Source organism: Micromys minutus (genome assembly GCF_963924665.1).
Source record: "Micromys minutus genome assembly, chromosome: 32".
Classification (NCBI taxonomy): domain Eukaryota; kingdom Metazoa; phylum Chordata; class Mammalia; order Rodentia; family Muridae; genus Micromys; species Micromys minutus.
Genome location: NC_137967.1, coordinates 21,632,013 through 21,756,775, shown reverse-complemented (window position 1 = coordinate 21,756,775; position 124,763 = coordinate 21,632,013). Strand labels below are relative to the sequence as shown.

Genomic DNA, 124,763 nt, shown 5'->3' with positions numbered 1-124,763 from the left:
ACACACATTCCACATGCAAGCACAACACTCATACATGTGAAATAAGCAGATAAATCTTAAAAAGTTTAAAGACACACAAGCCAAAGAGATAACCAGGAAAAGCTCAGAGTGCCACTCAACTAGTAAAGTGGTTGCCTAACATGATGTCCCAAGTTCCATTCCGCGTAAACTTCCTAGCACTGGGAGGTGGAGGAGGATCAAAAGATCAAAGCCAGCCTCCTACTTAGTGAGTTTGAAACCAGACACAAGACTGTGTCTCAAGAAAAAAAAAAAGAGAGAGAGAAGGCCAGGGTGAGATGGGCACTGTGACAAGGTCTGTCGTTACCACACTCAGGAAGGCTGAGGCATGGGGATTGTAAATCTGAGGCTAGCCTGAGCTACATAGGGAGAAAGTGGGGCAATCTGGACATGGCATTGGTCACCTTTGTATCACATGAAAAAAATATGTAACAGAAACCATATATGGGAGGAGGGTTGATTTTGGGTCACAGTTTTGGAGGGATTTCTTCCAGCCGTGGTGGAAAAGCTGGGTACATGTTCTGTCTACCCTTCAGAACATGTGGGTGCAGACAGTTTACAACATGGTGGACAAGTAGAGGAGGAATGGAACTAGGGGTCTGTCTGCCAGTGACCTACTTCTGTGTCATCACCGTCCCCAAACAGTACCATCTGCTGAGAAACAAGCACACACTGCATGCATGTGCAGGGGACCATTTTTATTCAAATGCTAATGGCTGTATATGTTAAATAAAACCACAGATGGGGTTGGCAAGATGGCTCAGTGGGTAAAGGTGCTTGTTTGCCAAGCCCAAGGACCAGAGCTCAACCCATGGGACACACTTGGTAAAGGGAGAGACCTGACAGAAGTTGTCCTTTACAATATGCTGTGTATGTGGGGCCTTCCAAAATAAATAAATGTGACTTTAAATATACAGAGCAAACCCTTCACTGTCCTCTGTCTCTCTGTCTCTCTCTGTGTGTGTTAGAAGCCAGAGATAAGTGCCTCTGGTCTTCCTCAAACATGTTCCACCTTATTATTTTTTGGTATTGCTGAACATTGCACTCAGTATCTCTGAGAGAGAGATGTGCACTTTAATACTGAGCTCCATCTTAGCCCTCCACATTATGTTTTGAGACAAAGTCTCTCTCTGAACTTAAAGATCACTTAGTGGCCAAAGAGCTTCGGGGACCCAGCCGTATCTGCCTTCCCAGAGCTGGGATTTCAGGCACCAGAATCCGTGCCTGGCTTGTTACATGGCTCCTGGGAAATCTTAACACAGGGCCTCATGCTTGACCAGCAGGTACTTTATCCACTGAGGCATCTCCCGGATCCCTCCACAGAATGAATTTTAAAGGTTTTGCTTTTATAGATTTTTAGGTTTATTTATTTTATGAGTCAGTTTGTACTCCGTTATGTATGTGCATCTTATGTATTGTGCCTTGTGCTTGGGAAGTCGGAAGAGGATATTAAATCCCCAGAACTGAAGTTACAGATGGTTGTGAACCATATGGGGACTGGAGACTGAATTTGGTTCCCCCAGACTTATGTTTTTTAACGAAAGTGTTTTGTTTTGTTTTGTTTTGGAGACATTTTTTTTTAATTGGGGCCAGAGAGTTGTCTCCGAGTTCAAGAGCTCTTGCTGCTCTTGCAGAGGATTAGAAAACCTAAAGAGATGGCATAGTGGTTAAAAAGAGTTTATTGCTCTTGCAGAAGACACAGGCCATTGTAAGCTGCCTGAAATGGGAGCTATGAACCAAACCCGGGCTTTCGCAATGGTAACAAACTCTTCTAGACACTAAGCCATCTCTCCAGCACCAAATCTGGAGGGGTTGCTCAGTGGTTAGAGCATTGGCTGCTCTTCCAGAGGTCCTGAGATCAAATCCCAGCAACCACATGGTGGCTCACAACCATCTGTAATGGAATCTGATGCTCTCTCTGGCGTGTCTGAAGACAGCTACAGTGTACTCATATACATTAAGTAAACAAATTAATCTAAAAAATCTTTTTAATATGCATGTGTCTGTGTGATTATTCATGTGTGCCACGGTGTGTATGTAGAAGTTAGAGGATAACTTCGGGAGTTGGTTCTCTCCTTCCACCATGTAATTCAGAGATGGAACTCGAATTACTAGGTTGATAGCTGGTGCTTTTGGTGAATAAGCAATCAAAACGATGCTTTTTAAAATTTTTACAGGTCTCACACTGTAGCCCAGGCTGTACTCAAAACACGTGATCCTTGTGCCACAGAATCTCCAAGGTCTGAGTGGCACAGTACTTTCATACCGCCATTGGTATTAAGTCTAATTATTTGTTTCCATATCTGCAACAAGCTGTCAACAATGGAAAAAAGCTGAATTTAATAATATGTGGCTTCTTGAATCTTCTGTGAACAGGAAAAGAAATAGATCAAGTTGAAAAAATTAATCAAGTACAGAGAAGAACTGTAATCAAAGGCACTTCAGGGGCTGGAGCATCAACCGAGGCCTGCCTGGGCTACAGAATAGGACCATGCCTTAAAAACGTATTAAAGGGAGCTGAGGATGTAAGTAGTGGTAGAGCACCAGGGCAGAATTTACCACTAAGGACCTGAAGCAGCAGCAAAGAACTTCCCTAGAATCTCCCCCAGTGGTAGTGACCCTGCCTAGAATTTCTGAAGGCTGGGGATGTGGTTCACTGCAAAAGCCCTTGTCCTACAATGAATGAGGCTCTGGATTCAATCCATGATATTGTTTAAAATAAACATAAACAGGCCAGTCCTGCAACTCCTGCAGCGGGACCCAACAGAGTCTCCTCGGCTCCCGGGGATCAGCCTGCCCATGAGCATGTGCAGAATGGCTTTGGTAGTCTCCGTCATTCGGGGAACACTGCTGTCACCAGGGATCTACACTGGAGGGTGTCCAGTGCACACAGGCATTGTTTTAGTGAGGACTCAGTTCCGCCACGCCCCTCCCCCCTGCTGCCCTTCCCTTTCGCCCCTTTCCCATCTTCCAACCGCCCGCCTCCCAAAATGGCGACCAACCGCCTCCTCTCCCGCCCCGTGGCGGGTCACATGACCTCTACGGGTCCTGGCCCGCAGAAACCACGCCCCTTCGCCCTAAGCCTCGGGGAGTCTGGCCCAGAGGCACGCGCCACGAGCCCGGGCCGCGCGTGCCTCGCTCGCGACGACGCCGGGCCATGCTTCCGCGCACTCGCCGTGGCAGGCGCACGCGCCGGGAGCCGGGACCGGGCTGCGCGTGCGCGCCGGGCGTCGTCCGGGCGCCTCGCGGCTGACGGGCGGCCGCTGGGAAGGCCCCGCGAGGCGCGAGGCGCGAGGCCCGGCGCGCGAGCCCCCGGGGGCGGGTAAAACCCGGTTGCTGCTGCCCTTGCCCCTTTCCCCCGTCTCCCTAGCCTTGTCTGCCCGCCCTTTCCTCTCACCTCAGCCCCTCTTCACCCTCTCCCTGGCTTTATCTTCCTCCCCGAGCGCGGGCCTGTGTGGCTCCTGTCCAAGGACGCCGCTCAGCTCCGCGACGCGCACGCTCCTTCTGCACCCCCGCAGCCCCCTTCCTCCTTGGAGAAGACCCTTGGGGTGCCCCCAGCCCGCTGCACCCACCTTTATTTTCTACCCGGTCCCTGCCCGGTCCCCCAACTGCCCCCTCGCAGCGTCCCAGCTCGCGCCGCGGGCCCTACCCGACCTCTGCGCCTTCTGCACCGCGGCCTTGCATTCGCAGGCCCCTCTGCTGACCGCCCCCTTCCTCCTCAGGTGTCCCGCTTTGGGGGACCTGGATGTATCTCTTTTCGAGGATCTTCTAGCACGAACAACAAACTCTCCTTTCTTCCTTGATCATGCCTCTCCCTATGCTTTTTCTAGCAAAAATACTATGTTTTTTTTTTCCAGCCAAGCTCTCCCTAGTTTCCAGCAAAAAAAGTAGAATACTAATATTATTATCTAGGCTACGATCTCCCGTTTTGGAATACTTACCCAATTTTAAGAGACCAACTCATGTTTTTTCCTGTTTTTCTTCTAATGTGTTTGCCTCTCTAACCTTCCCTTCTCACTTTTCCAACAAAAATTCCTTTTCATCAGTTCTGCCCCAATGAGATTTGTCCCACAAGACCCTCTAGGTTCCTCTTACCTGGCTGGGGTGGTGGGGAAGAAATAGGTTTTTTTTTTTGAAAAAGAGAGAGACATAGTAATTTCCTCCACATTTCTCTCTCCAGCTTAGTATAAGCTTTACTTCCTCCCCAAATTGTCTTTCTCCCCAATTTCATACTCGTGTTCCTTTGCTTGATTTGAGATCCACGTTCTGACTCCCCCCTGCTTTTTACTACCTGTTTTTAGGGCAAAAGATATTGGATGAGTTTTCAAAAATGACCACCTCACCCTTCCAGGAGGAGATAGTGAAGGCCTGATTACCATCTGAAACCCCTTCCTGGTGGGGCCTAAGCCAGGTCCTCCTGTTTTCTGGAGAGTCACTCACTTGCTTTTCTGGTGAGTTTTCTTATTCTGTGCCTGTTTAGACACCTGCTGTACTGTGTGGCTCACCTCCCAGCATCCCCTCCTGAGCATCCCTGCGCTAGTGTGAAGACCACACATGTTGCTAGCAACATGAGCAGAAGGATAAGTATAAGAAAGTCATTGAAAGAGAACATGGGGCATATGATACCTGACCTCTTCTGAGGAAGGCAGACTTTTATTAGATTGAAGTATGCTTTTGTTGATGTTGTTCATTGCAAAACAAAACCCCTTTACCTTTTCTGCCGAATCAGGGTAACAACTCATCCCTTCTGGGACAAGCAAGTGAGGGATCATTCTAATAGGGATATGGATGGCAATTCAGATTGTGTTCTCTTCATTGAGTGATGGTAGCTAATGCAGGTAGCCAAGTGGAAATACCAGTTCAAGTTTGCAAGAACGTTTTTTTTTAAGACTGGTTTATTAACTGTGAATTTAATAGTTTAAAAATTGTAGGAGCTGGAAAGATAACTTATTGGCTAAGAATACTGGCTACTTTTCCAGACAATCTAGGGTCAATTCCTAGCACTCAACAAGGTCAGCAACTATCCATTAGCCAAATCCCAGGGGTCTAGTGCCCCCTTCTGGCTTCCTTGGACACTGCATACATATGGTACAAAGACATACATTCCTGCAAAACACCCACACTGAAAAATTTAAATGGCAGGGCAGGAGATGTAGCTCAATTGTGAAAGTAGTTGCCTAGCATGCATGAAGCCCTGATGTGATCTCCGGCGCTACAGAAAACCTGGCATGGTAGTGCACTGTCCTCCCAATACTTGATGAGTTCAAGGCTAGCCTAGCCTACATACACAGTGAGTTCCAGAACAGCCAGGGCCATATAGAATAACTTTGTCTTGAAAAACCAAAGATATTTATTTGAAGTTTTAGGTCTAGGAAGTTTGTTAATTTTGCAATGCTGGGAATCCAAACCAAGACCTTGAACATGCTAAGCAAGCATTGTCACTGAGCTACACTACCAGATGGAGAGATTTTTTTTTTTCCTATTGGAAACACACTTACCAGGATAAACACCTTACAGGACTTTTTCTCTTTAGAATACCAGGTGTTAAACCTCTGATCCGCAGTAACCTGCTAGTTGGGTAAGGTAATGCATACCAGTAATCCCCAACTAAAGAGGCTAAGGAAAAGGTTACACAATGGGACACTGTTTTAAGGAAAAACAAAACTTTTCATACTTGAGGATCCCAGATAGTTTTGATGTAAAATATATAGACCAGTATTTTCTTTTAGAATTTCAATTAGGTTATTGGGTATCTCCATTCAGCCTTCAGAAATATTAAATGTATTAAAGGTATTGTCTCAAGTATTTCTGGGTTTTCAAATTTGCAAATGGTATACCATGCACAAAGCACTAAGTTTGATCCTTAGCACTGCAAAATTAAGATAGTAACTAGACCTTAAGGAACAGCCCAGACACTCAGGAGATTAGTAGTTAAACACAGTCAAACGTGGCTTGTTGAGAGCTTTACTGTTTGTATGAGGTATACATGAGAACAAGTAGATCAGGGCCCAGAAATTCAGGTGGGCACAGTGGGCCAGGCCTGTAGTCCCTCTGCCACTGGAGGCTAGAGATTGCTTGACTCTGAAATCAGTTTGGGAAACATAGTAAGACCCTGTCTCAGAAAAACAAAAATAGGCTAGGCATAGAGGTGCTTGCCTGCCTTTAATCTCAGCAATTGGGAGGCAGAGGCAGACAGATCTCTGTGAGTGAAAGACCAGCCTGGTCTATGTAGTAAGTTCCAGGCCAGCCAGAGCTACACAGTGGGACCCTGTCTCAAAACAAGTAAATAATACCTTCTATTTTTCATGGCAAAATACAATAACAAATGAACAATTACTTATTAATATAAATGAGATCTTAATTTAAAACTATATAATAGAAATTTAGTGCAAAGAATAGTGTTGACTTATATTTCTATAGTTATGTGGAGTCTCATATCTGTCTCAGCACTCAGCTGAGATACCATGACATGTATCTTCACCCTAGGGGTCTTCTGTTAAAAAGGAGACCCTATTAAAAAAAATTCACACCTTTAATCCTATGAGTTTGAGGCCCATCTGGTTTACAAATGGAATTCTAGGACGTCAGTGGCTACACAGAGAAAGTGCATCTCAAAAGATAAACAAATAAATAAATAAAAACACTGGCTGCTCTTCCAGAGGACTGGAATTCAATTCTCAACATCCACAGGCAGCTCACACTTATCTATAACTCCAGTTCCAGGAGATCTGACACCCTTACACAAACATACATGCAAACAAAACACCAATGCACATAAAATATAAATAAATTGTATTTTTTTAAAAGAAAGAAAAACTGTTGTTCTAGGTTCTGTATATCCCATTTTTGAAACAGGATCCCGGGCCAAAACTCATTGTGCACTCATGAGAATGACCTTGAACCCCTGATGGTCCTGCTTCTACCCCACCCCACCCCAGTGGCTGGGAGTGAGGTGTGTGCCACCATAACCTGATTGCTCTTCTAGATCTCAGTGCTTCTTCGCATTCTCTGCTAGGACCAGCTCCTGGGAAGGAAGGAACTTTGATGTCCCCTTTTCTCTCTAGTTGACTCGATGCCAGGGTTTTCCTTTGTGCATGTCCTTCAGATTCTTGTGTGAAATATTTAAACTCATTCTCTGTATCTCATTTCTTATGGCAGAACTTTGCTCTGCAGTCCATACTGGGCTTAAACTTTCGATTCTGTGCCTCTGTTTTCCATGTGCTAGACATACAGTCATCAGACAAAATCCAGTCTTTAAATAAGTGATCAGAGGAAATGAGTCAACCCTCTGATTAAAACTGAATGACTAGAGGAGGAGGTCTTCCTTGATTGTTCAACTTGAGATGCCTGGCAGAACCCAGTGTCAGGTGTGGGGTAGCAGCACAGTAGAGTGCTGGAGTGTGAAGGCTTCAGGAGACTGCTCAGGGCAGGGCTCCTCTTTATGTCACCCATGACAAGGTTAATAATGAGGCACATGCCTCAGAGAGGAGTTGAGGGAACTGAAAATGGCATGTGAGTAATCTCAGCAGTACTTGCATATAATAAAACCTCAAGAATGTTCATGCTGTTATCATAAGAATGATTATTACAAGGGCCTGCCAGGGAGACAACTTGGGACTATGGGCGGAGGAGGCTATGAGCCCTGGCTAGAGGGGACAGTTGTGTCTGGCTCTGTCCTGTTGTTCACTGTCGGGGAATAGTAAGGCTAATAGTTTTCAAGAGATGATAGAAATCTATATATGTAGGGGAAATTCTAATTATGCTGGGCATAGAATAAGGACTGCATTTATACAAGTGGTTTACTACTGAGCCTTGTCTCCAGCCCTTGGTTTTTAAAGACAGTCTCACTATGTAGCTCAGGCTAGCCTTGATCTTAAAAGCCTGGTGCCCAAGTACTGGGATTACAAGCAAATGCCACTGTGCCTGGGAAAAATATCAATTCATTTTTAAAAAGTATAGGCCGAAGAAAATCGGTCTGTAGTTTATAATAGGCACTATTCATTCACTTACTAATATATGGTTTGACACAAGGTTTCATGTCGACTGCTATATAACTGAGTCTGGCCTTGAACTCTAGATCCTTCTACTTATGCCTCCTGAGTTCTGGGAGAGCAAAGATTTGCTCCTATGCACAGCTTTATTTTATCATAATTATTGTTTATTTATTTTAAGATAGGTTCTTACTGCATTACTTTGGCAGGACTTAAGTTAATAGTAATCTTTTATATCTCTTGAGATCACAACTATGATATCATTTAACCTGATTGGCATTTATTTTGGTGTGTGATTATTTTTTTTTAGTGTGTGTGCACAAGTGTGTGTTATGTCGTATGACATGACAAGATGAATCTTTTTAAATTGTTCTCTACGTTTATTTTTTGAGATAGGACCTCTCATGAATCTGACCTCATCTATTCCGTTAGGCTGGTTGGCTAATGAGATTTAGGGACCTTGTCTCTACCCTGTCCCCAACCCCTCCACTCATAGGGTTTGCCAGTGTGCCCATCACTTTATATTCATTTCAGGCACCCACACTCAGGCTGTCCTGCATGCATAAGAAACACTTTACCAACTCAGCACTCTCCCCAGCTTGTGGTAGGCCTCTTTAAAGAAAGGAAGGAAGGAAGGAAGGAAGGAAGGAAGGAAGGAAGGAAGGAAAAACAAGCATTACTTTGGATTTCTAAACCATTCAACAAGGCATTTATGGTGCTAAAACAAGGTGTATAGTTTTAAAGCTCACAGCCTTCATGCATCTATAAGCCAAAATTAATTTGCAAATGAAATGCAAAGAAGCCCAGCCAGTTTAATCAGATTTCATACACTAATTTAATGAGGGGGATGAGTATCTTGATGCATCTTTAGTGTTCCTGAAAAGAGCTCCCTTGCTGATTGCCTTGCTGGTCCTTTTTGGCTTTAGCTAAGACTCTACAGTGTCTCAATTCTCCAACACCCTTTCTCATTTTTAAAAAGATTAACTTTTGTGTATATGAATATATGTGCACATGTGTATACATGGCCTATGGAGGTCAGCAGAGGCAGCTGGATCACTTGGACTTAAAACTGAATTTGCCTGTACCCTCTTTTCTTCAGTCTGCAACAGTCAAAGCAGTGCTGCTTTCTGGATAGAGAAAAAAGTCAGATTGCATATTAGAAAATAGTGCTTCCTTCTAAGGCAATCGTGGATATTGAGCCCTTTAATTGGGGGCTGAACAACCCTTTCACAGAAGTAACCTAAGACCAACAGCAAATACAGATATTTAAATTATAATTCATAATAGCAGCAAAATTACAGTTAGAAAGTTGCAATGAAAATAGTTTTTTTTTCAAAATAGGGTTTCTCTGCTCTCAAAATTAACTCTGTAGTCCAGGCTGACTTCAAACTCTAAGATCTGCCTGCCTCTGCCTCACCCCCAACCTCCCCACGACAAAAATATTAAAAGGTTGCAGCATTAGAAGGGCTGAGAACTACTGTTCTAAGAGGTCATTCAGTGATCCACATATTACTAGACCTTTTTTTCTTTTAGATTATCTTCCGAGTGAAAACAGAAAATTACAAGATTCTTATTTAGAAGTAACATGGGCAGTCTCATTCCTAGCACTTGGGATGTATAGGCAGGAGGATCACGAGTTCCAGGCCAGCTTCCACTACATGGCAAGTTAAAAGTCTCGAATTTTTTGTAAAGCAGACCTGTAGCTAGTGTGAACCTACACTAGCCCATCTTTTTATATGGGTGATGAGGATTTAAACTCTGGTTCTTAGCCTTGTACAGTAAACAGTTTATACTAAACCATATCCCTACTCTTCTTCACATTAGTTTTTTTTTTAAACAAAGTCTTCGTGAACTTGAAGCTTATCAATTTGGTTAGACTGGCAAAGCAGCAAGCCGCGGATTCTCCCGCTTCACCTCCCAGCGTTGTGACCTCAGGTGTGTACTTCCACACGTGGCTTTCTACGTGAGTGCTAGGAGTTAAAGTCAGGTCCTCATGCTTGCTCAGTTCTGTTTTGTCAGTTTAGTAGTAAGGTAGTGACAAAGATTCTGTTGGCCTTAGGTTACTCCTGTGAAAGAGTTGTTCAATACCTTATAAAAAGTTTCAGAATCCACAGTAAATAACCCCACAACCACCAAACCAAAATAACCAGTGTTTGCAGCTGACCCCTGTCCAAGTATGGAGTACCCTTTAGTACTGCTCGGCAGGAGCTCTGCCTTAGCCTTCACTCCCTGCTGAAGCAAGACAGGCTAGAGGGGACATCCGAGACCTTTGCAGGTCTTTTCTGAGCACGTACTCCTTGCCTTCTAAATTTCCAGAACTATGTAGAGCTGCCTCAAAGAGAAGGTAACTAAGTCCATGTTTACACTAGTGCCTATGCTTGGTACAGTGTGGCTCTGTGGATCCTGACTAGTGTGTGATGTTTCTACCATTGTCACTACAGCTCCCTACACAAACTAGTACTGCCCCCACCCTAATGCCTTCTGTGTGTCTCCTGTTAATTCTTCCCATTGTCTTCCAGAATGCCACATAGGTGGAGTCATACAATATTTGCCCGTTTTATTCTGACTGTTACAATACCTGCATTTCTGGTCCTTCCCTTCCTTTGTGGCTTGATAGCTTATTGCTCCCATCCCCTTAGATTTGTTTTATTTTGTGTGTATGGGTATTTTGCCTGCATATATGTCTAGACATGACTGATGCCTATGGAGGTCAGTGGAAGGCATCAGATCCCTCAGAATTAGAGTTGCAGGTGGTTGTAAGCTGTTATGTGGATACTGAGAATAGAGCCCGGTTCCTCTATAAGAAAAGTCAGTGCTCTAAACTGCTGAGCCATCTCCAATTCTGGTTTTTGAGACAAGGTCTCATAATATGACCCTGGCTGGCTAGGAACTTGCCAGGTAGACCAGACTTCGAATTTATAGAGATCTGCCTCCTTCTGCCTCCTGAGTGCTGAAATTAAAGGCATGCACCACCACACACAATATTCTACTTACTGCCTTTTTACTACTAAATAATACTCCATTCACCTGTGAGAGATTCTTGGTAACTTCCAGGTTTGACATTTATGACTAGAACTGTTATGAGCACGTGTGTTCAGGTTTATTGTATGGTCATGTATTTTGAGTTACACAGACTAGCTCCCGGGAGAGCTGTTGCTGGTGGTGTGACATGATTGTGTCTAGTGCTGTGAGAGACCTAAGGTGAAGACTTTTCAGAGTTCTTACCCTGTGGTGCACCATCACCCCAGCTGTCTCTTTGCCTTTAGCAATGCCCTCTTGCAGCTCATCTCCGCCATAAGGAGTTCCTGATGAGGTAAAAATAAGATCAAGACCTTCACCATGGGCTTTCAGGGAACCAGAACAGGTCAGATGGGAGGCTCTGGTTCTTTAAGAGCAAATTCTAGCATCAGGAGCCATTACCAGATGCATAGCTAACTCTTCAAGACCACTGCTGAGCCAGGGAGTGGGATAGGCTAGAGTAAGTTAGAGTTCTGCTCCGTCCAGTGGGTCATTTGTTCCCTGGAAAGTCCTGCTGGGGCTGTCAGCGTTTCACCATTACTAAGAGCTTTTGATAAAGATTTTTGGTTTGTTTTGTTGGTTTCTGAAGACATATTTCACTGTAGTCCTGGTTGTCCTGGAACTCACTTTTTAGACCAGCTGACCTCAACTCAAATAGATCCATCTGCTTCTGCCTTCCAAGTGCTGAAGTTAAAGGCGTGTTCTATCACCACATGATAAAGTTTTTTTGTTTTGTGTTTGTGTTTCTGTGGTAAGATAGGTGGGAACCATTTGAATTTAGTATTTTTCTTTTCCTTTCTTCCCCTTTCACTTCTCTAATTCTCTTCTTACCTTTCCTACCCCTTCCCATCTTTCTCCTCTCTACATTCCTATCTTCCTTCCTCCTATTCTCTTTTCTTCTCCTACTTGCTTTTCCTAGGCCAGTTTTGAACTCCTGGATTCAAGGGCATTTCTCACTCAGCTTCTGGCATACTAGGTTATAGGTGGACACCACTGCAAATTCCCTAATCTTTTTATTATAAGATTATTCACATATTCTTTTGAGTGAGTTTTGATAATTTATTTCTAGAAATTTGCTTATTGATATTTTTGTATGTGAGTTCAATAACGAACATAATTGGGTGTGTATTGTAGCTTATCTACTGTGCGAGTGTACTTTCTAAACACAGTTCTTCATAGTACTTCCTTGTAATTTATTTTTAGAAGGTGGTTACTAATACTTCCTCTTTTATTCCTTTTTGGGGGGAAGGAGGGGGAGGATTATTGAGACAGCATCTCATGAAACACAGGCTGGCCTCAAACTATCTATTTAGCTAAGAATATCTTGCCTCTATATCCCAAGTGCTGGGACTACAGGTACACCTGGTTTATGTGATGCTGGGTGGAGCCTAAAACACTGTGTGTGCTAGGTAAGCATTCTAACTGAGCTACACCCCCAACTGGACTTCAGCATTTACTCTATATTAAAACTTATTGTACTTACATTTTTTTTGCGGGGGGAGGGGGTATGAGACTTTGCCAGTCCAGGCCATTTTACACACACAGTGAACCTCCATTTGGGCAGTGGTACCTCGTGTGTCTCCTTGCAGTCCACCATTCCTGTCTCGTTGACAGATGAGGACATGGGGCTCATGGAACTTGCCCAAGGTCGTGTGGCAAGGTTAAATGGCCAAAAACAGGCCCATTTAGGTAGCTGCATTTTCAAGTCCACATTCTGCCTATTACACCTACCACCTCTCAATTCTAATACCTCCTTGTTCATTCTCAGGGCTCTCCCCTTCCTGACTCTGGACACGGGCTCTGGCCAGGATTTGGCAGTGGAAAGCCATGGAGCCATACAGTCTTGGGGAAGAGGGAGCACTTCCGTCGGAAGGGCACCTCCCATCCTTCTCTGAGAGTCAAGGGCTCAACTGCAGTGACACACTCAATCGGGACCTGGGCCCCAGCACACGGGACCTGCTCTATGCTGGCTTAAGCGGTTTGGATTTTGAGCCCAGTCTCTCCACATCAGATATGCCCAGTGAAGTGCTGGAGGACAATCTGGACGCCCTGTCCCTATACTCGGGGAAGGACAGTGACTCTGTGAAGCTGCTGGAAGAGTATGCAGACTCTGAATCACAGACTGCCTTACAAGGTGAGGCTGCTCATGGACTGAGCACCTACAGGTCCTACAGGTAGCCAGGGACTGAATCTGCTGGCATTGGCTAGGAAAGGTCTCCTTAGCTGGGCATGGTGATGCCTACTCATAATCTCAGCGTGTAGAAGACAAACGGGGAACACTAAAAATTGAGGCTAGCCAGAGCTATATAGTAAGAAGACCCTGTCTCCAAAAACAAACATGCTAAACTAAAGGGAAGAAAGGAAAAGAAAAACACAAAACAAAAATCTCTTTTACAGGAGACTTTTGGCCTACTTGGAATTGTTCCCAGCTTGTGGGTTCTGGGGGTTAAATACAGGTCCTCAGGCTTCCATGGCATGTGCTTTTACCACTGAGCCATCTCACAGACTGAGATCTGATCTTTTATCTGTGTGTGGGCCGACCATCAGGCTTGTAGGGGACTATCCTATCCCTGCCATACCTTAAGAGCATCCTTCCAGAATAAGTGAGGATCCTGTCCATTCCGATCTGTACTTGTCTAGCTTTTGCAGGCCTCATGTCCTCAGCTGTAAAATAAGGGGACTCCAGTCCTCTCATGCCCCCGCTCCAGAACAACAGCGGTGGGAAGTGACAAAGGAGAAGACTGCAGAAGCCTCCCATATACCATAATGTACCAGGCAGGTATTAGGCACTTGATTAGTTCCTGCTTTGTCTTTTTCAAAGACATCTTTCTAGAACACGGAGGCTCCAGGACTGTAGACAGCATGGCGCCCGGCTGCTTGTTTCACAGCCAGTACTGTCAGCAGTGCTTCTTCTTAGACAGCCTCTCCAACATGGAAGAACAAGATGGAGTTACTGAAATAATTGAGCAGCTTGAGAAATTAAGTCTCATTTTAGTTTACTGTTGGCCTGTGGATAGAGTTCATTTGGTTTTGGTTTGGTTTGGTTCTGACCCTCTTTATTGTCTCCTGGCAAGTTGCTTCAATGGGTTGATTGGGGTAGAGCTCCTAGGAGTTTATAATCCCACTGTTTGCAGGGAAGTCCACGTCTAAATGCCCTGAAACTCAGATAATAATCTGTTGGGATTGTGTCTCAGGAAGTGCTCCAAGAACTTGCTACCATGAAAGATTTCTGCAGGCCCCATTCCAAAGATTACCAAGCAATGATAGGCCTGCCTGTGTTGGAAAGCAAGAAGTCTTAGGAACTTAGAGGAGAGTTCACTTGGGAAGACAGACTATGGTACTAGCCAGGCCCATGGCTGTGGTATGGCACTCACCGTGGGCCATGGTGATTCTGAAAAATGCTTGTGGTGGAGATGTGTGCATCTTCCTGGACACAGGAACCCTAACTGTCATGTTATTCTTAGGGTTCTGCTTAGTTTAGCCTTTCTTTATGTTCAACTGTTACAATAACCCCAACCCAAGCATTAAATTTCAACTCTATGCTTTTAAAACTTAAATTAAGGCCCATATAAGTAAATATGCATATGTCAATTTTTTCTTTTTTTGTTTTGAGAAGATGTTTTTACTATGCTAGTGATCAAGTTAAGCTTGCCCTGAATGCCTGGGCTCAAGTGATTTTCCTGCCTCAGCCTCCCAAATACTTAGGACTAAGGTATTCATTTACATTTATTTATTTGAGACAGGGCCTCACTGTGTTGTCCAGGCTGTCAGACTCTGAGTAATTCTCTTCTCTGTTTCCCAACTGCTGATGACCACTGGCATGAGCTACCACTCCTGACTATATGTTTTTGTTAGAAAAGTAAAATGTCCCTGGGGGACATTGGTGCACACACCTTTGGTCCCAGCACTCTGAAGGCAGAGGCAGGTGGATCTATGAATTCGAACTCAGCCTAGTATATAGAGTGAGTCCCAGGACAACCAGGGCTACACAGAGAAACCCTGTCTCTGTGGAAAAAAAGAAAAATGTATTTATTATAAAAAATATAGAACAAAGCAAAAAAAACCACCTCTAAGCTATGTACTACACACATAAATACTTTTTTGTTTTGTGGGGACTGTCCACTGTGTGTCCCAGACTGGCTTGAACTCAGCATTTCTCCTACCTTGGCTGGGACTACAAGTGTGAACCAATAGGTCTACCTCATAAATCTTCAAATTCATGGGTAAAATTGCTCAGATATATACTGTTTATGTTTTACAGTTAGTGCACATTAAAGGCTCTGAGTTCCAATCTTCAACAGTACACTCACACACATAACTGATATGACTGTGTTTGCTGCTTTAAGTACTTGGTGTATGTGTGTTCTGAGACAGCAGACCGACCGCTATTACCACAGGTGTTCTGTGTTGTTGGATTGTTAAAGGGTTTCCATGAACAGCTTTAAAAATATTTTGCTTATGCATATGTGGGAATGTCTGTGGGTGTGTATTCTACATGTATGTAAGTGTCTGGTGGGGGGGGGGGGACAGAGCAGACACTGGATCCCCTGAAGCTGGAGTTATGGGCAATTGTGAGCTGCCTAACATGGGAGCTGGGAACTGGACTCTGGTTCTTCTGTCTCTCCAGCTGCAGTGAACAGCTTTTTACATACTGAATTTCCTTTTGGATTGGTTCACTGAACATTCTGCTTGCAGTTTTTCAGCTTCATGACACTGTTTTCTAGAAAACTCAGGTGACTGTCTAGGCCAATAGCTTTGCTTATTCCTATGTCCTTGTCACTTTTGTTTTGATGTGGTCTGTTTTCTAGGTTTGCCATTGCTTTAAGGTAGACTTAATGTACCCCAGCAAGGCTGACGACTATATCCAAGGGAGCCTGGTTTTATCTTTTTATATTTTACAGTTTTTGTTTAGTTACTTGCCAAGGTGATTTTTCTCCCTTCAGTCTTCTTGTCCCAAGCCTCTCTCTGTCCCCTTGAAACAAGACACAACCTATCTGTTCTCTCTCCACACACTGGCCTTTCTAGTACTGGACACTTCACCTCCCCCACCTAAATGTCTCCAATCCTTCCACTGCCCTTCAGGAGACATAATTCATATGGTAACAAGGGATACAGAAAACGTGGTAATTTCAGATACACACAGGGGTAAGAGAAATAAAATCTGCCCATCTCTCTGTAATTGAACCCCGATCTTCCTGTTTCTTTCTTTCTTTCTTTCTTTTTTTTTTTTTTTTTAAATTTATTTATTAAGATAAGTACACTGTATCTATCTTCAGACACCAGAAGAGGGCATCAGATCTCATTACAGATGGCTGTGAGCCACCATGTGGTTTCTGGGAATTGAACTCAGGACCTCTGGAAGAGCAGTCAGTGCTTTTAACCACTGAGCCATCTCTCCAGCTTCCCTGTTTCTTTTAAATGTACTTTTTTTTTTTCTCATCTGGGGTAATTCTGTTTTTAAATAGACTGCTTTCTCTTTTCTTCTTTTCTTTCTATTTTAGTAGTAAGTATTATAGTATGAATATTCTTCCATGTTTTTAGATATTTTTCCATTTTTTGTTTGGAAAGTTGTTTAATAGGTCATAATACAAGTTAATGTGTAGCTCATTTATGGAGTACGTATTAAGCACTAGCACATGTTAGACCCTGGGTTCAATCCCCAGTGTCTGTCTGTCTGTCTGTCTGTCTCTGTCTCTCTCTGTCTCTGTCTCTCTCTCTCTCACACACACACACACAAACAGAACGAGAGCAAGAGAGGGAGAGAGAGCAAATAAAGCAATAAAGCACTCACATCTACCTACTCCAAGTTCTCTAGTCAGATATAAGGTTGTTTTTAACATTTTCCTAGAAAAAGCAGGTCAGTTTTTCTTTTTGGTAAAAAGGTGATAATCCAAGAGCAGAGCAAGATGGCGAGTGCTTTTGGTTTGGACAATGCATCTCCAGGTAGACATTGTGTGGGTAGGCTGGCTTCCACCCCTGCTTGTCCTATATATACTGTTGTCCTAGAAGCTCATGCTGATGTCATTGATATACCTCCACATCTTGTACCAAGACCCGGTGCAGTCCTATAGACAGGGCCTGCTCTAGACCTCAGTTTCCTTCCAGCTAAGCCTTGTCTTCTAGCTGTGTGGAGCCTCTGAGGTGGAGGAGTCCTCAGGTGCACAGGGTCCTATGCTGAGGGTCTGTATTGCTTTAGCACTCCCTATCCTATCTCTACATAACCTGTGCTTTCTCCCTTTGTTTAGACCTGGGGCTGGGCGCACTCAAAGTGCCTAAAGAGGCTGATGAAGGAGGCAGGGCCACTGGGAGTACAAGGAAAGGCAAGCGGCAGCACAGTTCCCCTCAAAATCCACTCCTGGACTGCAGCCTGTGTGGGAAAGTGTTCAGCAGTGCCAGTTCCCTGAGCAAGCATTACCTGACGCACAGCCAGGAGAGGAAACACGTGTGCAAAGTCTGCAGCAAGGCCTTCAAGCGGCAGGACCACCTGTATGTCAAGAGTCTGGCCAGGAGGCGGGCAGAGGGCATGCACCTGTCCTCCCCACCCTGTCACCCGCCCATCCAGTCCTCTGTTCCCACTTCTGTGCTCCTCGGATATGTGTCCCCTGTTCCCTTCACACTGCTATTGTCTGGGGCAGTCTCTTTACTGAGCCTCCAAATTTACACCAATGAGGAGATCCCTGCCTCTATTTGCAGTTTATAAATATGATGAGTCACCAGGCATGATAGTACACTGGGGAGGTGGAGGCAGGAGTAGCAAGAGTCTAAGGCCAACCTCAACTACATACATTACAGATTTGAGGCCCACCCTGACTACATGAGAAAACAGTACAAATGAGGTTGGCTAACTTGGTAAAGAGATGCCTAAGTCCCTCGCAGGTGTCTAAGGACAACAGGTCTGCAACCCCTAAAAAAAAAAAAAAAAAAAAAGCTTAGAGCAAAATTCCCTTGTTATGAATGTCTCTGTTGCTGTGTGGCTCGAGAGTGGGAGAGGACAATGCCTAAGGTAGAAGGAGAGACTTCGATAAGTCTACCTCTAGCCCAGCCTCACCTTAGGCAGAGGTCATTTTCTCCTAGGACTGGTACTTAGGTCTTTTTGAGTCTTTCCCTCACAAGATCATGGACATCCTCTATAGAAAGACAGTAGTCATTAAAACATCCCAGCCACATGCACTGGGATTGTCCAAAGCTAGACTGTTAGAACCCCAGAAATAAGGGCTTACTGTTCACTCCATTACTGTATACATAAGCAGGAGTAGGCACAACATATATTTACATGCATTTACAGTTCCACAGATGATTGACATATTTATTGCCTTTTGGCTCTAGGAAGTTTTTATTAACTCTCGGTAAGTTAGTTTCTTGGCTGAAGGGGGGGGGTCTGTTCGAGGAAGCTGTCACCACAGACAGCACTGTGGTGGTCCCAGATTGGCATTTCCTCAGATGTGTTCTATAGAGCTCTGCTTATCAAGAAGGCTGATGGAGCCATATGAAAGCAAAGTTAGAGACCCCTCCACACACACCCAGGGCTTTGTGAGCCCAAAGTAAAGTGGTGTGTGAGCATGTGCGTGCGTGCGTGCCCTAACACATCCCTGTTGTCTCTTGTGAACTCACTTTGGGGGAAAGCTGATCTGGCTTCCATGGGATTTCAGTGTTTGTTAGTGATGAGCGCAGAGAAGTGAGTCCCTCCCAGTTGGTTAGACAAAGTAGGGGTTTCAAGCAGTTCCTATATTGAGGTGTGGTGACTTCCTGGTGACCTTCGTTCCGTGTCTCACTACAGGACTGGGCATATGCTCACCCACCAGAAGACCAAGCCCTTCGTGTGCATCGAGCAGGGTTGCAGCAAGAGTTACTGTGACTACCGCTCGCTGCGCCGCCACTACGAAGTCCAGCATGGAGTATGCATCCTGAAGGAGGCTCCACCAGAAGAGGAGGCCTATGGGGACCCAGCCCACAGCCATGATGTGGCCAACCAGCCTCCACCCAGTGGCCTGAGGTCCCTGGGGCCCCCAGAAGCTAGGTCCCCTGGCTCTGTCTTGCCCAACCGAGACCTCCTTCGCTGTATTGTGAGCAGCATCGTCCACCAGAAGATTCCTTCTCCTGGCCCAGCAGTGGGGCCTTCTGATACTGAAGCAAGGAGCTCAGCCTGCGCCTGCCCCACCTCACTGGGGCCATGTACACTGGCCAGCGCCCCGGGGGCCCCAGGAACCCTGGGCTCTGAGATTCCCGAGGAAACGCATCCCCCACGGAAGGACGCTGCCACTGAAGTGCTCACGGCTGTCCAGTCAAGGGCAGCTGAGAGCAGTGCCCCCGATCTACCAGAGTCAGAGCTGGAGCCAGAGTCTCCACGGCTTCAACGCCCATCCTCCCTGGAGGGCTGGCCAGAGGGCAGCTCCCTGCCGGCCTGCCTGCCTCTCTTCAGGGGTCACTCTGTCCCCTCAGGATCCCAGCCTTCCAGCCACAACTTTCAGTGGCTCCGGAACTTGCCTGGCTGTCCCAAGAACAAAGGCAGCAATGTGTTTATGGTCCACAAGCCCCCTGCCGTGGCCTCCCGGGAGGGCTCTGAGGGGAGCTCTGGGCCCAGCAGCACCCCTACCTCAGTGGAACCTTCACCCAGCCTGGGCACCAGCCAGGAGGACCTGTTGCCATTTCCTCCTGCACTCCTAAAGGCCCCTGGTGAGGCCTCCAGTGAAGTCCGGCAGGCAACTGGGGAAGATGAAACCTGGGCTCCCAAAAAGTGCAAACCTGACTGTGAGTCATTCCAGTGGCAGAGCCCCACCGAGCTTGGGCTCCAAGATGCACAGAACACAGGTGGGCTCCCCTCAGATGCCACGCCCCTCTTCCGGCAGCTGTTCATGAAGTCACAGGAGTCTCTGGTAAGCCATGAGCAGATGCAGGTGCTCCAGATGATTGCCAAGTCACAGCGGATCTTCTCTCATACCCAGGTGGCTACAGCCTCAGCCCAGAGACCAGGGCCTGAGGGCAAGCAGTCTACTCTGAAGCCATTGCAGGGGCCATGGCCACCAGTATCCACTGTAGATTCTTTCCAGATAGGCCCTGGACACTCAGAGCCAGAGGGATCTCCAGTCCGCAGGAGGAAAACCATGTCTGCAGTGTCCAGAGAAACGTCTCCTGGTGGCCCTAGGCGAGACACAAAAGGAGGCCCCAAAGTGGCCTCTGCACCACCATCCCTCACGGGGCCAGCTCTGCACCCCTCCCGGAATCCAGACAGCTCTTCATTGGCCAAAGGGACCTTGGACCTGGGGGACATTATCCCCAGTGCAGGCTCCAGGCAGTCCCAGTTAGGTGGAGATGAGTCAGCTGGAATCCAGCTGGTTGGGAAACAGGGGCAAGGAGAGAATGGCCTGGCTTCAGGGGCCATGAGAGGTGAGAAGGGCCCAGCCTGCCCCCGAGGTGGAGGCTACAGGCTCTTCTCAGGGCACCCCAGAGCCCAGAGATTTTCAGGTTTCCGGAAGGAGAAAGTGAAGATGGATGTGTGCTGTGCAGCTTCTCCCAGCCAGGTGGCCATGGCCTCCTTCTCATCAGCTGGGCCTCCAGCAGATCCACCCAGAGACATGAAGTCCAAGCTGACAATCTTCAACAGAATCCAGGTATTTGTAGCCCTCTATTATGTTCTGGGCTGTGGCAGGGCTGTGTGTATGTCCTTGGATGTCTAGCATTGGTGAACTGTCCAGGTACTTGCCCACTGCAGTAGGTCTTCAGATGTGACTTTAAGAGGCACTGATTGCCGTTGTTCACTAAGCTACCTTCTCCGCTTTCCTTTGCCTCCTACTTCCACCTAGATTTCCCTCCTTCAACTCTTGAGGGAGATAAATGCCTCCTCTATTAACTGTTAACTGTGTGATGGCTGTGTATCCCCCACACATACTCAGAACCCAGGTCCTTTGTGCATCATGCAGTGACCATCTGCTCTGGGCAGTTAGCCACTCCTCTTAGTGAGACCAGCATCATTCCTCCATCTCACAGCTACTACTTTATAAACATTTACATCTTTGTTAGCCAAATAATGCATAATGAACCCTTACAAAGTTGGTTATTTCTCAGACATTGGTGTAGTCACAAGTTTACACGACTATTATTGTTGGCCAGAACACTTTACTACTCCCAGAAGATACACTGCAACCCTTAGTAATCACGCTAGTCTTTTGGTGTCTCTACCATTATCCTTCCAGCCCTGGGTACCCACAAATTCTCTGTCTCCATGGTTCAGCTACTCTGGACATTTCATGTCAGTAGAGTCAGATGTTCTGTGGTTTATGTCTGGTGTTGCCTGTTTGTATCCCGTGATTAAGGTCCATTAATATGGCAGCATCTGTCAGTGCTTCATATTTTTTTAGAAATTAAAAACAATATTTACATTTATTTATAGTCAGGTATGTAAATTTAACTGGCCTGGGACTTGCTATGTAGTCCAGGTTGGCCTTCAACTCACAGAGATCAGTTGAGATCAGCCTGCCTCTGCCTCCCCTGAGCGCTGGGATTAAAGACCTGTGCCACTTGGCACACTTTTTGTTGGGGTGGGTATTAATATGGTCATGAGCATGTCACAGGTCATGTGGGACTCAGAGGACAGCTTGTGGGAGCACGAGCTCCTTCCACCAGATAATCAGACTTGGCAGCAAGTGCCTCTCCTCCCCTCTACCCCCCCCCCCCCCCCGCCATCTTGCTACATACCTATTCCGTTCCTTTTTCTGACTGAGAAATATCCAGTGGATAGACAGGCCAGTTTTTGGCCATTTACTAGTGGACTATTTCCACTCTGGCTCATGTGAGTGAGCTACTGGGAAGGCTATGTATAGCTTTGTGGGGGGTGCATGTTCTTGTTTCTTTTGACTAGACCCAAGGACTGGAATCGCCAGATCCTGCAGAGTCACTTGCTCAATGTTCAAGGAGTGACCAGACTACTTTTTAGAGAACAGCAGTCTTCTAGTGCCTTGGCCATGCACATGTGCCCTGGTTTCTCCGTGCTCTGTGCTGTCACAGTCACACTAGGCTATGAAGTGGTGTCTTCTGTGCTACTGCTGACATATATATGACATATCACACACACACACACACACACACACACACACACACACACACACACACACATTCTGTATCTACATCGGGCATGTGACTTTCTCTTTCCTTGTGTGAGCTGCTTTTTCATCTTCTATGTGAATATTTGTGGAGTTGAAGCTTCCAGTTTTAATGGGTCCAGTGGGTCTGTTGGATTTTCTGCTTTGCTTTGGTGTCAGATCTGAGACACCATTGCCCAGAGCACCATCAAGCCAACTTCCCCAATGCTGTCTTCCTTGTTCCCTTGTCTGGGCTCTGCTGGCTCAGATATCTTCTCGTCTGCAGGGTGGAAACATTTACAGACTCCCCCACCCAGTGAAGGAAGAGAGCCTGGCAGGAGGATGGTGAGTTCAGTCCTCTAGCTTCCCAGTACTGCCTTGAGTGAGCGAGCCAGATGCCTCCATCCCTACAGAGGATATATCAGCCCTTGGAAAGTTGAATATGGTCTTCCATTTTCATTGTTTAGTACAAGTTTTCAGTGAATTGAGGTTACATGCAAAAAACAAACAAAACAACAACACCCAAACCAAAAGCAAAGACAGCAACAACAAAGCAGCAGTCAGGGCTACAGCTTCATTCTCCATCCTCCCTCTGCCTTCTCTATCCACAGCCATCAACCAAATGGGGGTCCCACAGACTGGATGGAGTCAAAGAGCACGTTTGTGTGCAAGAATTGCAGCCAGATGTTTTACACCGAGAAAGGGCTGAGCAGCCACATGTGTTTCCATAGTGACCAGTGGCCATCACCTCGAGGGAAGCAGGAGCAACAGGTGAATGGGCAAACGGTGGCTTCTGTAGTCTGGGGTTAGACAGGCTTGGGGATGGATGAAGAGACAGTGCATCCATCTCAGGTTAAAGGTAGCATCCTGGTAAGGATGATGGGATGACATGAGGGCCAGGGCCATCTGTGCAGGCCTGGAGGAACCCCACCAGCCCTTGAACCAGCTTTGTGGACTTCTCTGTGTCATCAGGAGCCACTTCTTCTCCCTGGCTGCTCCTTACCGTAGAGCTACTAACTCTATGCTCAGGTATTTAGCACAATTTTTTACTGAGGCCTGCTGGGGACAAGGGTCCCCCAAGGCTAAAACGCCCTTGGAGAACATAACCATAGCTGGGGAACTCAGCCAAGATGGGTGCTTCTCCAGCTGCTGTTTCCCACTTGCTGTGGAAATCCTAGGAAAACTCCAAACCAGAAACACCCAGAAGTCCTCACTCTAGAAACCTTGGTTTGAACCCAGAGTCAGCACTGCCTGAGCCCATGTCCAGCCTAATGATGTGAGTGCTGATGACAGAATGATATTGACAGCCCAAGTCTTGACCCTAGTCAACAGTGACCCAAAAATTGCAGGGCTGGGATACAGGAGAAGAAGGAACTGAGGAAGGCTGAGGGGCTAGGCAGGAAGGTATGTCAGAGCTAAGACCTGGAAGAATAGGAAGGCTGGCGGGGGGAAGGAATAGTAGAAGATATGAAAGGTCGTTATGACTGCAGTGATGGATCTCCCTTAGTCTTATCATTACTACTGGACCCTTGCCCGAAGTGCCCGGGTTGGTGCTAGGCCAGTGTTGTCTCATGAAAGACTCAGGCATCTGGGAGAGCACATTTTTGTTGCCATAATACTCTTGTCTCTGGCTTCCTCCCCTTTTTTAATACATATTTTTGTTTTCTGAGTTTTTTGTTTGCTTATTTATTTTGTGAGACAGGGTCTCTATTATAGCCTTGCCTTACCAGGAACTGGCTATGTAAATCAGGCTAGCCTTTTGCTTCACTTGCTATGTAAATCAGGCTAGGCTTTTGCTCCACTTTGCTTCTGCCTCCTGTGTGCTGGGATCAAAGCCACACACCCTGTATCTGACCCTCACTCTTGGAATACTTGTCGCTTGATCCACTGAACTGCCCTGTTTATCCCTATATGACTGGAGGAGGAGGCTCTGCCTCAGGATATCACTACACTGACTGTGCTAGTCAGCTCTGGCTTATGTGGGGCTGGGTATAGACATGGCAGACATACATATCCTCCTTCCTTCTGTCCCCATGACAAGCCTCATTTTCCCATCCCTGGACAAGCTGAAGATGGAGTTGGTACAACAGATGGTTTCAGGTGGCACCTGTGGTTCTATCCTCTTTTCTTTAGGGACAAGAAAAAGATGGAGAAGAGAGAGACATTAAGGAGAGCAGCCAGTACAGAAAGCGGAAGAAGCGGCCCCAGCCCAAGGCCCTGTTTGCCCCTCCTACACCCTCTGTCCTGGGGGAGCCAGGCCCAGGAGGGTGCCACCAGAGCTGCCTGCGCTCTCCTGTGTTCCTGGTGGACCACCTCCTGAAGGGCTTGTTTCAGTGCTCTCCCTACACACCACCGCCTATGCTTAGCCCAATTCGTGAGGGCTCTGGGCTGTACTTCAATACACTCTGCTCCACATCCAGGGCTGGGCCCCACCTCATCAGCCCTGTACTTGGTGAGTGAGGCTAGAAGGCTACTTTGCTCCAGTCTAAGGTGCTTCTGGCCCACAATCTCTCTGCCTTGTGGTACATGAGCCAGCCATTCTTTCCAGCCTTGTATGTGCCTGTTCTGGGGGACTCGGTGCTACTCAAAAACATACCAAGATGATTCTTCTAAAGGTTTGGTTGGTTGTTTTGGTTTTCTTTTTCTTTCTTTTTAACATCCAGAAAGAACACATAGAGGCCACTCAGGTCAGTCCCTCTTCTGTTCATTTTTATAACCACTATGGAGGCAGAGACACACACCATGCCTGCCTGCCATGCAGATCAGCCATTTCAAGCTTGTGCTTTGAGACTGCTCTCTGGCCTCTGAGCTTCCCTGCACACTATCTTTAGAGGGTTTTTGCCATCCCAGAAGCCTGTACTCCAGGTAGCTACACCACCCTTCTGGCTTTCATTCTCACAGTCCTGGGTATTTCATATCAGTGATAACATACAATGTGTGGCTTTTTGTGTACCCTCCATTTTACTTAGTTTGATGTATTCAGGGTTCACCGGTGGTAGTGTGTTAGAACGTCTTTTTTATTGGTGAATAATAGTCAATGGCCAGACCACTCTTTTTAATCATCAGTTGATAGGAATGGGTATTGTTTTCCTTTTGGCTATTGTAAATAATACTGTAACTTTAAACTGCATAGTGGTTTAGTGGTTCTCAGTAATGATACAGGACTATCTATCATCGTCCCATAATTGCTTTTCAGATATTTTTTTTTTCACACAAGAAAAAAAAACTGCCACCATTCCTTTCTCATTCTCTTGTCCAGGTTCTGGCTGAGCTCATCCAATTTTTGTCTCTATAGGCTTGGCTGCTTGAAAGGTTTCAAACACATGGAATCACAGTATGTGGTTCCTTATGCTTGGCTTCTTTTACTCCCAGCCATGTTCAGATTCCATCTGTGCTGTGGGATGTCTTGGTAATTTTCTCCCAAGGGTGAAGATTATCACCCTGTAATATTTCTCATAAGCCAAGATTGGTAGCAACAGATTTTCCTTTATCTTCTTTAAATCTGGGGGTCTTTTTCACTTTGCTTTTTAAGGTTAGCTTTCTGGTATAAGACGACATTTTACTTTCAGCACAGTCCTGTGCCCCTGTCTTCTAACCACCAATCTATTAGAAGTCAACTGTGTTACTGGAAATCTGCATAGGATGAGGCGGGTTAATATTTGCTTTCTGTTTTTCTCATTTTGCTTTTGAGATTTTAATCTTTGACTTTGCACTTTTGCCTCTGTGTTTGTCCTATTTAGATTCACAGTGGTTATTGTATGTGTATATTGTTTCTCACCAAATCTGGGGGCTCTCCTACCATTCTCTCTTCAAATATCTTTCCATTCTCTTCTCCCCTCCTCCCTCCCCTCCCCTCCCCACCCTCCCTTCCCCTCCCCTGTCCCAGGCATCCATTGCCTGTGGTTTCAGCCTTCAGTGGTATACACCCTTCTGCATTCTTTCCCTCCTCAGGTTCTGAATTCATTCCCCTCCAAGTTTGCTGATCATTTCCTTCTACCAACTCTGGCAAACCTGTTGAGTTTAACTTGGACCATTGTACTTTTTATCACCAGATTCCCACCTCTTAAAGTTATTCCTTGATGAGAATCCATTGTTCTGCCTTTCATGATGTTTTAATTGTTAAGTTTTTAAATTTTGCTTTCTTTTTAAAAAATTACATCTATTTGTGCACATGTGGAGGTCAGAGAGCATCTTGGACTCAGTTCTCTCCTTCCACAGTGTATGGCCTGGGAATCAAACTCAGGTCATCAGGGTTGGCAGTAAACACTTTTCCCCACCAGAGCATTTCAAAGGTCCTTCTGCAGTTTCCTTAAGCCTGTGAGCTGTGTGTTGTGGAGTAGCCCCATCTTTAAGTGCAGTCCTTGGAAGAAAGCACTAATTACCCAAGTCAGGAGCTTGTGGGGAAGAAAGTCAAGCTTGCTCAAGACTCTCAGACTCTGATTCTTATCAAGAGAAAGTAGTTTTTTTTAATTTTTAAAGCATATATTTATTGGTTGATTAATCGTATGTGCACGGGTTCCATGTGTGGAGTTCAAAAGGCAACTTGTGAGTCAGATCTCTTCTTCCATTTAATGGGTTCTGGGAATCGAATCAAAGGGTCTAGGACAAGTGCCTTTGATACCTGAGCAATCTCACAGGCCTGTTAACTGTTTTAATGTGTGGGGTTTTTTACTAGTTTTTAACCATCTATTATTTATTTACTTGTTTGTTTATGTTTGTCTATCTGTCTGTTGTGTGTGGGCACATGTGAAATGAGGGGCCAACATGTAGCAGTCAGTTCCCTGTTTCCACCACATGGGCCCCAAAGATTAATCTAAGTTCTTCAGACTCAGCAGTATTTTCATCAGCTGAGCCATCTCAGGAGCCTCACCTGTTGGTTGGTTTTTTTGAGACAGGGTCTTTCTGTATAACCCTGGCAGTCTTGGACCTTACTGTGTAGACCAGTCTGGCCTTGAACTTACAGAGATCTGCCTGTCTTACCTGCTCTGTGTTTGTTTGTTTTATTTTAAATTACTCGGTTTCTTCTTCTGCTGTTTTCAGAGGTCTTCCTCTTCCTCCCTGCCTTACAGTTTGTTTTCACCATGTCCACAAAGGCAGGTAGAAGGCCCAGAGAATCTTGTTAGGTCAGTCTTGTTGAGCTCCTTCCCCGTGTGTTTTCTAGACCAAGACGGCTCCTTTGGCATCTGTGTGGTGAAGGATGATACTAAAATCAGCATCGAACCGTGAGTTTGAACACTTAGTTCCCAAGTCCTTCTAGTGAGGTGCTTTCACCAGCCTGATCTTCCAGAGCCTTCTTTCCCAGGCCTCTCTTCTGAGGGAAGGGCAGACTAGATGCAGATATTTCATACAGATGCTGTGGGTCTCTCCAACAGTAGGTCAAAAGTTTCTGCGGTGCATGGGTGGGACAGCATCTCTGCCATAGACCTGGGTTCTGGACAGTAGTGACAGCGTGGTGGAGGAGGCTGGTGCATCTGTGGGTTGTAGCTTGACACAGGTGTTCTGAAATGCCTGTGTCTGTTGGGTGATGAGGGTAATAAGCAGCCACATGTTTGAGAAATGACAGCAAACTGCCATGTGCAGGCTGTGGCTCTGAGCAGAATGCATGATACATCTCTGCTGTTTCCTGGCTTGGGCAGCTTTGCATCCCAATATTTGTGTGTGGCCTTGTTTCAGACATATCAACGTAGGAAGCAGATTTCAGGCGGAGATCCCAGAACTGCAGGAGAGGCCGCTGGCCAGAGTGGAGGAGAATGTAGCGTCTTTGGTTTGGAAGCCATGGGGAGATGTGATGACCAACCCAGAGACCCAGGACAGAGGTAGCTGAGGCTTTGGTCAGATCCCAAGGCTCCTCCTTTCCCATCCAACTGCAGGAAATGTACCTTTGTCCCAGCATCTCTCCCTTATTGCATTGTTCTCCCCACCTCCCACTTGCCAGTGCAGGTGCCAGGCCAGGGTTCCTATGGTTCCTCTTCGTCCCCTTACTCAGCCTGCCCCTACCTTGGGGATGTAAGGAAAGGGGAATTGACCAGGAGCCCCTGTGCTCTGAGGAAGACCACCTCCCTCACATGCCTGACTTCATTTTTTCTTCCTAATGCACTTCGGTTTTGCTGGGACCACAGTGATGGAGCTCTGCAATGTAGCATGCTCCAGTGTGATGCCAGGAGGGGGCACCAACCTGGAGCTTGCCCTGCACTGCCTGCATGACGCCCAGGGCAGTGTTCAGGTGAGACCCTGGCACCCTGTGCACACTTGAGGCTGGGCTTTCAGGGACCTGGATGGCTCAGCCGAGGGAAGGTGAAGGTCCAAGTCTGCAGTCCCTTGAGGCTGGAATAGCAGCGTGGGGGAGTAAAGGTGGATCAGTTACAGGATTTGTCTGCCAATTATTGATCCTCTAGGACTGCAGTTCTCAACCTGTGGGTCATAACCCTTTTGGGATCACCCAAAGACCATTTAAAAACAAAAATTTTATATTGTGATTTATAACAACAGCAAAATTACAGTTATGAATTAACAATGAAAATAGTTTTATGATTGGGGAGTCACCACAACATGAGGAACTATATAAAAGGGTCACAACATTAGGAAGGTTGAGAACCACTGCTCTAGAAGGGGTTCTAGGGTAGAGTAGGAGGAGCAGTGTTTAAAACCTGAGACCCAGTGCTGGGCCATGCTTTCTGCCAAGCTGTGGGGGCAGTGTCTGCCAAGCTGTGGGGGCAGTGTCTGGCATGTGTATACTGAGCACCCACTGGGTCTTCATCATGTGTGCCTCTGTCCTTGGCTTCATACTTCATCATGTGTGCCTCTGTCCTTGGCTTCATACTTCATCATGTGTGCCTCTGTCCTTGGCTTCATACTTCATCATGTGTGCCTCTGTCCTTGGCTTCATACTTCATCATGTGTGCCTCTGTCCTTGGCTTGATACTCCATTGTCCTCATTCAGGGAGTTCTCTGAGCATCCCTGGCTGTCTTGGATCTTGCTCTGTATACCAGTTTGGCTTTGAACTTAGATCCACCTGCTTCTATTTTCCAAATGCTGGAATTAAAGGCATGCACCACCACCACTCTGGAAATCCTCATTTTCGTTTTGTACCAGATCCTAAAAAGGGGATTAGAGTAGCCCCTTACCTCACAGGGCTTATAACTTACGAGAGTCAAAAGCTTTAAATATTGCTGAGGGATGTGGTTGTTCACGCCTGTGCTTCCGGCACTTGGAATAAGTTTAAGACCAGCATGGTTACAGTATTAGGTTTTGTCTCAAAAAGTTAAAGGCTGGTATGTGAGGCCAAGCTCCACCCCCAGCTCTGCTGAAAGGAAAAAGTAGCCCACATGGAGTGCAGAAGAGGGAATAAAGTGGAGTGCTGGCTGAGAGGGCACTCTTCTAGGCAGCAGCCTCTGGTGGGTCAGAGAATGTGCCTTACAAACCACACACTGTATTCTTCATGAAAAAAGTCATATTTTTAAGGCAAAGATGACATTCAAAGGGGTGCTTAATGAGGTCATCATGGGCCAACAGGTTGTCTACTAGCATAAGGACCAAGCACCTATAGGTCACCTTGAACAAGTTGACATTAGAGACATTTGTTTTTCAATGAAAGAAGAATGGAGACAGTCCCTGATTCTCATGCCTCGTGAGTGGCCCACACCTCCTGTCCTTCCAGGTTGCCCTGGAGACCCTGTTACTCAGAGGACCCCAGAAGCCCCGGACTCATCCACTGGCTGACTATCGCTACACAGGTGACTGGAAAAAGGGCTGCTTGATACTGGGACCTGGCTGATCTCTGCCAGGGATGATGGCAAACTTCACTTCTGCCTCTTCCCCTTGGCCTTCTTTTCAGGGCCTTTGTTTGTGTTCCTGAAGGGCCTGTTTTTTCTGCAGGGACTCAGCAGGCACTGCTTTGAGCTCACTAAACCCCACCAGCCCTATTCTATCATTCACTCAGAGTTCTTCCAGTGAGATTGGTGTTCCTGACTAGGGCGGGGGGTATGGACTTAAGCTGAGCACGTCAAAGTCAGGCAGCTGGAGCCCACCTGTTTTTGTTAGGCCACTAAGGTCCCAGCCCATTGCCCACGTCTGTAACATGAGGATAGTGAGACCCCAGCTTTGTAGCATTAGGGAGCACTGTCTGAAATTAGTACACATCAATGTTCATAATGTCAGTCAGGCTGTGGTCCCTTGAGAAAAACCTACCCTTCCCCGGCAGGTTCCGACATCTGGACCCCCATAGAGAAGAGGCTCTTCAAGAAGGCATTCTGTGCCCACAAGAAGGACTTTTACCTGATACACAAGACGGTAAGATGACAGAGGGCTGGGGCAGCAAGGCCTGTGTCGCACAACTGTCCCTACCTGCCTGCAACACATTCAGTAACTTGTAAGCGGCTTGCTACCTTAGAAGGCTACCCTGCTGCCCTGCTTCTCATCAGTAAGTGCTGCTCACTCCAGCTCAGCACTCGCTGCTTTTTCTGATTTACTCCTGTGCGTGTGCTGGAAAATACACAAACAAAACCCAATGCTCTCTTCTGTTGCTGTTGTTTGTTTGTTTGTTTGTTTGATTGGGTGTTTTGTTTTTTGAGATGGTCTCTCTATGTAGTTCTGACTGTCCCACTATGTAGAGCAGGTTGGCTTCAAACTCACAGAGATCCACCTACCTCTGCTGGAATTAAAGGGGTGTGCCACTACCACCCAGCTCTTTTTTCTGTTTTTAAAAAATTACATATATAAAACCACACATAATCACGGATGAATATTTTACAGATATATGAATCTGTAAGATTGTCACCACAGGCAAGATAGCAACTTCTCTGTGATGCCCAGTACTACTTCCTTCCCTGGCAGCCCATCACACATGCCACCGTACCACCCTCCATGTCCCTGGTCAGCCCTGGTCTGTAAGAAAGTTTGTACTTTCTAGAGTTTTACATTATTAGGGCGGTCAAACAGCATGTGTCCCACACTTCATCTAGCTGCTTATACACTGGATACTTATGTGAGCCCATTGATAAAGTAAAGTGATTATGAGCGCCATGTACGTGCTCTCAGAGTTCACCACTCTTCCCAGCACCGTTTCTTTCTTTGTTTTTGGCTGGAAGGTGAATTTGCTCCTGTTGCTCTATCTTTCTTAGAAGCAGAAGCCAGTTTCCATTTCCTATTAACTTGGAGCTGTTCCCTAAGCAGAGGACATGCTGCTTGACTTCTAGTTAGTGACAGCACACAAGCAGTTTCAGATTTATGTGAAGAAAGTGTATTCTGGAGTGAGGCCCTCACTTGGTCGGTTAGTTTCCTGGGAAAGTTTCACAGGCAGCTCAGTTTTCCTTCCACCTTACCTTCCTTCCTCTTCCCCTCTTCTTGGTGCTGGGAATGGAACCCACATCCTCTTTCACAGTAAGCAATCTCTCTACCACTAGGTCCCATCTCCAGCTCTCTAGTTTTGTTCCTTCCACCACCATCCAGAGGTTCTTTCTTAATATAAGGCATCATCAGTGTTTGTCCCAGGATGGCCTCAGGCTCTCAGTCCTCCTGCCTCAGCCTCCTGAGATCTAGGATTACGGTCCCATGTCACTCACTACACTTGGCTCTAGAAGTCATTGGTTTGTTTGATTGATTGGTGTTTTGTTTTGTTTTGTTTTTCAAGACAGGGTTTCTCTGTGTAGCCGTGGCTGTCCTGGAACTTACTTTGTAGACTAGACAGGCCTTGAACTCACAGATATTAGCTGCCCTCGGCCTCCCAAAGTGTTGGATTAAAAGTGCCCACCAGAAGTCATGTTTGTTGAAACGTAGTTGCTCTATATCCCTGACAGGCCTGGAACTCACTGTGTACTCCAGCCTGTCCTGGAGCTCTCAGAAACCATGCTGCCTTTGCCTCCAGTCACACGCGGTATGACATGCAACTCAGGAGTCGTGTTTTCTCAAGAATCAGTGATTGGGCCTGAGTGCTGTGCACTTAGAGCTGTCCTTCTCTGGGGCCACTTTCCCTGGAGGGCTTCCTAGGCTATGTTTAGCTGTGGTGGCTGAAAACTCACCACAGAGGAAAGGCATTCTGTGTTACTCTTAATCTCACCAAGTATGGCTGTTGCCTGCTGTAATGTCACAGTGAGCCTCCTTACCAGAGGGCCTTTGTGTGTCTTCCTGTGGGAAAGAAGCATGCTGATGGCTACTGTGTGGCTTCACTTTGGACCCCTCACCACCCAGAAGGACCAAGATCCCTCCCTGCCTTTGCCCAGCCATGGGCAGAGATGTTGGAGAAGGGATTTCCAGGGTGGAGTTCACATGTGAGGTACTGCCCACAGCCTGCTTCTGTATCTTCCTTTCCACTAGATCCAGACTAAAAGTGTAGCACAGTGTGTTGAGTACTACTACATCTGGAAAAAGATGGTTAAATTTGACTGTGGCCGAGCTCCTGGGCTGGAGAAGAGGGGCAGAAGAGAGCTGGATGAGATAGAAAGGACTGAAGACAAGGTAGAGGACGCATGAGGAAGTGGTCTGGGTGCTTCTGTGGTCCAGCCAGAGGGTGGTGGAGGCTCTCAAGGGAAGGTTTCCCTGTGGAAGACATGATACCACACTAGTGTCCTAAGTCATCTTTACCCTCTCTGTAGGTGACTTGCAGCCCTCGAGAGAGACCCACCCACCGTCCAACTCCTGAGTTAAAGATAAAGACCAAGAGTTACAGGAGGGAGTCTATTCTTCACTCCAGCCCAAGTGCAGCCCCCAAGCGCACCCCTGAGCCTCCAGGGAGTATGGAGAGCCAGGGCGTGTTCCCTTGCAGAGAGTGTGAAAGGTACCAGCCTTCCCTCTGGGCCTTTACCCTCTGGCCTGACTTGCTTCCCATGCTCCTCTGGCTCTGACCCACATCCTTGTGACTCCTCAGGGTATTCGACAAGATCAAGAGTCGAAATGCCCACATGAAGCGCCACCGTCTCCAGGAGCATGTGGAACCGGTTAGGGTGAAGTGGCCTGTGAAGCCCTACCCACTGAAGGAGGAAGAAGAGGAGGAAGAAGAGGAGCTGGGGGCTGACATGGGCCCCCTGCAGTGGTGACTTCTTGCTAGAAGAGATCCAGCTCTGAACCAGAGCCCTGGGCTCCTCAGAAGTGTTTGGAGCACTCTTATCCTCTCTGTCCTCTCACTTCTACCCTTGCTAGCAAGTTTGGCTAGCATTTGGACACGAACAGGCAGAAGCTCTCGAGGTAGCTTTGGAGTCATGTGGGTAGCCCGAGGCTCCATTCTCTCCTAGTTAATAGTTGCTTACTTGCAGTCCCAGTCACTTTGAGCAGGGGACCCTGGGAGGCAGAAGGTCTGGTCTAGGTGTCATTTAGCTTTGAGCTGTAGGCATGGGACTGACATTGGTTAGAGACAATCAGTAAGGACACCTGAAATACAGTGAGCTGGGCCCTCCTCGGGGCAGGGCCTCCTTGCATTCCCACCATCCCTAGTCTTGCAATGACTGTATATTGTTAGGTGTATTTTTTTACGTGTCTGCTTGTATCTTATTAAATTGGGTTCTTGAAGAGCTGTCTTCCAAGTCCCAAGCCTGTGTGCTTTGCAGAAACTTCAGGGCCATAGCTGGGGCCAGAAGGTGAGCAGATAGAGGGGAGAAGGTGGGCACAGCCAGCTGTGCTCTGGTTAGCAGCACACCACCAGCTCTTCTCGGTCTGCAGATGGACATGCACACACAACAGTGGAAGCCCCGTCTTCATAGAGATCATTTTAGGAGGGGCCTTGTGGCAGCGGTGAATGAGCACACAGGTAGTGGCAGGAGGCACGATCTGGCCATGATAATGGAAAGGGTTGGTTAGACTGAAGACAAAAAAAGCATGTATGGATGTAGCTTCTCAACCAGAAATGAAGGAGAAAGATCCTGATAGCAGGCAGAATGGTGCCTTGGCTACAGCCTATATAAGGTCAGAGACATCTATACCAACCCCAACCTGCAAGAACCATGCCCCGCCTCCTGTATCCCAGGGCCCCATCCCAGCACTACAGAGAAGGTCTCAACATCTCAGCTAAAGCTTAAAGGCAGGAGGGAGCTGTTGAGACACCTTGTTGGAGGAAAATGAGGGGTACAGGGCAGCCCAGGAGCCAGAATGGCTTTCTTCCTACCTACTTGAACATTTTCCTCCAGTGTATGTAGCTGGTAAATGAGGAAATGCACCTTGCCTGATGGGTGTTCCCAGTGACCTGAACATTGCTCTGCAGTGAGCATTCCACCGCTCTACCCTGAATGACTCAACTCCATGAGTGGAAATGCAAGACTTGCCTCATCTGTTGCTGCATAGCTCATTGTTCCAAAAAGATGGCAGCTTGCAGCAAATGGATGTGGAACCATAACTGCTGGTGGCCATCCAGACTCACCAGCTCTAAGGTCACAGTACAGCTGTGAGCACAGGTACATTTGGGAAAGTGCTCACTGGCAAAGGGTCAGGTCAGAGGAAGATATCGTTTGCCTTTTCCTGTTCACAACACCCAACTCACATAACACTTCCTGGAATGTTCTCTGCTTATCAGTAAAGTTTAGTAAAGAAGAGATACAGATTCCTGCAGCACAGCACACTGTTGGGACTGGAATTGCTGTGGACAGGGCCCTGGGGACTGATCTTAAGATAACTGTAGATTTACAGAAAACTAGCATGGTACCAAAAGCGCCCACATACCCAATTTCTCATACAGTACAGAGTGTCATTTTCTACAGATAAGAGCCACTGTCAGTAACTGATGCCCATGCTTTATTTGGGCTGTGTGTGTGTGTGTGTGTGTGTGTGCGCGCGCGCGCGCGCGCGTGCGTAGACCAGAGATTGGTGTCTTCTTCCATTGTTCTGCAACTTATTTTTTTGAAACCAGATCTCTTTCTGACCCTGATGCTTATTGATTCTGCCAGAATGGCTGAACAGCAAGCTCCAGACATATGCCTGTTCTCCACCCACCCACTCCTGTTACAGTTACACACTGACACACCCAGCTTTTTACGTGGGTCTGTGTATCCAGTGCCATTCTGTGTGTGGCACTGCAAGATACTCTAAACTTGAAGGAGTCAGTTCTCACTTTCCACCAAGTGGGTCCCAGAAATCGAACTACGGTGTTAAACTTGATAGCAAATGCCTTTAGCAGCTGAGCCATTCAGCTAGAAATGGAGATCTCTGGACTCCCCGAGCCAATTCTAGAGACGATCGCCAGAGGGAGTATTTTTACTACATAGCTTTTTCCCAACCAGGAGGCGGAGCTAAACTGCTGGGTCTGTCAAACCTGGAGCACGAACTTGAGACGTCACGTGAGCGCCGCGACACTGACCAGCTGATTAGTTTGTCCCAGTTCCGCCGATGCGTGGCGGAACAAGTCTATGGAGCCTGCTGATTGGTTGGAGGGAGTCAAAGGTCGCGCTTTGGGTAGGCACTTCGCAGTGCGGGCTTATGATTGGCTTATTTGGTGTCACGTGGCAGTACGCTCTAGGGTTATGGGCGGCGAGCCGCAGCCGACCGCGGGCGTGTGCTCACGTGTTGCGGGTCAAGGTGCGTAGTGCAGTAGTCGGAGAGGGCGTGCCGGGAGGGGAGTGCTTCGCAGGACGAGCCCGCTGGTTGGCTCGCAGGGTTCACGTGGGGTAACAGGCCCGGGTGACGTCAACACAGCGGGCGGGGCTCCGCTGCGAGTGCGGTGTCCCGGGCCTGTGAGTCGTCGTCGCCTTGCTGTGTCGGGCCTGAGCTGAGCAGCTGTGCGACGTCATGGACAACTCCGGGAAGCAGGCTGAGGCTATGGCGCTGCTGGCTGAAGCGGAGCGCAAGGTGAAGAACTCGCAGTCCTTCTTCTCCGGCCTCTTTGGGTGAGCAGCGGGCAAGGCTGGGCCTACGGCGGGGAAGAGCGGGCTCTTCTGCTCTCTGCGGAGCCCCTCTGCGGCCTTGCGGGCACTGGCCGTGGCTCTGTGACTGACGACACCCGCTGAATGGTGGCCGCGCCTTTCCCAGGCCGGTGCCCGTGGATCTGTGCGGGCCAGGCTGCCGGGGTGAGAACACCAGACCTAGGGGACCCGGGCTGGGGTGACCCTGGGCATGATGAGCTGGAGTACGAGAGGTGTGAGGGTCAGTTGGGCCCTTCTAAGAGTGACTGATGGCAAGGAGACCTGGACTGAGGTGGAGACTTGCGGGATGGGCCGGCATGAACGGGCAGTGACACTGGTTTGACCAAGGAAATAGCGATGGGAGGATGAGGTATGCGAGAGACTCAGAGTAGGGTAGATAACCTACTAGATGGTCCTCAAGTCTAGGGTCTGAACACACCCAGGAGGTGGCAAGTACCTCACACAAAGTTTATGCAAGTTTGCCATCTTCAGCCATATTAACTTTAGGAGCAGCAGAACCCATGCTTGGAATGAGGTTCCGGGTTTCTTTATCTTAGGGGAGTAGGTTTCCCTGAAAGGGCTTATTGGTAAAAACTAACTGACTACAGAAGTTTGTTATGAGTATAGACAATGTGTAAAGCGCTCAGAATTGAATCTGGTCCTCTGAGAAGTTCACCAGCCAGGAAGAAGCAGATTCAGAGAGTGTAAGATTCTGATGGGGAGATCAAGACGGTAGCACTGAAGAGCTTGAGGGGCTCTGGGGAGAGGGCCCCGAGCCTTGGGATGTAGGAGGGGTTGGGAAAGATGACACTACATGGGAGTAGGCAAGGCTCCTGAAGGGACAGGCAGAGAGGAGCACTGGGGAAAGGTCCAAGCAGGTGTGGAGGAAGAGATCTGCTAGGGGTAGGACAAAAAAAAATCAAGCCTCCAAAACAAGGATTGAAGAAGACAGAAGACTACCAGGAAGTTGGGGAAGTCTGGGAGAAAAGCCTAGGCTATGGGAGAGACTGTTAGAGCTGGGATGAGGACCGAAGGACACGAAGGGGGAGAGGATGAGGCCACCCCTTGTTGTTTGACGTCAGATGTTTGGCAAAGGAACTTGAAAAATGTTTGTGCCTGCTGCACAGACATCCGGTTAATGACAGGCTGTGTCAGTTAGATGAGAATGCTTCATTTGAGAGAGAGAGAATATGTTTCTGAGTTTCTTCAGTCTTCACAAGGGAAGAAGTTCAGGTTAAATGTGGCATTGGGGTGGCACCTCCACCTCGGTTTTCAGTAGTAGTTTTTCTGATAGTTGAGTGTCTGGTCTCTTTGGCCTAGAGAGATAAGTGTATACTTGGGCTGCTCCCAGGGCAGCAGCTGTGTGTCCCACTTGTTTACCACTTCCCAACCACTGGTAGAGCAGAGCTGTCGGGTGTAAGGGCCTCTTGGTGAGGACCGAGGCTGGGAACAGTGGCCTGGGAGGACAGTCTGGGCGGCAGGGGTGGTGGGAATAACGGTCTCTCTGGTGCGAGAGCGCTTCTGCCCGGAATGATGGGACAGGGACAGAGGTGGCTTCCTAGAGGATAGGCTTCCATCCCAGGGCTGAGCAGGAGCTCCAGGGTCTCTCAGTGAAAGAGCAGCAGAGGACAAGCCTGAGGAAAGGCCCAGAAGCCCGCCTGCTGAAGGAAGGGTTAGTGCAGGCAGAGTTCCAAGTCTTCCTGTGACCTTAAAGGGGAGGGGGAGGGTGGACTTAGATGAGGCCTGTGAGCATGAGCTTGGACTTGAGATACTGCAGGGTTTAGTGAGGGCCTCTTTCAACGGCTTCCTCTTTTACCCTTTAGAAAAGCAAAACAAAGCCGCAACAGCTGGTGTGGGACAGTATGTGAGACCCTGTTACAGTGATAGTGGACCATGCCTGCCAGTTGCTCACTCTGCTGCCCAGCCCTGCCTGGGCCAGGCAGTCAGCCTTATGTAGTCCCCACAAGATCACTGTGGAGGAGCAAAGTGGTCAGACGTGGCCCCCTCCATTAACCTGGTGCTTCTGAAGCCCAGAGACTTCTGGACACTGCATGTAGGGAGGGTATTGGCAGACTAGTTTGGGGCGCTGCCTCCCTTAGACTGCTGCCTGCCCCCACAGTAGTTTTCTGCAAACATTGGAAAGAGCAGGTGGGTTTCTTCTGGTCTTTCCAGGAAGAATAGAGGAGGTACTATAGGGAAGGGAGCAAGGCCCACTGGGACTTGGAAGCCTTGGAGGTACCGTGAGATCACCTGGAGGGAAACCACCAGCAGATGGGCCCTGCTCTGGCCCACCTCTTGGAACTGGGGCTGCCTGGTAAACATCTGACAAGCAGCCTTCAGTGAGCTACTCTCTGAGGCTTCTTCTGCCTTCAGGAATGTCCGTGATGAAAGTTCCCAAGTTAAGAGGCCTCTGCTCAGGTTACATGGGTCAAGTAGGCTATTCTCACCCATCTTCACACGTCTGGATTTCTGGGCTGGTAGACACTAGAGGGCTTTGAAACACAGTTTAGTTTAAGGTCAAAGCCTTCTTAGCACCTTCCCTTGGTGGTGGGCATGCCTGCCTGGGAGTCTGGATACCCTTTACCTCCTTTCTCTCTTCTGCTGTGCACCGTAGGGACTGAATTGGTCCTACAGTCAGGTCTGTTCTCTAGGGCTCTTCCTGATCCCTAACTCTGCCCAACAGTCTTCCCTTCAGAAACAAAAAGACCAGCACTTGGGAACCAGAGGCTGGCACGTCTCTGTAAATTTGACGTCAGCTTGGTGCACATAGGGAGTTCCAGGACAAACCATTTCCTGTGGGATGCCAGTGTGGTTGGGGAGTTTCTTCCTTGGCGAGACAAGGTTAGAGTGGCCCTCTTCCCCGCATTTGTCTATGGAGTAAGCAGGCTGGTTTGCAGCGTGGTGATTGCTGTTGACTCTGAGTGTGAGTATGAGATGATCACCCGTGTCATCACTGCAACTTGAGCTGGAGGCGCTAGGAAACTGGAGGAGGTGGCAGAGCGCTCTGTGTACAAACAGCCAGTTCTCTACACGACGTGTTAAGGACTGGTTCCGCTTGAGCTGCCTGCGGGCACCAGGACTCCTACTTGGAGAGGGAGGGCCCACAGGCATTCTGTAGAGCCTGGGGCAGGCTCTGCCCTGAGCCGCTTCTCCTGCCATCCTTCCCAGTGGGAGTCACAGTGCTCAGCAGCGGCCAGGACACACAGCTGACGTACACAGCAGGGTACCGTGAAGTCTGTGGGGGATCCCAGAGCTCCTGGCTTAGTCACAGCGTCGCCTCTGCTGACTGCACAGAGGTTCCCTGATACCTCCTGCGTGGAAGAAGTTGCTGAGAGGCCAGGAGGAAAGCAAGTGTTGGCATTCTGGACGGTGATGAGTGAGATCCTGTCGGGGCACATAAAGGAGGCCTTCCAGGTTGTGTGAACAACATCTGTGACCTCTCCTTGAGCTGGCGGTTTCACGGGACAGTAGACTCACTATTAAGTACAGTGTTGTCCCAGTCTGTCCTCCCCTAACCACCCTCCACCCCCACCACCCCCACCAGCATCTGCTCAGATCTCTTCCATGAGAGGGGTAGCATTTACATAACCTCGGTACCCTTTGAGTCATTTGCAGGCTACTAATGTGATGTCTGTGGAAGGACGTACTGAAGGCAGGTTATAGATTTTTAGAGCATTCATGGTCCTGATGGGTCGACTCCATGGGTGCCCATCCAGAGACGAAGGGCACTGCCCTGTCAGCACTGGCAGATTGGTGCAGGAAGGGTAGGCCTGGGACTCTAGAAACAAAGGAGATGTGCACAGCTCACCGGAAGGAGGAGGCCTCGGAGCCCACGCTGAGCTGCTGAAGTGGGGAAACATTCCTTAGTCTGATTCTGTGGGGTCTGATGACAGTGACATCCTCACCAGCAGGGTGCAGAGCCCTGTCCCTGTGTCAGGAAAGGCAAGGATGCATTGCCACAAACCAGTCTAAAAGTGCTCACTGTGGAGGGGGTTGTTTTCCTCTGTTCTGCAGCGGCCTGAGCACCTCCCAGGCACTGCACCTTGGCCAGATACTGAGTGTGTGTTGTCTCTCGGATTTCTCCCAGGTCAGGTTCAGTCTCTGTTGTGCAGCTGAGGAGAGGCAGGCTCTGGGGTACTAGCCCAGTGTCACAGACAAGTGCCTGAACAGTTCTTGCCAGTCATTGTCTTACAGACACATGTGAAAGGGTTCTGAGAAGATTTGAGGGCATGGTGGCAAGCGAGTGACCCTTTCCCTCCAGGTCATTCTGCCTGTGCTGACCTGGAGGGCTGGCTGGATAATGTTCCCTTACCTAGAGGAGGATGCTTGGCAGCTCCGGCAAAGGACAGAGCTGTCCTGTCAGCAGCCCAGTAGTGCAGGCTGCTCTCTGTATCCTCAAGACTGGCATGCACCTGGCCACCCTCCTCATTTTCCAGAGGGACAGAAGAGAGAGAGCCTCAGACTCCAGACTCAAATTGGGAGACTACGGGGGGGGGGGGGGATGAAATGGCATGGTTCTTGGAGCAAGAAAGTGTCCAGGGAATGGAGGCAGGCAGGCCAAGCCTGTCCTGCAGAAGCCCCTGGCTGCTGCCAACAGCGCCTGCACTTCCCTGGCACCATTCAGCACTCCATATGACAGCTGTGCCTGGGAGGCCTGAGGCTGCTTCCTCCGCGCCTCTTGGGGGAGCAGAGCTGAGCGGTAATTATAGACAGCCTGCACCAGGCCAGCCCTAACCAGTTCCCTCTATTCCCAATGAGGCACCGAGCTGTGGGCTGAAGAGTGCAACCGAGGCAGCTTGGAGGAGGTCAGTGGGGGAGGCCTGTCAGCTGTCACTTGCAGCTCTACCAGGCCCTTCAGGAGGCAGCCAGGGAGCCTGTGCTACCTCACGCAGGAGGCTCCCTTTTAGTGGTCAGCAATTCTAGTCAGACCACAGTAAGGAGATGACTGAAACAGCTGCCCCAAGCTGGGATGGGAGGCCTTAGTGAGCCTACAGAGAAACGTAGCACAATAGATCTGAGGGCATCTTCCTTCCGGCCACTCTTGCTCATGCTAGAGCAAGTCCTCCCTCGTCCTGCCTGCTCCAACCCTATCCACCGTGCTGACTTCCCTCCCTCGGCTCCTCAGCCATACCTTCTGACTCAGCCTCTGCACACGCTCTGTCTCACCTCCAGTGCCCCTCCCGCTTCTGTGGTAGCTCCTTGGCCACTGAGGACTGAGCCCTGACCTCACACCGTCAAGTGCAGCCCTCCTGCCAGGCAGCTGTGAGCAAGCCTGTTGATGCTGCGGACAGCGGGCTTCCTCCTGAACAGCCATCATCAAATCCTCAGATGCTTGTTCTCACAGCTAAGGAAGTGTGCGTACGGCTTTGGGGGATTTACATGGATAACCTACACAAGTGGATTTGCCCTTGTGACTTTCCTCCCATCTGCAAAAAGAATCCGGACTCTGGAGATCTTCTGTTGCCGCCTCACAGAGACAGGGACCAGGGTATCGGGGCAGGAGGCAGCCTGGGGCCAGAGTAGTCAGCAGTCCCTCTGGCTTTCCCTGGGGTAGACAGGTCAGCCCAGCTTAGCGTGGGATCAGAGAGCCTCAGTCGGCAGCTTGGCAGACTTTGTGCTGACTGTGTCTGTCGTGCTGAGCTGAAGCCAACCTAGCCAGCAGTGACTGCTCATTGCCACTCTGCCTCAGGCTTCTTGGTGACACTGGACACGTCTGCTCTGCCAGGAGCTTCTAGGGCCATATAGGACTTAGTTCCACCCACCAAGTGAGGATTAGCTAGGGGATCTCTGGAGGATGGAAAGATCTGTAGCTAGTGTCTGTGAGCATGGACTGTTCAGACAATTCCAAAGGGTAGAGAGATGTGTTTAAAAGCACTTGTTGCTCTTGCCAGAGGTGCCAACCAAGTTCAAGAAGTCATAGCACCCACATGGTGACTCACTATACTTCCAGATACTTGATGCCCTCATCTGATTTCCTTGGGCACCAGACACTCAAATGGCATGCATACATACATGCAGGCAAAATCCTCATATGCATAAATAAATGTAAAAAAAAAAAAACTGCAGGGATATAGCTTAGTTGGTAGTGAGTTTGCCTGGCATGCACAAAGTTTCAAGTTCATTCCCGAGCACCTCAGTACATAACAAGATGAAGGCCAGCCTGGGTGTTGAGGACTTGAGGCTGTCAGAGACAGAATATGAATATTCGTGGGGCTCAGGGTGCCGGTGGTGGAGCAGTTGTGCATGTGCCAGGCCCTGGCTTGTATGGTATGTCTAGCACATCCAGAGAAAACATTCCAAAGGTTCCTGTGGGGTGTTTTACATCCAGGTTCAGGGGGCCTTGCTGATTTATCCTGTGCCAGCAACATGAACATTTCTGACCTCACGATGGCTGGGAGTGGCTCAAGAGAAGGCAGAGTCACAGTAATGTTGGGGAGAGGGACGTAGTGCCCAGAGCAGGGGAGGGTAGACTCTGAGGAAACACTTCACCTGCTGCTGTTTGGATCCAGGAGATCATCTCCAGACGATTGCTGGCTTAGCTCAGTGATCAGCCTCTAAGACCCAATCTAGGCCTGTCCACCTACTGAGCACACATGCAGGCATGTTCAGAGCTGTGGGCGCTGTCCCACACTGATCAGGGCTATGTTCTGTCTTGGGTCACACACAAACACAATAGCGCCCACAGCTTCGTGATAAGGCCAAGTTCCCAAGTGCCATCCATGCTGTGTCTATTGACTTGGGGGTTCAAGGCAGGTGGTGGGGATAGCGTACGTGACTTCATGAAGAAATGTTCTGTGTTTTTTAGTCACTACCAATTTGGGAAGGGTTGAAATTCATTTGATGGGATATTAGAGAATGTCATTGTTTGAATCGTTGTCGGGTCACAGTCTTCATGGGCTAGTCCTCGTTGGAGACAGAATGGAAGGAACTTAGGAGTTTGAGCTAGTAAGGAAGCTCCCCTCCCCTGCACAACCCCCCAGCCCAGGAGAAGGTTTATATGAACCTCTTGGAGATTGAGAAGCAAGAATAAAGCCCCAAAAGCTCCCCCTTATTTTAAAATAACGATGAGATGGGACAGAAGATGTAACTCAGCGGCAGAATACTTGCTTGTCGAGCCAGAGTCAGACGCGATGACGCAAGCCCATATTAGGATGAGGCATCTCAGGTCACCTCCCACTGTGTAAGTTTGAGGCCAGCCTGGGCTGTATAAGACTCAGCAGAAACTAAAAGCCTTCCCCGCTTGTGTGTCTCCCAGGCTCCTACCCGGGCACAGTGAGTGTAGGGGTGGTTTTGCATTTCCAGAATGTTATGCCAAATGCCTGTGCAATTCTTCTGGGTTCTGTCTTAGGATAAATTGCAAATGATATTGTTTATTGCTGGGCTAGAGAGTCAGTATAAATTCTGATAATAAAACACATAAGGGGCTGGAGAAGTGGCTCAGCAGTTAAGAGCATTGACTTCTTCCAGACGTCCTGAGTTCAATTCCCAGCAACCACATGGTGGCTCACAGCCATCTGTAATGGGATCTGACACCCTATTCTGGTGTGTCTGAAGAAAGCAGCAGTGTACTCCCATACATAAAATAAATTTTAAAAAATTTTTAAAGAAATTTTAAAAATTAATAGTAAACCACACAAGACTGGAGATAGACCTCAGTTTGCCTAGTATGCATGAAGCTGTCCCCAGGACCACATGAGCCTGTGGTACACACCTGTAATTCCAGCTCAAAAGGCGCTGGCAGGAAGATCCAGAACTTGAGGCCAGTCTATGCTACAAGAGAGCCTGGTTAAAAATAAGGTAATAAGATATATAAATTTTTAGAAAGAAAATGTGCAGATGGTGCAGAACAAATTAGCCGTACAAATGTGTACCGTGGATAAGCCACCAGCCCCAATTCTGCAGGCTCTGCCTCAGCAAACAATGCTATTACTATGTTTGGGTTTGTTTTTTCTAGAAATATTCAGTGTTTGTATAAATATATGTGTTTCAGGAGCATTTTGCATTTATGTCTTGTGATAGTATTCCTCCATATGGCTGTCATTGCCGTATCTGCCCTGTTCTGAAGTGTAACAACACTCTGTACTGAGGCCTTTCTGGAACCATGGACGTGTGCAAGGCACGGGGTCCAGGTCCTGAGGGCCCCACCACTACCACCAGAATACTTCGCAGTCTCTTCAAGAATTTGTAGGTGTTCTGGGTCTAAGTAGTCACCTACCACCTAGGCTGGAATCAGAAGAGGCTGAAGAGTCAGTGTGTGAGGGGCAGGTCCGGAATCAGCATCAGCAGTGCCATGGGAACCCACACATTCCCCTCCAGGGGTGGCACTAGCAACCTCCTCCCTGCAGAATGCACAGCTCAGCCGATGGCAGGGCAGAGTACGGGTTTGCTTTCTGACAGAAAATTGGATGGTCTCTTCACCTCTTCCCGTCCCTTCTACCCCAGAGGCTCATCCAAAATAGAGGAAGCATGCGAGATGTATGCCAGAGCGGCGAACATGTTCAAGATGGCCAAGAACTGGAGCGGTACGTACCCTCGGCCCACAGGCCCAGCCCGGCATGTGGCCTTGAAGTGTCCTCTTCATCCTCAGGAGGCCACAGCATGAGACCAGATGGGATGCTTTGCCCCCTAAGTTGGGTGTGGTGGGTTGTCTTTCTGAGAGAAGGCATGGAGGACATTTACTTGCCTGTAGATGGAACATGCTGGGCAGCCCATCACCATGGAACCTGCTGAGCCTGGTTTCACAGTGTGGCCTCCACTGTCAGCAGGGCTGATGGGCTGGCCGGGTCTAGAGCTGCAAGTGCTACACTGCATTACTGCCACAGCCCGTGAGCGGCCTTTCCAAATCTACCGCTCCGGGGCCTGTTCCTGCCCCGCCCATGTATAAACTAGTCGTGGGCCATTTGTTCCATGCTTTCAGCTTTTTAACTACTTAGAAATGTCCTAAAATTAATTTAGGGACCTAGTGTGTGTCCCAGCACTCCAGAGGTGGAGCCAGAGGGTCAGGAGTTTAAGGCCTCACTGGGCTACACTGGGGATTTGAGATTATTCTGCAGTAAAAAAGAACCTGTCTCAGAATACCAAAACCATACGGTGACAATGATGCATACTGCCGCAGTTACTGATGGTGTGACAGTGTTTGGGCACAGGGCTGGCCTGGCATGTGCGAGCTGTGGCTTCAGTCCCCATGCCCGTAATGATCAGATAATGGCAGGGCAAAGCCCTGGTGTGTGTCCGGTCACACTCAGGTGAGAGGCAAGCCAGTCTTCCCACAGCCTGGAGGAGCATGCAGGGTTGCACCTTAGCTGAGCTGAGGCGAAACACTACCCACAGAGGGAGAGACCCTGCTCCCTCCCTTTGGCAGTCTGGGGGAGGTGTGTGAGCAGAATAGCATGGCCTGTGGGTGTTGACAGTGCAGACCGCACGGGATGCCCTGGCCTCAGGCATGAGCACTGTCTTCACGGACTCACTCTTGCTGCCCGTGTCCTGTTCTGCTTTCTAGGCAAGGGCTCATAGTAGGGGTGCACCTGAGAGCTTTGGGGAGTTGAGGAAAGAAATGGACTAGGGAGGGGGGCAGGTAGGAAGTGTCACCTGGGTTAATCTCACCTGTACCTTCACAGAGCACCCCTTAGACCTTCTCCGTCTCCACCTTGCTTTCTGCTTAGGTTCTAGGCCTCCCTGTTCATGGGGAGAGTTCCTGAACCCAAGAGCCTGGATGTTGTGTATTTGTAGTCCTCAGCTCTGCCTGCCTTTCTTTTCTCTCTGTGGAAGCAGTAGCTCCGGAGTTGCTGGCACAGGCTGGGTGGAGGGGAGGGTATGGGATTGGTGCTGTGTTCACCCTGGCTGTGTGTGTATACCTGGGCCTAGGCTTCCCAAAGCAGCTTTCCCACATCCTCGTTCCACCAGGAAGCTCTGCGAAGGCTGCCATTGGGCTGGAGTGGGCTGATCTTGGCCTCTACCTGGGACTCTAGCTGTGTTCTTGAGAGCCCGACCTACCTCCTGGGGCACTGACTGAAGCTAGAACAATCTGTTGTATTCTAGCTGCTGGGAACGCTTTCTGCCAGGCTGCCCAACTTCACCTACAGCTCCAGAGCAAGCACGATGCAGCCACCTGCTTCGTGGACGCTGGCAATGCTTTTAAGAAAGCTGACCCCCAAGGTAAGGGCCTGTGAGAACCAGATGGCAGAGCAGCTGAGGACTGTCCCCACATCCTCAGGTATCTACACAGATCTGGGTTTTTCCAGTGACTGACATATGATATACCAGGAGCAAAATAAGCACTAGCTTCAGAATTGACTGGTCTAGGGCTGGCACTGGCTTCCTGCCCCACAGGTGGCATCTCTCCCACCCTGGTGCGCAGTCGTCACCCCCTCCCAGGCTTTGAGCATTTGGGAGTGGGAGTTCCATTTCAGAGCCACTGTTTGCCAGGAAGCCAAGCAAAGCTGTTGAGTTGTCAGAATTAGCATGCAGAAAGGAGCAGGCAGTCCAGGATCAGCCAAGAAAAGTGGAAATCAGCTTGACCTTGCCTCCCTGCACTCCAGGAAGAAGCAGAGAGTTGCCAGAGCCCAGTTCCTTAAAAATCCCTTAAAGCAGAGCCTATGAGGACGGGAGCCGGGTTTGGACACAGCACAGTCCAAGGACCTCAGCCTCGGATTTCCTAGGCTGGGGAGTTTGCTTTTGATATTTTTATTCACTTATTTTCGTGGTGCTAGGGATGCAGCCTGGACCTCTGATGTGCTGAGAATATGTTATACACATCCCCAGTCCCCAGAATGGTTCTTTTTTTAAATCTTAGAGGCACATAGATTGCTAACTTTAAACTTTAGCAAGCAGAGGTGTCTTAACGCAGTCATGCTGTCGCATGTGTATAATCTGAGCATTTGGTAAGTAGAGGCAAAAAGATCAGGTTCCAAAGAAATCCTCAGTTCTTGGCTACAATGTGAGTTCGAGGCAAGCCTGGGGCCATGTGAGACTAAGTCTCATAATTAAATTTTTTAAATATATAGATTTTTTTTCCCTCAGGAGAATGGAAAAGAAGTGGATAATCTTTTAAAAGGAGATGCTCAGTGTTTGGATAAAGGCCCGCCTCTGGGGAGAAGGCAAGCAACCCCTGCTCTCTCCAGCGTCAGTGGATAGCTGCTGTTATTGTCACAGAACCACTCCCAGTTAGAGAGATGGCTGTGTTGACTCTGCCCCTGGGCTGACTGGTCACTCCTGTTTGTTTAGCTCTGATGTGTGGGGCTCAGGCCTGACAGGCAGAGAGGTGGATCCCTGCCTCCAGCCCCATCGCTCTTCCAGATTTCATTTTTTCCTCAGTGGTAGCATAGATGTACTGTGAGATGTGCATAGCACTTTCTGACATCCAGAAGGCAGCTACCCTGAGCTCTAGAGCTTGCCCCCCGTGGTTGGTGTTCTGGGAAACAGCCAGAAGGCCAGGGAAGGCTTGGACACCCAGTTTCTTCATGAGGGATCTCCCTTACCTGTCTGACCACCTACCCTGTGGTCTCATCCATCAGCTCTTTAGGAATCTCACCTGAGGCTTTCCATTAGCAGTAGTTGGTGGCCTAGGAATTTAACCCCATATTAGGAGCTTGTTGTCTGTGCGTAGGCAGGGAAATAGTCAGTCTTCACATGTCTTCTGTTTAAGCCCATGCCCACTGTTGTTTCTTGGATGCCTACTATATACAAGACACCTGATGCCTTTCCATCCATCCCCTTTCTTTATTGGAACTTGGAGTTTGTTCCTGTTTTATTGCGAACATTGCTTACCTAGATCTGCATGTGTCCAGGGACTTCAGGGTGATGTACAGTTGAGCTGGGCTCCGTAACCCTCTACCTGCTCTCTACAGGCTGAGCACCCAGGAAAGTAGGAACAGACCCGTGGCATCAGATAAGCCCTGTAGTGAGAGCAGATTAGGGTGTCAGCCAGCACCTGCCACTTTCCAAGCTGTTTCCAGAGCAAGGAGCCAAGGCCCCATGAATCCGTGTTTCTCCCCTGCTTCTGTGGCAGGAACTGCCCCACCGACAGATCCCATGCCAACAGGCCTTAGCTCCTGAAATTCCCACAGAAGCAACCTTAGCTTCCTCATCCCAAGAGAGCGCAGTCCTCTGTCAACCCTGTAGGCAGCCCTGGAGCCTTCCTAGCACGTGTTCTATAGTTTTATCTGGACCCTTGACTGACCCTGTGCCTCCCCAAACCCCATTCATTGCCCAGTACTTCCCTCCTGAAATGGTGATTAAAAGATACTGAGAGTTCATTTCCATCTGCTAGAAAATGCCTCCTACTCATGTGTCTCTCCTACAAATAACTTGTTCAAAAAAAAAAAAAAAAAAAAAAAAACCCTTTTCCCAATTTAAAATCTTAGAAAAAGAAATGGTACAACAAAGGTAGCCCGGTACCAGCCTGGCGTTCAGTACGGCTTGCTGTTCAAGCAGCCAGCAGGGCCAAGACCTTTTGGGTGCACTAAGGGAGGGCGGTGCTCTTCAGCTGGGGGTGCAGAGCCCCATGTAGAGGCCCCAGTGCTCACTGTATCCAGCCTTCTCTGCAGGAGAGGCCAGTCTGGCCTTCCAGGGCAGATGCTGAGCACTATAGCCCTGCCCCAGCGGCCGTCAGCACTTGCTATCAGTTTGCCCTTTGATGGTAGGGCTGTGATAGTCTGTGCCACTGTGCCCTGATCCTGCTTGGAAGCTGGAAGTGTGGCTGCCTAAGGGAGAGGGCCTCCCTGGGAAGATATGCCAGCATGTCTGTGTGCAGAAATACCCAATCTGACCAGGTTGCCTGGGGCCTAGGCCTCTCATCCTTTCCTTCCGGTTGCTCTGGAGAGCCTAAGAGCCCTGAAGCCAAGGCAACTATGTGCCTGTCATCTCCCTCAGGGAATACAGTCTGCCTCCTGTCTTCAGGACCTGCTATAACGACCTCTCCATCTTCTCTTTCCTCCCTAGAGGCCATTAACTGTCTGATGAGAGCAATTGAGATCTATACAGACATGGTAAGGGTTGCCTGCTGATCCTGCCTTGCTCTGTCCCATCCTGTTTATGCTGTGCTTTAGGGGGCAGGGATTCGATTGCTGAGCTGAGCTACAGAATAGGGTGTCTGCTGTAGCACACACATCCCTCACCTGCTGCCTCTGTCCCCTTTATAATCAGTAATCCCCTTGGGGCTGCAATGCCCTTGCAGGTGCTTCCCTTGCCTGGCCCTCCCCTGGTGTCCCTATGAACCTGAGATATGCTCAGCCTTACCCTCTAGTAAGGCTACTGTCCTGAGAGACAGCACTAGGTAGTAAGCCGCATTGGGCCACTGCTGTTGTCATGTCCCTGTCTGTGTGACCCCTTACCAAGGTGGGAACCCAAGGAGGCTAGACTGGATTGGGGTGAGACTTGGTGGGAACACATCTCCGGTCACATCCCTTTACTGTGTTCTCCCCCCATCCCCAGGGCAGATTCACAATCGCCGCCAAGCACCACATCTCCATTGCTGAGATCTATGAGACAGAGCTGGTGGATGTAGAGAAGGTGAGCTGGTATCAGGCTGGCTGTGCCTAGGTCTCTGGCGCTCCTGTTCCCACCCACATGACACCTGCCCTGTGGTCTCAGAAGGCAGGGGAGACGGTGTTAAGGCACTGTTCCACCTTGTCCTCCATTTCAGTTGTCCCATTCTCATGTCTCACCAGGCCATTGCCCACTACGAGCAATCTGCAGACTACTACAAAGGGGAAGAGTCCAACAGGTAGACCCTCCTCTGCCTGTCCCTCCCCAGCCTGTCCCTCCCTAGCTTGCCCCTCCTGTGGGACTTGCTACTGTCCCTTCATGACCCTCCTTCCCACAGCTCAGCCAACAAGTGTCTGCTGAAGGTGGCTGGCTATGCCGCTCAGCTGGAGCAGTACCAGAAGGCTATTGACATCTATGAGCAGGTGGGCATTGCTGGCTGCCGGCTTCTGCACCCACCTCTGCCTGCCCCGCTCGCTCTCTCAACAAATGCTTCTTCCACCTACAAGCTGTCTCCAGAGCTGGGTATCCTCTGCAGAAAAAGTAGGGCAGAGGGGAGAAGAATCCAGAGGAGGGACCCTGAACCGTGGGAAGCAGCAAGTGTCTTGTGACACTGTGCTTGGGGGCCAGGCTGTGGCCAGAAGAAAGGCAGGCAGCTGGCCGTGGGAGAAGGGCGGGCAGTACTTCTCCCACAACTGCCACCACTCTGCCCACTAAATGCCAATTTCCTGTTTGTCTGGCAGTGGTGCCTCCTCCCCTACTGACTTGGGGAGAGGCCCACAGACACCTGGCTTCCCTTACTCCACCCACACCCTCATCATGTTCTGGTCACTCTGGCAACACTTTGTAACCTTGCTGAGCTGTCATCCTGAGGTCTCCAGACCTCACAGAAGGATATGGGCTTAGCTCCCAGAAAACTTTAGTACGACAGTGACCTTCACCCTTAAGTTGGCTGCCTAAGCTCATGGTAATATGTGGCTACAGGTGGGGACCAGCGCCATGGACAGTCCCCTCCTCAAGTACAGCGCCAAAGACTACTTCTTCAAGGCGGCCCTCTGTCACTTCTGCATCGACATGCTCAATGCCAAGGTGAGCCCCTGCCAGCCAGGCCACCTTTCCAGGCCTCTATCTGCCAAAAGGCCAAGATGTTCCACAGTGTTAGAGACCAGTTTATCTACTTAGCCCTACCCTTTGGTTAGGATGGAAAATCATCTGGATGTTTTTCTGAGTTCCCGGCTACTGACTGGCTCCTTGCTGGCCTGTCCCCTTTATGGGTTACTGTATATCCTGACTGTCCCATTCAGCTATGGTGCAGAAGCTCCTTCCAGGACCTGGGACTCCTGGTAGCATGACTTACGGTTGGCCTCTGCCTACCCACTGGATTTCAGAGCGTCTGGACACGAGGTCAGGTTTAGGGATAGCAGTGGTTGGTAGAAGGATCTGGAAACTGGATATTGGCTTTCAGTCCTCTGGTAGCCTCACGGGCTACATGACTCTGGCTGACCTCCAGTCTCCTTCCCTGCCTGAGTACAGCTGGCAGCTATGCACTTGGGGGAGGTAGAACAATTCGCTGTTTTTACCTTCTGTGGTGGGCATGGAACCTGAGCCTCATGCTCTGCTAATGCTCTGACACTGAGCCACATCCCAGCCCTCACTGATGAGTTATGAGCACACAGGTGGGTGTCAGAGCAGGCTGCACCCCTACCCAACCGACCTGGGACCCCAGTGAGCTTTCCCACTGCCACAGACCCACTCAAGGCTCTCCACAAGAGTTCCATGTGTGAAGGTGCAGCTATGGGCCTGGCGTGTCCTTCCCCATTTCATGCCTGGAAAGCCTGCCCCTTCCTACAGCCACCTCTGCCAACTGGACTCAGCTGAGTTGGGGATGGCACCATTGGGCACAAGTCAGGTGATCCTGGAGGCCAGGGTACGGAACATCAAATCAGAACTGCCAGCCAGTGGTTTTGGCCCTGGTCTTTCTTACCTTTTCTTACCCTCTCTCCTGTTGCTTAGCTTGCTGTTCAGAAGTATGAGGAGCTGTTCCCGGCCTTCTCAGATTCCCGGGAATGCAAGCTAATCAAAGTGAGCATTGGATCTGGCTCTCCCTGGTCTGGGTGTGGACTGGGCAGGGATGCCTGGGTCTCGGGTGGGGTGACCACCAAAATTGCTTAGAGGGGCTGTGTTTGATTTGGTTTTCTGCTGTTCTGCTCAGTTCTCTACCTGAAACAAGTACAGTTAATGCAGGGACACTGGAGAAACGTGGGCAGGACAGGGCCAGGAGCTTGGGGTTTCCCCTGCACATGCACCGCAGTGTCCTGACTGGGACAGAACCTGTCAGTGTGGGGTCCTCCTTACAGTTACACCCCACAACATCCGCTGGGTCTGGCTGACCCTGACCCTGTTTGCAGAAGCTGCTGGAAGCCCACGAGGAACAGAATGTGGACAGCTACACAGAGTCGGTGAGTGCCTGCACAGGAAGAAGTCTGGCCAGTGGGTCTTCTCCAGTGTGCGCTCTCATAAATTCTACTCTACTTAAGCCAGGCAGTGGCAGCTACAGTTAATCCTGGTAGTTGGGAGGCAGAGGCAGGTGGATCTCTGTAACTTCTAGGTCAACCTGGTCTACAGAGCAAGTTCCAGAACAGCTAGGGCTACACAGAGAAACCCTGTCAATACTTCCCAATCCCCAAAAGATTCTGCCCTACTAAAACTCTAGGCCCTGGGCCTTGATTGTGATTTTCTTTCCTATGAGTCACTCTGGAGCCCTCAGTGTTCACCCCACTTTAGTAGGTGGTGGCACAAAGGCTGAGGAGAGACTGATACTTGCCTTGGGCCCTTGGAATTTCAGTCCATTCTCTTCCCCACAAACCAAAATGTCTTCAGAGCCCCTTTGCACAGCAGCTGTCTGAACTCTACTGCTCTTACCCACATGGCTGCCCTACAGGACTGTTTCCTCTCTCAGTCCACTCTGAACACTTGTTTCCAACTGTGTCCACCTCGGTTCTCTAGCCAGGACCTGCCGCAGACATCACTCTCTGGGTGCCCTCAGTATTCAGGCCCCTGAGGGCAGAGGTCAAGCTGTGTGTCTCCCACTTGGCACAGAGATGGGAGAGGCAGTGTTTTCATGCCGCCGGGCCTCATTTCACCCACAAAGCCTTTGACTGCCCACTCGCACTCCAAGCTTTGCAGACTGAGGCGACCGGGGCCAGGCAGGGTTCCAGGAGGGAGCAGTGTGTCATGGCTGCCCTCTTTGTGCCACAGGTGAAAGAGTATGACTCCATCTCAAGACTGGACCAGTGGCTTACCACCATGCTTCTACGCATCAAGAAGACCATTCAGGGTGATGAGGAGGACCTGCGCTAGGCCTCCAGCCGCTGTCTGCCACCCACCTGTCTGTCACAGAGGTGGAACCAACACCTCCCACCAGGAGTCTGAAGGAGTGGGTGCGATGCGGGCCACATCCTCCAGGGTACTAGGCGGGCTCTCCTGGATGGCTCATCACCCTGTGCCCGCTGAGTCCTTTACCCCGACATCTATTTAAGCCCCCAAAGGTGTCCTGCCCTGGAAAACCCACCTGGACAGAATCTCCAGTACAGACCTCTCTGTGTGCTTCAGGAGCCTTGGATCAGCATCCGTTCCCATCTTCTGACCAGCGGTGTACTAAGGCTGTTTCCATATCTCCTACCTTGTCCCCTAGCAGAGATAAGAGCACAGGTAGCTCTGAGACTTGCTCTCCCTGACGGGGAGTAACTTCTTCCCTGGAGCCTTCCCTTGTTCCTACAATGCCAACCTCAGGTCAGACCCAGCCCTGGAGCTCACGGGGTGCCTTAGCCCTGCCCTGCATCTGCTTCTCTCCCTGCATCGGGGTCTGTCTGTCAACCTGAAGCTGCAGCTGGCTCAGGAAGGACAATAAAACCTGCCACTTTTGCATGAGTCTCTTCCGCTGTCCCTTTTGCCCTCACTGCCCATCCCTTTGGGCCTTGGCTGTCCTGGAGGAGTTAGAGGTTTCTGCAGCTGAGCCTCAGAATCAGAATGCTTTTTAGAAGCTGTGGGCTGGCCCTTGATACATTTCCTTCCATAATGCCAGAAGAAAAGATGTCGGGAGCCTCGTACCCATTTCACCCTGCAGGGGTCTGCCAGGCCTGGGCTCCTGTGGGATTGCTCTGAACCAGACAACCTAGTAGAAAATGTTGGCCTTCCACACGTCTTGCTTTGCTCCTCTGTCCCTCTAGTGTCCCCAACAGCTTCATTCAGTTGATAACTTGAGTGGCCCTCAGCTTTAGAGAAACCTGAGGCTGAAGACTGGATTGATTGATTTATTTATTTTTACCATGGGGATTGCCAAGGCTTGAGAGAATCTCCCATTTTTGCCCAGGGCTGTAGCTTGCTGCTCTGGTTTGAATGATGTTTTGGAAGCTTCATAAATGGCTCAGATATATAAGAACCTGGTTTATAAGTTACCACATGAGTCAGAAGCAGCTTGAAAAGAAACTGCACAGCAGGGAAAGTGGGTAGAGCTTAGTGGGTAAGAACACTTTCTGCAGCAAGCAGGCGGACCCAAGTTCAGATACTCTGCACCCATGTTAGAAGATACTGGTGTGACCACACGTACATGCATGGAAGCCTGGAAGGTAGGGCACTGACTATTGCTGAGCCTGGGCAGAAACCTGGCAGCAGCCTCAACAAAAAAGACCCTGTCTCAAAGGAATAAATGACAGAACATGACCTTTTGATAACCATCTTCCCATGTTCATAGACATGCACAAGTAATAAAAACGAGAGGCCATGCCAACCCGCATGTCCCATTCATTCTGGATGGTTAACGAAGCAGCTGCTAGGTGCCCGCCTGCCAGGAGTTCTTCCTCACCAGAACAGGCATCTGGAATGCTCCAGCTCCTTCGAATCACCCTTCACAGCCCAGGGAAAGTCTCAATACTAACAGTATACTGGCCAGCCTATCACGTGGTTGGAGCGTCCTAAATATGTGTATGCTCAGACACCATGGCCCACGTGGAGATCAGAGGACACTGTCAATCAGTCCTCTTAACTCCTTTCTGAAGCAGTCTTAGTTCTCTGTATTGAGACAGGGACTCGCTATGTAGCTTTGGCTGTAGACTAGACTGGCCCCCTGTGTGCTGGAATTAAAGGTGTGGGCTACCACGCTGGGTAAGGCAGGGTTTTCTTTCTGCTAATATTCTTAGTACTTCAAGTTAACTGGCCCATGAGCTTCCAGCTCCACCGCTCCAAAGTAGTACTAGGACTACAGATGTGCACCACTTCATCTGCCTTTTTACATGGGTCCCACAGATTGGATTTGGGTTGCTGTGAGGCTTGCATAGCAAGCACTCTTCTCATCTGTGCCATCTATCTGGCCCAGAGCTGGCAGGTTTGTAACGTATTTATTTACTGAGCCTGCTTCGTGTCTGAGGCTATGCATTCCCGGTGCTGAGGTTGATTGAGGTGACAGATCCAGGCCCCCTGAAGGCCTTCTAGGAGCACCTGGCTTATAACCCATCTCCATCACTGAGAAGTGTTAGTCCAGGTCCTGCTCTCCCTGGGCTTTGGGCTGGTGCTCTGTAAAGCTCTTTTGGTCCTGGTGAGAAGTTTGTGAGGGACTGTGTGTGAGGCAGAAGGTTATGATGGCACCAGGTGCAGTCTGAGTGGATAAGCCATGGGTCCTGCAGACGGCCACTGTGAATGTTTGATAAAGCAGGTGGTCTCTTCTGGCACCAAAATGGACAGGTTAACTGATCTTTCCCCTGGTACAAGAATACAGCTTCACTGTTTTAAAGATAATATTGCTTAAGTATGGCATTATAGTTTGTTTGGGTTTCTTTGTGGTCTTAGGGAATTTACTTACCTTAATTGGCCTACACAATAGATTTAAGAGTACTTTAGGGCCAGAAAGAAGGCTCAGCAGATAAAGGTGCTTGGTGCCAAGCCTAAGTACCTGAGTTCAGTCGCTGGGACCCAGGTAAAGGGAACTGACTCGCAGAGTTGTTCTCTGATCATATGCCGTGGCACATGTGCTCATACAGAAATGTTTAGAGAATATGAGAGTGCATACTTTAGAAGGACACGTCTGTGTTCTTGGCACTTGGTTTACAGAGGTAAGAGGATTATCACAAATTTGTGGCCCGCCTGGTTTGCAAATTACCGGTTCGGCCAAGGCTATGGAGTAAGATCCCGTCTCTAAAAGTAAAAACATTAGGTATGTGCCTCCGCTTCAGCTTGCTTATGAGTTTAAATAAATTGGCAGATCGAACGTGCTTATCCAAAATGTAGTAGTTAGGTTTTATAATTGTTCGGGTAGTTTTTGTTGGGGAATGAGTGTATTTATAGGAGTGCGTGTGTGTGTATCAGAGAGATAGTTGGGGGGCTAAGAGTGTCTCGTGCAGACCGGCGGGCCTGAAACTACTTATATACTTAAGCTTGTCCTCAAACTGTAGAAGAGGATGGTCCAACTGCCTCCACTTCCCAAAAGCTGTAATCACAGGAGTGTGTGTGACAAACCCCAATTGAGGGTGCTTCTTACTCTCCTTTTCACACTGCTTTCAAAGAGGCCTCCATCCCCCATCTCAACCCTGGAAGACCCTCCTCGCCCTAGTTCTGAAATGGGTAAGGACAGAACACTCAGATGCAGAAAGGCAATTTTGTTTGGGCTGTCCAGGCAGGGTGCCGGACGCCATCTTTATAGAGGGCAGTGACAGTAACTCTTGACGTCATCAGTACGCGCTAGTGGAGGTTCCCTGACAGGTTGGGGAGCATCAGGCCAGCTAGGGCCGATCGCGAAAGGACAGGATGGGGGAGGCGGCCGTGGCAGAGGGACCTTGTCCACTGCGAGAGGACAGCTTCACACGCTTCTCGTCGCAGAGCAATGTGTACGGGCTTGCTGGAGGGGCAGACGGGCGAGGGGAATTGCTGGCCGCCACTCTTAAAGGCAAGGTGCTCGGCTTCCGCTATCAAGACCTCCGACAGAAAATCCGGCCTGTGGCCAAAGAGCTTCAATTCAACTACATCCCCGGTGCGTGGCGCTATAGTGCCGGGGGCGGGACTGGAGTCCGGTGTTAAGGATTCTGTCATGGTCGAGGTCAGGGACAAAACTGGTAACCATTAGGGTCCAAGACAGTGGTCGTCATGGCCCGAAAGTAGTTAGGGTCCAGGGTTCCGCAAACATAAATGTCAACAGCGTAGTACTCGGTGGTCAGAGGTCATGGTGATGGCGGTTAGACTCTGGCTGACCCAAAGATTTTACTGCAGTGGTACGAAGTTAGTGTGATTAGGGTGCAAGAGTGGAAGGAAACCTGCCTAATTAATGAACTTTGAACTCCCCTCATAGTGGATGCTGAGATCGTCTCCATCGACACTTTCAACAAGTCACCCCCAAAACGGGGCCTGGTTGTGGGCATCACTTTTATAAAGGTACCACAACACCCTCTTCCTGTCCGAGCCCTTTTCCTTAGTCACTGTGGATCCCACCAAGTCTATCCCAAGTGCTCTGAACCTACCTCAAATGCCTTTCACTTCCTCTACCTCCCCTAAGAGCAGTTCCCTCCACCCCACCCCCCCAGGACTCAGGAGACAAGGGCAGTCCCTTCCTTAACATTTACTGTGACTATGAGCCTGGCTCAGAGTACAACCTGGACTCCATCGCAGGTGAGTGGGGCTTGGGGGAGAGTGTGGGTGGCGCTACCAAGTGCTACTGGGCTCAACCTGTGTCCTTCTACAGAGAGCTGCCTGAATTTGGAACTCCAGTTCACACCTTTCCAGCTGTGCCACGCAGAGTGAGTGACCCTGGGCACCCATGCTCGCCTGCCCTTTCCTTGTACTCAAAAGCTTATGCCCTATCTGGAAAACAAGAGGCTTGTAGTATACTAAGGATTGGAAACAGATACTGTTAGGGGCCCAAGAGGTGATGGGAAGTATGGTCAGGAAGTGGGGTTTCATGGGATTGTAGCCGACTGGAATCCACATATCTGCCATCACCAGTCTGGTTCTCATGGTGCTGTTAAGAGTAGATGCAGCCAAGATTGTCACCTCTCAGGTAGGTCATTCCATGAGTTAATCTCTATTTCCCAGACCTAGAGTTATTCTCTAGCCCCATAAGCCCTGAGATTCCCAGATCTAAGAGATGCAATTGAATGCTGACCATACAGCTCAGGCAGTGGAACAGTTGCCTAGCACACAGAGCCTGGGTTCTGTTCGGAAGCACTACATAAGCCAGTGGTTAACCAGGCATACCTCTAATTCCAGCACTTAAGAGACAGAAACAGGAAGATCTATCAGAATTTGGTTCGAGGTCATCTAAGGCTAGCCTGGGTTATATGAGACCCTGCCTCCAAGAAAGAAAGAAGGAGCGACTGGAGAGATGGCTCAGCAGTTAGAGCACTGACTGCTCTTTTCCAGAGGTCCTGAGTTCAAATCCCAGCAACCACATGGTGGCTCACAACCATCTGTAATGGGATCCAGTGCCCTCTTCTGGTGTGTCTGAAGACAGCTACAGTGTACTCATATAAATAAACTAAAAAAAAAGGAAGGAAACAAAGAAAGAGAGAGAGAATATAGAAAGAAAGAGGTTCTGTCAAACTCAGCAACTGAGAGTCTGTAGAAATAAATACAGATTATCTGGAATCTTCACAATTTAAAATCTCAAAGAATATGGGCTCTATTTCCAAGTCTTTATAACATCACTGATACAAGAGATTAGCAACATTTTGTTTTGTTTTGCATTTTTTGGTCAGGTTAGTAAATGTTAGGTTTTGAGGGCCAAATAATTAGTATCACAGCTGTACAGTTTTGCTACTGGAGCAAGCAGACAGCAGTTGACATTGAATGAATGGCTAGGATTGTGCCAATAAAGCTTTATTTACAAAAAGCACTAGTGGGTTAGCTTTGGTATGCAGGTCCTGGTGCTCAACCTCTGGTTTAGCAGGTGAGAGATACACAAATGAAGCTTCAGGAGTGTGTGCGTGCGCGCACGCGCGTGCAAGAACATACTGGTGTGTATGAGTGTTTATGTGTGCATGCATGTATTATGAAGGTTTTTTTATATTTACTTGTGTGCAAGAGTGTCCCACAGCATATAGGTGGAGGTCAGAGAACAACCCACAGAAGTTCCTAGAGTGAAGATCTGAACAGTCAGGGGCTCTCAGAGCAGGGCTCCCAGCACCTGCACTTGGTCACTCTGAGATCTCCAAGTTTTGGGACTTAAGAGTTGTTGTACGAAAGTCTGCAGAACGTTAAGCCATGCACCTGGCATGTCAGGATTCTTGCAGGCTTTTTGTTTTGTTTTATTTTTGTAAATACATTTCAGGCTGGGTGTAAGAGGTACAGGTAAGTGGGTTAGAAGTTCAAAGCCAACTATAGCTACATAGTTAGTTCAAGACCAGCCTTGGGTGCAGGAAACCCTATTTTAAAATAAATTTGATAGTGGCATTTCTAAATCTCTGGAAGAATTTAACCCCACTCAGGTTCTAGAACATTCTAGATCTCTCTGCTTTCAGAGTCCAGGTTGGGAACCAGCTGGAGACCGTCTTTCTCCTGAGTGGGAATGACCCAGCCATCCATCTCTATAAAGAGGTAAGCTGGGCGGGCTTGGCCTGGTCTGTCAGTTCTGGCCTGTGTGCCTATTGTCTGACTTCATTGCCTGCTGTGGCCCTTGCCTCCTCAGAATGAAGGGCTCCATCAGTTTGAGGAGCAGCCCGTGGAAAACCTCTTTCCAGAGCTCACGAACCTGACCAGTAGGTAAGAGGGGACCCCAGCACCCAAAGAAGAGATCAGGGCCCTGTGTGCAGAGAAGCTGGACAAAGCAGGTTGCCTTCTAGCACAGCACACAGGAGGGCCACCTTAGAGAAACTAGGAAGCACGTTGGAATATCACTCAGTTGGTAGACTGCTTGTCTAACATGCTCAAAACTCTAGGTTCCATCCCATAATCCAGGCATAAGAGTGTACACCTCTAACCCCAGCACTCAGGTGGTAGAGATGGGAGTCAGGAATTCAAATTCATTCTTAATTTTGATGCTAGCCTAGGCTACATAAGACCCCCCACCAAAAATAAAATAAAGCTGGGTAGCATGTTCCCAGCTTGCAGCGTGACCGCAAGGAAGTTTATTGATCATGGGTGAGTGTCCTCAGAGCAAGCAAGATGATGCTCAGGGGCTGGGTACCTGGAAAGTAGACATGGGGTTGAGCTCTGGGAAGTCTACCTGTCTGTCCACCCATGTACTGTCCTACCAGTGTCCTCTGGCTTGATGTCCTCAACCTCCCCGGCTCATCCCAGCGGCTCTCAGCTCTGGGCTGCCAGAGTGGTTATGTACGTGTGGCTCACGTGGACCAGAAGAATCGAGGTGAGGGTCAGGCCTAGGGTGGGGACAAGCCCAGGGATGGGAACAGGTCCCTGAGTCCCTGCTTTCCACACAGAGATCTTGCAGACATGGACAATCCAGCAGGATGGACCCATCTCCCGAGTGACTGTGTTCAGCCTGTCAACATTGGAGGGTGAGCTCTTGGCTCTAGACCTGGGGTCAGACTCAGCTTTCTCCATCCTAAGAGTCTTGCTCCTCCTGGGGCCCATCACTAGCCCATAAATGTTGCCACAGGTTGGCCTCAGATCATTTCTGTTATCTCACTCTCCCCACTTTGGTCTAGCCTTCAACTTTTTCTCTATTTTCAACTTTCCCTTTGTGGGCTAGCCTTCACTCATATTATCCTACACTGACTTCTCCACCCCAGACTTCTCATTCCCTTTGGACTGACAACTGTCAATCATGGTCTTAGCCTATCCCAAGGTGCTTTTCTTCCTATTCCTTGACCTGAGTTTGTCCTACACCTGACATTTACCTTAACCTCCCCCCTCCCCTGGTTTTCACAGTATGGTCTAACCTTAGACTTTAACTTTGCTCTAACCTTTGTCTCTCCTGTTGTGTTCTACCTTCAGACTAATACTGTCTAACATCTGGCCACAGTCCTGTCACAGTCTAACCTCTAACCTCCCTTCTGAGGCATGATCTTGGGTGTTTGTCCTGAGGTCTAGACTGCAGTGGGGAGGGGGAGAAAGAAGAGCCTATATCCACAGACCTGCCAACTCCTGTTTCTTCCATAGCAACCAAGGACAGCCCCCAGCAGGAGGGATACAGTCTGCTTGTGGCCAGCATGCTGGAGCCTGCTGTGGTATACTGGTGAGCATGCCTGGGCCTTCTGGGTACAATTGAACCTTGTGCCTGTGTGGTGTGGGCTAACCTTGTCAACCCTTTGAGGTGGCTAGGGTCAAGAGATGTGCTATAACCAGGGAGGAGGTGGGAGCACTCACATCTGGATCTTGTAGAGGATTTATTAAGGGTGGGTATATACCCCCCCTTTTAAAGACACCCAGACTCCTGACATGGGTAAACCAGGGATGCCAGCAGACACTGGCTTGGGAAGGCCTAGATGTGCAGTGCTTGGATTTTAAGGCACCACAAATTGTGCAGTTGTAATGCTAACAGGGGCAGTGAGCTTTGTGTGTGTTGTGGGTGGGAGTGAGATGGGATCTTAAGAAGTCAAGGCTGCCCTCCAACTATGTAGCTAAGGATGACTCTGAACTTTCATGGTCCTCCTGCCTCTGCCCTCCCCCCATGTGCTGGAATTACAGGCATGCACCATGACACCCAGACTGTGTGGTGCTGGGTCAAACCCTGGGCCTCATTCATGTTACACTGTACCAGTTTAACTACATCCTCGGCCTACATCCCCTCCGCCTCCTCTATTCTGTGCGTTCCCATCAGCTCCTATGAGCTACTTCCATCCAGCTCCACACACTCATGAAAGCAACTGTAGAGTTCTCTGGGCTCTGTGCAGTACCGAGGCCTTTGAAGTTCGGGGATCAGGGCAACTGTGTCTCCCAAGAGCCACCATGTAGGTACACCTAGGAGCACAGTAGGCCATCCAGAAGGGGTCTACAGGACGAACACTTGAGGCCAACCACTTTCAAAGGTACACACATTGAAACCAAGGTACACAGCGTCAGGAATGAGTCTGGACCTCGGGGGAAGCCAGTTGGGCATCACCTACAGTCTGGAACCAAAGGTGGCAAGGTCCTGTCATCTGACCTTAGCTTCCTCCCTGCATTCGGGACCCTCAGGGATCTTCTGAACAAGGGCCTGAATGACCAACTTCTCCTGCCTGGCAGTGACCAGTTTGACAGTGTCCTCTGTGGCCTGGTCACTGACGTGGACCTAGATGGACAACCGGAAGTCCTGGTGGCCACCTATGGACAGGTGGGTCTTGAAAGATGGGCCTGTCACTCATCTGTGTCCCTGCAGTGACCCTGCCTCCTTAGCCTGCATGACCTTGGCCCCTCTCCCCACAGGAGCTGCTCTGCTATAAGTACCATGGGCGGCCAGAGGCCAGCAGAGGCTTCCGCCTGTTGTGGCGGAGGAGCTTCGCCAGCCCCCTGCTGGCTCTGGCCCACGTGGACCTGACTGGAGATGGCCTGCGGGAACTGGCCGTGGTATCCCTGAAAGGGGTGCACATCCTCCAGGTACTGTGCCTGCCACTCACTGGCCAGGGATGGTGGGAGGGAGGTTGAGAATGGGGTACAGGGACTGAGCCCAGGTCAGTTGCCCCACTACAGGCATGGTGTCCTGCCTTTAGGAAGGCATGGCCTGGTCTTGGGAGGTCTCTGGCAGCCAGGAGAATGCCACTCAGGAGCATTGTGATGGAGGTATCAGCCTGGTACAGCAGTTAGAAGCTGTGGGTTTTTAAATCTCAGTGTGTGTGTGTGTGTGTGTGTGTGTGTGTGTGTGTGTGTGTGTGTGTAAGGCCAGGGAGGGTTTCGTGTGTCCTGCTCTTTTCTATCTTACTCTCTTGAGGCAGTCTCCTACTGAACCCCAAGCTAAGCTGGCAGCTCATGCACCCCAGAGGAGCATCTCTGAGGTCTAACCTCAACTTCTGCTTCCCACTTCTGCCTGGTTCTTGCTCTGTTAATCTCTCATTTGTTGCAGATCTCGCCTTTGTCCTGCCCGCTGTGGTCTAACCTCAGCTTCTCTCTAACAGTTGAACCTCAGATACCATCTCTGTCTTTCCTCTGATTACTTTCCTGTTCCTTCCTTCGCTCTCTCTCTCCACTTACTTACTTATGTGTCTGCTGCTTGGTATCAGACCCACTGTGCTGTGTCCTCCAGCCCTTGGTTTGTGAGGTTGAGTCACATTGTATAGCCAAAGCTGTCCCAGAATTCAGTCCTCAGCCACCTTCGCACCATGTCCAGCCCTTCTGCTGATCTCACCTCAGTTCTTTCCACCTGGGTCTAACTTGCCCCTCCCACAGGAAGTGGACCTAAAGCTGTATCCCCCACCTTGACCTGGGAGAACAATTCTCACCTAACATCCTGTGGTTTATTAGTCTATGCCCAATGTGGTCTAACATGTGTCCCTCTCCTGTCCCCTCAGCACAGCCTGATCCAGGCCTCTGAGCTGGTCTTGACACGGCTTCGTCATCAAGTGGAGCAGAGGAAACATCAGCAGGGCCTTGGGGACAGAGTGGGTCCCAGTCCTGAGGAGCCCCCAGCCTCCTGAGCACCCCCTCTTCTCAGGTGTCTATCATTGATGGGGAGGGAAGCATCTCAGAAGAGGAGTGCTCCCCTTACACTCCCCCAGAGGAGGGGTGCTGAGAGTCCCTGATCCACCCTGGTGTGCTGTGTGACCCTAGCTGATCACTTCTGTCTGAGCCGTTTGAAAAGGGGCGTTCTCAGCCAACCCCTGCAATCCATCAGGTGTTGGTCCGTGAGATTATTTATACATGCAGAGCAACGAAGCTGTCCTAGCTGTCTTCATTCCCTTTGTCTGGCAAGTATCTAGTGAGTGCCTACTCTTCACCAGGTTCTACGATGCTGAATTCACTCTCTGGACTGAGGAGGGCTTCACAGAGTCCTAGGTTAGACCCAGAGGACAGAAAGTTACAGTGTGCGGAGGGTGCATGTTGAAAGCTACGGAGCCATTCTCTGCTCTGGTGAGCTAAGCTCAGGAAGTCAGTCCCAGACAAATGCCACTGAGGCTACCCTGGGTTTATTGTCTCCACTAGGATGACTAAGGGACCACAGATGAGGCGTCAGCAGTGAAGGGAGTGAGAATTCGCCAGGGCTTCAGATTCTGGCCGGTCCCCTGGGAGACACTAAGGGAGTCTTTTGGGAATTTTCACACCTCCAGGAAACCAGTAAGGGGTCTGCAGACTCCCTCAGCCCCAAAGTATAAGTGCTCATGTTACTGTCCCATTTAGGAGGGGGCTGGTCTCGAAAGAAAAGGGATTAGACTGGGCATGGGCCGAGGCTAACACAGTAAGTGCACATAGAGTCTGCTGTGGGATGTCAAAGCTAGACCAAGGCACACAGGCCCCAGGAGATACTGTGCTAAAGTCGGTATTGGGGCTCAGCTAAACAGCCCAAGGATCAGAGAGACAAGAGCAGTTACCACCCCCGTGGTTCTACCAGAGGCTCTAACCCAAGGCCCAGAGGAAATGTTGCTTCCCCAACCCCTGACCAGGAATAGAATCGGGGTCAGTAGGGTTGGTAAAATATTAGAGAGGGAATCCAGGCTGGGGGTGGGGCCTGGGTGAGACACCTGCTTCCTTGGAGGAACATGTGTTTGTGGGGTTGGGTAGGTAGCAGTCACTCCTGCTAAGGAAGTCCACCTGTAAATCTGACCGCCCTCCTTCACTGCAAAGGTCTTGGGACACCAGATGCCAAGTACCCAACTTCCCAGGCTCCAACCTCTAGAAGCCAGGCCAAAGCGTGGGAAGCTTCAGGGAGTTGGAATTTCCCTCTCCTGGCAGCAGGCCCGAGAGTGCCCCTCCAGAGCTGGCAGTGGGCACCGGCTGCTGGCAGGGCCAGCCTTCTCTCCCTGCTGTACCATTTTGTGCTCAGCACCGAGCACCTGTCACCACCTGTCCTCTAGAGGGAGAGAGCCTGGAGTAGGGTTTGTCACAAGGGTAGGAATGGTGAGGGTGTGTGACACATGCATCCTGAGGCGTGTGCATGTGCGCACTTGCAGGTAGGAGTGCTTGTACCTGTGAGGCTGGTTGTGTTAGCCACCTGTAGGCTCCCGAATCCTAGGACACTGGGCGTAGGACTTTGCAGCTGGAGGAAGTTAAGAAGGGGACGTGTGTAGCTCAGGCTGGCCTCTAGCCAAGGGTGACACTGAACTCCTGATTCACCCCCACCTCTTTATTGCTGGGATTGCAAGCACGCACCACCATGTGTAACAGACTATACTGAGGGCAGAACCCAGGCTTAGTGCATGTTTGGCAAACCTGGTCCACATCTTCAGCCCCCCACACACCAAATTTGTTTTGAGTCTAGGTCTTGCTATGAAGATTACTTGGAACTCAGCCATCCTCCTGTCTCAGCATCCTGCATGCTGGGATCATAGATGTATGTTGCCACACTGGGTGATCTTGAGACTTTCCTATCTTGCCAGCCCAGAGACAGTACAGCATGTGGTAAAGATACAGAACCTGAAACCACAGTTGCTGCCTCAGTTTCCCCACCTTCAAAATGTCAAAATGGAGCTAGTAACATGTACCTCCGGGGTTTGGGAGTGAGGCCGTGTTTTGATGTGGCAGGGGCAGTGGGAATGACTTTCATACCTGGGCGTTCTGGTGGCAGTTTCCTGTCTTTTCTGTAAGGTGCTCTGAGCAGGCTAAGCCTGTGAACTTGGAAAGATTTACCACCCGACATTCCTTCCCCCACTTCCCCCAGGTCTGCCAGTCTGTGGCTATTTGTAGCGATGACTGCATCTCTGGGCCCTTGTATGGACGAGATGCTGTGTGTGTGATCAAAGAGGGGGACTGGGATACCATAGCAGACACTTGTACATACTTGAGCTCTCCGTCGCTGTCCTTAGATTCTAGTGCTGAACCCCGAGACTGGGTCAATCTGCAGCCCCAGCCCTGCCAAGCCCCTCTGCCACCCACGAGCTTCCTTGGCCACGCCCCTTTCCGGGCTCCTCCCTCCCGCTCTTTTGCAAGGCCTCTTCTCAGCTCTGTGGCCCCGCCCCAAGCTCCCTGGTCACGCCTCCTCTTATTGGCTCCTCCCTCCTCGGGTTCCCTGGCCTGAGCTCCCTCCCATAAGCCCTGCCTTCTTCTCGCTCCTCCCCCTTTCCCTCCGGCCTCTGTATTCCTCCTCCTGGTGGTCCTTTCCCCAGCTCCCCTGTGCCCACCCTCCCTCCTCCTTCAGCTCCTCCCTCTTCCAGGCTGTCCCTGTCCTCCAGCCCACAACTACCCTGTTCCCACTCCAACCTTCCTAAATTTCCTCTCTCCCACCTCCCTGTGGTTCTTTCCCCACCTCACTTGTTTCACCCACTCCCATCAGCGGCATCTCCCTCCTTCAGCTCAGTCCCTCTCAACGGCTGATTTCCCCGCCCCAGCTCCTCTGTCCCCGCCCCCTTCCCCAGCCTCCTCCCCCTACCTCTCCAGTCTAGCCCCCTCCCCGGGGCTGCTCTCTCAACCCCCCCTCTGTCCCCGCCCCCTCCCCTGGACTCCGCCCTCCTCCCGGCCCCTCCCTGGTTCCCCCTCCCCGCATCCCCTCTCCTCCCTCCTCCCTGCTCTCCCTCAGTCCCCGGCTCCTCTCCCTCTTTCTCCCTTTCCTCCTCGGGCGGAGGCGCCCACCGCGGGGGCCCAACGGGGACCGGCCCGGCCATAAGGCAGGTAAGAGCCCAGCGTGGCCGTCCTGAGCCCCCGGGGTTGCGGGAATCCAGGCTGCGCCGTGTTGTCAAGTGTTGGGGGGATTCCGGAGCCCTGGCTCCAAGTCCTGGCTGCCCCGCTTTCAGCGTGCGCCATGTGTACGGTGTATGTTTGTCTGTCCGTCTCTGGGCACCTGGGTCTGTCTCTCCTCGCTTCTCCCTCTGCCTGTAGTCAACTCACACCCACACACCTCTGTCTCCGCCCCTGATGCGCGGGGACCTGGAGGAGGCAGATTCCCCGCAGTGTGGACTCCCCCCGAGGGCCTGGAGGCCCCCAACTCCTCACCCCCTTCTTAGCCCAGGTCTCTCCATCCTCCCAACCCTGACTTTCTGAGGCTGGTCCTGCCTAACCTGTGTAGTATATTAGACCAGTCCTTCTAAAGTCTAACTCCTATACCTCTCACTGTTTGTCCATTCATTCTTTGGACAACTCCGAGGCACTCTGCTACTCCTGGGCACTGTTCTAAGGTCAGGCTAGACAGGTCCTTATCACAGTGAGGTTGGATGGAAAAGCAGCCACCTTCTGGGGGCTCTACAGAAGGGCCCAGCCTGACATTTTCCTTCCCTCAGGAAGGGCTCCAGGGAAGATGGGCGAGGTGCTGATCAACACCTGAGCCAGAGCTCGGGTGAGCTTTCACGTGCCCACAAGATGCCTGCCCAGCGTGGGAATTCCAGATGGCTTAAAAGATCACTGGGTTAGGAGCCCCACGCCTTGATGCCACATTTGTGTTCTGCCTCTGGCTTGACCAAGTCCTTTCTGTCCCTACTGGACTCAGTGTACCTGTCTGCAGTCTGCAACTGTGTGTGCGGTGGGGGTCCTGTGTGGTTGATGGAAAGGGAACTGGTATGTGTGCTTTGAACTCTATTTCCATTCTGCATTGCAACCCCCCCTCCGCCCCCAACAGTCAGGATAAAGGCCATGTCTTCACCCTGCTGTGGCTGCCCTGAGGAATCCCACCTAGCTTTCCAGAGACAGGTCAGGCCGAGCAGGACGCTCACCACTGACCCAACTGGCCAGCAGCCCATGAGGTTGGTGGAGAGACAGCCTTGACGATGCCATTCCGAGAGGGTGCTACCATCTGCCCTGCTGGCCCTTCCTGGACTCAACCTGATCCCTTCGGCATTGAGCCTCCACCCAGATTAGCTTTCAGGGCTCAGAGGAGGCCTGGAGCAGAAAGTGTGGCTGTCCCGGCTACAGACAGACAGTGCTCAGGCCCTCTTGTCCAAGTGTTTCACAAATATTTATCCAGTGCTTGCTCTCCTGGGTCCCTCTTCCAAGACTAGGAGATGGGGGAGGAATCTGGGTGACAGCAAAAGGGATCCAATAGACGGATGACCCTGCCTCTGGGCAGGCAAACATTAGTCCACTGACCCTGGTGTTCCTGGAGGACTGAAGCTAGGGGGACAATTGATTAGACTTGAACTAGGACTTCCCAGGCATCTCACCCTCCCCCAAAGAGGCAGTCAGAGGTAGTTAGATGGAGTCTTGACTTTCAGGGTCTTCCCTGTTTCTCCCAAAACCCCAAAAAAAGGGGAGGAGGGAGAAGCAAAGGGGAGTTGGCTTGGGATCCTGGTGGGTTTGTAATTACACCTGACTGTTTGCTAATTAGGGGCTGCTAATTAGATATATCATTAAAGGCCCTGTCTAAGGGATAACTGTGTAGCGGCTCTTTAAGAATCACCCCCTCTCCCCGCCCCTGCCTACACACACACACACACACACACACACACACACACACACACACACTCCTTTTTGGGAAGTTCTGCCAACATACTGCCTCCCTCCCCCAGAGAATCGGGCTCCTGGTCTGTGGGTGTGAGTTGAGGGCAGGCTGTGGGTTAGACTTCAAGAGGAACTTTCAGACTAACATAGAAGGTGGTAATTCCTGAAGACGAGGCTAGAGGCACCCCTAGGCATTTCTAATGAGCAGCAGGCTCAGGTAGCAACTCCTCAGTCCCGCCTTTTCTCTATAATAGGCAACTGGGTTACCATAACAACATGAGGGCAGGGCCAGGAGCTCAGATCTTGGGCACCTTCTGGGGAGAGTAGATGTTGGGTGATCTGTGTAAATTTCTTCACTTCTCTGAGCCTTGATCCTCTACTTTGTGAACTGAGTGGAAGTCTCCTTTCCAAAGGCCAGGGAGCGCACAATCAGAGCCTCAAGGAAGAGAGGGCTTCAGGCCCCACAGGAGAAACTTGCGTGGTTTATGTAGGAACAGCAGAGGCTAGAATGTCTGGAACAGAGCAGGTGAGACAGAGGCTATGCAAGCAAGGGAGGGGTCCACGGGCTGGAGCCTGGAGCTGTGGAATGTTCTGGAAGAAGGATGGATGGATACTCCTGCGTGCTTATAGTTTTTTTGTTATTGTGTGCATGTACAAGGTCAGAAGACAACTTTATAGTCCGTCCTCTCTTCCTGTCTCTTCTTTGGCCATGGCACACTTACCACCTCCTCAAAACAAATAAAATGGAATAAAACATAAACACAAAAAGACAAAAATAGACGCTCATACTCAGAACCTATTACAGCCCCCCTCAAAGGCCAAGCTGAGATGACAGGAATTACCCAGGGGACTCCTGGCCTCCCGCTGATCCTGGTTTCACAGTGTCCTTCACTCGGCCCGTGTCTCGTGTCTCAGGGTCGGGTCCCTCTGTGCTGTCACCATCAGCCACAGTCTCCTCCCTGCTTAGGGGCAGTATACTACTCCATTACTGTCTCTGCATGTAACTGTCCAGAGGCCTCTGAGTTGTTTCAAGGTTGGCCCTGGGTTAGGTAAAGCTGCCATGGGCATTCTGCTGGGGGCCCTGTGGTGAGATGGGTATATAAGCCTATCCTAGGAACAAGGCTGCAGAATCACAGGGTGTGATGATTGGCTGGGGCTTGCAAGGTATTTTCACCCACTGATGTTTCCAGCCGTTCGCAAATCCTCTCTGTCCTGGCCATTTCTGTATCTTTTCATCTGGGTGTCCGTGTGGCAATCTCTGTGTCTCTTTGTCTCCTGTGCTGGTTCCTCAGGCTCACCTGTGTCTTGTAACCTAACAAACTTGAATACTGTTGTTTGACAGTGCTGGAAATGAAACCCAGGGCTTTCTGGGATCTATCATAGAGCACCACCTTCAAACCGCCACTGCATAGTAGGAAAGTACTGTGCCTTTGAGCAATAGCCCCTCACTGGAGTATAGTAGGCAGGGGCTCTACCACTGAGCCACGCCCACAGCCCCTCACTGGGGGATTCTAGGCAGGGGCTCTACCACTGAGCCACATTCCCAGACCACAGTGTGCCTTTTGAGTGACAGGGAGTCATGTGATCCACTCACTTTGATCTCCTGCTCCTCTCCCCAGGACCTCACCACCCCCCATGGCTCCCTTGGCTTTGGTGGGGGTTGCCCTCCTTCTGGGGGTATCCCACTGCTTGGGGGAAGCCACTCCGACCCCTTCCCTGCCGCCTCCCCCAGCTAATGACAGCAATGCCAGCCCAAGCAGCTGCCAAGGTTCTTACCGATGTCAACCAGGGGTGCTGCTGCCTGTGTGGGAACCCGACGACCCATCGCTGGGGGACAAAGCTGCACGGGCCGTGGTGTACTTTGTGGCCATGGTCTACATGTTCCTGGGCGTGTCTATCATTGCTGATCGCTTTATGGCATCCATTGAGGTCATCACATCCAAGGAGAAAGAGATCACCATCACTAAGGCAAACGGGGAGACCAGCGTGGGCACCGTGCGCATCTGGAATGAGACGGTGTCCAACCTTACACTCATGGCCCTGGGCTCCTCGGCACCTGAGATTCTGCTGACTGTCATCGAAGTCTGTGGCCACAACTTCCAGGCGGGTGAGCTGGGCCCAGGCACCATCGTGGGCAGTGCCGCCTTCAACATGTTTGTGGTCATTGCTGTGTGTGTGTACGTCATCCCTGCTGGCGAGAGCCGTAAGATCAAGCACCTGAGGGTCTTCTTTGTCACAGCCTCCTGGAGCATCTTTGCCTATGTCTGGCTTTATCTCATTCTAGCTGTTTTCTCTCCAGGCGTGGTCCAGGTGAGTAAAGGCCAACATCCCAGGGGAACCTGGTGGCTTGGAACGTGTGTGTGTGTGTGTGTGTGTGTGTGTGTGTGTGTGTGTGTACCAGTCACACTCTGCATCAGAGGGCTGAGCCAAAGACGCAAGTCAAGAATGCGGGTACAAGTAGAGTTCTGTGCCCACCCAGAAGGTAATTCCCAAGGCTGTGCACGGGCTGACAGAGCCCAAGGTCCATGTAAGACATGCCTCCGCTAGCCTCATAGTTACCTGAGAGCACTCCTTCTGCATAATTTATTCCCGACTTTACTGTACACATCTCTATTTGCATAATTCACACTTCATTTGCATAGGCCAGCCTCCTGTGTTCTGACAGCGCAAATCAATTTGAGTAACTTGGCGCATTTACATAATATATCCACAGGCTGGCATCTGTGGTACCCACATCTGCATAATTTACTCTGTAGGCCAGAGAGATGGGCAGTTTGCATGGCTCATTCATTATTCAGCTGCAGTTCAGTGTACTTTATACTCCCATCCAATTGGCAGGGACACCAGCAGAAGCCGGTGTCCCCTTTGCATAATTTATTTCTACACTGAGACAAATTTGAAACTCACAGCTGCCTGGCTCACACCCCGATTCCCACAATGCTCGGTCTCTCCCTCGGCCAGTGTCTTCACCAGCGCCCCTGCCTGTCCTCTTCTTCCTTTACAACATTTGGTTAATTTATTTCCCACAAGTCTAAGACTGCTGCCTCTATTTGAATAATTTATTCATGGGTCTGGCCTAATTTGTACACCCACATGCATAATTTATTTGTGGTGTCCAAGACTCACTCATTCATGCTGTGCATGATCTGTTAACTGCTGTCACTTAATAGGTTCTACTATAGCAGTACCCAGATATAAAAGTGCTCTAGAGTTGCCATCAAAGTGGAGACGGCAGGGTTTATCTCGGCATGGGGTTTATGCCTGTAATCCCAACACTAGGAAAGCTGAGGCAGGAGGATAGTTGTAAGTTCAAGTTCAGCCTGGGTAGCACAGTGAGAATGTGGAGGTAGAGATGTGCCTAAAGGGTGAAGTACTCCCCTAGCGTTCATGAAGTCTTGGGGAAGGAACAAGGGAGGAAAGGTGACGGGCGGGGGTGGGGGGAGAGGAAAGGAGGGAGAAAGAGACACTACCGGATCAGAGCGTGAGAGAGACTTTGCACCTAAACCATGACTAGAACATTGAGCTTCCTAGCAGCCCGAGTGAAAAGTACAGGCTGGGACATTGGACAGTTTTCAGGTTCTCTTAAAAAAGGACAGCGTCCTGGCTTAGGGTCCAAATAGCCTTTGTGTGAGGGTGTGAGGTGAAGGCTTGCATGTGCGTGTGCACATGTGTGTAGGCACAGAGGTCAATGTCAGGGGGCTTCCTCAGTTGCTCTCTACCTAATTTTTTGAGTCAGGGTCCCTCTCTGAATGTACAGATCACCAATTGGCTAGACTGGGTAGTCCCTGAGCTCGGGGGTCCTCCTGCCTCCACCTCCCCAGCACAGGGGTCACGACCTCACCCAGTCTATACAAACATACATACATGCGTACATACATGCGTACATATACATACATATACATATACATATATATATATATATATAAGGGAGGCACTGTGAAGAGGGAATTTTAGACACTGTGGGTGAATCGTAGGGAGGAGAAGAGTGGAGGAGACATAAGAGCTGGCTGTGATGTGAGGTAGAAGGAAGATGGAGAAAAGGTCCAGATGGACATCGTATTTATACTCAGGGAAGGAGATGAAGTAGGAGGGGCTGGGGGCTTTTGCCAGTTAATGGAGAAACTCCATTAATGAATGAACAGAGAAGGGGGGCAGGGACCTCCATGAGCTTTCTCCCCTGATTTTTCCCCCTCAGAGCTATGAGGTCTCAGAGCCTTCAGGACACACTAAAGGTTGGGGACTAAGGGATAGAGGCCAGATCTTAAGAGATCCTTTTTTTAGACTGGCAAGTTTGCTCAGTGGGTAGAGGTGCTTTGTAGCCAAGCCTGAGCAACTTGTGAAAGTTTATCTCTGACTGCCACGCCCCTCCCACTTAACAACAGTAAATAAATGTTATAAAAAAAATGAAAAGTCTTGCTCTCTCAGACATATTTGTAAGGCACTTGGGAGACCATGTCATCTGAAGTCCTCTTCCATCCTTCCCTCGTTTCCTTTAATGAGAAGGATGGCATTACGGGTATTTATGTGGAAGCCTTCTGAGTTGGAGAGATGGCTTAGCAGTGAGGAGTGCCTGCTGCTCTTGCAGAGGAAACAAGGTGGGTTCACAGCACCCAAATCTGTGGCTCACAACTTCCTGAGATTTCAGTTCAGGGGATTTGATGCCCTTTTCTGGCCTCCTTAGGCAACTGCACACATGTGGGCCCCCCCACCCCCCAATTAATAAAATAATTTCTTTCAAGACAGGTGTTTTCTGTGCAGCCCTGGCTCTCTTGGAACTTGCTCTGTAGACCAGGCTGGCCTCAAACTCAGAGAACCGCCTGCCTCTGCCTCCCAACTGCTGGGATTGAAGACATGTGCCACCACTGCCCAACCAGTTTTTGTTGTTTGGTTTGGTTTGGTTTGGTTTGGTTTGGTTTGGTTTGGTTTTCCTATTGGGATTGAAGCTAGGACCTTCACAAGTTAGGCAGGTGGTGTGGGGCCAAGTTCCCAACCCTTCAATGGTAGATTCTAGGCAAACACTCGACCATGAAGCCTATTTTGTGGAGATTTACTTATTTTTATTTTGCATGTATGAGTGTTTTACTGCATGTTTGTACACTGTGTATGCCTACTGCCTGCAGAGACTAGAAGAGGATGCTGAATCCCTGGAACTCCATGTGGCTGCTGGCACTGAACTACCATTCCAGCTTCACCCATTCCTTAAAACCTAAAAAATAAAAATTTAAAAGAAAAACATTTTTGAGACAAGGCCTTACTTACTACATAGCCCTGGCCTGTCTTGAACGTGTAGAGATCAACCTGCCCCTGTCTCCCCAGAGCTGAAGGCATCACCACCATACCCGACTAAGCCCCTCTAAAGTTTGGTGTTTGTGTTGGGGGTACATGGGTACCCAGGCAGAAGGCAGAGGATTACTTGAAAGAATCAGTTTTCTCCTACTATGTGGGTCAGTCTTGGCAGCATGTGCCTTTACCCACTGAGCTGGTGCTTTTTGTTTTGTTTTGTTTTAAGATTTATTTATTTTATGTATATGAGTACACTGTAGCTATGTATTTATGTCTATGAGTACACTGTAGCTACACACCAGAAGAGGGCATCAGATCCCATTACAGATGATTGTGAGCCACCATGTGGTTGCTGGGAATTGAACTCAGGACCTCTGGAAGAGCAGTCAGTGCTCTTAACCACCGAGCCATCTCTCCAGCCACAACTTTTGAGAAAAGATTTCACCAAGTTTTCTAGGCTGTCTTGGAACATGGTATCCTCTTGCCTCAGCCTCCCAAGTTACTACAATCACCAGTTTGTGCCAAATCATTTCACCTCTTGGGTGTTTCTCATGTGCCAGGAGCTGGCAGTGCTCCATGCTGGGGACATGCGTGTCAGCTCCAGCTTAGAGGTGACCCTCACTTACTGACCACGAGGTCACTGGGTTTCCTCAGCTACCTGACATGCTGCAGCTTCTAAGGAATGAGAGAGAAATGATTGCTGCAGATGAACTTTCAGAGTCAGTCTTGCCCATGAGAGCCATTCAGATTCCGAGGAAGAAAAGGCAGAGCTGTGGTCACCAGTGGTACGGGAGATGGAGGGATGTAGTGGTCAGAGAACATGTGTTCAAGGTGAAGAGGAGGAAAGAAATGGAGGGGGAGGCGCAGGAAGAGATGCAGGGTCTGACCCTGACAAGCCAGGCCACAAGTGGGGACATCTGTCACTTGGTGGAGGCTAAGAATGTCTCAGTGTATAACACATATGCAGCAAGGTGTAGCACTCAGCAGGTAGATGGATAAGACCAGGAGCGAGGCGGGGGAAGAGCACATGCCGTCTGGAGAGGCACACTCACTGAGGGCAGAGGAGAAAAACTTTGAAGACTCTTCAAGGGAGAGTGCTGGGTGTCTACAAAAAGATTAAAAAAAAAAAAAAAAAAAGAGGACACAGAGACAAGGGAACCTAGGTAACAGGAACAATTGGATGGGAGAAGCGAGGGAAGATTAAAAACACCAGCTCGGGGAGGGAGGCAGAGAGAAGAGTCAGTCAGAGAGGCGGAGATGAAGAGTTAAGCCATTAAAGCTGGCATGAGGTGGGTAAAGGAGCGGGTAAAGGAAAGAGCTGGGGGGGGGTAAATAATAGGGATGCAGAAGAATGCTTACGTGGGCAAATGGAAGAATGGAGGGGTGGTGGGTGGGTGCTTGCGTTGGTAGACGAATGGATGTGTGGATGAAGGAAGGATACATAGGTAGATGGGTGTGTGAGTTGATGGAGGAATAGGTGGATGTTTGGGTAGAAGGAGGATGGATGAGTTGGAGGATGGGTGGGTGGCTGGCTAGATGAAAGATGGGTGGATGGATGGATGGGTGGGTGGGTGGGTGGGTGGATAGATGGATGGATGGATGGATGGATGGACCTATGGACAGATGGATGGTGGGTGGGTGGACGGATGGATGAGTGAATAGATGAATGGATGAATTGGTGGATAGGTGGATAGACACATTTATGGATGGGATAGATGGGTCTTTGTGTGGAGAAACATGAGCATAAGAGAAGCAGATGTGAACAGAGATGAGCAGGATAAAGGGCGTGTAGAGCACTCACAGTCTGCTGTCCTCAGGTGTGGGAGGCACTGCTCACACTGGTCTTCTTCCCGGTGTGTGTGGTGTTCGCCTGGATGGCGGACAAGCGGCTGCTCTTCTACAAGTACGTGTACAAGCGCTACCGCACCGACCCTCGCAGTGGAATCATCATCGGGGCAGAGGGAGACCCTCCCAAGAGCATTGAGCTGGATGGCACATTCATGGGCACCGAGGTTCCAGGTGAACTGGGCGCATTGGGCACAGGTCCTGCTGAGGCGCGTGAGCTGGACGCCAGCCGGCGCGAGGTCATCCAGATTCTTAAGGACTTGAAGCAGAAGCACCCGGACAAGGACCTGGAGCAGCTGGTGGGCGTCGCCAAGTACTACGCACTGCTGCACCAGCAGAAGAGCCGTGCCTTCTACCGCATCCAGGCCACGCGGCTGATGACGGGAGCGGGCAACGTGCTGCGCAGACACGCTGCGGACGCTGCCCGCAGGCCAGGGGCCAACGATGGTGCCACCGATGATGAGGACGATGGTGCCAGTCGCATCTTCTTTGAGCCCAGCCTCTACCACTGCCTGGAGAACTGCGGGTCAGTGCTGCTGTCCGTGACTTGCCAGGGCGGCGAGGGCAACAGCACCTTCTACGTGGACTACCGCACCGAGGATGGCTCTGCAAAGGCAGGCTCCGATTATGAGTACAGGTGCGTCTCTCAGGGTCGCGTGGGCCCCGACTAGGAGTAGGACCGAGATCCAGGTTGGTCCCAATCTCGGTGGCTCTTAGGCCCAAGTGTGTCCCAAGCACAGATGGGTCCTGATTCAGGAGGCTCTCAGGCCCACATAGGTCCCAACTACAAGTGTGCCCTAGGTCCAGGTAAGTCTCAGAATAGGTAGGTGGGTCATTGTCCAGATTGGTCCTGAGCACAGGTGAGTCTAGGCAGGTCACGTGGGTCACCATAGTCAAGTGGGTCGTAGGCAGGTCACTTGAGCTAAAGGGAGGCATAATGTCTCCCTTGGGCTGAGCCTCAGGATGTCCTTTAGAGTCTCCCTTTTATAGGTGCAGATCTATAGCATCAGTGTATGGACGCATTCATTCATTCATGAGTCAGTCATCATTCCTTCACTTCCCCGAGCCATGCTCCAGGCACCTTACTGGAGGATTCCAGGCAGGGCGTAACCACTGAGCCACGCCCAACTCCTCTATGGCCGATTTTGTTATTCAGAGGAAATGGCATCCCTGCTGCTTAAATACGTCTACAGAGTGCCTTGCGGTAATGTTGCCTTACCACGCTGCTTTCCGCCTTGCCTGTTACCTGCAGTTCTGGGTGCGCAGACAGGCCCTTGTAATGTCTACAGTTTTGTCAAGTTCTTGGCCACCTGGAAGAAGCGCTGGTTATGTGTAATAATTTTCCTGCCTCCTAGACCCCATTCTAGGGAAGGCAGAGTTGCGTTTGAGATTTTTTCCCTCGACATTCACAAGTTATTTCCGGATCCTGCTGGCTTTGTTTGCCTACTTGCTTGCTTGTTTCTCTGTGTAGTCCTGGCTGTCCTGGAACTTACTCTGTAGACCAGGGTGGCCTCAAATTCAGATCTGCCTGCCTCTGCCTCCCTGGTGCTGGGGGTTAAAGGCGTGCTACGGCTGCTTGGCATGCTGTTTTATTTTAATTAATGACATTTAGTAGAGTCAACCTGGTGAATCTCCAGGGCCTGCTTACGTCTTCGAGGGTCCCCATGCATCCTCTGACGTGTTGTCCTCCCTCTCCTCCCACTGATCCCAGAAGCACACGTGTCCCTTGACTGCCACATCTCAATGACCTTCATTCTGGATGTTTCTTAGACCTCCCGAGAGTTTTGTGTTCATGTTTCTCTCCTCTCCCATCTTCATGTGTGTGGGTGAGTGGCCTGTCCGTGTGTGTATAGGAATGTTGGAATGTGTGTGTCCCTACACATGTGTGACGGTGCATGTGGTGATGGGAATCATCCTTAATCTCTCTTCCACCTCATTCATGAGGCAGGCTCTCCCCTCTCTCAGAGTTTGCAGATATTGAGTCTTCCTAGCCAGCTTGTTCCAACGACCCGGTCTCAACCCTCTGAGGCTGGAGTTAAACCTGGGCCACCATGCCCTGCCCACTTGGCATTTGTGTGGGAGCTAAACTCAGGTCCTCACGCTTGTGCAGGTACATGTTTGCCACTGAGCCATCTCCTTAGCTCCCTCCCCATCCCCAGTGCATTGGAAGCTGGGGTCCTAGAACTATCTGCAATTAGAAATGGCCTCATATTTCCAGAGACCAAGTTGTGTGTACTTTCTGCAGGAGGCCAAGGAGGGGAAACTGTATCCTTCCTGCCCTTCAGGAGGTGCAAGGTGCCTGCTCCTCCGTTGCTGGTCGTGTCCAGTGTGGTTTTTCCATAAAGATGCAGCCACCCGCCTGTTCTGCTATCCCTTAAGATAGAATTTCAAATACTTATTTCAGAATTCTGAGAGGTTTGTTTTATAATAAAATCTTTGGTCACCCAGACTGCTCTGGAACTTTCTATAAGGCACAGGTTGCTCTTGAACTCCTCAGCCTCCTGCCTCTCTTCAGTGTTAGGATAGCAGGTGTGCACCACGAAACCTGGTTTATTCAGTGTTGGGGATGAAACCCAGGCCACTGTGGCTGCAAGGCAAGCCTTCTACCAACTCAGTCGCAACCCCAGCTTGTAGACTTCTAACACTCATATACGAATATCACTAGATAATTTGTTTTAATTTACATGAGACTGTTCTATCTGTATATCCCAGGCAAGCCTCAGACTAATAATCCTCCTGCCTCTGCCTCCCAAGTGCTAAGATGAGCCACCACATCCAGCTAAATTTCATTGAGTGTTTCGGTATGAATTCAGTCCCTTCCTCAAGCGAATGGGTATCTGCTGTTAGCGCCCTCGTACATCTGAGATTCCGAGGCTGGAGGGCATTCAGCTGGCTTGCTTTGTGGTTGAGCTAGGCTAGTAGCCGCCAAGGACAGTGTCTGTCAAGGCAAGGGTTGCAGTACCAAGGAGCCTCTAGCCTCTATTCCTAGTTACAGGACCCTGGGTTCCCTCTGTCCCTCCCACTGAGCTGGGATTTTCTTGAAGAGCCTTTTCTATAAAACTGAGCAGAGAGGTGGTGGCTTCTACTTTTCAGTCCCAGAGCCCCAATCCAAGGGGCCCCTCCTCTGCAGGGTTCAGGATTCACTAACATCTGAGTCAGCATGGGGTATATCTTATCCCCCCAGTGAGGGACTGGGCTCCGGCTGCACCACTATGCCCAGCGCTTGGGGTTTTTGTTTTATTTTTTCTTTAATTTTTAGGTTTTGTTTTTAAAGGTTTCTGTTGTTGTTTTATTTTATGTGTATGAGTGCTTTCTCTACACGTATGTCTGCACACCAGTGTATGCTTGGCACCTACAGAAGCCAGAGGAGGGCACCAAGCTCCCTAAGATGCTTTCAGCATTCATCTGTGTGTGTGTGTGTGTGTGTGTACGCGCACACTTGTGTTCCATTGAAAGAGCAGCCAGTGCTCTTAGCCACTGACCCAGTCCCTAGGTTACATTTATTGTAATTGTATATATGCATGAAGGTCAGGGGACAACTTCTGGGTGGAGCCAATACTTTCCTTCCACCTTGAGAATCTTAGGAATCAAGCTCAGGTCAAGATTGGTGGCAATCATGTTTACCCATTGGACCGTCTTACCCATCCCCGATCTATCTATCTATCTATCTGTCTATCTATCTATCTGTCTGTCTATCTATCTATCTATCTATCTATATTAAATCAGAAGAATAACAAGGTCTATTCCAAAGTCCCTAAATTCCTGCTACTCAACCCAGCACCACCCACAGCCCCTACAGATAATAAATAGAGAATCTAGAAGCCAAGGGGCTTTGCACCAAACTCCCACTTCAGTAGATACCAAGGAAACCTGAGGACTGAGGACAATAAGGCTTATCCTCAGGACTGGAAAGATGGCTCAAAGGTTAAGAACACTAATTGCTCTCCCAAACGACCCGGATTGGAGTCCCGAGACCCAGGCAGGGAGGCACATAACTCTCCAGCTTTGGGTGCATCTTCTGATCTTGGCAGGCACTGTGCACACAGGCACATAATAGGGATGGCCCCCTCTGGTTCTCGTCTGCAGCGAGGGCACGCTGGTGTTCAAACCTGGGGAGACGCAGAAGGAGCTGCGCATCGGCATCATCGACGACGACATCTTCGAGGAGGACGAGCACTTCTTCGTGAGGCTGCTGAACCTGCGTGTGGGCGATGCTCAGGGCATGTTCGAGCCCGACGGCGGTGGGCGGCCCAAGGGGAGGCTGGTGGCGCCACTGTTGGCCACCGTCACCATCCTGGACGACGACCACGCGGGCATCTTCTCCTTCCAGGACCGCCTGCTGCATGTGAGCGAGTGCATGGGCACCGTGGACGTGCGCGTGGTGCGCAGCTCGGGCGCGCGTGGCACCGTACGGCTCCCCTACCGCACAGTGGACGGCACGGCCCGTGGCGGTGGCGTGCACTACGAGGATGCGTGTGGAGAGTTGGAGTTCGGCGATGACGAGACCATGTAAGCACGGGCGGGAGACAGGAACAGCCCTAGTTGAGAGTGAGATGGGATGAGGTCAGGATAAAGCTGCCCTGAAGAACAGCCCTAAACCTGGTGGTGGTGGCGGCGGCGTACACCATTAATCCCAGCACTCAGGAGGCAGAAGCAGGAAGATCTATCTCTAAGAGCCTGGTCTACAAAACGAGTTCCAGGACAGCCCGGGCTACAAAGAGGAACCCTGCCCCTCCCCTCAAAAAACAACCAGACAAAAAAGAATAACCCTAGAAGGCGATGGGGTGGGGCCAGGGTGAGAGGGTCTGCTAAGGAACGGCCTTAGTTGGGAGTGGGCGGAGCCTGAAATTTGTCTGGGGACGGGGCAGGGCAGAGTGTGGGAAATCGTCTTTGCTGGAGATGGGCAAGGCCAAGATGAGTGGGGTCTGAGAAGTGACCTTGGCTGAAAGAGGGGACAGAGCTAAGGTGGGCTGGATCTAAAAAATGGCTCTGGTTGAATGAAAAGTTGGGGATGTGGCTGGGTGTGTCACCAGAGTAGGCTGGTCCTGTGAAATGGGCTTAACTAGGAGGTTGTGAGGGGCTGTAGAGACGGGGTGGGGCCTTGGGAATTCTCGGGCAGGGTGGCTAGGGGCGAAGAGGGAGGGAGAAGCATTCAGAGAAAGAGAACATGACTGGGCCAAGCAAGGGATGGAGTCCAAGCTCGGGTCTGAAGAGAGCCTAGGTCGTGTCTGAAGACACAGAATAGGCTCTTGACAGTGGGAGTGACAGAGGGGCAGAGACAAGTTTGGCGGGGCCAAAGGACCAGCATGGCCAATCTATGGATGGGAGGAGACAGGGTTGAGGAGACTGGGAGGAGCTTTAGGAAGAAGGACTTGAATGGGGCCAAACTGGAAAATGGCATTTGACTGGGAAGAAGGGGGAGGAGTCTGAGAATGGGCGGGGCCTGGGTGGATTTTGGTCGGAAGAGTCAGTTGGGATGTGGAAGCCAGAAAGAGGTCTCGGGTGGAAGAGGGGCTTTAGAAAGGGGCTTTTGTAGGCCGTGGCCTACCGACCCAACCTGGAGAAAAGTTGCTTGGCTGACTAGAAGTCGTGGTCGAGTGGTGGGTGGGGCTTTCTGTCTGGAGAAGTCTGAGAGACTTATGAGATACCGGAGGACCTGGGAAACAGTCGGAGGCCCAGGGAGCTGAGAATGAAAAAACAAAAACAGGACTTTGGAGATATAGGGCATGGATTCTGAAGACTAGGTGGTGCCTGGACTCACACGTAGGCCCTGTAGATGTACAGACGGACAGGGCACTGCAAACCCTGAGCCCTGGGCTCGGAGTCCCTGGAGAGTCGCGCTGGCCTCCCCCGCGCCTGCCAGGCGCAACCTGCACCGCTCCGCTCCCGCCGCCCCCGCAGCGGCTTGCTTCCTCCTCTAGCCACCCACGCGCTCCCCTCCAGCCGTGGGGCCTCTGCCTTGCCACCAGCCGTCTGGTGATGGCTTTCCATCCCTGTATGGCTTCCCTTCCCTGCAATTCTGACCTCCCAGGCTATGCCTCTTAGGAATCTTGGCTCTGTCCTCAGTCTTTCTTTCTGCCTCGGGTTATGCTTTAGTCAGAAGCCCTGAGCCGCTCTCCACATTTCTCTTTGGGGCGAGCAGGTGGAGGGTATGGCAGTGTTGTCTCTTTATGATTCTTGTCCTTCTGATCGTCTAACTGGCTTCCTTCTTGCTGCTGCAATCCCATGGGCCTCGCCTCCCCCACGCGGCTTCCCCAGCCTGGGACACCCTCTGTCCTCCCCCACCTCCCGCCTCCACCCAAGCTTCCAGCTGTGGCTTCAGGAAACAAGAGAACAGGAGGCTAATTAGCGTTTAGGGAAACACATCCTTCCTCTGACGGGCAGGCGCTAATTAGAGGAGCTTTGAAGCAACCAGGCTGGAGTGGAGGCCTGGGCAGGATCAACACAGAGACTGGAGGAATCAGAGACTCAATGGAGAGAGCCAAAGAGAACAGAGAGACGCAAAGAGAAGGAAGCAAAGGAGAGGAAAGGGAACAGAAAATAGGGAAAAATTCAGACCCAGAGAACTGGGGTCACGGAGAAACAAGGGGAAACAAGAAGGTAGAGACACTGGAGTCTTAAGGGGTGAGGGGTAGAATGGAATTTTCAGAAACTTGGGAGGAAGACTATTTCCCAAGATCTCAGGTCAGTCCTCTCCATGTGTCCTGTCTCTCTCTGTCCTGTCAGCACAGTTCTCCTGGGCTGCCTGTCAAAGCACTGTTTGGCATACGCGTCACCAAGCACTAGCTACGGTGTTAGCGGTTTGTGAGCTAAGAGCGTGCATGACAAAGTGTATGTCACTGTGTCACTGTGTCTGTGAATTTGAGGAGCCTGGTTGTCTTGGGAGACGCTCCTCATCAGGAGGAGCCCCTCGTCCCAGATGCGGTTCTTCAGCACCGCGGACAGCGCCAACCCACTCCAGAGGCCAGTCCGCACAGTATTTTGAAATTCAACTGGACATGGTCTTAAATTTCAGCAGATGAGACTGGACACTGCAGGGTTGCCATAAGTTGAAGGCCATCCTGGGCTACGGCGTGAAAACTTGCTTAACAGACAGAGCTGGGAGCGTAGCCCTTGTGGTAGAGTCTTTAGCATGCCCTGGGGTCCGTTTCCAGTGCCATTACATCAGTGGGTCATGGTAGCCCACATCTTCAGTACCAGCATTTGGGAGGTGAAGACTGGAGGGTCTGCTGTGCAAGTTCATCCTTGTCTATCCATCAAGTTTGAGTTGTCACTTATTTATCAGTGTTTGTGTGCTTCGTGTAGACTACAACTCACATGTAAATGAGGACAGCTTTGGGGAGCCTCTTTTCTCTTTCGACCTTTTACCTGGGTTCTATGGATCAGATTTGGGTCAACAGGCTTTCCAGGCAAGTGCCTTTACTCGCTGAACTGTATTACCAGGACTTCACGTAGAGTTTGAGGCCAACCTGGACTACATGGGACCCTGTTTCAAGTAAATAATTTTAAACCCAAAGTGTGGAGGTAGGTGTCTGTCCTTATCTGACCATGTGTCTGTGTGCTGTGTAAGTTCACCTGCTGAGACCTGTTGATTGAATTAGGGCCTGATTAGAAGTCTTCTGCCTGACCATGTTAATGTTATTTCATTTGGGAGCCCCTGAGAGGCAAAGACAAAGAGGAAAGAACACTGATGAAGAAAGGCAGAGAGAAGGAAGAAACAAAGGCTGGGAGAAACAGAGAAAGGCAGGGAGATGATGGTGGCCAGAGAAACATACAGAGAGAGGCGTGGTAGAAAAGTGCACACAGCATTCACTGGTGTAAGGAGGAATCTAAGCCTGGAGTGACAGCACACGCCTGACATCCCCAGATTTTAGAAGCTGAGGCAGGGGAAAGTGAATTTCAGGGCTACCTACTGAGTTCCAGACCAGTCTGGGCTAAATAGTGACACACTGTCTCATAGAAACAAAAAGTAATTAAATAACAAAAGAGCAAGGTCCGCAGAGGAACATTAGAAGGGTCTCACAGGGTGACAGTGTCTGTCTCTGGCTGTGCTGGGGGTGTCTCTCAACCGAACAGGCATCTGTTCCCTGAGATCATGCGCTGCAGGGGGATGGCTGTGCATGTGGGCGGGTGACTGGTGGAGCTTCCTCTATTGGTGACTGCGTGGGTGGAGTGTTTGTGTGGCTGGGATCTAGGGCCAGGCCTTATGGGGCTGGCTACATACACTGTTCCTCTAGCCAAGAGTTGCTGGCACCCAATCTGTGAACATTCCTTGGTGTGGGGTTTGGAGATTGCAAGGAGGGGTAGGAGGTGTGTGGGTTCAGTGCCTTAAGGGGACAGGTAACATTGGACTATTCCCTGCCTCACCCTGGTTACCATGGGAACAGAGATGCTGGAAAAAAACTGGGCACATTAGGCTGATCTTCCAAATGTGGTCAGGATGGAGGGTGGGAAGCTGCTGGTCTTTTGTATGGATAGACTTAGATGTTTGTTTCCCTCCTTCCTTTTTTTTTTTTTTTTTTTTTTCCTTTTTCTCTGTAACTCGGGCTGAACTTGATCTTATGCCCCAGCCTCTCAAGTAATTGGGATTTCAAACCCAGTGAGATTTTTTTATGTGTACATGTGTGTGTATACACATGTATGTGTGCTCATATGTGTGGAGGGCAGGGGACAATCTCAGATGTCATCCTCATGTCCCCTTCTTCTGAAACAGATCCCATTGGTCTTGACCTCACCAATTAGACTATGCTGGCTGGCCTGCCTCCATCCCACAGACAAGACAACCTGATGAGATGGGGATCGAACTGGGGTCCTTATGCTTCCATGGCAAGCTCTTTATTAACTGAGCCATCATCCCAGCTCCTTCCAGGACCCAGCTTCATTCACACATGTTGAATCTTTGGGGTTAGGCTTATTTCCAACAAATGGGGGCAAAATCATGACTCTAAAGGAATGGCTGTCTAAATTCCGCTGGGGCCAGGAGTACCATCCTGAGGTGCTGTGTTGAAGGGGCTTAAGCTTTCTCTCCACTGGTGCCTCCCTCACCCCAGGAAGACTCTTCAGGTCAAGATAGTGGATGATGAAGAGTATGAGAAGAAGGACAACTTCTTCATCGAGCTGGGCCAGCCCCAGTGGCTTAAGCGGGGCATCTCAGGTGAGGGGTGAAGAGGTGGCTATGGGAAGAAACCGGGGGTCCAGGGTTGGGGGCCCCGGGGGGCTCGTGAGCCTGAGCTTTGAGGAGAAGCGACTCTCTCATTGTGTCCCTGTCTCTGTCTCTCCCCAGCTCTGCTACTCAACCAAGGTGAGTGAGGGGACCTCTGGGTGTGGAGGGGAGGGGCCACTGGAGCCCCAAGGGCTGGGTTTGGGGCAGGTTGGAGGTGAGAGGTGGATTTGGAATAAGACTGGAGCCTGCTAGAACTAGGTAGGATGGGGGTTGTGGCATTCAAGATGGCAAGTGTAGTCAAAGATTGGGGAAACTGAGTCATGAAATCATACCTGAGCTTGTGGCACGTATGAATTAGGTTTAGCATAGGGTAGGTTTGGGGTATGAGGTCAAGCTTCCCGCAGGGTCAAGACAAGAGCTGAAATAGAAGCTGCGGTTCAGGATTAAGATGGGGTTAAATTAGAACTGGAATCACTGTTTATGCTAAGACTGAGGTGGAACAGATGGTCCCCTGTTAAAAGCACTGGCTGCTCTTCCAGAAGACTCAAGTTCACTTCCAGCACCCACCCTGAGTTGCTTACAGCCACAAGTAACTCTGGCTCTAGGGTATCTAACATACCTACCCTTCTGGCCTCCTCAGACACCTGTATGCGTGCGCATGCACACACACACACACACACACACACACACACACACACACACACAAGATTTTTATATGGAAGTTGGAATGTGAAGATTTGGAGTTAGAGATGGGGTCCGGTAGGCTGGGACCTCTCAGTCAGTGGATTGCCTGCTCAGTATGTGGAAAGCTCTTGGTCCCAACCCAGCACTGTCGTGATACAGGCCTGTAAGCCCTGCACTTGGGAGATGAAAGCAATAGAATCAGAAGATCAAGGTCATCCTCAGCTACATAAAGATATTGAATCTAGCCTGGGCTATCAGAAAAAAACAAAAAAAGACAGACTTGGTAGCCCATGTCTTTAATCCCAGAACTTGGGAGGGAGGCAGAGGCAGTTAGATCTCTGTGAGTTGGAAGCCAGCCTGGTCTAAATAGTTTGAGGTCAGGCAGAGATATATAGGGGACCTGTCTCAGAACAGCCACTGCACTGAGGGAGCGGGCGGTAGATGGGGGGTGGGGAGAGAATTGATGCCAAGTTGTCTGTCGGACTTGAAGTAGGAGCCAGTAGCTCGGATATAGTGACAGTTTAGAAACAAGATCTGCATTGTAGCATGCAGTCAGGACTAGCCTGAGACTAAGATGGATTGAGAAGTCCTGTAAGCTGCTGTAATAAAAACTTCTAACAATGCCTGTTGGTTACAAAAACTAGCAAGCGATTGCTAGGGTACTTTATTTGTTGCTTAGTCAAAGTTTGTGAGTCTTGCTTTTTTGTAGGTGGTTTTCTTTTCCTGTGTGGCCTTTCTCTACTGTGCCTTCACTTGCTATTGGGCTGTTTGATGTCTCCACTGCCTGTGGGCAACTGGGCAAGAAAATTCCCAGAACCACAAGGGAGATCCTGCAGGATCACCACTCCATCACTTTGCCCCCATTCTGTTGGCTTTAATCCAGTCACATGACAGTACCCAGCTGCAAGGGATGCTGGGAGATGTAGTCCGGCTATTTGCTCTCAGATTTGGGTGAACTGATAACTGTCTCTGCCACATGGTCAAGTTTTGTTGCTAGTGATATCCTGGACGTGAGGCCTAGGGTCAGGGCAAGGCGCATGACATTAGAGTGGCATTTGGGACTATATGAGATCGGTTCTATTACTGTACCCATCGAGGTACAAAATACGAGCAGACAGGCTAAAATACACTGCCTAAGGTCACACAACCTCCACCATTTGAACCCAGAGTGCGCTCCTAGAATTCCACTGGCTGAGGGAGCAGGTGGTTAGAGGGTGCTGGACTAGTTCACCAATGTCCCAGACAAGAGATAGCATCATTGACCCTGTTAGGCATACCTCATGGGCATCTAACCTCCATCCCTCGTACTACAGGGGATGGAGACGGGAAGCTGACTGCGGAGGAGGAGGAGGCCCAGAGGATAGCAGAAATGGGCAAGCCAGTTCTTGGGGAGAACTGTCGCCTTGAGGTCATCATTGAGGAATCTTATGACTTTAAGGTGACTTTTCTTCCGTTTCCTGAAGCCTGTCCTGAGCTCTGCTGGGTGGGTAAGTGGGGGAGGGGATGAGGCTCAGGAAAGCAATGCAAACCTCAAAGTTGGGGACCACAAAGAGGTCCCTGGGGAGTCTCCAGGGCCAGCATCATTACTGTGGAATGGACAGGGCATGTTGAGACTCCTTGAATGTGGGTCTGATTTCCAGCCCCAAAGTCCCCATCACAGTACCCTGAGATGCTTGTGGGAAGTAATTTGTCCCTTCACCCTCTCTTTCCCAGAACACAGTAGATAAACTCATAAAGAAAACGAACCTGGCCTTGGTGATCGGGACTCATTCATGGAGAGAGCAGTTTTTAGAGGCAGTTACGGTGAGCGCAGGTAAGTTAAGGGGACAGGGTGAGAGCGAAGGGAGGTGATGGAGAGACAGAAATGCAAAGGTGTACACAGAGGTACAGGGAGTGGGGTTGGTGAAGAAGACAGATGGGGAGCGGGTGGCGTGCAGAGACCAGAAAGGGAGAGGCAGATGGAAATGGAAAGGAAGCTTCACCTTCTACCCAAGGTAGGTGGGACCAGCCCGGACTTTACCCTAGTAGCACCAAGAAGTTAGAGGATACATAGGTGAAATGTCAGCAGGTCTACCCCCCACTCCCTACTTGTCCCCAGACAGCCTTGGGCTCCTCGGTTGCCATGGACACAATCACCAGGGCACCCTGACTCTTTCCAACCTGCTGTGGTCCTCACCCTTCTTAGTTCTCCCGTGGATCTACGGTGCCCTCATGTGGCCAGATGCACAATGGCAGCTGAATCCACAGACTGTCTTGGAAATTTACATGAGGTCCTTTGTGACACAGATGGGTAAACTGAGGCTTGAATAGAGGAAAGAGCTTCCCAAAAATCTCTCAAACAGTTTATAACGAGCTCTGCAAATGCAATTCAGGACTTCCTCCCATATACAGTATCAAGTTTCCTTCTGGGAGGCCTCGACTGGAGATAGTAATATGCAAGGGTTAGGATTAAAGCAAATGTTGGGCAGAGATGGCTCAGCAGGTAAAGGCGACTGCTTTCCTTACACACACACACACACAAACACACACACACACACACTAAACGGATAAATGTACAAACTAAAAAGAAACTATCGAGTGCAGTTCAGAGTTAGGGCTGTGCAGATATGAGGTCAGCCTCAGGATGCCCATGTGGTTGGTCAGCCCTCCAAAGCCACAATTTTTACTGTGTCTGAGGGAGACAAGATGGAGAAAGGACTGGGACAGCACTGGCTCTGTAGAGTTCACAGCACAGTGAGAAAGACAGACATGTCACAAAACGGGGACAACAGACATAGGAGGAGAGACCCCAAGAGACCACATGAAGCTTCTGACCCATCCAGGAAGTAAGGGAAGGCTTCTAGGAAAGGAACGCCATGCCCAGGCCTAGACTGGGGACACTCGTATGCAACAAGGAGGGGACAAGCATGGCTGTCCTGGGTAAAGGGAGCACCAAGGACAGACATCTGGGTGTTTGGAGGAAGTCTGATGTCTGGAGATGATTAACTTGTGGTACGAGAAGGCGTTGGTCATGAGGCAGAGAGGAGTCGTGAGCCATAGTGGAATCTGGAGCAGAGCAAGGAAAAGCCTAAGTGAGACGGTCTGAGCCTGTCTGCATTGGCTTCCGCAGTCTCAGTACAGCTCAGGTGTGATGAGTCTGTCTGTCTGCCTGCCTGTCTGTCACCTATCTATCTATCTACCTACCTACCTATCTATATATCTATCTATCTATATATCTATCTATCTACCTATGGAGACAAGGTCTCATAATGGAGTTCTGATTAGCTTGGAACTCTCCATGTAGACCAGGATGGCCTCAAACTCATAGATATCCCCCTGCCTTTGCCTCCCAAGTGCTGAGACTAAACATCTGGATCCTCCTTTGCCTTCTAATTCTTAGCGTTTGCCCCTGCGCCTCCAAGTGTCCACAGTCCTAGCAGGAACAAAATAGAAATCAGGGGAGCCAGAAAGGGTGGAGTGCGTCTGCTGAGTTTTCCATTTTTTATTTTACTTGTGGGTGAAGCTAAAAGTTTGGTCTTGCAGAACTAAGAAACCACCAAACCCACCTGGATCAATATCTGGAGTCAAGGTTGTATTTCTTTGGCAAGCCAGTGGTTAAGTAAGTTAGAAAAGAGAGAGCAAACTGGGTGTTGTGACCGGAGTCCTAGGTGGGGGCAGGGTCATGCTCTTTCTCCACCACTGCAAGGGTTCTCCTGTTTCTTAGAGGGAAAACTTGGAGATTTGTAATCACAAATCCTGGCAAATAGCTTCAGGATTCAGCAGCTGGCTTGGCCTCACCTTGCCTTCCTGCCTGCTGCCACCAGCCATCTTTCTTACCAGTCCCCTTCCAGCTATAATATTTGGCACCCGGGAGCCTGCTCTGTCTCACTTTCATTACCGCTTGCTTATCAGCTCAGGGCAAGGGCTCCAGATATTTCTAGGCTTTCAAATCACACAAATGTCTGAGTGCTAAATCTGGTCACAGTAAAGGACAAGACGGGAGTCTTTACAAAGCTCAGAAGATAAACATGTGCAGGGTGCCTGTACCAAGGGAGTTAGAGCATTGCAGAACCCCTCCGTTTGTCTTATTGCCGGAGGAGTGACCCACCACTGCAAGGGATTATGGGAAAATATGTATTTTAGCATTGCTAGAAGCAGGAGGATTCTGGGAGAATGCATATTTTTATCTGAGGACATGGCTGTTGCTAACCTCAAGGGATTCTGGGAGCTTAGCTAATTTTAGCAGGGTGTTTGTCTCTGCCTTGCTCCTGGAGACTCTGGGAAAGTCAGTTGTGTGAAGTGGACTGTGGAATCTTGGTGTGCATGTGGTCAGTGATGCTGGGGATAGAACCCAGACCCTTTCACATGCTAGGCAGTCAGTCTACCTCTGAGCCAGAGCCCCAGGCCACTGCAGTGACTCCCAAGAGCGAATATTTCTAGCTGTACAGATGGCTGTCATGGTTGTGAAGACTTTTGAGGAAATAACTATTTTTAGCTCAAGACATGGTCATCTCTAGCAGCCAGGGTTTGTGAGACACTTGGGTGCTTTTATTTTTTAATAGAGTATTTTTTAAGACTTCTTTCTTTCTTTTTTTTAAAGATTTATTTATTTATTTATTTATATGAGTACACTGTCACTTTCTTCAGACACATGAGAAGATATCAGATCCTGTTACAGATGGCTGTGAGCCACCATGTGGTTGCTGGAAATTGAAGTCAGGACCTCTGGAAGAACAGTCAGTGCTCTTAACTGCTGAGCCATTTCTCCAGCCCATTGAGTGCTATTAGAAAGGGATTTGTAGCCTCCTGTAGCTTTGAGGGGTTCTGGAAAAATAAATAGATTTATTTATGCCAAACACTCTTGGCTGCAAGGGATGCTGGGGAAGTAAGTACATTTACCTGGCCCAAAACTCTTAGCTGCAAGGGATTCTAGAAAGTGTATTTACCTGGCCCAAAACTCTTAGCTGCAAGGGATTCTGAGAAACAACATTTATTTAAGCTCAATATTTATTCTCTTAGCTGCAAATCTGAGAAGCCAAATAAGCTTCCCTCAGCCCAATACTCGTAGCTGGTAGGAATTTTGGGAAATTGCATTTACCTGGGCCCAATACTCTCTTAGCTGCAACAGATTCTGAGAAAATACATATATTCATCTCAGACCAACATTCTCTTAGCTGCAAGGCATGCTGGGAATGCAGTTCATGTGGAACTGTCTGGAAGCCTAACACAATGAAGCTGTGTAAGCAAGGAAGTCTGAGGCACAGTGTGTGCCCCAGCCGGGTCATGTGCCCACAGGGGACGAGGAGGAGGATGAGGATGGGTCTCGTGAGGAGCGGCTGCCATCCTGCTTTGACTACGTGATGCACTTCCTGACGGTGTTCTGGAAAGTACTGTTCGCCTGCGTTCCACCCACGGAGTACTGCCATGGCTGGGCCTGCTTTGGTGTCAGCATCCTGGTCATTGGTCTGCTCACTGCCCTCATCGGAGACCTGGCCTCACACTTTGGGTGCACCGTGGGCCTCAAGGACTCAGTCAACGCCGTGGTCTTCGTGGCCCTGGGCACCTCCATCCCTGGTAACGCCCTGTGAGGCAGCACTGCAGAAAAATATGACAGGGGCCCCGTGGGTAGTGTGCTGACTGACCCCACCCTAGAGCGATCAGGGAAGGGGTCACGGGACTCACGTGGCAGGAAATGGTAAAAGGCAGCCCCAGACTCTGTGGGAAGGGGAGGCCCCCACAGGGGTTGGGGATGGTCTCAGTCCTGGAAAACCTTACAAAACCCATTGTGGGGGAGCTCCATAGAGACAGGCCCTCCTCAGATGATTTCTCAGCCCCACGTGGTAGATGGTGGGAACCCTCCCAGAGGTGCATGTACATAGGTCAGAGAGCAGCTTGCAGCCATTCTTACTCCACTGTCGGTTTTAGGATCAGACTCAGGTCATACTGATGACCTGTTGAGCCATCTTGCCCTCTCAAGGCTCGGCCTTTTCCATGAGCACGGGGATCCAAACTCGGATCCTTCAGCTAGATTTACACCCAAGGAGCCATCTTGCCAGCTGTTTTGTTTTGTTGTAGTGGTCTCAGGTAGTCCAGGCTAGCCTAGAACTCACTAAGCAGAAGAGCCTGGCCTTGAACTCCTGATCAAGTAGATTATAGGCATGTACCACCCCCCCCCTTTTTTTTGAGATAGGGTCTCAATTTGTAGTCTTGGCTGCCCTGGAATTTGACTGTGTAAACTAGACTGGCTCCAAACTCGTGGTGATCCTTTCTTCAGCCTCCTAAGTGCTAGGAGTGTAGGGATGCTTACTACCGTGGCTAAATCAACTCAGGTGAGAGTAGAAACCATCAATAAGGGTGAGTATGTCCCAGAAACAGGGCAGTGTCTTGTGTCCTGTAAGGAGGCTGTGGCCATGATCGTCTGAACCCCAGCAAACCTTGTGGGGAAGATAGCACACTGTGAACAAAATGGGGAGACTCCGTTCCTTCATCAGTAGGGAGAGCTCTTGTGGGGACACACAGCTGTTTCCAGAGGGAAAGAGTACTGGGCAGCAGCAGCCCCTCCAAACTTAAAAAGTGGCCCACAATGGCAGCTTCACAAAAAGCAAGCCTTGCGCCGTCGAGTAGGCAGTAGAGGTTTGCACAAAAGTCCCAAGGAAGTGTTGCACAGGCAGCGGAGCTTACTGCATGCAGACAGACCCCAAAGTAAGTAGGCCACCGTCTTGAGGGCGTCCTGCAGCCTCTCTCACGCCCGTGTCTTGTCCCTGTAGACACGTTCGCCAGCAAGGTGGCCGCGCTGCAGGACCAGTGCGCCGACGCGTCCATCGGCAACGTGACCGGCTCCAACGCGGTGAACGTGTTCCTGGGCCTGGGTGTGGCCTGGTCGGTGGCCGCGGTATACTGGGCGGTGCAGGGTCGCCCCTTCGAGGTGCGTGCAGGCACGCTGGCCTTCTCGGTCACACTGTTCACCGTCTTCGCCTTCGTGGGCATCGCAGTGCTCTTGTACCGGCGCCGGCCACACATCGGCGGCGAGCTGGGCGGCCCGCGGGGACCCAAGCTGGCCACCACCGCTCTCTTCCTGGGCCTCTGGTTCCTCTACATTCTCTTCTCCAGCCTGGAGGCTTACTGTCACATCCGGGGCTTCTAGGGCCCTGAGGGTGGGGACTTTGTGGCATTTGCTCTTGGACCCACCCCTGTCTCCTTACCCAGACTGGGCTTGGGTACTTTCTAGGCTCCTCCTCATCAGACTTCTTCCTGGGATCAGCCTCTCTTTCCCCCTGGAATCCCATCCCTCTCCCTCCCTTCCCAACGGCACCCCTTCCTTTGTGAGTTACACCCGAAACCCCTGGCCAGATGCCCACCCACCAGACATTACTTCTCTGTCTCCCTGGACACCTAGCCTGATTCTGTCTTCTCATGTCCCCTCCCTCAAGCCACAAACCTCCACTTGTGTCCCAGGTCTTAGAACATCTCCCTAGGTACCTCAGAGGAAGGGCTGTGCCATCCCAGGACCCACCCATCACCGCCCTTACCCCTGCCCCCCAACCCTCAGGGAGCTCCCTTGCCGTCCCCAGGGGAAGGAATAAGGGGGTGTTGCGGGGGCCGGGGAAGGGCATGCACCTTACCTGATTTATCCACTCAGAGGCTTGGAGAGGGAGAAGGGATGTTTGGAGTTTCTGTCCCCCAGGCTCAGCCAGAGGAGACACATCTTGAACCCACCTCTGACATTCCAGCGCCCTACTCGCCCTCCACTACCTCTGAGAGCCTAGCCACGCCTTGGAGGGAGGAGCCTGTGCGTGTATATAGTGTGTTTGGGGAGGGGGGACACGGGAGGGTGCATGTCTTAGGGGAAGGGGCGTTGACAGACTTTCCCTTCTGAGAGGGCAGCACTGACTCACTCAGCCTTGAGAACCGACTTAGTGGATGAGACTGAGAATCCAAGGGAGTCCAGTTGACCTCCCCTGACAATATTCTAGAAGGGTTAACGAAAATCCTCTAGTCTAGGTTTATTTTGCCCTCAGTGCCAGCCAATCTGGGCAGGACCCTCGAAGAGGAGACCGAGGGTCCCAGAGGACCAATGCTACAAGCCAGCAAATGCTGCCACATCTCTGCCTGTTGGGGGGCGGGGGTGAAGGGGAGGGGGGCGGGGGGCTGGGTGGGCATTTTTAACTTTGTGGGCCATACATCTGTTGGTAGGCCACCTGCATTTTCTTACTGTTAATGTCTCCTGCCCAAAAAGACATCCCTGGGGAACAGGGAGTGCTGCCCACTCCTTGCGACCTTAGGTGACCCTGCCACCCTCATAGCCTTCTGCTTTCCTAAGTTATTATTACTTTTGCATTTTCTCGTCCAGTTGTGCATCGGACCCATTACCCACTGCCCTTCTCACCCCTGGTTCATCAGCATCCCTTGATGTCCCTTCTCTGTGATTTCTGTAAAAATTGCCATAAAATTTTGAAATTCTGCCTGAACAGTCCTCCCGTGGGAAGTTTGGGTACAGGAGGAAAGGGTTAATGGCAGCTCCGACAGGAAACAGACGGCAGGACACTAGTGAGCACTAACCACACTCAGTGCTCACCAGAGCATCCACCAGCCGCGACCCTATCTAAAAGCCATAGGCTTCTGGTACCATGCCCTACCCATTAGCCAAGAGCAGCTACTAGTTCCGCCCTGTCTATCAGCCATAGTTGTCTAGAACCACGCCCCACCTATCAACCGTGAGCCTCCATTAGCCAAGCTCCTACCTAGCAACCATAGGTTTCTAGTACCATGCCCATATACCAGCCAACAGACTCTCTCTGATTGCCACACCCCACTCACCAGCCACAAATGCTTCTTTTTCGTACAACATTGTGAGACTGCAAAAGAGGAGGACTCTAATTTGCCTAGCCAGGGGGAGCCAAGGTTGATGGAGTTTCCTAAATAAAACAGGTCACTTTCTCAGAATCATGCATGGAACAGGAGGTGTGTGTGTGTCTGTGTGTGTGTGTGTGTCTGTGTGTGTGTGTGTGTGTGTGTGTGTGTGTTCGTGAGGTGGATTCTATGGAATGAGTACAACAAAAATTAATGTGTACAGACCTGTGAGGCAGTGGCTTTTTTAGAGTGAGACAAAAGATGAACAGAAACAGAAGACGTGATTCCTGTATGGAGTGGGGGAGCAGAGAGACCTTCAGGGGACCAAGTATAAGAGCCACTAATGGCCACACTAAGGAGGCTTGGTATTTAAGAGCAAAGACCTGCTTTGGAAGAAATTTAAAAAGAACAGGCCAGCAGTTGATGTCAGCTGATATATATATGTTTGTGTGTGTGTGTGTGTGTGTGTGTGTGTGTGTGTATGTGTGTGTGTGTGTGTGTTTTGTGTGTATGTATGGTCAAAGTGTATGTGTAATACCTGCCAAGGCCAGAAGGGGGCTTTGGATACCCAGAACAGGCAATCGCGGGTCACACAATGGATGCTGGGAACTGTATTCTTCCAGGTCAATGTTCTTAATCTTCTCCAGTTCCTGATTTATATTTCCAAGCATTCCTTGTAGACTACTGTGATATCAGCGACTTCCTGTGACATCGGAGGTTGGAAATCAGGGACTTGGGCAGGGGAAGTGGTCTGGAGTGTTGGAAATCTGGTACCAGATGACGGACCCAGCCAGTGAGAAGGCACAAGAGGACCTTGGAGTGACCTGGTTAGGGACAGGGAAGGTGCACGGGTGACACAGGCACACAGAGTGCCTGAGAGCATCACGAAAAGACCAGTGAGCACACTAACCTTACCCTCCAGGCCCCACCATCTCCTGTAGCCACAAGCTGAGCCCAACAGGAAGCCAGAGTTCAAAGCCAGTGCCTGTCAGTCTAGAATGTAGAGGGCAGGAAAGCAGATCTGAGTGGAGGTGGGGGAGAAGGGCATGTCAAATGCAGAGAAAATGGGAGAGAGAGGTCTGGGGTCACAGAAAAGGAAACTGCCAGAGAAGTGGATTTGGGACTTTTCAGCAAGCCAGGGCTAGCACAGGCTGCCCAGGGAGTAACAGAAACAGTGCCTTGAGGTATCTCCAACATTTAAACAGCGCATGGATGAAAGAGATGAAGGCAGAGGAGATACCAGAAGAGTAGACGGAAACCCAGGAGGCAAGCGTGTTTCCAAGATGCCATGCTAATAAGGAAAAGTCTGGCATGAAAGTCTAGATACACTTTAGGATGGAACCATTAGCACACACCTGCAATCCCACAACTCTGAAGGCAGAGGCCAGAGTTTCAGGCCAGCCTAAGCTTCACAGGGGGTTGTGACAGCATCTCAGGTGGTAGAAGGCTGGGTTCATATGCATGAAGCACCAACACCACATAAAACCAGTCATTGTAGTGTGAGCTTGTTGTCTTAGGGTTTCATTGCTGTGAAGACATACCATGACCAAGACAATTCTTATAAAGAAAAAAAATGTTTAATTGTGGTTTGGTTCACAGTGTCAGAGGCTCAGTCCATTATCATCATGGCAGGAAGCATGGCAGCGTGCAGGTAGACATAGTGCTGAAGGAGCTGAGAGTCCTACATACTGATCCACAGGCAGCAGGAGAAGACTGGATTTGTTTCACACTAGGTGTAGCTAGAGCATTTAAGGTCTCAAAGCCAGGGCTCCACAGTAACCCACTTTCTCTATAAGACCACGCCTCCTTCTATAAGACCACGCCTCCTTCTATAAGACCACGCCTCCTTCTATAAGACCACGCCTCCTTCTATAAGACCACGCCTCCTTCTATAAGACCACGCCTCCTAATAGTGCTATTCCCTATGAGCCAAGCATTCAAACACTGGAGGCTGTGGAGGCCATATCTATTCAAATTACCACGTGTGTAATCCCAGCACTAGGAAGGTGGAGGCAGGAAACCAAGGAGAGCCTTCAACCTGGGCTACATGAGAATCTCTCCCCCTGTCTATCTGTCTGCCCGCCTGTCTGTCTGTCTGTCACAGGGTTTCTCTGTGTAGCCCTGGCTGTCCTGGATCTCACTCTGTAGACCAGAGATCCATCTGCTTCTGCCTCCCAAGTGCTGGGATTAAAGGCTGCGAGGGCAGTGAGAAGCTTTTGTAAGAAAGCATCTGAGCTGGGACCTTGCTGGGAGAAATTTGGTGAGGTCTGAGGCAGGGTAGAAAGCATGGGGGTTTAATCAGCCCAGTGTGGAGTGAGTAGAGCTGGTAAACCGAGTCAAGGTGCACAGGCCACATTTAGAAAATCTGGAGAGGAAAGAGAGGAGTGGGAGGTGGCCAGGGTTAGAGGGTCCTGAACCAGGACCTGTGCCAGAATGCCCCCTGCAGTTTCCTTAAATCCACCAGCAGCCGCTTCACTGAAGAGGAAACTGATGCTGAGAGAGTTGCAGCAGCTTACCCAAGGTCTCACAGTGAGGAAAGGCAGAAATGAGGCCTGCGATGTATGGGAACAAGGTTCAGCTAGCTCTGTCTTAGCAAGAATGAATGAGTACAGCAGAAAAGTGCCCGAGGGACAGGGTGAGTGATGTCCATCAAGGCTTGAAGGGGGGAGTGAGGAATGGCAGATTTGCTTGGGTCTAAAGGAAAGAGCTCAGGCTGTAGCTCAATGGTAGAGCCCCTGCCTAGAATCCCCCAGTGAGGGGCTGGGGGCGTGGCTCAGTGGTAGAGCCCCTGCCTAGAATCCCCCAGTGAGGGGCTGGGGGCGTGGCTCAGTGGTAGAGCCCCTGCCTAGAATTCTCTAATGAGAAGCTGGGATGTTGTTCAAATGCAGAGCAAAATGTTTCATCTCTAGCACCCCAAAACACAGCTGATCTTTGACATCCCAGTTTGTCTTACTGGGAAGCAATGTCACTGGTGTCAAGTGTCTTCTTGTTCTGATACTCCGTTATCTCACAGATGGATCCCATCGGGGCCCCTTCTGCAAGGTGTATGTTTGGAACTTAGGACCTTACCGGGATCCAAGTCATGTGATAGACACACGGGAGGCTGGGAGAGTGATTAGGGATTCTTTCTGGAAAGAATGTTTCCCTCAGGTATTCTGAGTGTGTGTAAAAGACAGCTGGACACAGGGCAATAAAAAGCTATGTGCTTTCAGTTCCGAATGAGACACATGTCTGAAAACTCACATCAGAAACCTTCCAAAAGTCTGTTTTCCACAAACCTTCCAGCTTAAAGCAGGATGGACGTTATTCCATATTAAACCGTGATGTTAGCTGGGTTGTGCTCCCAGAGATTTGGGGGGAAGGGAGGGAATCTGTTTCCAAGTTTCCAGAAGCTTTCATTTCCAACTCCTCTGACTCCAGCCTCTTCCACTTCACGGAGTTTCTTTGTGACCTTCTATTAACTAAAAGGTCCCTGGTGATGGTACATCTATCTGGTCCACCTGGATGGTTGCTTTTTTTTCCTTATCCCCAAAATTTTAAACTGGAAACATCTACCGATTCTTCTGGGGTCACACTTGGGAACATCCTCAGGTTCTGAAGACTGTAGAGTGGACGTCTGGGGCTATTATTCAGCCTGCTACTGTCTCCACTGTGACTTAATGGAACGGATCTAAGGACCTTCTCTCCTGCTGTGCTCCTGAAGACATCAGCCAAGCCACACACCTACTATCCTGTAGCTGTTTCCTAGGACCAAACGTGCTCGTGGAGGGAGCAGGGCGGCTCCCAGGACGAACCTGGGGGGCTAGAGAGAAGGCCAAGCCGTTAAGAGCATGAACTGCTCTCCAAGAAAACCCAAGTTTGATTCCCAAAGTCTATGTCAGAAAGTTCACAACCACCTATAATTCCAGTTCCAGGGGATCTACCCTCCCTCTTCTGGCCTCCACAGGTAACTGCAACTCTGCTGCACATAAACACACACACACACACACACACACACACACACACACACACACCCTGGCTGTCCCAGAACTCAGTCTGTAGACCAGGCTGACCTTGAACTCACAGAGATCTACCTGTCTCCACCTCTCTAGTGCTGGGACTAAAGGTGTGTACCACCACCACCCAACAATAAGTATTTTATAAAAGAGTTTAGGGGCTAGAGGGGTGGCTCATTGGTTAATAACACTTGTTACTCTTGCAGAGGACTCAGGCTTGGTTCCCAAAACCAACATAGTGGCTCACAACCACCTATAATCCCTGTCCCAGCCGATCCAGTTATACCCTCTGACCAGAGACACCACACTTGCACATAGTGCACATACACACCAGCAAAACTCTTATAAATTTAAAAATAAGTCCTTTAAAAAGAGCTCATGAGAAACATGAATCAGAACACTCACAAGGCAGACTCCTCCCCCTAGGATGAAATCGAAACTTCTGGTTTCTTTGGAAACTCAGTTATGTCGAGGGATGTTTTGCTGGGGCACACACATGAGAGGATGCCCAGTGTTTAGAAAGAATATAAACATGACCTCACAGACAGAGGGAAGAGGCTCTGGCATTGGTTTGCCTTACATTGTGTTGCTGATCTCTGCTTGTCATGACTTGGTGGAGAGTAACTTGCCAAAGAACGTCTTGTAATCTCCTGGAAGCTTCTCGACGTTTCTGCAGACTCAGGCCAATTGGCAGAGCCTCTCGGTTTCTTCTGGCTCCAACTGCTGTTGCAGATTCCTGAGCGGGGATTGCCCAGTGGACTGGATGCCACTTCTGATTTGTGTTTGGTGTTTGCTAGAGGACTGGACGGCTAACAATGAAGATTGGGATCTCCCCAAAGAACTATTTCTAAACAGGTCCACAACTCCTGTTTTCTATTAATCTTTCTTTTCTACTACCTCTGGTGGGTGAAGTGTTTGAGAGCCATTATTAAAGTAGGTTGGGAAACATCTAAGGTTGTGTAAAAACCTAGGGAACACAAGCCATGAACAAATAATGAGAGACGGACGAGATAGGCTCTTCGAGTGGATCTGCCTGCATGTTGCACCGTGAAGACAGGTTGGGGTGGTTTAAATAGAATCGACCCCCATAGACTCATGTGTTGGAATGCTCAGCCCCTGAAGAGTGCCACTATTAGGAGGTGTGGCCTGTTGGAGTGGGCATGGCCTTATCGGAGGAGGTGTGGCCTTGTTAGAGGAAGTATGTAACTGTGGATGCAGGGCTTCGGGGTCTCGTATGCATGCTCAGGTCTAGCCAGTGTGACACAGTTTCCTCCTTGCTACCTTCAGATCAAGATGTTGAACTCTTGGCCTCCAGCACCATGGCTACCTGGATGTTTCCTGCCATGATGATAATGGACTGAACCTCTGAAACTATGAGCCAGCTCCAATTAAATGTTGTCCTTCATAAGAGTTGCTTTGGTCATGATGTCTCTTCACAGCAATGAAACCTTAACTAAGACACCAGGGATGCGGTGAGTTCTTCATTCTGGAGTGAGCGGTTGGATGCTGCAGCTGTTTGAATCATTCACACTCCTGGAAGTAACCCCCAAAACTTATCGGCTTACCAAGCTTCATGTCAGTGAAATTCTTCCTCTGGACTAGCGGTGCCATCTCTCCAGGGTGAATAGAAATAGTCTGCCCTGGAAAAGTCCTGAAATAGAGCACCTCACAGGCCCAGGAGTGAGTCAGGGTATCTGAACCCCAGGTTCCTATCATGTCTGACCAGCATGCTTGGCCTCAAACACATGGAGATTGGCCTACCTGTGCCTCCCACCGTGTTGGCATTAAAGGGATACATAATGACGCCCAGCCCACATCATTTGTTTGTGCTCCTTTTCTTTCCAGACGGCACACTTGCCACGTCCTTCTGCTTTCTGATCCAGATCCCAGTGGGAGTCTGTCTGATGTAGCCCGAATGCTACACTCTCTTGGGATTTCTTCTGTTCAGTTGAATAGTCTGTCACCTTTGCTCCCAGCTTGCTTTCTACTGTGCTAAACACTGCGACCAGAATCAATGTACAAGAGGAAAGTGTGACTTGCCTGTCCTGATGATCACACACTGTGACTGAGGGAGTTAAGGACAAGAATATGGAGCCAGGGACAGAAGCAAGGGTTATGAAGAAGAAATGCTTACTAGTAGGCTTGTTCCCCACGGATGCATAGATGGCTTGGCTTGCTTGATCCTCCTTCCTCTTCCTCCTCTTCTTCCTCCTCCTCCTCTTCTCTCTCCCCATCCTCCTCCTCCTCCTCCTCTTCTCTCTCCTTGTCCTCTTCTTCCCCTTCTCCTCTTCCTCCTCATCTTCATCACCATCCCTCCTCTTCCTCCTTTTTTTTTTTTTTTTTTTTTTTTTTTTTTTTTTTTTTTGGAGTTGGGGCTTCTCTTTGTAGCCCTGACTGATAAATCTTTTCCCATCATGTAAGAGATGGTGGCTGGCTCCAGGGCTGTGACCCACAGGACAGCAGGACAGCAGGTAAGACTTCTCAGCTGCTTCTTATATAGCCCAGGACCACCCAGTAACTGAGATGGAGAGGCAGGCAGATCTCTGTGAGTTCAAAGCCAGTGTGGTCCACAGAGCAAGTTCATACAGCCAGAGCTACACAGAGAAACGCTGACTAGAAAAAAAATTAGATTTTTACGTTTGTATTATTGTATGCGTATGTTTGCCTGCATGTATGTTTGAGCACCACGTGTTCCCAACAGAACCCTGTTCCCTTTTGGAATCTGCATTTGCATCGGCATTCTGGTCCTCTAAGCTTCCACCTTTGTCACCTACTGGCTTGTCCAGGGCTCCTCCAACCTAAGTCTACAAACCCTTCCTGATTTATCCTATGAGCCTTAAGAGCACTGACTGCTCTTCCAGAGGTCCTGAGTTCAAATCCCAGCAACCACATGGTGGCTCACAACCATCTGTAATGGGATCTGATGCCCTCTTCTGGAGCGTCTGAAGAGAGTAACAATGTGCTCCTATATAATAAATAAATATATTTTTTTATTTATTATAAAAAAAAAAAAAAGAACCACATGCTCAGGCTTGCTCAAGTTTTTAAACAATATTTATTTATTTTATGTATATGAGTGTACTCTCTTCATGCGCACCGGAAGAGGGCATGGAACTCCATACAGATGGTCGTGAGCCACCATGTGGTTGCTGTGATTTGAACTCAGGACCCCTGGAAGAGCAGTCAGTGCTCTAACCACTGAGCCGTCCCTCCAGCCCCCTCGCATTAGTTACTTTTCTATCACTGTGACAATGTACAAGATAAATAAAATACCAGGGTCCTAGGGGTCTGAACTCGGGTCTTCATGTTTCACAGCAAAAGCATATTATCGACAGAGTCATTTTCCTAGACCTCCAGTCTCTTTCCCATCAGGCCTTCTCCATCTTGGATGCAGCCGGTCAACCAGCTCCAGTATACACCTCAGTCTAATAGCATCTTTCCCAGCCTCATTGATGCTGGCATTTAGCCACCAGCTGGGTACCCAGACCCTGCTGCGTAGGTATCTACAACGAGCCATCACAGGACAGCTGTCCTTTTCCCTGTCCCTTCTGTGTTCTCAGTTGTGCCTGGTCACTGGCACCAGCGGAGCTTCCCAGGAACTAGGCTGAGGCAAGGATGAAGGCAGATAGGACCTGGAGGACACGTTAGGGAAGGGGAGGGGAGTGCTAACGTTCATGTGGGTGAGCTGGAGCCCTCTTGGCGAGTGTGCACAATGCTTTCCAAGTTTTTCACCAGAAGATGAGGACACTGAAGTGTCACAGGACACCTCTCTGGGAGCAGTGATTGGGGATGCTTTATGACAGTTGCCCTGGAGTCCATGGGGTTCATGTGGGGTTCATGACGGGCCTCTGTCATGGCTGCCTTGCAGAGCTGGGAGGACTTCTCCATCCTTCCAGTAGAAGTGTGGGTGATGGAAAGGTGAGTCACAACTCTCAGGGGGTTGGACACACTCATGGTCATCTCCCAGCCCGCAGCTCTGGTCTCCCCAAGGAGCTTCCCCAGTTCCATGGGGATTGAGGTCAGACTTCTGAGACGGTAGGAACAGGCGAAGGGTTGTTCCCAGCGTCAGGGCGTTTCACTCCTCAGATCATCCCCACGGTGCCAAATGCACTATCCTGGCTGCATCTCCCTCTCATCCCCGTCCCTGCTCTCTTCCCTCTTCCCTCTCTACTCCCTGGGGAAGGGGAGGAAAAATGGAGGCTCACAGACAGAAATGAAAGATGGAGTCAGAAGAGGACAGACGTCTGGAGGAGGACTGATGAGACTCAGCAAGGGAGGCTGCGATGAGACAAGGGTGGGGTCATGGGGCACAGCGAAGAGGAGGAGGAGGAGTGAGGAGGAGGAGGAAGAGAGGAGGGAGAGGTCACGAGGGGGAAGAGAAGGAGGAGACCAAGGGAGAGGTTGCAGCTGGCAGAGGGAGGAGACTGAGAAGGGACAGAAGGGCCGGGGAAGAGCAAGTGGAGAGAAAAGGATGGGGTGGGTGGTGAGTGCCTGGGGCAGACACTGGCAGCCTCCTGCCCCCTCCTCAGGGTCAGGCGGTGCTCCCTGGGACTGCACAGCCATGGCTAATGGAATGATTGCTTGGTGGGGCGGGAGGGGAGGACAGCAGGCTGCAGGTGACAAACTGCCCCAGTCACCGCTGCTGTGATGGATGGCCAGCCCTGCCGTGAGAAGGGCTTCTTAGATAAATGGTTCCTTCTGCTGCAGTCAGGCTAGGCAGGGAAGATCTGGGGTGTAGAGAGAATCAGAGAGGCAGATGACGGGTCTGCGAGATAGAGTAATGGGGGAGACACCACACACACACACACACACACACACACACACACACACACACAGGGAGAGAGACAGAGACAGACAGACACAGGGATAGACAGAGAGAGACAGAAGCAGAGACAAAGACAGACAGACAGAGAGAAAGGCAGAGAGAGACAGATTGACAGTTGGATAGAGAGAAAGAAGAGGGAGAAAGAGGGAGAGAAAGAGGGCCTAGGATCCCTTGAGAACCTTGGGGGTACAGCCGCTACAGTTTCCATGGTCTGAGGCCAGGTGGGAGAGTCCTGCCCAGGAGGCTGAACTGGGAAGACCTGGGAAACACCATGCTCTCAGGGGGGTCCCAGCAGTCTGGGGCCCTCCCCTGGGTTAAGTGGGGTCACACAGGAGCAGTCCCAAGCAGAGCCCAGCACAGTTCCCCAGCTCCATCCAGATGCACACAGAGTGTCCCAAACATCACCCTCCCAGAGGGGACACCAGCCAATAAGCCCTGGCTGCCACAGCCCCTCTTGTCCAAGAGAAAGGGTCCCAACATCATGTTAGAGAAGCAGCTGTATTAAGTTGGCCAGAGCTCAGGAGTTAGCAGGCCAGAGATTGTCCAGAGACTGTGTGTGCATGTGTGTGTGCATGTGTGTGCATGTGTGTGCATGCGCATGTGTGTATGTGTGTATAAATCTATGCATGTGTGTTAGACTGGGGCATGTGAGCTCTGCCAGCCTCACTCCTGCAGCCACCACCTCTCCCATCAATTTCCCACCCAGACACTCTCCACCCCCCCCCCAGTCCCTTTCATTAATTAAAACGATTTATGCCCACGAGCCCTAAGCCCTGCTTCTTGCTGGGAGCTGCTAGATTGCTCTTGTTCAGAGTAACAGCAGCCAGCTCTCTGTGGATACACACCCTCTTATTTCTGTCCCCACACCCCCCCCCCGTGCCCTTCTCTGTCCTCCCCTTTACCTCCTTCCTCCTTACACTGAGTAAGTGGCGCCCTGGCTCAGACTCAGCTTCTGAATTGGGCATAGCAATGAATGCTGCCTGTCCTAGCACTTGGGAAACTGAGGCAGGAGGATTATGCATAAAGCTCATTCTTTACTGCATAGAGAGTTTGCTAGCCTGGGTCACATGAGACCCTGTCATCCCCCTGCCCCAAAATCCAGACCCATGAGGACAAAGGTGACTCTCCCAAGGCAAATATCAAGACTGTCACCCCAGACTGCTGGGTCCCCCTCCATGAATTTCCACTGAGGGTAGTCAGGGAGAAGAACACATTTTATTGATTTTCTACCTCACAGCACCTATATTGGGGGCAGGTATGTGTGACCAACCCCAACTCCTCAGCCTTAAAGGGCCAAAATGGGAAAACCTGGAGGGGGACCCCACTCAGTGTGATAAGCCCACACTCAGACCAGGTCCCCTGGAATCTGCAGCCCTGGCTTGTTGCAGAGAGTGAAAGGTATGTTGGAGGAAGGAAGGTCTGAACTCCATTCATCAGGATCTGTGGGTGTCCCAGATGACAGAACAGAGTTGGGAGAGAGGACAATAAGAGGAGACCCTTCAGGAACTGAGAAGAACCAGGTCCTGTTCCTGCTGTCTTCCCTCCAGTGCACCGCAGGCCCTCCCCACCTATCACCCCTGCCCTGGCTTTTGTTTTATTTCCAGCAGAGAAGATGAAGGAGTGCTAGGCACTGTTTATGGGAGTCGTAAAGTGTACCTCCAGCTAGCCCAGCGGGGCTCTCCACCAACAGTGAGCAAGGGAGCAGGCTCTCAGCTGCTCTGCTCTCTCTCTCTCTCTCTCTCTCTCTCTCTCTCTCTCTCCCTCCCTCCCTCCCTCCCTCTTTCCCTCCCTCCCTCTCTTTCCCTCCCTCTCTCTCCCTACCTCTCTCTCCCTCCCTCCCTCCATCTTTCCCTCCCTCTCTCCCTCTCCCTCCCTCCCTCTCTCTCTCCCTCCCTCCCTCTTTCCCTCCCTCCCTTCCTCTCCCTCCCTCCTTCCCTCCCTCCCTCCCTCTTTCCCTCCCTCCCTCCCTCCCTCCCTACTCCCTGGAATTCTGTCTTCTCTATTTCTTTTTCAGTTTTCCTTTCTTCCTTTTCTTCCTCTTTCTCCCCCAAGCCACATTGTCCTCTTTCCCTTTTATTTTTGGAAACAGAATCTTACTATATAAGCAAGCTTGCATCCAACTCCTGATCCTCCTGCCTCAGCCTTCCTGAGTGCCACACACCCCTGGCACAATTACGTTGTGCCACTGGAATTACACTGCAAAGCTTGTCTTGGGGGCTTGTCTGGCAGCTTTTGTCCGCAGCTCCTCAGTGGCTAGACACACGATTTGCCCCCCCAAGGCTTGGAGGCCCCAAGCTGCTCTCCTGGGAGCGACTGAGGAGACTCCATTCAGGTAAAGGGCCTTCCTGAAAACGGGGCTCAGAAAGACAGAGGCACACACATTCCTGGGGGATTCTCCAACAACCCAACATTTTGCCACTTCTGGGCACACAGACACACACTGGAGCCTCGAGTCAAAGCACCCTTGTCCCCCAGGGGAGACAAGGGGCAGAACTGGAGCAAGAAGACAAACTCAAATATAAGTTTGGTTCTTTCCTGAGCCTGGTTTGCTCTAATCCTGCCTCATAGTTAGACAGGAGACAGAAGAATGACAAGAGAGAAGGAGGGGCAAAAAGCTACTGTAGACCCCTGGTGGCCAGGCAGGGAGGGAGCAAGGGGAAGCAGAGAGGACCGAGAGGGAGGGTGGGGACCGCGGGAAGCTCCAGGCACAAGACCCCGCGAATCTGACATACAAAGGCCAAGGTGGGTGGAGGCAGACCTGGAGCCCAAGAAGCGGAGAGGAGGAGGGAGGGGACAGCACAGAGGGAGGAAGGGGATGCAAGGAAGGAGAGGGAGGAGGGACTCAGAGGAGAGGGGAGGGACAAGACAGAAGAAGGGACGCTCGGGAGGAGGCCCCGTTCCGGCAGACAGCGGGTTAAGCGTCTCCGCGTGAACTTCCGGATGTGACACAGGCCGGGCCCGTGTGAGCCGAGGAGCCGCCGACACCCTCGGATGCGATCTGCGGGTCTTGGCCACTCGGAGATCCCGGCACCCGGCGGGGACCTCGGGGACCTCCGGCCGCGATGAGCCCCAGGCCGTGACCTCCCGAGCCCAGGACGCGCGGCGCCGGCTCATGGCCCGGAGGGTAGGTGGCCGCGCTGTCCTGCCCCGAGCCCCTTTTTGCCTCTAAATGTCCCTTTTTTGCCCCCTTAGAGTCCCTGCCGCTCCTCCCTCCATTTCTCTCTGCTGATCTCTCCTCCTTACTTCCCCGCTCCCCTACTCCCTGTCTCTTGGGTCTTCCCCATCCCTACCCTCTTCCTGTCTGCCTTTCCCCAGGCTTCTGTTGTCTGAGACCCACCCTGGGGTTAGGGGTGGGACATCTCACCAGGCTGCCAGACAAGGGAGAGCAGGGGAAAGATGGGAGCCCTGAGCGTAGGGAGGGTTGGAGACCTGGCAGGAAGCGCGGACCCCATCTTCTGGGTTTATGAAGAGCAGCAGGGTGCAGGTGAATTCACTTCAGAATGCTTGGAGAAGTTAGCCTGCAAGCAAAAGAGGAGTGACAGCCACGGGTGGCCCGGTGCACCCAGGTCAGCTGGAACACACAGGACCCTCTGCCTCATACCAGTGAGCCCTTTGCCTCTCGGAGCCCCAGTGTCCCCATTGCTAAGGACAGTCCTCTAGCTGGAGATCTAAGGTCCTGGTGCCCTATGGAGATTCTGTAACAGGAGCACCCAGAAATCTGGCTCCTATACTCTTGTTTCTGCTTGGGGCTGTTTGCATGGTAGAATGGGGCACCCTCCACCAAATGTATTTAATGACTGTCGTCGGGCTGTGTTAAATATCTTTCATCTCCTTGTTTATTCAATTCCTACTTGGTGTTAGGTGTGTGCTCTCTGTCTGTCTGTCTGTCTGTCTCTCTCTCTCTCTCTCTCTCTCTCATCTGTATGTGTGCACGCACATGTGTGTGTGTGTGTGTGTGTGTGTCTGTCTAGAGTTGTCTCTTGCAAAGGGGGTGAGGTACTCTAAGCCCACATGCTCTGGAGAACATACCCTTTAGCACATAAGTGCATGTGTATCACATGTGTGTGTATGTTGGCTGTGTGCCCAACTGTGTGTGGACATGGGTATAATGGATTTACATTTTGGATTTAATAAGTTGTTAAGATATTCAGAGGTTTAGTGTAATCTCAACACTTCAGAGGTCAAAGCAGGAGGATTGCTCTGAGTTCCAGGCCAGCATGGCTGCAAAGTAAGATTCTATCCCAAAACCAAACAAAGCTGAGAGAGCTCCTGCCTAGAATCCCCCAGTGAGGGGCTGGGGGCGTGGCTCAGTGGCAGAGCCCCTGCCTAGAATCCCCCATTGAGGGGCTGGGGGTGGGGCTCAGTGGTAGAGCCTCTGCCTAGGATGCAGTAGGCCCTGGAGCCCAACACTATATAAATAAGACATACATTTGTACAATAAGCAGGAATAGGCTGTGCATATACAGGTGAAATTTTTTTAATTCCCAGGTTGTGCCTCCTATCAGACCCTACCCTTCCCTCCCTGGCTGGTTCCCCCGACATCTCTGTGTCTATAGTTCTTTGCCATTATCTCTCCCTGGGTTCCAGCCATCCAACTCCTTTCTAGATGTTCCCTGACCTGAGCCAGTCTTCTCATACCTGCCTGGACTGTTGTGTGTGATACTGTGAAGCACATGTGTGACCTTGGGTAAGGAGCTGACCCTGACACTAACCTCCCCCGCCTTGTTCCCTCTCTTGCAGTACGACGAACTGCGCCACTATCCCGGCATTACAGAGCACGCAACAGCCCTGGCCAGTTTTTCGGAGGCAGCACCTTCAGCACCTCGAGTCCCTGGGCCCTACGGCCCACACCGGCCTCCCCAGCCCCAAGCTCCAGTCTTGGACAGCGACAGCTTGAAGAGAGAGAAGGATGACATCTATGGGTGAGTGGGTCTAGGGACAGGCAGGGGCTCCCCAGAATGTTCTTTGTGTCTTTCCGGATCTGTTTCTCTCCTCCTGTCTGTCTCTGAGCACTCCATATTTCCCCTCATGAACACCCACTTTCTGTCCCCACAGACACCCCCTCTTCCCGCTCTTGGCCCTGGTCTTTGAGAAGTGTGAGCTGGCTACATGCTCGCCCCGTGATGGGGCCTCGGCTGGGCTGGGTTCCCCACCAGGTGGTGACGTGTGCTCCTCCGACTCCTTCAATGAGGATATTGCTGCCTTTGCTAAGCAGGTGGGCAGCCCCAGAAGGAGGCACCAGGGGAGGCAGCAGGAAGGGCGGGCAGGAGGCGGGACCACCTTGCCTGGCCGCTCTTCTCCCTCCCAGATCCGCTCCGAGAGGCCGCTGTTCTCTTCCAACCCGGAGCTGGACAACCTGGTGAGGCCCAGGCCCTCCCCGCTTCCCCTCCGCAGCCAGCCCTTGTCCTTCCCCTTCACCTGTGTTCCTGGGGTTGGCTGAGGGGTGAAGACGGGAGACCACTAGTCCACACTTACAAACCACAAGTGTTGACCATTTGAGAACTCCAGGTGGGCAGAGACTAAGTCCCAGATTTGCCACTTTAGCTTCCTGAACCAGGGTGCCAAGGCAAGTGATGTCACTGCCCTACAAAGTGCAGGGGCAAAAAGGGAGAAAAAGAAAGCTAGTGAGAAATTCCCTTTCTTTGCACACCAGCACTTCCTTTGGATCTCATCCTTTCGCAAAGCTCTCTGGGAAATGTAGTTCATTAGGTAGTAGGAACAAAAGCAGAGGGCAGGCTGTGCGCTGCCATAGCGCCTCTCAGCTCCCCTTGTGATGGACCCTTTCCCTGTCCCTTCTCTTTCTACCTCAGCCATCAATCAGATTCTTCCTAATGCTGACTTATTAAGCCTGACTCTGTTTCTCCTTTGGCCCAGTTGGTTCCTCTGTTCTGTTCCTGTCATTTTCTCTGCTGAACTGTCTCAAGGATATTTCTCTATCTTTAAAAAAATATTAATAACAGTGTCTTGTCCTATTGTCCAGGAACCCATTATGTAGCCCGGACTACTCCTTGTGGGCAGACCCCTCTGAGTGGCTGGGATTCCGTGTGTACATCTCCACACCTAGCTGCTCTCCTTTCTTTCCTCCTCTCTGTTTACAGATGGTCCAGGCCATCCAGGTACTCCGGTTCCACCTGCTGGAGCTGGAGAAGGTGAGGGTGTCTCACTTGCACCTGCCCCACCCCACCCCTAACTCCTCTCTCCCCACTCCCCACTGGCGTGGAAGCAGAATGCTCCCTCACCCTGTCCACCCCAGCCCTGGCTCCCCCGGGTGGCCCCCCCAGTACCCCGCTGCCCTCCCAGGTCCACGACCTGTGCGACAACTTCTGTCACCGCTACATCACCTGCCTCAAGGGGAAGATGCCCATAGACCTGGTGATCGAGGATCGGGATGGTGGTTGCAGGGAGGACCTTGAGGACTATGCAGCCTCCTGCCCCAGCCTCCCAGACCAGGTGGGCATCCACAGGCCACTAGGCACTTCCTGGCCATGACAACTAGGCATGAACACAGCAGAAAGGCATGTTTCACATCTGAGCACCTAAGAAATGTCAACCATGGAGTGGACATTACACTCACATTCCTGTGTCACAACCCACAGATACAGCTGATATAGACACATATACACAACCAACCAGCTTAGGCCACTCTGATGGAGCCAAAGAGCTCTAAATAACTGCTGAACAAACTCATATGTGGCTTGTTTGAGGATGTGCAACAGCTCTGTGGTCTGTGCTAGTGTCTCATGCGTGTGGGTTATCTTGGGACCTTGGGTGGCTGTAGGGTCTATACTACTGTCTCATGGTTGTGGTTTATTTGAGGATATGCAACAGCTCTGTGGCCTGTGCTATTGTCTCACGAGTGTGGGTTACTTCAGGACCTTGGGTAGCTATAGGGTCTGTGCTACTGTCTCATGGTTGGGGTTTGTTCCAGGAGGTGGAACTCATTATGATCTGTTGAGTAGGACCTCCGGAAAAAAACATGGCCACAAGACAATAGCGCAGACAATAGTCACTCCTGCATTGCCATTTAAGTATAACCACAGCATACACACTTTGCCATTCTGATGGAGCCAAAGAGCTCTAGATACTGCTGAACAAACTCATATATGGTCACACCATATTTCCCAGCAGCCATATAGCCTCATATTCATCCATATATATTTACAAATAAAGATAAATAAACTGGAATCAACTCAGAAAAATAGGCAACAGCTACATGCATAGCAGCTGTGTTGATCCCAAGTTACCTCAGTTGGGAAAAGCCATCTGAGGGCTACACCCAGATGCTGTCAACAGATTCAGCAATGATACAACTCAGAGTCAGAGACAGGTACACCGCAAGATTCCTGGGGTATATCCACACACCATCACACAGGAGAGCCTCACAAATCCTCGGCTGGGTTTGAAGAGATAGTTCAGTGAGAAAAGTACTCACTGTGCCAGCCTAGGGACTGGAATTCGGATCCACAGCAGCCATGAAGACGCTGGGTGAGTCTGAGAGCCTGACTCTAATCCCATCACTTACAAGGCAGAGACAGGGGAACATGGAACAAGCCAGCTAGCTAGACTAGCTGTATTGGTGAGCTCTGGGTTTAGCGAGAGACCCTGCCTCAGTACATAAGGTGGAGAAAATTTGAGCAAGGCACCAGATATGACTCTGACATACACACACACACGCACATGCACACACACACACACACGTCCCCACAGAGTCACACATACCCTCTTTGTGGGCAGTGCTGCCATCTGGGTAGTCTAGGGGAACAGCACTTATATTTGCAAAGGTCATGTTCAGTTACTTAGTACATAAAAGTCTCAGGGAAAAGTCTGGTATGGCGGGTATAGGTCCGGAATTTCAGAATTCTGGAGTCTAAGGCAGGAGGGTCACTGTGAGCCTGAGGCCATCTTGAACTACAAACTATGTTTTTAAACCAGACTGGACTACAGCCTGACCCTCATCTCAAAAAATATCAAAAACCTACAAACAAAAATAGGATCTGAATCCCCTTATATGAAAATTCTGAAAACTGAAGATGTGGCTCAGTGGTAGAGCCCCTGCCTAGCAGGAAGAATACCTTAGGATCTGTTCTCAGCACTGAACAAAAGACAACACATATGGAAACCTTTTATATATATATAAAATTGCATTCAGTGTAAACTCATTGGCAAAAAAAAAAAAAAAAAAAAAATCCAACCTGAACTAATGAGAGGCTATTTATAGCCCGTATTTTTCCCACTTAGTTAATATTCATGTGGTTTGCCAGGCACGTTAATGGGTTTGGTGCTGAGATGAGCCCAAGCTCCCGCTGAGGGTGAGAGGAAACCACTGCCCCAGTATCCCAGCTCAGAGTGAGAAAGGTTTGGTTTGCTTTTTAATATAGTTCATTGCTTTCAAAGAAGGGTCCTATCCTGTGATCCAGAGATCCTTAGAACTCACGGTAGTCCTACCTCAGCCTTCTGAACTCTGGCATTCATGGGCACCACTACCCTTGGCTCTCAGAGTAAGGTGTGAAGTCTGAGGTTATCTTTGGTTTGGAGGGTGTCAGATGAGGGTGTCCTATAGACGCCCGCTTACCTGCCAATCACTATACACCTGCACATCGGTGAGCTCATTGCACACCTCTCACACCAAGGGGGGAGCTGCTATTGCCTTCCATTTCCCACTTGAAAATGGCACAGAGAGGCAAAGTCACTCATCTATGATCACACAGCCAGAAGAGCAGGAACAGGTTTTACCTATAGAACCTGGGTTCCCTGAGCTCCCCCCAATGTCCCATTCTTGTTTCTTAGAACACTACATGGATCAGAGACCATGATGACAGTGGGTCTGTACATTTAGGGACCCCGGGTCCATCCAGTGGAGGTCTGGCCTCCCAGAGTGGGGACAACTCAAGTGACCAAGGTGAGTAACTTAGGAGGGACAGAGGAAACATGGGCTTTTGCCCTGAGGATTAAGACTAGACCTTCAAGGGGACTTCCAGGGACACGCCACAGTTTGGTATCTTGGGTGAGGGTGTTTCAGTCCTCTGTTGCTTATCAGCACCAGTTGAGCATGTTTCCTTCCCCAGGAGATGGGCTGGACGCTAGTGTGGCCTCTCCCAGCTCCGCAGGGGAGGATGAGGACCTAGACCTGGAGCGCAGACGGAACAAGAAGAGGGGGATCTTCCCCAAAGTGGCCACCAACATCATGAGGGCCTGGTTGTTCCAGCATCTCTCGGTGAGAGTCTTCAGATTGGGTGGAAATGGACACAGAGGGAGGGAGGTCACTGTCCCAGAGGCCAAGCCCCAACCAGATGGGTCCTCCCAGCAGCCCCTGCTCCATCCATCACTTACCTACCCATCCACCCACCACGCATCCCAGGATGTTCTATTACTAAGTGCATTGTGGGGGATGGTCTATTACTAATTGCATTGGAAAGACAAGGCCCAGAGAGGCTAAGGGTCTTACTTCATTCAGGTCACCCAGTCAGACACAGGTTCAAATGCAGGCAGTCTAGCCTTAACCCTTGTACCACACTGCCTTGTGGAGGGAGACTAATCAGCAGACACGGGGAGGCTAAAAGCAGAGTTGGGGAGGGCCTTGTAGGAGATGGGGATGAACTAAAAATGGAGGAAAGGGGACAAAGAAAGATGGAAACTTCGAGCCAGAAATGACAGTCCATGCTTGCAATCCCAGCACTCAGGAGGCTGAGGCAGGAGAATTCTCAGTTTGAAGACAACCTGGGCTACATGGGAAAATCTCTCTGTTACACACACGCACGCTCACACACACACACACATGCATGCTCACACAAGCCTGAGGCCACTGATATGGCAATGCAAGATTATTTCCTGCAAAGCTTAAGTTTGGGGCTTGTACCCATTTGATAGAAGGAGAGAACTGACTCCCTGTCCTCTGACCTCCACATGCATGCTTGTGCATGTGTGTGCGCGTGTGCACGCGCACACACACACACACACAGAGTGGGGGAGGGAGGGAGATAAAAGAGAATGAGTTAAGTTTGGTGAATTGCTGGCCTAAGGTGAGAACATCTTGAATTCCACCCAGTGCTGCATAAACAGGGTGTGGTTTGTGGGGCACACCTGTAACCCCAGCACCTGGGAGGCAATGCTGTCCTCAACTAAATATCGAGTTTGGGGCCAGCCATTGCTACAGGAACAAATCTGAGGGTAGGAGGTGCTGCTGAGAAGTACATAGTGGACGCAGAAGTACATGTGAAAGAACCCTGTGGTACCCCTTGAGTAGAACTAGGTGGGTGGGGCTTGCCCCTTCGTGTGAGTCCCCTCCTGCCCAATTTTCCCCTGGCTGCTGTGAGAGGTGGGGGTGGGAAATAAATTGCCCAAGGCTTTGGCCAGGGAGGGAGAATGGCTCTCCCACCTTCCTCCTGCCTTGGGAACCAGTTATACCAGGCTAGACCTTAGGGAGCAGACGCCAGTGGGGCAGGCAGAATGACTCTTGTTGGTGGCTGCAGCACCCGTACCCCTCAGAAGAGCAAAAGAAGCAGCTGGCCCAGGACACGGGGCTCACCATCCTGCAGGTGAACAACTGGTGAGTGGCTGGGCCGGGTGCTGTCCGCGGTGCTGAAACGCCATCTCTCGTTCCTTGGTCATGGCGGCCCACAGGTTCCTTAGGCTGTCCCTCCTTCTGCGGCTCTCTGCTCCCTTGAATACTTCCCCACACTGCTTTTTTCTTTTCCCCATCACTTCCCAGGTTTATTAATGCCCGAAGACGGATAGTGCAGCCGATGATTGACCAGTCTAACCGCACAGGTACAAAGGGACAGAAAGTTCCTCCAACCTCAGGTAGGACCAGGCCTCCTGTGCCTGAGTCTACACCACATCTTTTGAGGCTTCCTGAGGCTCACCTTGTACCCTTGATCCCTTCTTGGAGTTTCTGTGGCCCCACCTGAACCTGGACTCCCTTCAATGTGCTCTTGGGGCTTTGTCTTAACATCATCTTCTTTTCTAAATTAAGTATTGAGAAATTATAATTTTATTCTTAACACTGGGTCTCATGATGTAGCTCTAGATAGCCTGAAACTCACTCTGTGGGCTAGGCTTCCCTTGAATGCACAGAGATCTGCCTGCCTCTGCCTCTCAAATGCTGGAGTTAAAGGTGTGTGCCGCCTCATCTGGCTCCAACCCTATTCTTGTGATTCCTAGGGAGTTGATCTTACTCCAACTCTTCCTAAGGGGCTCCTGGGACTCCACTTACCCCAACCCATTGAGAGGTGCTTCCAGGCTTGAGCCTCAATCTTAGCCTCCTCTACCGGGCTGCTGACATTCTGCCTCCTGGGGTTCACGATACATCCTATCCCTTTTCCTAGGGCAGGGTGCATCTTTCAACCCTGAGGGCCAGCCCATGGCAGGCTACACAGAGACTCAGCCACATGTGACAGTCAGGACACCAGGTAAGTCCCTTGTCTCTGGTGGGCCACTTTCTAGACCAAGCACCACCTCTAACCATATACCTTCTAGTCTCAGTTCATAAATGGTTCATGGCTGACCTACACACAGGGAGCAGAAGATCATACCACTGGTTTGTGGTTTGCTGCAGTTTGCTCCAGTTCTTCCAAGCCCAGCCAAATTAGACACTGTTTTTTTTTTTTTTCTTAAAAGGCCAGATCTTCCTCTCTTCCTCCTCCTTTTCCTCCTCTTCTTCCTCCTTCTCCTCTTTCTCCTCTCTTTCTCCTTCTCTTCCTCCTCCTCTTCCTCCTCCTCCTCCTCCTCCTTTAATTTCTCCTTCTCTTTCAAGGCAGGATTTCTCTATGTAGCCCTGGCTGTCCTAGAACTCACTCTATAGACCAGGCTATCCTCAAACTCATAAGTATCTGCCTGCCTCTGCCTCCCAAGTACAAGAATTAAAGGCATGTGCCACCACCACTTGGCTCAGAACCTTCTTTACTAATTTGATCCTGGTGAAGGATCCTGGGTAACAGAAGGGTTGAGGGTATTGTGGGCAGGAAGATTCACTAAACTTCTCTTTTGCTTTCTAGGATCAATGGGGATGAATGTGAACTTAGAAGGAGACTGGCATTATCTATAGAGGCTGGGGTAAAAAAAAAAAAAGGTGAGTGTTTGAAGTCTAGAGATTGGCAGTCTCAAACTTCATTAGACTCCAGCAGTGAACCAAACTAGAACAATGTTAATACGGGTTCCTGAAGTGAAGATTTTCCTAGCATGATGGAAAAATGCTTCATCCATCCCTCTATCTACCCACCCACCTACATATCTACACATTTATCCATCCAACCATACATTTACCTGTCTACCCATCTGTCCATTCATCCATCCACCTATTCATCATCTACCCATTCACCCACCTGTATATCCATCCATTTATCCATCCACCCACCATTTACCAGTCTACCTATTCATCCATCCATCCACCCATTCACCTATCTATCCACCCACCCATCTATCCACTCATTAATCATTCACTCATTCACTCACCTCTTCATCCACCCACCCACCCATCCATCCACCCATCCACCCACCCATCCATCCACCCATCCACCCATCCATCCATCTATCCACCCATCCACCCACCCATCCATCCATCCACCCACCCATCCATCCATCCATCCATCCATCTATCCATCCACCCACCCATCAATCCATCCATCCACCCATCCATCCATCCATCCACCCACCCATCCATCCATCCACCCATCCATCCACCCATCCATCCATCCATCCACCCACCCATCCATCCATCCATCCATCCACCCATCCATCCATCTACCCATCCACCCACCCATCCATCCATCCATCCACCCACCCATCCATCCATCCACCCACCCATTCATCCATCCATCCATCCATCCATCCATCCATCCATCCACCCACCCATCCATCCATCCACCCATCCATCCATCCATCCACCCACCCATCCATCCATCCATCCATCCACCCACCCATCAATCCATCCATCCACCCATCCATCCATCCATCCACCCACCCATCCATCCATCCACCCATCCATCCACCCATCCATCCATCCATCCACCCACCCATCCATCCATCCACCCATCCATCCACCCATCCATCCATCCATCCACCCACCCATCCATCCATCCATCCATCCATCCACCCATCCATCCATCTACCCATCCACCCACCCATCCATCCATCCATCCATCCACCCACCCATCCATCCATCCACCCACCCATTCATCCATCCATCCATCCACCCATCCATCCATCCACCCATCCATCCATCCATCCATCCACCCACCCATCCATCCATCCACCCATCCATCCATCCATCCACCCACCCATCCATCCATCCATCCATCCACCCATCCATCCATCCACCCACCCATCCATCCATCCATCCATCCATCAGCCATCCATCCATCCACCCACCCATCCATCTCTCACTCATCTTACCTGTCTACAGAGCCAGCAAGCCATGCACTCACTTACACATTATCCACCCATCCACTTGTCCATCCATCCATTCATCTCTCTGCTCACTCAATATCTATCAACCCATCTATTCACTTATCCAGTGTAGGGACCAATGCAGTACCTTCTGACTTCCACCTTCCTTCCCACAGGCCCCAGCCTCTGACGGTGACCACCAGCCTTGCACCTAATTGGTCCCTGCTGTACCTTGGGCTTCAGGACTTTACCTCCAAAGCTCCCACCCCATTCAACGCCTACCTCCCTGGGGCCCCCAGAGGCTTGAGGACCAAGAGCTCACTTGAGGGTCTCTCAAGGGCAAAGACAAAGCCTCCAAGTCCTGCACCCTTCTTCTGCCCTCCCCGTTGCCCAGGACCTGAGCTGAGAACTGGGCCAAGGTCTAAAGAAGATGGTGGCTGGGGCTCCAATCCAGGACAGAGAAGAGACTAGGGTTGGGCAAGGATGGCCAAGGAAGGAGGGTCACCTGGATCCTATGTTTGGGAGAATCCTCCATCTTCCTGCTCTCTGCCTCCCCCACTTCCCTTCTCTGACATTCTTCTACTTTTCCTTTTTTAATGATAAAGTCTTAAAAATGCAAATCAAAATTCTCATTTGTCTTGTAAGATTTTAAGTCCTTGGTAATTTAAAACTGAAGAACCACAAAAGTCAACAGTCAACTAGCCATCTTCCTCCTGATTCCTGCTCTGAAATACCATAGGTATCTGTTAGCTGTTGCTGTGTAACAAGCGGCCCCCAGATTCTGTGGCTCAAAATGGATACCGTTATTGATGTCATCACGCTTGTACTTGGCATCTTAATCCACAAGTGGTTATGGGGATCAGCAAAATAGTTCGAGTAAAGGGGCTTGCAGCCAAGACTGATGACTTGGGTTTGACCCCCAAGAATCACATGGAGGGAGGAGGGTACAGACTCTTCCAAGTTGCCTTCTGACCTACACACACACACACACACACACACTCAGTGAATTCCTACAAAGAATGCAGCATAAAAACCAGAGCTGCTAAGATGACTCCGTGGGTTAAAGCCACCACCACTAAGCTTCAAGGACACAAGCTCAATACTCAGGACCCACAGTGGTAGGAGGAGAAAGTCGACTCTCATAAGTTCCCTAATTTCCACGTGCATATCGTGGCGCTGATGTGAGCTCTCCCTATGCAGTAAATACCAAACGATGTTCTCCTAAAAGCAGCATACAAATCTTAAAAGGAGGTTGGATCTCTGTGGGACTGTCCACCCACACCCAGGGCAGCCGTGACAGTGATTGACACGTGACAGTGATTGACATGGCAAATAGAAACCCAGGACTGGAGCCAACAAACCCAAGGGCCAGCCTGACACCTGCCCCAAGACGCCACAAAGCTGCTGGCTTTCAGGGAGCTCCACTCTGAGTACCTGCTTATGGAGACTAACCAGCTCTATCCAGCTTTGTGGATGGTCTGTTTCAGATGTCCTGTGGACACCAGCCTATACACGTTCAAGCCGCTAACAGATAATGGCACAGTGGGTGCACGGAGCTTGTGAATGCTCTGTATGATATCAGTAACCACAGATGACTCGCAAGGGTGTCACGGAATGACAGCATACTGTCCACAGCAGCTATCCCGAAATGCTTAATGATGAGGAAACATCGATGGTAGAGACATGGATCTACAGAAGAGCTTGTGTCCAGAATTCCACTGGGGGCGTGGCTCAGTGGTAGAGCCCCAGCCTAGAATCCCCAGTGAGGGGCTGGGGGCGTGGCTCGCTGGTATATTTCCCTGCTTAGCTTTAAATGAGGCCTTGGACTCAGTCCTCAGCATTGAAAGAACAATAAATGCTAGCAATAGATATCATTGATCTTCCTCTCATGTCCCCCAAAGGGACTGTGGCTTCATCTCTGGACCACTATGCACTGGGTAAAAGAAAATAGAGTTTGGGGGACTGATACTGCCAGACCAAGGAGACCAGAAGTGTCACTAGGAGCCTCTCGGCAAAGCAGGAGGTTGATGGCGTCAGGTCATCCTCAGAGCCTACTCAGCCGACTTCACAGCAGCCCTGTAAACTCCAAACATATCCATGACTATTTCTGGGTCTCTTCCACACGGAACTACCTGGCAGGTACAGTTGCAAAGGCTCAGGTGACGTCATCCGGCCCCTCACAAGCCTGTGTCTGAGCCTGGGACATGTTGCACTAGTAGTTTTTAGTCACTGAGGCCCGGGATGCCTCATATATCCCGGAACTCATCCTTCCCGGCCAGAACAAAGGCCACTGGCCACCTAGAAGTCAGGTTCAGCTTGCCAGAGGTTGGGATGCGTGGCTGGAATGTGTCAGAAGAGTTGAAGGCCAACATCACAGGAACCACGGAGCAGCAGCCCACCTGGATACCACTACGGGGCGCTGGAGAGTCATGAAGTTCTAATAACCCCACTTTGTTTGGACAGTCTATGTCACTCTGGCTGCCCTGGAACTATGTAGAGCAGGCTAGCCTTAAACTCATAGAGATTTGTCATCTCTGCATCCCTAGTGCTGGGATTAAAGCCATCTGCCTCCACACCCAGCTATTTTTTTCCCTATTTATTTCTCCAGTTGTTGAGAGAAGAAAGCCCGTGCGCTGTGGTCCTCTCCTCCTAAGAGTCCTGGGACCACACTCAGGCCGTCAGGCTTGGCAGCTTTTCCATACAGACCCTTCACAGACATGGTCGAATGGCAGCTTCTGGGACACAACTGCTCATCCTTTAAGCTGCACGTCTTTGATTAATGTTTTCTTAATTTATTCATGTAATCTCCATGCATTGTTTTGCCTGCATGTGTGCCTGTATATGGGCATCAAGTCCCCATCACTGAAGTTACAGACATCTGTGGGCGGCCGTGTGGTGCTAAGATTCAAACTGGGTTCTCTGGAAGAGCAGCCAGTGCTCTTAGCCACTGAGCCATCTCTCCAGCCCATCACTAACAACTTTTAATGTTTATTTTTGTTGACAATTTTATGCATGAGTATAATGCACCTGGATGCTTTTCCTCCTCTCTCTCCTCTCTCACTCCTGGCTGGACCCCTTTTTATTCCCAAGTCACTTCCACTTGTAGACTTTCTGCTCTGATGTAGTTTGCTTGTTTGTTTGCTGAGCCGCTGGGCATAATTGCGGTTCCGTGTATGCGTGTGGGTGTGGCTCACACAATCAGGTTTGTTGTTATACTACTTTCTGAGGTTTCGTCTGTTTGCCTGCTTGCTCTTGCTCTGAGACATGATCTCAGTAAAGTGCCCAGGCTGGTCTTGAACTTCATATTCTCAGTCTCCCAAGTGCTGGCATTACAGACCTTACAACAAGCTCATCTTGAGGTAGCAGCTTTTAGAATGTTCTAGACATCAAGGGGTGGGGGGAACACTCTTGCATAAGTCACTTCTCACCTCCCCTCCCAAGCCTGGCAGCTAAGAATCCACTCCCTCTCTCTGCGGACTTTCCCCGGGAGATACAACACACAATTGCTCACTCCAGACAGGAGAACACAACAGACCAAAGTGTGGATATCGTCAAAGATCACTTTGGTGAATCACTGAGTCTTATTGTGGCTACTTGTGGGAGTATAGGTGAGGGGTGACTTACAGGAGCAGAAATAACTCAATCACCAAATCTCACCAAGTCATCAGCCCTGGTGAGAGCTCTGGGAAGCTGAAACACACTGCATAGTTTGCAGATAGCTCAACAGGTTGGACAGTGTCCTTTCCAGGAGGCTTGGCAGACCTCAGTGACTCCCAGAAGCCTTTGCTGTTTCCTCTTAGCAAAGTTAGGGGTCTAGTGATTCTGGTCGGTTTTAGGGACTTCCTGAAGCAATTTTGAATTGTTTACTTTTCATTTTAAGGAGCATCCATGCAAGATGGAAAGAAACTACTACACAATGGGCTGTCTCGCCTGCTCTGGACCCTGCATGATCATGATCATGGTTCTTAACTTCAGGCTTCATCCATGAAAGCACAATGCATCCAAACTTCATTTTTTTCTTGGGGTGTCTTTGCACATTCTAAGAAATACTGCATAACTGAGCCACACCCCCCAACTTCTCACTGTGGGATTTTAGGCAGAGGCTCTACCACTGAGCCATGGCCCCAGCCCCCCCACTGGGGACTCTAGACTTTCTGTCTACTTCTGAGTCATGCTCCCAGCTCTTGGCTTTTTGAGACAAGGTCTTGGCTTGCACCTAAGGCTGGCCTTGAACTTGAGGTCCTGCCCCAGCTCAAAGCAGGTCTACTATCAGGGTGTGGCCACCATACTCAATAGGGTTTAACAAATGGGGAAAGATAAGAGATTAGATATCTGGAGCTCTACCAAAATCAGACTTGAGACCTCAGACTCTGGAGGCTGCATGTGTCAGGAGAGGCTGGGCCAACTGGGCGTGGTGTGCCTGAAGCAGGGCCTGCAGGAGCTGCCTAGGGCATGGAGAAGGATGCACGGCAGGGGAGGGCCGTGTGCACCACCTGTGCAGGTGACAGGGAGGAGCAGAAAGACACCAAGGAATGGGGTGTGACTAGGAGTCCAGCAGCAGGAGGTGGCTGGGTGGGTGTTTCCAAGTGTAGCCATGGTCCCACATGAACTTAACACCCCATCTCTACTTCCAACTCTCAGGAGACCCAAGTGGAAGGGCAAACCTGGGGTAACAGACTGAGGGGCACTGGGAGAGTGACTAGGCTCCGAGATCCCACAGACTCACCAGAACCTCTCAGTGTGGCCGGCCCCTCATCTCAGCTAGGGGCCCTCAGGGCTACCAACACATGGAAGAGACAAAAGCTTGCCCTGTGGAGGCTTGATGGCCCAGAGACGGAGGATCCCAGAGGGGTGATGAGGTGGGAGTAGGTGGGTAGAACACCCTCTTAGAGATGAAAGGGAGAAGGAGTGGGGTGGGGGACTCATGGAGGGGGCCCTGGAAAGAGGGACGGCATATGAAATGTAAAGAAGTAAAATAGTTAAGAAGAGGAGAAAGCCCTGCGCTGAGAGGGCTCATTGCTGGAGCAGCGCTGTTCCAGTCAGGTCTGACTGGCCTTTGTGTCCCCTATGGACACCTGTGCTGGTGTCGGGGGCTGTTCCGTTATCTCCTCCGCTGCCCCCCCCTGTTGCTAACCGGCTACCTCCTTGTGTGTGCTGGCATATCTTAGCCTGATACACACATCAAAGTGGTACATTTTGCTTTCACCCCGATATGCTAGCTAATTTCCCTCTAACCCCCACCTTGGGGTGAGTGAGCTCACGGATGGGTCTCTGTTGTCAGAGCCTCAGTTTAACCCCCAGATCCAGTATAAGACACAAACCATGTAGAACCTGGTAGGTGAGTCTTAAGTTCTTGTTTTCTCAGTTCTCAGATTTCAAAACTCATGGCTTTTTCACTGGCCAGCACGGCACATGACTACACATCAAAATAGCATGCCTGAGAAAATATGCCTGTTTTGCTTGTAGCAGTCTAGCCTGCTGCTGTTTGTTTATTCTACTGAAATAAATGATTTCGCCAAGCTTCTCGACAGGACCGAGGCTGTTTCTTCCCACGGAGGGAGGCTCGGGTTCTGAAGTCTGACTTTATTTTCACGGACACAGCTCTGTCTCCCACTAGGGGTGCCCGGGGAGCTCTGGCCGTGCAGTGCTGGTTCACACGTGCTGCCTTCGATGTCTTAGCACCTCGGTAGGAGTGAAGAGGAAGTCCTGCCCGCACAGCTGGCAGTGGTAGGGCCTCTGCAGAGCTGATGTCTTCTGTGCTGGTGCAGGCGCAGCCTCCTCGGAGCCTGGAGAGCAAGAGGATGCCTCTGGTACCCACCCAGCCCTGGTGCCCGTGAGCCAGGCTGGCCCTAGGTAAGGCACACAGCCACAGTCTTCGCCGTGGAGTGGCATGTGGGACGGTGACACTGTGGGACTGTGGGACATAGGACTGTGGGACTATGGGACTGTGGGAGGTGGGACTGTGAGATGTGGGACTGTGAGAGGTGGGACTGTGGGGCTGTGGGACTGTGGGACTGTGGGACTATGGAACTGTGGGACATGGGACTATGGGACTGTGGGACTGTGGCAGACGAGACAGAACACACCACGGCAGTAGTAGCTGTGGAACAAGGAAAATGCAACCGCCACTGGAGAGAAGACAGGAGGACCGCTGACCCACTAGGTCTCCCTCCCTGACCAACCAGGTTTCAAAGATTGTGTGTAGTCCCAGCCAGGACCAGGGTAGCTTCTGGTCTCCAGAATCCAGCAAACCAGACACAGGAAGCAATGTGTGATGGACAGTGCCTAAGGACATCACTCTTGGCACAGGACATACACACAGACACAGAGTCACACACAAACACACACAGAGACACAGACACACACATACACAGAGACAAACACACATACACACACCCCCACACACAGACTTGCCTGAACCATTGCTTGGTGCCTCAGAGCAGGTGTTCTCATGAGCAATGCGCTCCAGGGGTGTGAACGGCATGTGCAGGCCGCAGTGTGGGCAGGTCCAGAAGGAACGCAGACAGTCACTGTACAGGTCAGCGTCACTCTACAACAGAGGAAGGCTGTTGGGACCCTGCTGCAGCAACTACAGCCTCCCTGGGGCTAGGTGTGACAGTGGCTGCCAGCTGGGCCTGGGGCTTCCAACCATTCACTCCACAGCAGCAAGTGTCCTCACTCACCGTGAGGCAGTTGTAGGTGAGATAATCGGAGACAGCGTAGCCCCCCTTGGTGGGATGTGGGGACAGGGTAGAATTTCCAAAGAGGCCGGGCAGACTAGGGGCGGTTGTGATGGTCTGGGGTCCCACATAGAGGTTCTGGGCTTCTAGGCCAGTGAGCCTCCGGAGGCGGTAGGGAACCTACAGAAAGAGAGCAGAGACAGATGGGGTGGGCACCCCAGAGCCCTCCCTTGGCCTTTGCCTAAGCCACTCTCGACTTGCTTCCAGACCTTCGTGGCCCTGGTGGCTCCCCCAGCCACCCTCCCGAGGCTCACCCTCTGCTGCCTCTAGCTGAGACCACAGCCAGCCCTTAGCTACCTGCCCTGCCCTATGGCAAGGTGCCTCACACACACACACGCACGCACGCACGCACACACACACACACGCACGCACACACACACACACGCACACACACACACACACACGCACGCACACACGTGAACTTACCCCTCTCCCTGGAATCAGAAGTGACTGTTCCCTCCCATGAGAGCGGTTTCTGCCCACTCTGCCCACATCTTCCTCTGTGTCCACAGGAGACCCCTGGGCCCTCACGCTCCATGTGTCCTTAGCTCACGCCGTGCCCACAGAGGGTACCATCTGCTCACTGAGTGGCACACAGTGGTGTCTGGCAGCATGACCTCTGGAGCCAACACCAGTGCTTCCCCTACCAGCCATGCGACCTCAGGTGCCACTGAGCCTCTCTGAATAGAAAAGCCCTTAAATGAGCCCCTCCTAAGTGACGCCCCTTCTGGCCACACGGTACCTTGGCCGCCAGGAACTGCAGCAGCTCCCTGCTCAGAGCAGCCACCTCCTGGGGGCTGACGGCTGGAGACCCCGCGTCTTCCTCCTGCTCTAGCTTCCGTCGCTGGGCCTGCTGGGCCAGCTGCCGGTCCAGGGCACTTTCCCAGTGGGCACGGAGCCGCAGGGATGTTGCGATGAGCCGGACAGCACCCTCGCTGTCTGCGAGCTGCAGTTCCAGCCAACTGTCAGCCACCAGGCGGGAGCAGTCGCCGTTGGTGTCAATGGAGCGGCTGAACAGCAGGAGCGACTGCAAGGGAAGAGCTGTGCACCTCAGATGCCACCTGGCTGTGCCCCTGCCTCCCCTCACCCACCCATCCAAGCACACCTTCATGTGCCCACCTCTGTGTCCATCACTGTACCCCACATCCCTCTCCCACTAACGTACATCATCTATTCATCTACCTGTCTATCCACGTACCCAACCGTCTGCCTCGCCTGCCCTTCCCCTACCTACCCAGCTGTCTACCCTCAGCTGTCCTTCCCTTACCTGTCCCTCCAGCTTCATGCCCAACCCCACATGTCCACCCACCCACCCACGCATCTACCCATCACCTACCTGTTCTCCCACCCACCGGTCCACCCGCCCCACAGTGCTCCAGGCCCCCTCTGCCACACACCACGGCCATGCTGGAGACACAGTGGTCAGCACAAAGCCAGCCCCACCACCAGCCAACATTCAACTTAGACAAGGACAAAATTAAAGAGTGGGATGTCCTGGGAACCTAAGAGACAAGGCGCCTTAGGGGGGTCACAGAAAGGGAGTGTGACCAAAGGAAGTACTTAATTGGTGATACATGCTTTAATCCCAGTCCTTGGAGGCTGAAGCCAGAAAATGGAGGCCAGAAAGACCCCAGAAAGAGGCATATGGATTCCTGACACCAGGGCAGAGCCAATCCCACAAGAGCAGGGCTGGCTATGGACAGACTGGAGGCTGGTGGCGTCCACTTGAGACCCCTCATCATAAGCAAGGAGCAGTAAGGGGGATGGATTAGGGCCCAGACATCACCCCAAATGGAGACTGTCTCATTCCCACCATCTCCCTGCTGTCCCACACTGTCCCTTTCTCTGTCGTGTGCAGGAACCCTGGTTGTACTTCTTCCCATCTGGCCGGCACAGACCCCCAGCCCCACAGTGATGGCGGCCGGCACAGGCCCCCAACCCCACAGTGATGGCGGCCGGCACAGACCCCCAGCCCCACAGTGATGGCGGCCGGCACAGGCCCCCAGCCCCACAGTGATGGTGGCTGGCACAGGAGAAAGGTCTCATTAGAGGTCATGGGCCACAAGTTTGTGAGGCCCCTATGCAGGTTTTTGCCTGTCCCCAGAAACAAAACCAGAGGGTCTGAACAGTGCAGACATCTGACTGACAGGATGACCTTTTGGGGCAGCACGTGACCCCAGAG

The 124,763-nt window shown here is 50.5% G+C and overlaps 6 protein-coding genes across 12 annotated transcripts in view; 5 read left to right on the top strand and 1 right to left on the bottom strand.

The window, feature by feature from the left end:
- Nucleotides 1-12,854: 12,854 nt before the first annotated feature.
- Nucleotides 12,855-33,133, top strand: ZNF541 (zinc finger protein 541; the record flags this gene model as incomplete). The annotated part of the gene is made up of 14 exons (XM_080908913.1): nt 12,855-13,161; nt 17,273-17,513; nt 18,805-20,635; nt 22,389-22,447; nt 22,714-22,873; nt 24,236-24,554; nt 27,264-27,324; nt 27,776-27,918; nt 28,222-28,325; nt 29,761-29,836; nt 30,304-30,392; nt 32,415-32,555; nt 32,693-32,874; nt 32,965-33,133. The coding sequence occupies 14 exons, from the start codon at nt 12,855-12,857 to the stop codon at nt 33,131-33,133; spliced, it is 3,882 nt and encodes a 1,293-aa protein (XP_080765039.1).
- A 2,596-nt stretch (nt 33,134-35,729) lies between these two features.
- Nucleotides 35,730-53,332, top strand: NAPA (NSF attachment protein alpha). 2 transcript variants are annotated; one of them, XM_080908502.1, is made up of 11 exons: nt 35,730-35,905; nt 44,363-44,442; nt 45,959-46,075; nt 48,860-48,906; nt 49,352-49,429; nt 49,588-49,643; nt 49,743-49,827; nt 50,387-50,491; nt 51,416-51,484; nt 51,811-51,861; nt 52,661-53,332. In XM_080908502.1, exons 1-11 carry the CDS (start codon nt 35,808-35,810, stop codon nt 52,760-52,762), a joined length of 888 nt encoding a protein of 295 aa, XP_080764628.1. In that variant the 5' UTR covers nt 35,730-35,807; the 3' UTR covers nt 52,763-53,332. The 2 variants fall into 2 exon arrangements, with proteins under 2 accessions (XP_080764628.1, XP_080764629.1); XM_080908503.1 differs by lacking the exon at nt 52,661-53,332 and having other exon boundaries at nt 51,760-51,850.
- Nucleotides 53,333-56,155: 2,823 nt separating this feature from the next.
- Nucleotides 56,156-63,177, top strand: KPTN (kaptin, actin binding protein). Of its 3 annotated transcripts, none has more exons than XM_080909123.1 (12): nt 56,156-56,423; nt 56,739-56,821; nt 56,971-57,055; nt 57,129-57,183; nt 58,903-58,978; nt 59,070-59,143; nt 59,638-59,747; nt 59,821-59,898; nt 60,503-60,578; nt 61,568-61,655; nt 61,748-61,918; nt 62,827-63,177. In XM_080909123.1, exons 1-12 carry the CDS (start codon nt 56,201-56,203, stop codon nt 62,950-62,952), a joined length of 1,245 nt encoding a protein of 414 aa, XP_080765249.1. In that variant the 5' UTR covers nt 56,156-56,200; the 3' UTR covers nt 62,953-63,177. The 3 variants fall into 3 exon arrangements, with proteins under 3 accessions (XP_080765249.1, XP_080765250.1, XP_080765248.1); XM_080909124.1 differs by having other exon boundaries at nt 61,520-61,655; nt 62,832-63,177; XM_080909122.1 differs by having other exon boundaries at nt 61,520-61,655.
- A 6,279-nt stretch (nt 63,178-69,456) lies between these two features.
- SLC8A2 (solute carrier family 8 member A2) lies at nt 69,457-91,932 on the top strand (the record flags this gene model as incomplete). Of its 3 annotated transcripts, none has more annotated exons than XM_080908241.1 (9): nt 69,457-70,144; nt 74,935-75,599; nt 79,049-79,471; nt 84,013-84,116; nt 84,246-84,263; nt 86,123-86,247; nt 86,523-86,622; nt 90,084-90,362; nt 91,556-91,932. In XM_080908241.1, 9 exons carry the CDS (start codon nt 69,470-69,472, stop codon nt 91,930-91,932), a joined length of 2,766 nt encoding a protein of 921 aa, XP_080764367.1. The 3 variants fall into 3 exon arrangements, with proteins under 3 accessions (XP_080764367.1, XP_080764365.1, XP_080764366.1); XM_080908239.1 differs by having other exon boundaries at nt 69,470-70,148; nt 74,921-75,599; XM_080908240.1 differs by lacking the exon at nt 84,246-84,263 and having other exon boundaries at nt 69,470-70,144.
- Nucleotides 91,933-105,438: 13,506 nt separating this feature from the next.
- Nucleotides 105,439-116,308, top strand: MEIS3 (Meis homeobox 3). 2 transcript variants are annotated; one of them, XM_080909112.1, is made up of 13 exons: nt 105,439-105,582; nt 107,199-107,380; nt 107,514-107,673; nt 107,767-107,817; nt 108,557-108,607; nt 108,810-108,908; nt 111,246-111,357; nt 111,524-111,672; nt 112,928-113,004; nt 113,167-113,225; nt 113,783-113,866; nt 114,452-114,525; nt 116,018-116,308. In XM_080909112.1, the coding sequence occupies exons 1-12, from the start codon at nt 105,571-105,573 to the stop codon at nt 114,499-114,501; spliced, it is 1,086 nt and encodes a 361-aa protein (XP_080765238.1). In that variant the 5' UTR covers nt 105,439-105,570; the 3' UTR covers nt 114,502-114,525; nt 116,018-116,308. The 2 variants fall into 2 exon arrangements, with proteins under 2 accessions (XP_080765238.1, XP_080765237.1); XM_080909111.1 differs by having other exon boundaries at nt 108,759-108,908.
- Nucleotides 116,309-121,334: 5,026 nt separating this feature from the next.
- DHX34 (DExH-box helicase 34) overlaps nt 121,335-124,763 on the bottom strand; it is a 24,146-nt gene continuing 20,717 nt past the window's right edge. Inside the window, exons 14-17 of the mRNA XM_080909248.1 lie at nt 123,324-123,608; nt 122,525-122,701; nt 122,256-122,391; nt 121,335-121,627 (exon numbers count right to left, since the gene is read on the bottom strand). Of these exons, the coding sequence (XP_080765374.1) occupies nt 121,494-121,627; nt 122,256-122,391; nt 122,525-122,701; nt 123,324-123,608 (732 nt within the window). The 3' untranslated portion in view covers nt 121,335-121,493. The remainder of the gene's footprint in view (nt 121,628-122,255; nt 122,392-122,524; nt 122,702-123,323; nt 123,609-124,763) is intronic.

Coding starts and splice junctions, on each gene's coding strand:
- KPTN (XM_080909122.1), top strand. CDS start 56,201: ATGGGGGAGGCGGCCGTGGCAGAGGGACCTTGTCCACTGCGAGAGGAC. Junction 56,424..56,738: donor TCAATTCAACTACATCCCCG/GTGCGTGGCGCT, acceptor CTCCCCTCATAG/TGGATGCTGAGATCGTCTCC. Junction 56,822..56,970: donor TGGGCATCACTTTTATAAAG/GTACCACAACAC, acceptor CCACCCCCCCAG/GACTCAGGAGACAAGGGCAG.
- MEIS3 (XM_080909111.1), top strand. Junction 107,818..108,556: donor ACCCGGAGCTGGACAACCTG/GTGAGGCCCAGG, acceptor CTCTGTTTACAG/ATGGTCCAGGCCATCCAGGT. Junction 111,673..112,927: donor GGTTGTTCCAGCATCTCTCG/GTGAGAGTCTTC, acceptor TGGTGGCTGCAG/CACCCGTACCCCTCAGAAGA.
- NAPA (XM_080908502.1), top strand. CDS start 35,808: ATGGACAACTCCGGGAAGCAGGCTGAGGCTATGGCGCTGCTGGCTGAA. Junction 35,906..44,362: donor TTCTTCTCCGGCCTCTTTGG/GTGAGCAGCGGG, acceptor CTTCTACCCCAG/AGGCTCATCCAAAATAGAGG. Junction 49,828..50,386: donor CTATTGACATCTATGAGCAG/GTGGGCATTGCT, acceptor ATGTGGCTACAG/GTGGGGACCAGCGCCATGGA.